Raw genomic sequence first — 144,179 nt, 5'->3', positions numbered from 1 at the left:
ATGTTTTTTTTTAACTGACAGACAATTATCTCTTAAAGTTAAAGATTCTGCCGCTCAGTTGGCGCAGCGGTAAAAAAAACATGCTGGAACCGGAGCTTGGATCTCGAATACATTGTATCGAATCTCAGTGGCCACTGGGCTTAGCGGCCACATGAACAACGATTGGCCTGTTGTTCAGATATGGGCGGGACTAAGCCGGATGGGGTCTCTCTCCCATGACTGGTGCAATTACGACCTCTGCTGGCTTATTGATGGCGCCTGCACAGAGATGAGAAAAGAGTGCTCTCCGTACACAAGACTGAGCTGCACTGCACTCGTCAAAGTGTAGATGATAAGATGCATTCGGCATGCTGCCCATGTGTCGGAGGGGGTGTATGTAAGCTTCGTTCTCCTCAATCAGAGCAGGGATCGGCATTGGTGGAGAGGAAGCATTGACGCAATCGGGGAATTGGACGTGATAAAAAAGGGAGGAAATAAAGGGGAGAAAAGGCATAATAAAAAAAAGTAGAAGATTCTCTCTGGGCATGAAGTGGTGTGCCACACCCAATCTTTGCGAGTCACCCGCTTATTGTGAAATGTTAAAAATGGTTTCACTTGGTGCCCAGGTAATATTCCGCTAGCACACCAGTGCTGAGATTTTGAACTTCTTGGCTCTGCCACCGGTTGACTGGGCACCACCTAGCGGGCACAGTTGGCAGTGCCTGCAGCAGACAATAACTGGCCACCGTGTCTGCTGGTTGGAAAAATGACCAGACTAAGTGGGTGGGGTTTTCAAATGCTGTGCAAGGACCCTGGTTAGCAGATAAAGGCACCTGTGCAGAAAGCATGGGTGAAAAGAAGGGGTCCACTAGGACTGCGCATGGGTCGGAGGAGGCATGAGGAGCAATATACACTCCTTGAATGCAGTCAGGGATCCACAGCAGCAGAAGACAGATTGACTACGCTAAATCGGGAGAAAAAGGGGAGAAAATGCATAAATATTTTGAATATTTTAAATACTGCACTGTAATTTTGCCCCTTTCCTACTTTTTGGGTGTGCTGCCGGCATCAGATTCTATTCATTTTTAAATCTTACAAAATACAATGATCAGTAAGATTATTGGGAATCTAGGGTTAAACTATTTTATTGCATTTTACAAAATAAAATGGGGTTTGTAAATTCAAGGGCATATTGTGGTAGCAACAAGCAGTTTGTATCATTTTCCATTGAAGCTGGCGGATGTAACTGGATTCAGCAGGAGTCTGTGGGCTATTGTGCACACTAACTGAATAAAGTTTTGTTAGAGGACATAGAGGAGGGTTTCACTATTGATGCTATTAACATGGGAATAGTCAATAAACAGCCTGATAAACTCCATTCCATGATCACAGGGTCATGTGAGTTCTTATTCTCCCTTATCTTCTTGTTAAGTAGGTCATGCAGTGAACTCCACTGAGGGTCATCACTGCACAAGTCTGACAGAACAAAGCTAGATTAAAAGACTGAAATCTGAACATACAGTATATGTCTAGACCAAAAACACTAAACAAACACGAAAAATAAAACATGAAAAAGGAAAAAACCTTTAAAATGTTTGCAGTTTAAGACCAATTTTATTTTACAACAAACTGAGTGAGTAGAATGGTTCAATAAGTTGTACTGATTTATTAGCATTTATGGTTGCATGTTCACACCAATTATTTTTAATTGAGTTTGCAAACTTTTTTTCTCCCAATCTAGTCATTTCCAATTACCCGATTGCTTTATGCTTTCTCTCTACTGATGTTGATCTCCACCCTGGTTAAGGAGAGCCGAGACTGACACACGTATGCAGTAGCCGACTGCATTTTTTCACCTGCATGAGGCGAGTTCATATGCGGATCAGCTTAGTGTAAGGAGGGCCACACCCTGATCAATACATTATCCCTCGTCTCTGTGCAGGCACCATCAATCAGCCAGCAGAGATCGTAATTGCATCAGTTATGAGGTCCCGTATCAGGCGGGGCATGACGAGATGGTCAAAGCCCTACAATTGATTAGCACTCTGTCCAGGGTGTTGTACTCTGTCCACGGTGTTCCAGTTTCTGTCGAGTTTCCTAATGAAACTGAACCTGCCACAATCCTGTGTGTGTGTGTGTGTGTTTGCAAGCTGTCATATTAGAATCATTGCATGTAAAATGACTTATTGAAGCATTTTTCGTTTTAATGTTCACCAGCACAACTTCTCATGAATAATTAATAATCATCAAATTATTCGAATATTTAATAGGATTACACAGAAAAGGATGTACATTAAAGCAGTGTTTAACTTGAGCCCAAAAGGTTTTTTTCTACGTTTATTACTTGTTTGGGGCTTTACAAATAAAAAAATTGTATGGCATAGAGGCAATCAGCTTGTGGCACTGCTGAGATGTTACTAAAGTCCTTTTTTTTTTTGCTTTGATCGTGGTCTTCAGCTCTCCTGTATTGCTTAGTCAGAAGTTTTTCATCTTCATCTTGACAATACAACATAGGTTCTGTAAGGGTTCAGTTCTAGAGAGTGGGCTGGCCAATCAAGCATGGTAATATCATGGTCAGCAAACCATTTTCTAGTAGTTTTGGCACTGAAAAAAAGAAAATTAGTAATCAGCTTGTTCTGATGAAAATCTTCTGGTTTATGGCTGTGTTGACGTTGGACTTAATAAAACACAGTGGACCAACACCAGCAGATGACATAGCACCCCAAACCATCCCTTCTGTGCTTCTCCACCCTTCCTCTGAGAGGAAGACCTGAGAGCAGGGCCGGCGCTAGGGGGGGGCTGAGGGGGGCATTGCCCCCCCAAATTGTGTCTTTGCCCCCCCAAGCACGTACTCCGACACGCCCCCCTCCCCTTAGTGATCATGCGCTCGGTTGCGTATTCCAGGCGCATCTTCCGGACCACCGATCGATATCGGGTGCTCTATTTCTACGTTTCCACGCCCTCCCCCGATTTGGGGCCCTGGTGACTCTATCCCACTTTTCCCCCCACTACGACGCCCCTGGGTTTTACTGCCCCCCCAAGCAAAGCGGTCCAGAACCGGGGCTGCCTGAGAGCCTTGAATTCTAAATGAAATGCAAATTTTACTTTCATCTGAAAAGAGGACTTTGAATAACTGAGCAACAGCCCGTTTTTTTTGTCACTTTAGCACTATAGGTAAGACACGGTTCAGGAGTTGCTTGATATTAGGAATGCGGCAGTTGTAGGCCCTGGAAGAGAGTCTGTGTGTGGTGGCTCCTGATGCACTGACACCAGCATCGGTCTACTCCTTCTGAAGCTCTCCCAAGTCCTTGAATCGAATTAAAAAGAGCAACTTGCTGGAGCATCAGGTAGTGTTGGTGTTGCTCATTGCCAACTGTGTATGTGGAGTCTGTACACACTGTATAGAGGTGTGGTAGGTTGAGCCAAGTGTTGGAGGCTTGCAAGAAGGAGAGAAGCTCAAAAGTCCAAGTTCCCAGTGCTATTGTTTTAGTCACACATACAAGAAATATTTACAAACGTGTTGACAAATAAAAACCAAAGCTGGTTGACATAAGTAACCCCACTGACCTCAGTCAACTAAAAGGCAGTTACCAGTGAGAAAAGATTTAGACCATAGTGGTCTCACTGTAAGGCTGTAGCTGCAAAGCTACCTATGACTTTCCACCATTCTTTTCTTTCCTCCTCACTTCCTCCTGCTTTAACAAGGAGGCCCCTCCCCTCTAGGACCTGGCGGCCAATCCTGAAGCAGGAGAAATTAGAGGGAGCATTTAAACACAGACAACAAACCACATTCATATGGCCATATCATTCAGTGTACACATTCATTCACTATACATAATGCATATGCAGAACTTAAATCAATAATTCAGCTAGCTTTATTCATTATTCTGTTCTTTTCTATCTTCAGTTGAGTCACTTGTACTGACATCTTGATTGCGATTGATTTACTGCATGCAAATGCATCCAAATATCACTTGTCTTCTGTGCACTTATCTTCTGTAAATAAATCCTTCTCTCTTAATTCTCTTGCCACCTCACACTTCTCTTGTCGGTGACAAGTTGACACTTTTTTCTAAGTGGAATCTTGATCATGGGGAGAGGTGGGTGGACTGACCTACCAATCAGATGGGTATATTAATGGGTCAAGGGTTCAAGGGGGATGGTCAACAACAAATTGCCATGGTAACTTCACCCATTCAGGCAGCCACAGTGGCACCAAAACAAACAGTCAATAAATTACCATGGGGCTATGATACTCCTTAAGTGGTACAGTACTAAAGTAGCCTGTAAGCATTTGCATTTTAATAATAATATAACTATATTTTGTTGTTGTTTTGCTTACAAGAAAATATGTTGCAATACTAATCTATACCACTACTACTGATAATAATAATAGCATGTGCATAAAATCAGCCACATAACGAACACCAGTGTGTTTAACCGCTTGTTTATTGGAATATTTAACGTATTTAACGTATTACTTAGATTCACGGACTGGAGTGAAGTTGGTTTAGCCAAATCATTTAAGTCCGCGGTGTTTCCAGTGAGTATGCTCACTCGCCTTGTGTACTTAGCAGCTGCCAGTCAGAGGACTCATAGGATCCGGGTTAATTGAGATTTCGGACTCGTGATTTCTGATTCAGTACAAAGATTTGAATCATTAACCTGGGTGATTCAGGAACCGCCCAGCTCTAACCAGCAACGACCCTGCCGACACCCAGATCATCTCCACACAACAGGTAAGTACCTATTTATTTATTTACACTATTTACAATGGATAAATTAGTCTAGTCTCCTGGTAATCAACACAGACAGACTTGGTGATGTGTAAGGAGTACTTACATCATTACACAAACTATTTAATGTTATTTTATATACATGGTCATTTTTTTTAAACATTGTAACACTGATGGTCATACAAGCTCACACAATAAACTGAAAACAGTTTTTCATGACCATATTACATTTTGTAATAATGTATTAGCATAGTTTGCATATTTACACATTACATATTTACATTTTAAATTGAGTTTGCAAACTTATCTAATAAGAAATTTAATGTTAATATAATGCTACTCTCATAACTGAGGTGTTGTAGGTTTTGAAACATCACTGACTAGATATCTGGCCTATTATATTTCTGTGGATTAAAAATTGCAAATCTTAAGAGGGCTTTAAATAACTAAGCAACAGCCTTTTTTTTTTTTTTTTTTTTTTTTTTTTTTTTTTTTTTTTTACTTTAGCCCAGGTAAAACACTTCTGATGGTTCACTATATGTAAAGCTCTCCCAAGTCCTTGAATCTACTTTTCTTGATGATGCTCTCAAGGCTGCGTTCATCCCTGTTGTTTGTGCACCATTTCTATAGTGAATATATATTAATAAATTATTATTTATATTATATAGAGTTAGCTGTATTAAATTCTGCATAGAAATATGCTATCACAAAGGACCATAATGGAGTTTTCTAATGAAAAGCTGTCAATAAATGGAAAGGTGAGGTCACTAATCAAGGAGCGTGATGTGGCATTCAGATTAGGTAATAAGGAAGCTTACATCGAAGCATGAAGGAAACTCAAAAGGTGCATTAGGGATGCACAGCACAGATATAAACAGTGCATTAAAGAACACTTTAACAATAACAACCCATGTAGCATGTGCAATGATATTGACACTGACTGGCTACAACACAACCACAATGCTGTCCAGAATTGACACCGCATTGCCTGATCTCCTAAAGCAGTTCTTTTCCCATTTTGATACACAATGCGATGAGGCTACCTTACACATCGGGTTGCCTGCTGGAGAGCCGGCATTGGTTCTGCAGCACCATCAGGTGAGGGATACACTGAGGAGGGTCAATGTTGGCAAAGTGACTAATCCGATGGAGTGCCTGGCCGAGTGCCCATTGACTTACAGAGGTGTTTACCAACATATTCAACCTTTTGCTACAACAAACCAGTGTTGCAGCATCCCTTAACCCTTTGATGCACAACCTGGGTCAAAAGTGACCCAACTAAGTTTCTATTTTCTACATCTTTGCAATGAATTAATTTTGTCATTCAAGCTTCCATGAGTTCCTCAATTAACTTGTTTTTGATCATCACAAATCCTTATTTCAGTTTTATATTTTTTACTTTAATAAAATCAGTTTTGTATCACTACCCTTCTAATGCACAACATGGGTCAAAAATGACCCTTATGTATTTACTATGGAATTTGACAGAAACTACTGACATTTGTAAGTGTTTGTAGTCAAAAACATATCTACTGATCTTTTGAAAGACAACCAAAGATTAGGCTCTTGAATCTTGAATATGTCCAATACTATTTGCTTGCTAGCTGTTTACATATTCTAGTACAGATAGCTTTTATTAGCTAAGACAGCAAATACATGAATAACTGACAAATGTGCATATGAAAATATTATTGAATGGATGAATATGGGTCATTTTTGACCCATGGTGTGCATTAGAAGGGGTTTGCTTAGCTTGTGCATCAAAGGGTTAAATCCTCCACCATCATCCAGATGTCCAAGAAATACCCAGTTATCATCCAGTGGCTCTAATGCTAATAGTCATGACATGTTTTGAGGGATTTGTACTTTCTCAGATTAAAACTATCATTCCACCTGATCTGGATCAGCACCAATTTGCCTTCCAGCCAAATCCAGCTCTACAGAAGTTGCCGTCTGTGAGGTGTGTGAGAATGTTATTTGTAGACTTTAGTGCATTGAACACAGTCATTGCATTTTACAATGCAATGCAAAGTAATAATTTTACAATGTCCCAACTTTTTCAGAAATAAGGAAAAAAAAATTTCATTCAATCACTTTTTTTTTACAATATTAAATTTTTTAGATGCACCTGTAGGATCTACACTGTATTCTTGTTTAAAATTATTGCATTAACTTTATGCGATATGGAGACACAGTAGCATGTTATTCTGTCAACCTTTCAAAATTGACAGTCATATGTGCCTTGTATCCCTCTGCGCTGCCTAGTTTGGCTAGCAGATTGAGCACAGAGGCTTAGTTGCGTATGATTTGTCAAACTTTCATTAACAGTCACCTGCGCCTCATACAGTGTATCACAAAAGTGAGTACACCCCTCACATTTCTGCAGATATTTAAGTATATCTTTTCATGGGACAACACTGACAAAATGACACTTTGACACAATGAAAAGTAGTTTGTGTGCAGCTTATATAACAGTGTAAATTTATTCTTCCCTCAAAATAACTCAATATACAGCCATTAATGTCTAAACCACCGGCAACAAAAGTGAGTACACCCCTTAGTGAAAGTTCCTGAAGTGTCAATATTTTGTGTGGCCACCATTATTTCTTAGAACTGCCTTAACTCTCCTGGGCATGGAGTTTACCAGAGCTTCACAGGTTGCCACTGGAATGCTTTTCCACTCCTCCATGACGACATCACGGAGCTGGCGGATATTCGAGACTTTGCGCTCCTCCACCTTCCGCTTGAGGATGCCCCAAAGATGTTCTATTGGGTTTAGGTCTGGAGACATGCTTGGCCAGTCCATCACCTTTACCCTCAGCCTCTTCAATAAAGCAGTGGTTGTCTTAGAGGCGTGTTTGGGGTCATTATCATGCTGGAACACTGCCCTGCGACCCAGTTTACGGAGGGAGGGGATCATTCTCTGCTTCAGTATTTCACAGTACATATTGGAGTTCGTGTGTCCCTCAATGAAATGTAACTCCCCAACACCTGCTGCACTCATGCAGCCCCAGACCATGGCATTCCCACCACCATGCTTGACTGTAGGCATGACACACTTATCTTTGTACTCCTCACCTGATTGCCGCCACACATGCTTGAGACCATCTGAACCAAACAAATTAATCTTGGTCTCATCAGACCATAGGACATGGTTCCAGTAATCCATGTCCTTTGTTGACATGTCTTCAGCAAACTGTTTGTGGGCTTTCTTGTGTAGAGACTTCAGAAGAGGCTTCCTTCTGGGGTGACAGCCATGCAGACCAATTTGATGTAGTGTGCGGCGTATGGTCTGAGCACTGACAGGCTGACCCCCCACCTTTTCAATCTCTGCAGCAATGCTGACAGCACTCCTGCGCCTATCTTTCAAAGACAGCAGTTGGATGTGACGCTGAGCACGTGCACTCAGCTTCTTTGGACGACAAACGCGAGGTCTGTTCTGAGTGGACCCTGCTCTTTTAAAACGCTGGATGATCTTGGCCACTGTGCTGCAGCTCAGTTTCAGGGTGTTGGCATCTTCTTGTAGCCTTGGCCATCTTCATGTAGCGCAACAATTCGTCTTTTAAGATCCTCAGAGAGTTCTTTGCCATGAGGTGCCATGTTGGAACTTTCAGTGACCAGTATGAGAGAGTGTGAGAGCTGTACTACTAAATTGAACACACCTGCTCCCTATGCACACCTGAGACCTAGTAACACTAACAAATCACATGACATTTTGGAGGGAAAATGACAAGCAGTGCTCAATTTGGACATTTAGGGGTGTAGTCTCTTAGGGGTGTACTCACTTTTGTTGCCGGTGGTTTAGACATTAATGGCTGTATATTGAGTTATTTTGAGGGAAGAATAAATTTACACTGTTATATAAGCTGCACACAGACTACTTTTCATTGTGTCAAAGTGTCATTTTGTCAGTGTTGTCCCATGAAAAGATATACTTAAATATCTGCAGAAATGTGAGGGGTGTACTCACTTTTGTGATACACTGTAAGTGTTCAATTGCTTCAGGTGAAATGTTTTCTGTATATACATGACTTCTCTCTGTCTTCTTCACCAGCTCCTTTGCTGGCACATTTGTATTTTTTCAAGTCTGTGGTGCCAGACAGCTTGGTCCAGTCTGTTTTTTTTGCCTCTGGTTATCAGAATGCATTTTTTTTCTGGAAACTCACCCTGGTGTTGAGTGTTGGGACTCAGGAGGAAAGGCAAATTCCCCCAGAGGCAGTGTGATGTCCCTTTTTTAAGCTGGCTATACTCGTAAATCCACTGGTACGCATAATGGAGCATGAATTGGTGTGGTAGGTGTCCTCAAGTGGCTTGAGTTTTGAGTGCAAGTGTATTCTAATTGTAATTCTGAGGGCTTATTTGTCACAGATGGACAAAGTAGCCTTGTATATGGTGACATCCAGTTTTCATTTCTGCACCATCTCTTATATATATATTTATATATATATATATATATATATTAGGGCTGTCAAACGATTAAAATTTTTAATCGCGATTAATCTCAGACTTTCATATAGTTAATCGCGATTAATCACATTAAAAAAAATCTGTTTAAATGTTATAGAAAACAAGGATTTTTAAGTGAAATGTTACAATTAAAATGGTTTTAGAGAAACGCTGTCTTAATGAGAGATGCCGTGCACGGTCAAGTCTCAACATAAACTATGGATGACTCGCAGGGCCAAATAGAATTTGCGTTAACGGCACTATTTTTTAAAATCGTGTTAAATTGAGATCGCGTTAATGCGTTATTATCGCGTTAACTTCGACAGCCCTAATATACTATATATATCACATATTTAAAGCAGCAACACTGCTAATAAAGAGAGACAGAAGCACTGGGTCTTAGCTTCCAGAAAAGATCAAATTAAAGTCCTAGTGACAGTTCTGCCTTAAGCTTATTAGGTTTCATTACAACTTTTTGCTTTTGAAGCCATTTCTATATGTCAGTCTACAATATATAAAGAAACTAGTATAACTAAAGTATATAACAAAATGTGTTTGCACTAAATATCTGAGTTTATATCTTAATTACTTTCCATTTCTTAATAAGACTCCAAGTACAGCAGATGAAATAACTTTGCTCAAAACTGTGATAAATATTTCTAATAACCACAAGACTTGACTCAAAAGTAAGTAGTATACTAAAGTGGTCTTACACATTTCATCTTGTTCTAAAAATGATTACATTCTTGTATTTAATAAGCATAGTAAATGCCTTTTTTTCTGTAGTTGTTATAGCATTAGGGCCATAGCCTTAAAATAATTCCTAGTAATAAACCCTCTTAACTTTCAGTTCTTATCATGACCTCTTCAATTACAAAAACATTTGAGAATTTGTGATTTTTGATTTATCCATTTTTTAATTTTTTTTTTTAAATGTTTTCTATAAAATGATAAACCACATTTTTCCAAAAAATGTCAAACAAACCTTGTCTTTATTAATAGCGTTACATCAGCACAGTCGGTAGTGTGGGTGCCACAAAGAACTAAGATCCTAGGGACCTGGTTTTAATTCTTGACTGTATGGAGTTTAGGGTCTTTTTTGGGTCCTTTGGTCTTTTTTGCTTGTGTGGTACTTTGTTTTTCCCACCTATTAAATTTATGCATATTATACACCGATCAGGCATAACATTATGACCACCTTCCTAATATTGTGTTGACCCATTGAGGCATGGACTCCACTATACCCCTGAAGGTGTGCTGTTGTATCTGGCATCAAGATGTTAGCAGCAGATCATTTAACTCCTGTATATCCATTATACAGTCTAAGCAATTCAGGGTTAAGGGCCTTGATCAAGGGCCCAACAGTGGCAACCTGGAATTGGTGCTTACTAGTCCAGTACCTTAATCGCTAGGCTACAACTCCAACACTCCTTGTTTTGGTGGATTCTCCTCAGAAGCTTGACTAAATGAAGGCACCCAATTGTGTCATAAAAATATAGTGAATTACTTATACACCCTGTAGAGACAGAACCCAAGGCCAGTATTCAGGCCAGTATTCAGTCTTTTGTATATTCATCAGCTGAACTTAAACTTGTGTGAACTAAAAAACTAAAAGTATGAATAGAATTATGTGTTCTGGTGTCCTTGCTTATCCTTACACTATTCTGTTTGGCAGCCTTCTTGTCAATCAAAAATCCCTAAATCTCTCACATTAGAATTATGAGCTATGAACTTGTAACAACATTTTGTATTTGTAATTAAATATGAAGAGGGTGTGATTAATAAATATGTAATCATATACAGTACAGTATTGTGTTGGTGGAACAATGGTGTGTTAAAATGCAAGGACTGCCTGAAAGCCTTTCTTTAACCAGTGTGAAATACCCTTATTGTTTAGTTGGTTTGAAGGACATGTTCCAGATTTTGGATGGTTGATTCTAAACATCCCCTACAGTGTGTATATAAAGTCTACACACTGCTACTCTAATGCATACAATAAGACCAAGATGAATCATTTCAGAACTTCTTCACCTTTAATATAACCCATAGTTTGTACAATCCAAACTGTAATCTTTTAAAGATTACATTTATACTTTGTTGAAGCATGTTTTGATTTTATAACAGCATTCAGTCTTTTTGGTAGTAGTCTATCAGCATGACACATCTTGACTTGGAGATCTTTGCCCTTTCTTTCTTGCAAAAGCACTCCAAATCTGTCTGCTAGTGAGGGCATCTCCTGTACCCAGCCCTCTTCAGGTCACTCCACAGATTTTCAACTACAGTAGATTTAGATCTGATGTCTGGCTGGACCATTTCAAAACTTTGATCTTCTTTTGGTGAAGCCATTCTCTTGTTGATGTGGAGGTATGCTTTGGGTCATTGCTGTGCTGAAAGATAAAATTACTCTTCACCTTAAGCATCTTAGCAAAGGCCTGAAGGTTTTGTGCCAAAATTGACTGATAATTGAAATTGTTTATAATTCACTAAATCCTGAGTTTCAACAGAAGAAAAACAGACTGGAAGCAAAATGCAGCCACCACCATGCTTCACTGTGGATATGGTGTTGTTTTGGTGATGCACAATATTGTCTTTGCACCAAACATACCTTTTGGAATTATGGCCCAAAGGTTTAACCTTGGTCCCATCATTGTTGTCACATGTAGTACAACCAGTACTTGCTAGAAATTCCTGCAGCACATTTAATGTTGCTGTAGGCCTCTTTGCAGCTTCCTGGACCAGTTTTCTTTTTGTATTATCATAAATTTTGGAGAGACGTCCAGTTCTTGGTAATGTCACTGTTGTGCCGTATTTTATTTACTTATTGATGGCTGTCTTTACAGTGTTTCATGGTATATGTAATGCCCTGGAAATCTTTTGTACTCTTCAAGTGACTTTTTAACAATGAGATCCATTCGATGCTTTGTAAGCTGTTTGTGGATCATGACTTTTGCTGTAAGATTCAACTAAGTAAATGTCAGGAAAATCCTACTAGAACAGTTGAACTTTATATGGAGGTAATTAGAGCCATTTCAATTGATTGTGGGTGCCACTGACTACTATTTAACTTGAGATTGATTGGTCCATTTTGTATACAGCCGAATTATAAGAGGGTGTGCACACTTAGGGGATAGTCACATTATATGCAGCAAACCGGCTTATGCGCTGACTGTGCCATTGTTTACTATGGAGTGTGGCAGTGCCCCTCAGCTTGCCATTGTGGCCTTCTGAGCGGGATGCCCAGTCACATTTCAACTCGGTCTAATTGAACTTTGACACAGTTTGCCACTGATTATTTCAAAGCACCTCCAGTAAGACAAACTAATCACACAAAGTTACTCAAGCAGTACAAACATGGAAACATGATTAATTATTTCTTAGTACTCCAAGTACACAACTTTGCAGAGTGGATTCAATGTTTAAAATTTTACACAAATGATTATTTGTGCTGTGGTACACTTTTGATGACGTTTTACTGCCCCACTCAAGCCAAGCGCAGAGCAAAGTGGCAATTTGTGCCCAGCCTCGTGGTGGGCGCGGTGACATTTCACATCTGAATGTCCCCTAATGCAACCACATTATTTTAGATTTTCTTTTTTTCTCTCTTTCTGCAATAATGTACATAACGTTATAACTTACACTGATCAGCCATAACATTAAAACCACCTCCTTGTTTCTGCACTCACTGTCCATTTTATCAGCTCCACTTACCATATAGAAGCACTTTGTAGTTCTACAATTACTGACTGTAGTCCATCTGTTACTCTACATGCTTTTTTTTTAACCCTGTTAAAAACCATGCTTTCACCCTGTTCTTCAATGGTCAGGACCCCCACAGGACCACCAGAGAACAGGTATTATTTAGGTGATGGATCATTCTCAGCACTGCAGTGACAATGGTGGTGGTGTGTTAGTGTGTGTTGTGCTGGTATGAGTGGATCAGACACAGCAGCGCTGCTGGAGTTTTTAAATACTGTGTCCACTCACTGTCCACTCTATTAGACACTCCCTACCTAGTTGATCCACCTTGTAGATGTAAAGTCATAGACGATCGCTCATCTATTGCTGCTGTTTGAGTTTGTCATCTTTTAGACCTTCATCAGTGAACACAGGACGCTGCCCATGGGGCGCTGTTGGCTGGATATTTTTGATTGGTGGACTATTCTCAGTCCAGCAGTGATGGTGAGGTGTTTCAGAACTCCATCAGCGCTGCTGTGTCTTATCCACTCATACCAGCACAACACACACTAACCCACCACCACCATGTCAGTGCCACTGCAGTGCTGAGAATGACCCACCACCCAAATAATACCTACTCTGTAGTGGTCCTGGGAGAGTCCTGACCATTGAAGAACAGCATGAAAGGGTGCTAACAAAGCATGCAGAGAAATAGATGGACTACAGTCAGTAATTGTAGAACTACAAAGTGCCTTTATATGGTAAGTGGAGCTGATAAAATGGACAGTGAGTGTAGAAACAAGGAGGTGGTTTTAATGTTATGGCTGATTGGTGTATATTGATGTGTTAAACTAATAATACACTGTAGGATGTACAGATCATACAGATGTGGACATTTAGCAGATGTTTTATATCCCATTCCAAAGTCATAGTCATTCATATGAACACCCAACTGATGTGCTTTTATTTGGTAATTTTGTTCACTTTTTTAAAGGAGGTTCCACATTGTTTGTGTGATTAGCATCAAACTTCAGTCAAGCTTTGATGTGCCAGTTTTGGAGCTGGAGTTTCTTTCTTGCACAGCACCTTCAAAGCCCCTTGTAGCTCTTGAATCACATCCAACCATCCAAACACATTTCTTTCAGGTATTAGGTAACAATGTAGCACTGATGCAAGTACCTTACTGCATGAACCTCTGTTGTGGACTTAACGCACATAGCTCATCTAATGGGTCTAGTCAAACAACACTTTTTATAAGGACACCAAATTTCTAAGAAATGGCACAAGATTTCTGTGTCACCAGTAGGCTGCATCTCAAATCACACCCTACCGTGTTGAACAGTATCTTTATAATACTTCAGGGCAGCACTGTGGTATACCTGGCAGAATGAATACTTCACACATCCAAAGTCTTTGGGACCTAGGATTAATCCTTGTTTTAACCTCAACCTTGTTTCGAAACATGCCAGGAGATTGATTGACTTATTCTAATTTCCCAGAGGGTGTGCACGAATGAGTAAGTGATAAACTGCAGTGGATTGACACCATATTAAATATTTGTTTAATCCTCTAACCTTGCGTTTCTGTGTAGGCTTTGAACCAACATTAGACCTAATCAGCATTAGGTGATTACTGAAAAATAAATTATGACTTCTAATTTTTAAGCATGCGTACACCTGTGAAGTCAATTTTTGATCATATTTGCTGCATTAAATCACCCCTGCATGTGTGTATGCGTGACTGTGTGATCAGATAGATTGGTGTGATCTGTGTGAGTTTTGTTCTTTGGACCCTGATTAGAATAAAACTATTAACCTCTTGAGACCCTGCGGTCACATATGAGGACATTACATTTTGGCTTTGTTATGCCTTATTCCTTGACCTGCTAAACTTAGACTGATTGTCCCCATTAGTGGACACTTTTGTCTGCCATCTAGTGGTAGCAAAAGTACTAGAAAACTAATAAAGTTTGTTTCTTTATTAAGATTTTAACGTCATGTTTTACACTTTGGTTACATTCATGACAGAAACGGTAGTTACTCATTACACAAGATTCAGGTTATATCAAATACAGTCATGGACAATTCAGTGTCTCCATTTCACCTCACTTGCATGTCTTTGGACTGTGGGAGGAAACTAGAGCACCCGGGGGGAACCCACATGACAACATGCAAACTCCACAGAGATCCCCATCTGGGGATCGAACCCAGAACCTTCTTGCTGTGACAGTGTGCGACAGTGCTACCCACTGAGCCACCGTGCCACCCAACTAATAAGGTTAAAAACAAAAGGAATAGAAAAAATGAATTGAAAAAATCAAAGCTCGGATCTCAGGAGGTTAATTAATTAACTATTAATAAATGATAAAAGAATAAACGTTGTTAAAAAAAGGTTTGTGTAATATGCACACTATTGTACCAGTGCACAGATGGCCTTCTTATGCATTCTGTGTGTAATGTATGCCTTAATCAAATTTTAAACAAATGCATTGACACCTCAAATACTCATCAGATTATTTATAATGTGCAATTTGACGTTAATGGGCTGTGACAAATTTTATGTTGTGTGAAGGGTTTTGTTTTATTTTATTATATCAAGAAGGTTTTGGAAGGACAAATATATTATTTCACATTTGATGATTGTGTGTCTCACTTTCTGTGTCTCGGAAAGTGTGTTAACTCTAAAAAATCTGTTTTAATGCATTTATTTACATCTTCATGTTTGTAAGGTGAGTTAGTAATCATGCCATGCTTACTTACACAGACCAGGCATAACATTATGACCACTGACAGGTGAAGTGAATAACACTGATTATCTCTTCATCACAGCACCTGTTAGTGGGTGGGATATATTAGGCAGCAAGGGAACCTTTTATCCTCAAAGTTGATGTGTTAGAAGCAGAAAAAATGAGCAAGCGTAAGGATTTGAGTGAGTTTGACAAGAGCCAAATTGTGATGGCTAGACGACTGGGTCAGAACATCTCCAAAACTGCAGCTCTTGTAGGATGTTCCCGGTCTGCAGTGGTCAGTATCTATCAAAAGTGGTCCAAGGAAGGAACAGTGGTAAACCAGCGACAGGATCATGGGCGGCCAAGGCTCATTGATGCACGTTGGGAGCAAAGGCTGGCCCGTGTGGTCCGATCCAACAGACGAGCTACTGTAGCTCAAATTGCTGAAGAAGTTAATGCTGGTTCTGATAGAAAGGTGTCAGAATATACAGTGCATCGCAGTTTGTTGTGTATGGGGCTGCATAGCCGCAGACCAGTCAGGGTGCCCATGCTGACCCCTGTCTACCGCCGAAAGCACCAACAATGGGCACATGAGCATCGGAACTGGACCATGGAGCAATGGAAGAAGGTGACCTGGTCTGATGAATCATGTTTTCTTTTACATCATGTGGATGGCCAGGTGTGTGTTCGTCGCTTACCTGGGGAGCACATGGCACCAGGATGCACTATGGGAAGAAGGCAAGCCAGTGGAGGCAATATTTGGCTGGGAAACCTTGGGTCCTGCCATCCATGTGGATGTTACTTTGACACCTACCTAAGCATTGTTGCAGACCATGTACACCCTTTATGGAAACGGTATTCCCTGATGGCTGTGGCCTCTTTCAGCAGGATAATGCGCCCTGCTTGTCCGATCCATGGAGGCCCCACCTCGCAACTTACTGGAATTAAAGGATCTGCTGCTAACATATTGGTGCCAGGTACCACAGCACACCTTCAGGGGTCTAGTGGAGTCCATGCCTCGATGGGTCAGGGCTGTTTTGGCAGCAAAAGGGGGACCAACACAATATTAGGAAGGTGGTCATAATGTTACACCTAATTGGTGTATTAATATGTGACTGATGTACACCTGCATTTTTATATGCATAACCCTCATCCCAAATATAATCCTAATGCTTAATACACATACAATGCCTGGTGAATAGAGTCCTGATGTGCCATCCTCAGTCTGAAGAAAATGCTAATTTATATAATCGGGCACAAGTGGTCTGTAGTGTTGGCTTTCCTAATCATTACATTTGCTATCAATAGAGATTGCTCAGTGGAAACTGGTTTTCAGAGAACTGGGTTAATCTGCTTTTTTGTCATCAATGCAGTGATGGCTGGTGGCTACATTGACAAATATGTGCCGAATCAATATCAGTGGATTGTTCTGTCTTTCAGCTAGCATTACCTCAATCAAACATCACTGCTGGCTTTCCCACCGCTTACCAAAATTGTGTTTGCTCCAATCCTGCAAAAACATACCAGTAGGTTAGTTTACTATTCTAAATTGACCTTAATATGTGAGTTAGTGAGTGTGTAGTAAACGGTAATAGGCACAATGTACAGCCCTCTAAAAGGTTATTCAAGATGAATAAATTAAAAGCAGATAGTTACTGCCCAAAAGTTCCCTGAGATGAACTTCATCCTGTCAAAAGCAAATGTGTTCAGGAAAGTCTCAGTGTTTCCAGGAAACAACAAAGGTCAGTGTTTCCAGGAAAGACTCCAGATCTACCGCAACCTTGGCCAGAATGAAATTGGTTATTGAAGATAAATAAATGACAAAATGATTATCACAAAGCAATAGTGTTTTAAAATGTATGCATAAATTGGTTCTTGTGTATTTTTGTTTGTACACCATGTACAATTCCAAGCTCTGGTGTGATTCTAAGCTGTGGTATCTAACTGTGAGGAGTTCTTTCCATGTCTGTTCAAGTTTTCTCATCTTAAAAATATGCCAATGCAGAGATCGGCTGCGCTATACAGTGGTACTCGACGTCCCCTAAATTCAAAATCTTTGAAACTTGACGCCCTTTGCCGAGAAATTTGTACCCTTAAACTCAACATTTCCCTTAAACTCAATGTGTTTAGCTTTATTTATTTATTTAGTTTTAAATTGACAATGAACAGCCACTTTGTTCGTCCCTTGGCTGAACAAAGTTACATTCAAATTCGAGTCAAATTCACTTAAAAGCAACCACATGCATCTGTGTTTAGCTGTATTTTCCTAACTGTTTAATTTTCAAACTTGTTATAGCTTGGGGTTCTGAGAAACTGTAAAAATCAGCTTTTTTTCAAGAAAGTCTTAAACGCTTGTTGTTAAAAAAAAAAAAAAAAAGCTTATTTTGACAATGTATTAAAAGATGACATAGAAACACTAAACCTCTGTTTATTATTACTGCTTTTAAGTTCTTCCCACTAATGAAATTCCTCGCTCATTTTAGTACAATAAGTCACATTAAGCTTTGTGCACCGGTACACTTCACAGGAAACAACGACACAGTCAATGCAAAAGCTATTTTGCTGCATCTCATGTGAATGCGCCTTTACTGAACGGAATACGGTATTCCAAGATCAAGCATCTCCACGATTAAGAAGCATAAGGAAACAATAAATAAGTAAAGATAAAGTGCAGGTTTAATTGTGATTTTATATAGATTTTTGTTGTATTTCAGTGGTTTTTTTTATAATATATTTATGTTATTTTTGGTGTATAAGTGTCAAAAACAATCCCATTATTTTACATTAGCCTAAAATTTATGCAGTTCCATGGGACCATGGAACACATTAACAGGTTTCCCATCCGTCCTTATAAGAAAAAATACCTTAAAACTCAACACCTTTTAAACTCAATGTCACTCCCAAACCAATTAACGTAAGTTTTAAGGTACCACTGTATTACTGTTATTAGTCACATAGACATTCTGCCTTTAAATAATGATTAATTTAAAATGATTTGGTCCTTAAACCTAAATCAGAGAGCTAATTCCTTTATTTTGGCAACATGACTGCAATGTGGATGACATGACAGTGGATGCCAGCAACATTAAATCAAGAACATGTAGGTATAGCAGAGATTTTAATAATCTTATTGCACTTTAGACACTTTACATTTTAAAGAGGTATCACACTAACAAATGGTTAGGACAGAACATAAATGGTAAGGACAGGTGGGGTACCACTTTTTTGTTGTTTTTGTTTTTTAATATACTTCTAGTGCATACTTGATATCTACTTTAAATCTACATATCCTTTGATTTTTGCTTGATAATATAAATAATTAAAAATATAAAGTACATATTTAGTCACTATATTAATGTATACATGTAAAGTGTCTAGGTATGTAAACCCTAAATCAAAAAGATAAATCATTAGTGAAAATGCAAATTATTTGATTGCAGACAGTATGAACCCAAGATATGGATGTTCTGACAGTTACATCCATTCCTGCATTTCAGGCCTGGAACACATTCCAAACAAGTTGGAAAGAAAAAGCAATTACCACTTTATGATGTTGCCATTCCTTCTTGGCACTGAGGACGTCAAGCGATGAAGTGTTTTAGGACAACTCTAAATTACTTTACAGCTTAAGGTCATTTCATTTAAATTTGCAGCAGCAGATAGCAGAAAGACAGAGAGGAATGACACATAATAAAAAAGGGCATCAAAAAGTAGACAGAAATATGACACAATAGTGATGACAAGGAATTTTCATTCCTCCAGAAGAAACACAAGTGGCCAATTTAACCAAATCCTGGAATAGTTGATCCTAAGCACTCAAAACCAAACATCTGCAAAACTCCAAGCAAAGTTGAGGAAGTCATGAATATAAATAAGTAAAATTGTGTCCATTTCTTCCAAAAAACATTTTGAAATACTGATTCGTCTGACTACAACATGTTCCACTGTGTAATGGACCATCCCAGATGCCTCCAAGCCCAGAGAACTCAACACCACCTCTGGGCATGGTTAACATAAGGCTTCTTTTTTGCATAGTAAAGTTTTAAGTGGCATTTGTGATGTAACTCTGTACTATAGTGCTTGACAAAGGTTGCCAAAGTAATCCCCTCCCCATGTGCTTGACTAAGGAGGGAGAAATATGCAAAGCCCTCTTAATCTTTCCTTAATGAACATTGTTTTTAAAGATTTGAATAATTTTCTCACAATGTGTTGACAAACTGGAGATTCTCTGCCCATGTTTGTGCTTCAAAGCTCCTTTTAGTGATACTGCTTTTGTTTCAAATCATGATTGGAATGTGTTGCAGGCCTGAAATACAGGAATGGATGTATATTAACATATAAAATGAGGTTGACCAATCAAAACATGAAAGATCTTGGGTTCATGCTGGGTTCATACTGTTGCTGTGATATTTCAGATAGTTGTTAGGGTGTTGCTAGGTGATTGCTACTGTGATCCATGTGGTATCCCAGGCGATTGCTTAGTGTTTGTTAAAGTATTCTAGACAGTTGCTAGGGTTGCTCTGGTATCTCAGGTAGTTTTCATGTAGTGTACCTCCATATGCACTGATCAATCATAACATTATGCTTTCACCCTGTTCTTCAGTGGTCAGGACCCCCACAGGACCACCACAGAGCAGGTATTATTAGATGCTGGATGATTCTCAGCACTGCAGTGACATGATGGTGGTGTGTTAGTGTGTGTTGTGCTGGTATGAGTGGATCAGACACAGCAGTGCTGCTGGAGTTTTTAAATACCCTGTCCACTCACTGTCCACTCTATTAGACACTTCTACCTATTTGGTCATCCTTGTAGAAGTAAAGTCAGAGACGATCGCTCATCTATTGCTGCTGTTTGAGTTGGTCATCTTCTAGACCAGGGGTCGGCAACCTAAGGCACGCGTGCCAAAGCTGGCACGCGATACACGTTTGCCTGGCACGCTCGCAGCCCTGCACATAAAAAGTGTATTTTATGTGCAGGGCTGCGAGTTATTAGTTGGATCCGTCCCTACACTTTATGCCTCGTTCCCTACCTCTTGATTAACCTTAACAAGCATAAATTACTCCACCTTAACTCCATTCGCCACCTCCTCCTATGGCCAATTAAGGTGGAATGATTTATGCTTGTTTAAGGTAATCAAGGTGTCGGAGTGAGTCGGCTTTCAATGCGAACTTTAGTATAATATGGCTGCAAAACGCGCAAAAGTAGATGTTCGTTCATTTCAACAAGACTGGACAGATTTGTATGGATTTATTCAACAAAAAGACCGGGCTGTATGTGCCATATGCTGTGAAAGCGTCGTTAGTCGCACATCAAGTGTGCGCCGTCATTTTGAGACAAAGCACCAAAGCTCATTTAGGGATGATGCTGAAAAAAACGAATCAATCAAACGAGCAATTTTAAGGTACTATAAACAGACGAGTGTTCTTCAAAATTTAAGCCATCGTAAAAGTTATGCCACACTTGCAAGTTACAAGATAGCTCAGTGCATTGCTAAACGTGGAAAGCCATTTACTGATGGAGAATACATTAAAGAAGCCTTTTGTGCAGCAAGTGATTTGTTTGACGGTTTGACGAACAAAAACACTATCATTGCTAGGATTAAAGACGTGCCTGTTTCAGCAAGAACAGTTGAGCGTCGTATCTCAGATATGGCGGGTAATATCAGGGAGCAGCAGGTGACCGGACTGAAGGACTGCCCTGTGTTTAGCGTTGCGCTTGATGAAAGCGTGGATATTAATGATTTGCCTCGTTTGGCAGTTGTGGCCAGATTCTGTGACTCTGTTGGAGTACGAGAGGAGTTATGCTGTTTAAAACCCATGTACGGCACCACAAAAGGTGAGGACTTGGCTAAAACCTTTGTTGAATATTTTGAAAGGATTGCCGTTGATATTCAAAAAATCGTTGCAATCACCACTGATGGCGCCCCCGCAATGGTGGGAAAGCAAAAAGGATTCGTCAAAATAATTGAAGACAAAATTGGGCACCCTGTTCTTAAATTTCACTGCATAATACACCAGGAAAATCTGTGTGCAAAGATGTCGAATTCTGATCTTAACACAGTGATGGCAACGGTTGTGAAAATCGTGAATTTTCTGCGAGCTCGCTCTGCCTTAACTCACAGGCAGTTCCAAGCACTGCTTGATGAAATGGATTGTGCATACAAAGACATCCCGCTTCACTCCAGTGTCCGGTGGCTGAGTAGTGGAAAAGTGCTTGAGAGTTTTGTGAACTGCATTGATGCAATCAAAGCATTTCTTGTTGACAAGGACCAGAATTACCCAGAGCTGGAAGATGTCAGATGGCTTGAGAAACTTATGTTTCTGACTGATATTACATCACACTTGAATGAACTCAATGTTTGCATGCAGGGAGCTGGACAAACAGTCATGGGGCTGTTTGAGACATGGAAGTCATTCACATCCAAGCTTAAAGTTTTTGCAGAAGATATAGAAAAGGGGACATTTCGCTATTTCAAACACTTGAGAGAAATCTCCACTCGAAATTCAGTCAGAACAGCCAACATTTCCATGTACATGAAAGAACTTGAGTTGGAATTTGCCAGGAGATTCCAAGATTTCCAGACACATGGACCAATGTTTTCCTTTCTCATTCATCCGGACAAACTTAGTGTGAAAGACATGGACTTGTCAATTTTCCAATGGATAGGCATTGATGGTTTTGAAATGCAGCTGATTGACTTTCAGAGCTCATCTCTGTGGACAATGAAGTTCTGTGAACTGCGGACTTCACTTGAAACATCTAAAGAAAATGCACAGTCCCTGTTCATGTGTTGGACATCACTGCCAGAAAAATATGACTGTTTGAAGAAGGTTGCATTGGCGATGCTCTCAGTCTTTGGGTCAACATATCTGTGTGAGCAGATCTTCTCACACATGAATTCCATCCTCAGCCCCTCACGAAGCAGGCTTACTGCAGACCACTCTGAGAACTGTGTTCAGCTCAAAGTCACCTCATATACACCACAGATAGATCATCTTTGCAGAGAAAGTCAGGGACAAGGATCACACTGACATGTAAGTTTAATTAGCTGATTAATTGGTTTATGTCACATACACATCAACTGTTTGTGTTATATGACTAATGTATTCCATGGCACACTGAGTACTTCATTTTCAATTAAATTTTTTTTATTGGCACAGTGTACAAAAAAGGTTGCCGACCCCTGGTGTAGCATTTAAGTGTCTCACATTTACTAGTTATTTTGCAATATGAGGCGATCCTAGCAATCATATGGCAATCGATTAGTCAGAATGTCCAAGATGTCAAAGTGTAAAACAGCTAAAAACACTACTCGGGTATCTGAGTTTGTAAAACTCTCAACCAATTCTGAACACGCAGGGGGGATGGGGGGGGGGGGGGGGGGTCAAAACACTAACGAGAATTTTCGTCTTTGAGTCGGATGTTCTAGGTTTACATTCAACTATAACGATTGGCCTGTTGTTTATATAGGGGTGGGGTATTAAGCTGGATAGGGACTCCTTGTAACTGATGCACTACGAACTCTGCTGGCTGATTGATGGCACCTGTACAGAGGTGGGGAAAGAGTGCGGATCAGGGTGTGTCTCTCCGTATACAAGGCTGATTTGCATATATGCACTCGCCTAGTGTGGATGACAAAATGCATACGGCTGCTGCCCACATGTCGGAGGGGGCATGGGTTAGCTTTGTTCTCCTCAGATCAGAGCGGGGGTCGGCATTAGTGAAGAGGAAGCGTGACGCAATCAGGCAATTTGGCACGCTAAAAAAGTCTTTGGAAAAGAGGAGAAAATGCATAAAACAAAATATTTTTTTAAAAATCTGTAAAATCTAAGATTAAATGAAAGAAAAGGTCCATGAAATCAAGCACATTTTCTCGCTAATTTATTAGGGCCCTACCCATAGCATTGCGTGCATTATGTTAATTATTGCCAATCGTAAAAATAATACTGATATACTTGTCTAAAGTGGGTCTTGTCAGCTCTTGCACATGCATCTGGAACTCATACAAGCTGTTTACAAGACCAGATTAAATAGCAGTGAATACATTAGTTATACAGTAAGCTTGTCTGCTAGTGTGAGGGTATAACCTGTGTGGCAATGTCTTAGTACACAATTTATTTGTCATTTATTATTCGATTAGCAGGACAAAAGCCAACAAGTACTTAGTACTTCCTAATATTCTTTATTACCCTCTGGTATTTTTATACTGCTTTAAATACATTTCTTTAGAAGCACGGCTGAAGTATGCGCCACTGTAAATGTCTGCAGTAGTGCCAAGGTTAAATCACATATAAATTATTGCCATTTCTAGGATTTTGTAATGCTCAATATGGCTCTAAGATTTTACATCCTGGAGATGATGCACAAACCAATCTGTGTCCCAGTCCCAGTAATTTCCTTCATATAGACCACAGCTTGTAGAGTGTGTCTGTTCCTGGGTTTATTCTTATTTGTGTGTTTATGGCATGTGATTGTTGATATTTTGCTGGGACATTAGTGCAATAAAGCTTTCCGCAGTTATTGTTTTCCCATAGGACAGGTATTAAGATCCAGTTAAAACTTTAAAAACACAGTTCTTAGTTAATAAATGCACTTTATATAAATACTGTCTAATTTATCTGTACAACTGCACTGGGTGGTTACCAAAGAATTCTAGTGGAGACCCTAGATTTGATACATTTGATATTATGTCAGAGAGAAATCGTTTTCAACGTTTAAATCCATTGGTTGATGTGAATCAAATGGTCAAACTTTAGGACGTGTTAGTTAATTTTGAACATACCCACCCCCCCCACTCCCATGTACATTGTGTTGGTAAAATTGACATTGGCACTGGCATTGTAACTTAGGTCCAGTGTTTAGTTTGAGTTTGAATGGTAAAGCACATTTTATACATTCAAAATGACATTTTACTGGTCATTCATACAGGTAAGAAAATGTGCAATGCAATGGCAATTATTTTAACAAATTATTTCTTTCTGATTGTTTTATGTATTTATGACATTTATTAAAATTTTAATGCAGTTTGTAATTGATTCAAATGACCTGTATTTAAACTTGAGGTAAATGGGGTCTGCACCTCTTCTGAAACACTGTTACTTTTCTTCAGCATTAAACTTTCTGATTTCATTTACCTTATCAGGTGGGGGAAGGATTTCAAAATGTATTAATATTTTTAACATTTACGCATTACAGCCTGAATTACCCCTTTGTCTTTGGTCTAGTTAGCAACAGTCGGTGTAGTTAGTAACAGTAAGTGTTGGTGACACCAGCAACAGCAACACCAAAGGCAATTGTACAAAATTACACTGCATTACATGTATGCCTATTTAATCATCCAAGCTAAAAGGAATGTGATAACACAAAATATTTACTATTGGCCGCTCAGGTGGCACAGCGGTAAAATACGCTAGCACACCAGCGCTGGGATTTCGAATACATCTGCCATCCAGCTGGGCTGGGCGGCCACATGAACAATGATTGGCTGTTGTTCAGGGATGGAATAAGCCGGAACAGGGTTCCTCATAACTGGTGCAGTTACGACCTCTGCTGGCTGATTGATGGCATCTGTACAGAGTAGAGGAATAATGCTGATCAGGGTGTGGCTGTCCGTGCACAAGGCTGATCCGCATATGAACTCACCTTGTGCAGTTGAAAAGAGACAGTCGGTACTGCTCACGTGTCAGAGGGGGCGTGTGTCAGTTGCGAAGCTCCTCAGTCAGTGGTGGAGGGTTGTATCGGTAGAGGTTAATTGTAACACAACCAGGGTAATTGGATACGACTAGATTAGGGGAGAAAATTGGGGGGCGAGGGAAATCAGAGAAAAAGAGGGAAAAAATTTACTATTACTATAAATTATAGTTTTTTTATTTTTAAAAATAGTTGTTTCTATTTAAAAATCTTTAATATATTTAAAAAGGACTGTTTTTGTTACATCATGTAACACTTTTGACGTGTTCCTTAGAATTTTACCTTCATGTGAATAATCACTGTACTACTGCAGGGTTTTAAAAATTCTCAATTAAAGCCAATTTTATCTGTCTGTGTATATGGTGACAAAGTAAACACACACAGGGTAGACTGTAAGTTTATCTCACTAAGAAAAAGAAGGACATTGTGTTTGTGTGCTTGAATTCAAAGTGTTTTACTTTTTATCACCATTGCTGAACATAGTTTTTTAGTACAGTTTGTCTTAATTCTATATTGTTTGCAAATTTCATTAAATTGCAATTATTTTTAAAAAAAATATAGGATTTTATGATGTAACAATGTAGCTTTTGTGATGTATGTATGATTTACAAGCTCTTGTTTCATTGTTTCTTTTGACATGTTTAGTTATCTTGACCACTAAATGTCTAAACTGTTCTAACCCCAAATTATGTCTGTGGTTTTGTATCTGACTGCACAGCATCCTGTGTCTCCAAACTTTATTATTAGGTTATTGAACCAAATGTAAATCTGGTACATTGTTTTGATGGATTTAATATTTGTGTTTGTATTTTTTTAAATAAACTATTTTACAAACTGGCATCTGGTATTAAGTAATGTAACATATGCTGATGGATTTATTTGAGAGCGGTTCCTCATGTACTGATTAATGAATTCACCCATTAAAGCAGCCAGGTTCAGTTACTGCTTCATTCTGGTCACAGTTAATTCTAGACCTTTCTTGAAAACTGCACAAAGCAGGAATACACCCTGAATCACTCACCCACTCACTCATTCAGGTGGGTAGCACTGTTGCCTCACAGCAAGAAGGTCCTGGGTTCAACTCCCAGGTGGAGCGGTCCGGTTTCCTCACACAGTCCAAAGACATGGAAGTGAGGTTAATTGGCAATACTAAATTGTCCATGACTGTGTTTGACATTAAAAACCTGATGAATCTTGTGTAACCAGTAACTACCTGTCTTGTCTTGAATGCAACCAAAGAGTGTAAAACATGATGTTAAAATCCTAATAATTAAATAAAATAAAAACAAATTATTTTTATACAATATAAGGTTATTTCCACATTTCCTATAAATTCATGGGAAGATGTTTGGCTGATTTGCCAGAGAACTGTAAAAAACTACCACACAGCTTGATCAGTTTAGGCTTGCTTTCCATCACAAGTGCCTGCCTGTGGGACATGTTCTCACCATGTCCATGTATTTCAGAGTACCAGGTAACCAAAGTGTGTAAAACATGATGTTAAAATCTTAATAAATTAATAAATAAATTACACAAAGGGGAATTTAGAGTTGCTATTCCACTTACTGGCATGTTATTTAGAGGTTTGAGAACATCTCACATTTTACACAGACGTTTATACAATGTTACCTTGTTTTTTATGATTTACATTTTTACTAGCGCCAAACAGTTCTTTCATGGTTTCTGATAGGTGTCTTTATGTCCATGTGTTGCCGTGATGTTGCCCTTTTGTTCACCAGCACTTAAAACACTGCTCCCTGAGTCACTGCCGATTGGACACACACAGTGAAAATTGGGATCACCACTTAAACCCGAACAATTATTCTAGGATTTCTAAAGGGATTGCAGAGAAAAAACTAAAATATGCATTAAGTAACAAAGCCTGAGCCCTTTTGCATCCAGACTGTATTGCCCTCTTGGCTGACACACATTATTTCATGTGGAATTACAAACCTTTTATAACCAGAGGCGATTTAACCTGCCTGTGGGCCCAGGGGCTACGGCTGGTTGTGGGCCTCCACGTATAGTTTTCATAAAATCAGTACAAAACGCAAGACAACAGAGTTCAGTGGCGTAACTAGGAGCTCATGGGCCCCAGTACAAAAAATAATTTTGGGCCCTCCTCTACATATATACAGTGTATCACAAAAGTGAGTACACCCCTCACATTTCTGCAGATATTTAAGTATATCTTTTCATGGGACAACACTGACAAAATGACACTTTGACACAATGAAAAGTAGTCTGTGTGCAGCTTATATAACAGTGTAAATTTATTCTTCCCTCAAAATAACTCAATATACAGCCATTAATGTCTAAACCACCGGCAACAAAAGTGAGTACACCCCTTAGTGAAAGTTCCTGAAGTGTCAATATTTTGTGTGGCCACCATTATTTCCCAGAACTGCCTTAACTCTCCTGGGCATGGAGTTTACCAGAGCTTCACAGGTTGCCACTGGAATGCTTTTCCACTCCTCCATGACGACATCACGGAGCTGGCGGATATTCGAGACTTTGCGCTCCTCCACCTTCCGCTTGAGGATGCCCCAAAGATGTTCTATTGGGTTTAGGTCTGGAGACATGCTTGGCCAGTCCATCACCTTTACCCTCAGCCTCTTCAGTAAAGCAGTGGTCGTCTTAGAGGTGTGTTTGGGGTCATTATCATGCTGGAACACTGCCCTGCGACCCAGTTTCCGGAGGGAGGGGATCATGCTCTGCTTCAGTATTTCACAGTACATATTGGAGTTCATGTGTCCCTCAATGAAATGTAACTCCCCAACACCTGCTGCACTCATGCAGCCCCAGACCATGGCATTCCCACCACCATGCTTGACTGTAGGCATGACACACTTATCTTTGTACTCCTCACCTGATTGCCGCCACACATGCTTGAGACCATCTGAACCAAACAAATTAATCTTGGTCTCATCAGACCATAGGACATGGTTCCAGTAATCCATGTCCTTTGTTGACATGTCTTCAGCAAACTGTTTGCAGGCTTTCTTGTGTAGAGACTTCAGAAGAGGCTTCCTTCTGGGGTGACAGCCATGCAGACCAATTTGATGTAGTGTGCGGCGTATGGTCTGAGCACTGACAGGCTGACCCCCCACCTTTTCAATCTCTGCAGCAATGCTGACAGCACTCCTGCGCCTATCTTTCAAAGACAGCAGTTGGATGTGACGCTGAGCACGTGCACTCAGCTTCTTTGGACGACCGACGCGAGGTCTGTTCTGAGTGGACCCTGCTCTTTTAAAACGCTGGATGATCTTGGCCACTGTGCTGCAGCTCAGTTTCAGGGTGTTGGCATCTTCTTGTAGCCTTGGCCATCTTCATGTAGCGCGACAATTCGTCTTTTAAGATCCTCAGAGAGTTCTTTGCCATGAGGTGCCATGTTGGAACTTTCAGTGACCAGTATGAGAGAGTGTGAGAGCTGTACTACTAAATTGAACACACCTGCTCCCTATGCACACCTGAGACCTAGTAACACTAACAAATCACATGACATTTTGGAGGGAAACTGACAAGCAGTGCTCAATTTGGACATTTAGGGGTGTAGTCTCTTAGGGGTGTACTCACTTTTGTTGCCGGTGGTTTAGACATTAATGGCTGTATATTGAGTTATTTTGAGGGAAGAATAAATTTACACTGTTATATAAGCTGCACACAGACTACTTTTCATTGTGTCAAAGTGTCATTTTGTCAGTGTTGTCCCATGAAAAGATATACTTAAATATCTGCAGAAATGTGAGGGGTGTACTCACTTTTGTGATACACTGTATATATATAGGTCTAACGTTAAGCGGGTTACACAGATTCCCAAAATCTCTTGCTCTGCACTCACTGTGTATTGTGATTACATGTATTCTGATATTTCATTGTCTTTTAGTTATTTTTATATTTTACTTAAAGAAAATATTGTCGTGTTTTTACTTTCGCTATCGCGTCACTTTATCGCTAGCATTAGCCACTTGCTACTGTAGAGGGTCGGCTCACAGTAGTGTGGGAATAAAGGCACACGAAAGGGTAGAGTCACTTGAACTGTTTAGTCAGGACTTCAATGAGCGTTACAACACTTTATACCACCTAGTTCCAGAACCCGAACATCAATGCTGGGACCATAAGGCAAGTCTCATATACGAAACTAACTGCAGAACGTCCAAACACACGTGAATAAAACTGGTGCTGCATTCTGATTGGCTGAGCTGAATGTCACTCACATACTAGCTCTAACGTTCACGTTGCTTAACTGAAACCAGCAATCAGAATTACAGCAGCTCGTTAGAGTTTATCTGGCCAATCAACAGTCAGAAATATGAATAACGTGTAAATGACTTACAAAATCATTGGTTTGTAAGCTTCCCCATTTTTATTAACCAAAATAACTAACAAAATAAATAAAAAATAACACAGCCAATCCGGGGCCCTCAATTATTCGGGGCCCCTGGGCTGAAGCCCAGGTAAGCCCGTGCATTAAATCGCCCCTGTTTATAACATTCAGGAAAAGCCTGTATGCTTCTTTTCCTTTTGCAGTAAAAAATCCAAATCTCTACCACCTTTCAATGCCCAGATCAATCACTGTATTTCACAGTCCTTCTAAACTGCAAAGCAGAGGGAAACATCATGGATAAAGACCTGCCAGCCCACCCATATCACACTTGTGATTACAGAATGTGATTATTTGGCGGAATCCAAATCCACCAAATTAATATTTGAACCTCTGCACTATTGGACAGTTGTGGTCAACATTATTAACACTTCTGAATATTAAATACATCATGTAAGTTTATTCCCTATTCCTTGTTCACATTGGCAAACACAACCAAGCTGTCTGAGCAGACCAGAAATACTATTATCACCAATAATAGTGTAATGGGTTCAAGACCTTGGCCTCCCTGCTTTAACAGTTTAAAATGTTATCAAGAATTTGCTACTCAAGGAACAATCAAAAACCCTTCAGGACCTGATGAAAAGGGGGAAATTGATGAGCAATATAAAACCGTATAAAAGACATCTGGATTTATGGTTTCAAGCTGTACTGTACACAGCACACTAAATAAAGCTAGACTTTATAGGTGAAGGTCAAGGAGGACACCACTGCTTAAAGAATGGCATAAAAAGAGTGACTGAATTAGCAAAACCTACATAGACAAACCACAATCCTTCTGGGGGAAAAAATGCTCTATGGACAGGTAAAACCACACTAGAGCTCCTTGGCAATGCATACCAGCTTTATGCGCACAGACAATTAAATGAAGCCTATCAAGAAAAAAGCATCCTTCCAACGGTAAAACATGGTTTAGTTTCAATAATGTTGTGGGGCTGCTTTGCTCCCTCTGGGATAGGAGACCTTAAACATGTTACATAAACAATAAAATCAGAGAATTATTAGAGCATTTAAAGCAAAATTGCTCCCAGGTGAAAGGAGTAAAGAAAGCCGAATACTCCAGCAAGAAAACGAACCAAACACCCATCCAAAAGTACATAAAAATGGTTAATAAAGAAAAATGGACAGTTTTAAACTGGCTAGCAATGAGTCCTGATCTCAATCCAATCAAACATCTCTGGGAAAAAAACACTGCAAACATTTAAGAGCTTGAAAGAATTGCAGTGGATGAAACTACCGGCAGACAGGTGCAAGATGGCTACCAAACAAGTTTGGAGGTTGTCATTGTTGCCAAAGGTTGTGCAACCAAGTATTAGGAATGGATGCCTTTAATCCTGTCTATGTCAAAAACTATGTTTTATTTCTTTTCTGTTTTTAAATGACTGCATGTATGTCAAGAGGTCAGGTTTTTGTTGAATGTACTTGGACGTCCTAATATATTCTATTTGTTAAGATATTCTAACTATACAAAGTTGCTACATTTCTACTTAAAGCAGTAATAATCTAGGGGCGGATGGGACACCATATATGTACAATACAATTATTTTTTACAAGTATTTTCGTATGTTCTCGATTGTTTGAAAGCTGGGGTCAGACCACACGCTCAGCCATTGTATGGCATCCCTGGAGCTGAAGGGGTTATCAGCTTTGTTCAAAAGCCCTACTGTGGCTGCATGGCAGAGCCAGGATTTGAACCCGCAACCTTCTGAATTGCAGCCTAAAACTCCAACAACTTAACTACTATTGTCCTATAATGTTCTCTTATATGAAGATGTTGGCTGACAATCAAGGGTGCCAGTAACGTTGCTCACAACTGTAGGTGTCACAGTGATTGGACATTTACAGTACCTCCTGCGTATTCATTTTCCCAAACACCACACACAGATTTTAAATTTAAAGAATGAGTTTTCACTAGTAGTCATAGGTGAATAAAGTAGTACAAATTGTTACTGGAGTAAAAATTTCCTAAAAATATTAAGGTCACTTTTAAACCCAATTCCATGAAAGTTGGGACACTACTAAGAATAACCTTACTGTTAAACTTATTGTAAAATAAGTATTTAACAATCAAGAAAGTCATTTTCCTCTTTTGACTGCAGGGCACAACATCTGTTATTTTAAAGGCAAATAGTTTGAAAGGCTCCATAATTTGAAAAGTGGACTCATCAGACTTCACCACAAGATTTCACTTTGCATTAGTCTATCCCAGCTTGAGCCCAAACACATTGGTGGTGTTTCTCGATGTGATTAATATATGGCTTTCCTTTCAGTAATAGCTTGCATTCGTAAATGTAGAAATAAAGTGTGTTTACGAGGGTTTTCTGAAGTATTCACAAACCCAGTGGTTATATAACTTACAGAAGCATGTAGGGTTTTAGAGCAGTGGCATTTAATGAATCAAAGATCACAGTGTGATGGTCTGGGGCTGCTTTGCTTCCACAGGACCTGGACAACTTGGAACCATGAATGCTGCTTAATGCATGAATCAGAAAATCCTAAAAGAGAATGACGATCTATTTTAGGTTTGTGACCTAAAGCTCAAGCACAGGTGGTAATGCAGCGGGACAATGATCCAAAACACACAAGCAAATCAACCTCTGAAGTACAGTAGTTACTCACTACACAAAGTTCATCACCTCTCAAAGTTATATTAAACACAGTCATGGACAATTTAGTATCTCCAATTCACCTCACTTACATGTCTTTGGACTGTGGAAGGAAACCGGAACACCCGGAGGAAACCCACACGGACACAGGGAGAACATGCAAACTCCACACAGAAAGGACCCGGACTGCCCCACCTTGGGATCGAACCCATGACCACCTTGCTGTGAGGCGACATTGCTACCCACTTAGCCACCGTGTCGCCCTCTTTTATTATTGACGTTGTTGGTGACAATGTATAGGTAACTGGCACACCTGTCATGAAGAGGTAGATTCAAAGAACACAGAACATTGCCCATTTGCCATGCCATTTATGGCCAGCAAAGGTAACATGGAGGCTGTCACCTGTGCTACAGTGAGAAATAATTCGGTCCAGATGGATAGATGTGTATTCAATCATGGTTTCTTCCTCACAGTGCTGCTGGCTCCTCTGTTGGTCCAATCCGGTCCAGTTTTACACCCGCACAGATGCTGACATTTTTCCTGGGAACCCAGCAGACATTAAGACTGCACGGGCTGCATTGATCAGTTTGAGTGTTGCCTTATTGCGACAACTTTTTTTCATTTTTAATAAATATTTAAGTAACAGTTTTTGTTATTTCTGCCACCTTTTCCCCCATTGCCCATTTTGTTTGTGGCATTTTAACCACAACATTGTACTCCCTTGGTTAAGCATCATGCATGCAGAGTTCTTTTTGTTCTCTGTGGTTCATGGGTAAATAGTTATCTGGCATTCATATTAAAGATGATCTAATTGATCTAGTTACATAACCAGAAAATATGTGTAAACATCTGATACGACCTATTTTTGAACCAGCATAACCTGAGAATAGTCGACTTGAGTGGATCAGCTGAGAGGGGGGTGGCAGTGTGTCATTTCAAGAGCTGAAATGGAATGTGGAGGGTTTAAAGGGCAAGCTGGTTGCAGACATACAAATCATGAGCAACCAGAATGCCCATTCAAAAAAAAAAAAAAAAAAAAATACAAACAGACTCTGTTATTGCCACAAACAACCACTTTCTTTAAGCAAATGGCTTTTTCTTCTCTCTATCACTTTAGGAGGCACTTTGTTTTGTGAATTCACACTGGGCCAGGGCAAAGAAATGTGTTGGCCTAGGAAGAGGCTATATTCGCCCTGTGAATCATAGGGGGCTCGGTATCCATGGGTGTCCCATTACAAACCAAATATGGACCCTGAGGACTCGAGTGCTATCACTTTTTGCAGGGAATAGCTATTCTTAGGCTGTTCATCCAGGCCATCCACACAGGCAAGATCTCTCTTCTTTCTGCTTTTTAACACTTTTTTTCTTTATTTTTTTGGCATAGTTGAGAGTGCAGTAAATAAAATGATTTCTTGTATTCTGGAAAAAGCTGAAAAAGTTTAAGCTTTTGTACAATGCTGACAGCTGCTTGTTGACAGACTGTGTGTTGCTCCACTCATTCCTGCATTACTGTTGTTGTGTTTTAAAGGCTCCTTGGCGCCTGCCCGTCCCCCGGGTGTCCATCCTGACTGCAGGGTAAAGAGCTAACAAAGAGGAAGATAGGAGTTATCTGACTCTTTTCATCTGAACTCTCCACAAAATGAGCAATTACACAGTAACCCTGAGTGGACCTGCACCATGGGGCTTTCGGCTGCAGGGAGGAAAGGACTTCAACATGCCTCTTACAATCTCCAGGGTAAGAATTTACGCTTTTAAATGGGTTCACGTATTTAAGTACTAACATGTAGCATTTTATATGTTACTACCCCTTTAATTTAAAGACATTTTTGATGCAGGCAAAATATATATTTTAAGAATTAGACTTGTCCAAAATGTCAGGTGGTGCAGCCATCCAACCATATTTGCATAAACTAACTTTTAAAAAGAGTAATTTAGTCAAACACCATTCTAAATGAAATGTCTTGGTGCAATTTAACATTTAACTTAAATTAAAAATAACAGCGGGTTGCAAGGAGGTAAACTTTTAAAATGTTATTTACCTAATAAGGTGTGGCTAAACCACCTGATGGAACTGATGGCTGTTAAATTCTTAATTAATGCATAATAATTCTTACAGATAGAAAAAAGATACATTTTATGTATTGTAAAACTTATTAAGTAATTAATTTTAAACTTTCTGGGTTCATAGCTGTTTCACCCCCTAATTTTATCATACAACCATAAGTATAAGGACATCCATCTCTGAGTTTGTTGAACATCCTTTTATAGCCCACCCACAACCCCATGGCTATAATAGCTTCTAAGGCTTTCCAAACAATTTGTGGACAGTGTTTACCCAATTAATCAAAAGAGCATTTGTGAGGTCAGGCAGTTAAATGGGCGAAAAGACTTTGCTTATACCTTTTAAATGCAACCCAATAAAGTGAAATAGGGTCTCAGCCTTAAAGTTAGGGTTTCTCCACACCAGACTCTGTTCCTGAAGATGGGCACCGTTATGCTGAAACTAAAAAGGGCCTTTCTTAAATAATTTAATTTATTTACCTGTAAGCAATGGGTGTGTCTAAAACAGGCAGTGCTCTCTACATGATTGAGGTAGTCCACTAATGATCAGAAGGTTGCTGGTTTAAATCCCACCACTGCCAAGTCACCACTGTTGGGCACCCACACAGGGCTCTTAACTCTTAGTTGTTTTCATTGTATTTGTTCACAATTGTGAGTAAGCTATGGCTAGATGCTATAAATTTAAATGTAAAAACACCTGAACTCAGTAATTGGGAAGGGTGTCCACATACTCTTGGCCTTTAAGTGGGAAGGATTACAAAACCATGCATTGCAGCTGCTGTGTTGTATTGTTATAGCCCAACCTGACATTCCCTCTTCAGCCTTAACCAGAGATAACTGGGAACTTACACTGCGCTCTATGAATAGCATTAAGTGACACCACCTTTGAAAAAATGAATGTGTGCAGTTATAGGATAGGTGAAGAGCCCAGTATGTTATACGTTATATGTTATAATGTAAAATTCTGTACCATTTTCAGGGGTTTTACAATGTCTGATCAAATTATACTCTACATGCTAATTATACTCTACATGCCAGCTTTCAGTTGCTTAGATGACGAATTTTAGTACATTTGTGTGAAAATCGACAGTCTGAACACTAAATTACCTAAAATTATGTTTAGCTTGGTTATATACAGGTATTTTTTATTGTCAGTGTGTACTACTTTGCTGAGACTTTATATCTGGGTAAAAATCGACAGTCTAAACACTAAATAACTTAAAATGATGTTTAGCTTGGTTATATACAGGTATTTTTTTATTGTCAGTGTGTACTACTTTGCTGAGACTTTATATCTGGGTAAAAATCGACAGTCTAAACACTAAATAACTTAAAATGATGTTTAGCTTGGTTATATACAGGTATTTTTTTATTGTCAGTGTGTACTGCTTTGCTAAGACTTTATATCCGAGTAAAAATCAACAGTCTGAAAACTAAATAACTTAAAATGATGTTTAGCTTGGTTATATACAGGTATTTTTTTATTGTCAGTGTGTACTGCTTTGCTAAGACTTTATATCCGAGTAAAAATCAACAGTTTGAAAACTAAATAACTTAAAATGATGTTTAGCTTGGTTATATACAGGTATTTTTTTATTGTCAGTATGTACTGCTTTGCTGAGACTTTATATCATGTTACACAGAAAGATGTTGAGTCCTCGTTAATCACAAATGACAGACCTTGTTTTAGCTCTGGGCTTGTGAACAGAAGCTGTGAGCTAAAACAAGAACGTTTTCTAAGAAATCAGACACTGACACAAATAGAGACAGCGTTTATTTTTTTTTTTTACATCTGGTTAATAGTCAGTCTGGGGTAAAAGTATATTAAAGGCTGATAGCTGTAGACTGGCATGGGAGTCCATCATGTAGTCCATTGTTTACCCTTGCACAGCCTATGTGCCACTGGGAAATGTTCCATTGTCATGGAACACTACATAGTCATGGAACATTCTGGAAAGTGGCAATGTTAAACAACAATAGCCTGAATCATTCAGTTAAACAGAAGCTATGAGCTTACTTTCCACCATCTCTAGGTTTATAGGATGTCCACAAACAAATGTGCTAAACTGTACCTTTGCTTATTTGCTTTTCTTCAAGAATTTGTCTACAGAACCTTAAGACTAGGATATACAACAGCATTTGAGGCACAGCACAGTTCGGTTATTTCCCCGCTTTATTACACCTTTTAAAACAAGCAGTCCAGGACAAAGTGGTTTCATGTGTGAGTTGATACTTGGGAAAATTAGATATTGATCTAATACACTTATTTTTAAACATTGTATGTTTACTATTTACTACGTTTTGCAGGATTTCTCATTTATGGGCTTCTTAAGATCTGAAAACACATTAAAATGCCCCCCATGTACAAACTTAACTAACTTCACCAACCACTTACAGTGGTGTTCAAAAAAATAGCAGTCCAACACCATTGACCTGATAAATCACTGTTTTTAGTAGAAATGCTATTTCTACATAGCAAAAATTTTACTTGAAAGTGTAGTAGAGTAATGAAAACAAAACAAACCCAACAATTAGGACATGCATGCTGCTCATTCTGAGTAATCGAAGCATTGATTGAAAGGTGGTTGTTCAAAATAATAGCAGTGAGGAGTTCAATTGGTGAAGTCATTCATTCTGCAGAAGAACGGGTGTCAGTTTTGGCCCTTATTTAAGGTAGGATGGTGGCAAATGTTGCACAGGTTGGTCATAGCACATTTTCTTTTGAAATACTGGGTAAAATGGGTTGTTCCAGACATTGTTCTGATGAACAGAGTACTTTGATTAAAAAGTTGATAGTAGAGGGAAAAAACATACAGAGAAGTGCAGCAAATTATAGGCTGCTCAGCTAAAATTATCTCAAATGTCTTGAAGTGACAACTAAAATCTGAAAGACGCGGAAGGAAGCGTGGAACTACTGTTCAATTGGATCGAAAAATAGCCAAAATGGCAAAGGTTCAGCCAATGATCACCTCCAGAAAGATCAAGGAACATCTGAAGTTACCAGTGAGTACAGAAGATGATTAAGTGAAGCCAATTTACCAGCAAGAACTTGCAAAGTCCCGTTGTTAAGAAGAAGACGTCCTGAATGGGTTCAAATTTGCCAAGGAACACATTAACTGGTCCAAAGAGAAATGGCTCAACATTTGTGGACTGGTGAAAGCAAAATTGTATTTTTTGGTCTAGTGGCCGTGGACAGTATGTCTGACGCCCCTTGAGCACTGAATTCAAGCCAAAGTACACTGTGAAGACAGTAAAGCATGGTGGTACAAAATAATGATATGGGGATGTTTTTCATACCATGGTGTTACACCTAGTTATCACTTACAAGAGATCATGGATCAATTTAAATATATCAGAATACTTGAGGAGATCATGTTGCCCTATGTCGAAGAAGAAATGCCCTTAAAATGGGTGTTTCAGCATGACAATGACCCAAAACATCTTGGTTACAGACCAACAAGATTGAGGTAATAGAGTGGCCAGCCCAATCCCCTGACTTCAATCTCATAGAGAACTTGTGGGCTGATATCTGAAACGTGTGGAATGTAGTCTAATCATCCCGGACTGGAATACCTGTTCAGAGGAGCCAGAAGTTGGTCGACTCCATGCAACACAGATCTCGGAAACAATTGTAATGCCACTAAATATTCGTTCAGTAATTTAAACTAAAGTGAAACCTCAAACATTTTTAGTTTATAGATAAATTTTTTGAGAAAAATGCTGGCACTGCTATTATTTTGAACAGCCTAATATTCATTTTTCTTAATTTTCTGTAAAGGATGAACACAAACTGGCTAAATTTTGTTAATGTTTTGATTTAGAATTGAAAGTGTAGTATTTTCAGTGCATTTGCATTCATGGAAATAAAAGTTATTAGAATGATTTTGTGATTTATTCACTTTTTTAAAATCACTGCTATTTTTTTGAACACTACTATATAATAATGCACATGAACACTTTGTTTTTTATTATCGTACTTAATCAAGGCTTCATGTATTAATTAATGCATCTGCCAAATGATTTCATGCTTTTATCCACATAGTCTTAAAACTGAGGCTAACTAATGGTCTAATGGTTAAAGGCTTCACTCAGGTGCAAAACAGGTTTTTTTTCTTGTCCAATACAATGTATTGTTCTCTAGAGGATATATTAGAGGATAATACATTGTACTGGACAAGAAAAAAAATAATATATATATTATTGTTTTCAATATAATGCCAGAATGTTTTTCCCCTAAATTTTTACACATATATTCATTTATGCTTATAATTCTTAAAGTCTTGTCTACTTAAACTGTAAGGTAATGTTTAATATGGAAGCACTTCTGTAAGTCGCTCTGGATAAGAGCGTCTGGTAAATGCCAAAAATGTAAATGTAATGTATTGATCGCCATAATTTAGGCTGTTCAAAATTTTCCAACTACTGCACAAAAAATCAAAGATTTTCTTTATATTTACACTGGTGATTTTAAATTATTTTAATGAATGGAAAGCATAATGTCTCGGTAATGACAAAGTATCAGACGAAGTATACAGACGAACAATAAGAGCAGACTGCAGATGAAAGTGAGTGTTCTAGTGTGCAAAAAAAACCACATTTGAAGTCTTTGTAAAATAATGACACTGAAAATTGTCAAATGATTTACATGCGACATTAAAGATAACTTTGCAAAACTACACTTTGCAATATTATCATAGTCCTGTTTGCAGTTTTAAGTGTTTATTATTGGCCTAAAAATCACTCATAGTAAAAGATTTTGTATTATATGAACAAGCAATTACTTCTAACATTGCTTTGTTGCTCACATCAATTCATAGTAATATACTGTAGCGAAGGCTGTTTATCCGCAACAACCACTAGAACGCAACAAGCTGTTTTGTGGCTATTTATTTAAGGAATGCTCTTTTAAAAGACAGGTGCTGCTGCTCACACAGTGACACCAACCACAGTAAAAGCAAGTACAAGCATGCCATACACAAAAATGCCACAGGTGTGAATGTGTGTGTGTATGCCCTGTAAAGGGCTGGCAAAAAATATATAAATAAATAAATAAGTCTTGTTAGAAATAAAATGTCTGCAAGTACAGAGTCCTTCTGTAATTCAACAGAAACCCCCAAAGATGTTTAGTGGATTTGTAAGCAAATGAATTCTCCCTGGAGATGTGACCTTTTAAAAATGTCAGTTTTACACGGCCAGTTCTTCTGCTTTCTGTTTTTCTGTTTTGGTTATGTTTACTTAAATTATAATGATCCTAGAGCATCTCTATTCAATCTATTACAAACTGTCACAGCAAAGAATAGATTTTCTATACAGAATTTTGAATATAGTGTTTTAGTGAGCTATACTATATTAGAAAGTTCTAGAAGAGTTTTCACAAATCCTTACATTCTCATTTCACCAATTAGAACTTGACTGTTAGGACTGTAACCAGATTTGACATGTTAAAAAATGCATTAACAGACATGCAAGGATATTTGTGTGTATACAGACAAAATATATTGTGGCCTAATTCAATTTTACACTTCTAAGTTTGCCTGTATTTCTCTTTGTTGAGTTTTTAGTCATTTTATTTATTCCTGTTAAAATAAGCCATTTTTTTTAAACATTCCAAAAATATTGCAGACATAATAGAGATAATAGAGCAAATTGCATTTTATGGGTAAAGAAAATACTAATAATGACAGAAAGCATAATTCAAAACAAATTTATTAGAAAGTTATTTTTCATAACTCATTAACATTTAAATACGTAATAAACACTAAAATAAAACACATAAAAGATTTTATTATCAGATTAAGGATGAGTGTCTTTTTAAAAAGAAGGTTTATATATATGGTGTATATATACACACCGACCAGGCATAACATTATGACCACTGACAGGTGAAGTGAATAACACTGATTATCTCTTCATCACGGCACCTGTTAGTGGGTGGGACATATTATGCAACAAGTGAACATTTTATCCTCAAAGTTGATGTGTTACAAGCAAGAAAAATCTGGGTCAGAGCATCTCCAAAACTGCAGTTCTTGTGAGTTGTTTCCGGTCTGCAGTGGTCAGTATCTATCAAAGTGGTCCAAGGAAGGAACAGTGGTAAACCAGCGACAGGGTCATGGGTGGCCAAGGCTCACTGATGCACGTGGGGAGCGAAGGCCCAGGGTGCCCATGCTGACCCCTGTCCACCGTAAAAGCGCCAACAATGGGCACGTGAGCATCAGAACTGGACCAAGGAGCAATGGAAGAAGCTGGCCTGGCACCAGGATGCAGGAGGCAAGCCGGCGGAGGCAGTGTGATGTTTTGGGCAATGTTCTGCTGGGAAACTTTGGGTCCTGCCCATGTGGATGTTACTACACATACCACCTACCTAAGCTTTGTTGCAGACCATGTACACCCTTTCATAGAAAAGGTATTCCCTGGTGGCTGTGGCCTCTTTCAGCAGGATAATGCACCCTGCCACAAAGCACAAATGGTTCAGGAATGGTTTGCTTTTAAGAAGTTGCACAATAGCTAAATAAACACAATGCTACAGATTTTAAACTGATGTTTGCTGTTAAGTTTTTCTGAAATTAAACTGCAGCTCTCTTAGTCTTATTATGCATATATTGGACATTTTACTGGTAGAAAGAAAACTGAATGTTTTCTTTAGAGCCAGTTACAGGAGAAATACATTTTCCAATATATTTTACATACAAAATGTCTTGATCAAAGTCTTTGGCAGTACTGGCAGCAGGTGGTGGAAATAAGGGAGTCCTTCATTCTCTTTATTTTTATTTTACAAGCTCCCTGTAAACAATGCTAACACCTCACAGCAGGATGCTGGACAATTGCTGATGTGTTATATCATTATATATTACTAATTCCTATAAGTACCAGCAGATATTAAATAAAACCTGAATGCCTGAGCCAGAAAGATTAAAACAGGTCATTGGTGGATCTTTCAGCAATACATTAATTCAAAGCACACCTTAAAATCAACATAAAATGGTTTGTTGACCACAGAATCAAGGTTTTGCCATGCCCAGTCCAGGATTAGGTGAAAAGAAGAGATTACAAGCAGTGACCTCTATATGTTTCTTAATGGAATAAAACAGTAAAATGATTATGAATACTTTAGTTTCGGTGTCTTAGCTAAGTAATTTGATATGTGTACATCCACAGATCGCACCCAGCAGCAAGGCATCCAGTGGAACCCTGGTTCAAGGTGACATCATCACAGCCATTGATGGGGTCAGCACTGAAGGCATGACCCACCTGGATGCCCAGAACAAGATTAAATTAGCAACTACCAAGCTGAGCCTTAGCATGCAAAAGTAAATCATTTATTAAGATATTCAAATACTAATATTCAAATCCCATCTTATTTTCTAAAACTACATTGTATTCGTTATTCAGCTGTAACTATTTTATAATGTATGGGTTGTTACTCTAACACTTTAGCTGGGAGTTTCTTATTTTTATAAACTTATTTTATAGACTAATTACTCATTAATTAGTTGGCAGCACCAACAGTAACTGACAGGTAAGTCTTTATTTTGCAGTCATTTTACAACAGACTTTACAACAAAAAGTACAACAAAAATTGGTTTGTTGTAAATTATAAAGCCAGATCAGGACAGTTTCATCCTGAAGCAGTTTAGGTCATATTGCAAAGATTAATTTAGTAAGTGTTTTTATGCCTCAGAAATCTGACCAAAGCTTGCAATGATATATTTAAGCTGTTTGTCTAATCACTTTCCATTTGCATATTTAGTGACATATGACTATATAAGGTTTTTTAATCTTAGCAAAATCCAAACCATTAACTAAGAACAAAGTTTAAAAGATGCCGCCAAACTAGCAAAAGAAATATATAATAGGTAAAAAATATCACTTAATAAATAAAATCAGCATGGGGTGGCATGGTGGCACTGCTGAAAAACTTGAAATGGGAGGTAAAATTGTTATTGCTTATCATATTGATCTCAACTTTTAATTACAATTATTTAAAACCTACAATTTATTAGAACTACAATGTATTATTATCAAACAATATATATTTTTTAAATGTATTTGTGTCAAAATTGCTGGCACCTCTAGAAGTTTCTATGAGTATCTAACGTAAATATATTTACATTTATACTTTATGCTTTTAAGTTTACTTGAGTGATTGGAACACCTAAATGGTTAGCAATGACTTCATGTTTCAATTAGCTATAAATATGAGGTGATACACAGATCTAATTCACATTATCATTGATTACTATGAACAGAATAGAGAATATAGCAATGGTGTGAAACATTGAAACAAAAATGCTACAAAAATAGTTAAAAACTTACAAATGTGTTTTCATTTTCAATATCAGGTAAAGGATGAAGACATTTGAAGCAACTAAAAATACTACAAAAATATGGAAGTGGCATATGTTTGTATTGACTGCACACACAGATAAGAGGATGGGTTGATGCGTTGAAATGTTCAAGGATCTATTGAACTGTAGACATTTGTGAGGTCTTGGGGTCATAATATCTACGTATTTGTGCTAACTATGGTTACCTTTCCTGACCGGGAACCAAATGTACTGAAGTGAGCTGTATGTAGAAGAAGAACATTGATTGGTCAAACAGAATCACTACTGGAGTAAGATAATACAAGTGCCATATTCAAGCACAACTTTTGATCTGCATACTAGATTTAACACAGTTTTTATGCCGTATTAGCTGGGATTGGGACTGGCACTAAGAGTGCACTAATAGGGAAGCCAGCTTGAGATGGTTTGGGCATGTGCAAAGGAAGTATTAGAGTTAAATCGAGAGAAGGGTGCTGAGGATGGAGCCACCAGGTAGAAGGAGAAAGTGAAGGCCAGTGAGGAGGTGTTGAATGTGGTGAGGGAGGTCATGCAGGTGGTTGGTGTAACATAGGAGGTGAATGATCCACAGTGGAGACCCCTGATGAGAACAGGCAAAAGAAGAAGAAACAGCATAGCAACCACAGTGGGACAAACTGAAAATCATCCTGTTGTTGCTACTGCTATTGTTACATTTATCGTGGTGTATTTGCTCTTAGCAGCAGGTGGAGAATACCGTCACAGCCTCAACCTCAACTACCTCCTTTTACTTTACTAACTTTACTTGTATAACATTTTTTTTCAATTGTTGTTTTTTATTAAACGTTTTGTTCATGCTTTAAAATAGAAAGAAATCTTATATTTTATATAGTTTATAGCTACGTAGATCTGTACATATAATATATCTAAACAATAGTTTTGTCCCTAATTTTACAATTACATGATCTTTGAGACAAAAAAAAAAAATATATATAAATAAAAGACAGAAAAAACATGTCCATATGGTGTAAAAGTCAGTAAAGAACAAACTGAACAGTCTACTCAATCCAATGAAATACAAAGTGACTTGTTACCAGTGTTAAATAGTTAAATCTTTGATGATAGTGGAGTGAGACAGCATGGGTCAAAATTCATTCAAGGTCTATTGTTATTGTGGTAAATGAAAACCATTTTGAGAGCAAAGGCACTTTTATCATGGCCCCTTTGACCTATCCCCACCATTCAACATATGTAGTTAAAATCACAATGGTTACAATCCAGACTGAAAAGTGTATGTAGGTCTCTGGATGTTTGGCATCCTTAGCTGGTCAAGGACAAAACTATTGAAAACACAGCTATCGAAAAGCAATCACTGTCAACACAGACCGCACAAATTCTATGTGCCTTAGTATGCTGTTACTTTGGATGTATCCACATTTATCCTCACACTGATAAATAATTTTGTGGCATTAATACAATACTGAGTGCTATCATGTATTGTGCAGCTGTTGTACAATAATTTACATTTGATTTGTTTCGACTCTGTCAGGTCAAGACGTCCAGCCCCTGTGCCCACAGCTACACCAAGAATAGACTCACCAATGCCTGTTATTCCTCACCAGAAGGTAATTATATTTCACTCATTCACACTAGGTGTACCAGACAACTTGGATTTAAATTAACTAATTTGGTTTCTGCTGTTAAATAAATTAAATATGACAAGGGGCAGGATGGTGGCTCAGTGGGTAGCACTGTCGCCTCACAGCAAGAAGGTCCTGTGTTTGATCCCCAGGTGGGGCGGTCCAGGTCCTTTCTGTATGGAGTTTGCATGTTCTTCCCATGTCTGTGTGGGTTTCCTCCGGGAGCTCCGGTTTCCTCCCACAGTCCAAAGACATGCAAGTGAGGTGAATTGGAGATACAAAATTGTCCATGACTGTGTTTAACATTAAACTTGTGAACTGATAAATCTTTTGAAAAGAATAACTACTGATCCTGTTATGAATGTAACCAAAGAGTGTAAATCATGACATTAAAATCCTAATAAATAAATAAATATGACAAGACAAAGCATATAAAGCAAATAAACTCTGAGTTGATTAATAATTCTTTTCTTTTCCTGTTTTAAACACAATTAACTGACATCAATGTTTTCAGAAGCGATTCTTCAGGTTTATCAATTTGTCTAAGCAACCTAGTCTTGTTCTAGCAAATTTTCAGAATGTGCAATGTATACAGACAATAATTTAAATTTAATTGAACAATTTAAATGCAACAGCTCAATGAGCCTAAGGATTTAAAAAGATTTTAGCAGTTAGCCGGGAACTAAATATGATTTAAGGCAGCACAGTGGGGTAAGTTGGTTTGATTCCCCAGCCGAGCAACCAGGGTCATTACTGTGTTAAGTTTGCATGTTCTCCCTGTGTCTGCAAGGGTTTCCTCCGAGTGCCCCGGTTTCTTCTCACAAGTCCAAAAACATGCAGTCAGACCAACTGGAGCTACTTAAAACTACCCTTACCTCAGCCCTCTGCACCTTCCCCCACTTTTTTGCCAAAAACTAGCCTATTTTACCTATGGTTATAATCTGTATATACACTATATGTACAAAAGTATTGGGACACCCCTGCAAATCATGTGTTGTTATAGCTGAAAAGATCATCTACAGGTCATTCTATTTTACTACCTTTTGTTTTTAAAATGGGATGTCCAAGCTCATGGTAGGTGTTCAAATACTTTTGGACATATAGTGTATACTGTATATACAGAGTATAACACATTTACAAACTGCATATGAACAATTATACCTTGCTGTATGGTTTGTATTATTCAATGAAGATTCAAAGTTTACTGTGTCTGAATGTCTGAATGCCCTTATCTTATGTTAGACATAATTAACGACACCCTCTCCGCATCAAGTGATCAGTGATTTACCCTCCGAAACATCTGCCTCTGCATGTTGTCTTTGGGTAATGGATAATACCACTTACAACCAGAGCTCCAGCTCTGTACCCTATCCAAATTCTCAGAAGGGAGTTGGTGCCTAATTTAGAACACTATCACTAAGGTTATTTAATGTTACATCCAAATTATTCTACCCAACTATTAGGATCTTTGACCTTAATTAAACACATTACCATTCATAACACTCAACTAACATGAGATTGAGGGTGGCTTGGTTGGCCTTTTCTGAATTCCCTAAGCGTGCTATTGCAGCGAACTCGGGCAGAAATACTCAGAACATTCTGGTAGTTACTTTAGCACACTGTAAGTGATCAGTGGCAGGAGCTGTTAGTCCACCTGGCTCCGTTCCTGTTGACTGTAATCTGACCACACACTAGTGAGGCCATTTTTGTATCTACAACCTCAAACTCTTTTCCAAATGACTACATGCATACCAGTTATTTTCAGCCTGTGTGGGCCACATTGTGTCGTTAAACTGCTATGCATTACACAGATTTATTTTATGGGAATATTTTATAATTAGGGATTATACCATTTGGGTTTTCTTTACAAACTTGGCAAAGGGACTACTCTGTCATGTAATTTAAAATACAAATCCGTCACCTTTATACAATTAACTTTAACTGTACATGATTTAATAAATAATCTTATTTATTCTGTGTTGCTATTTTTACATATCAAATTGTTTATAAGATATTTTCTTGACTATCTGGTGCTAATAAATGCCCCAATAAACAAAAAACTCCAACTCAAGTTAATAAAATCATAGAGAAGGCATAGAGTGCCTTCTCTATGCCTCTTTTTTGGGGATTTATGGTAAACTGCACACAATGCAACAACTTTTGGGAGAGTAAAAATAGTAGTATGTAAAAGAAAAAAACAAGGAAAATGTACCTTCATAACCAATGAAAGTCATTTTAGCTCTATTACCCTGTCATATATTTTCCACATTCTGTTTCCAGGGCAAAGAAATGAAACTCATTGTGTCACTGTCAGATTAAGAGCTTAAAGTTATTTTCTGTACAAATAATTGATTGGAATATGTAGATAAAACCTGACATGATCTCAGGCAAGCTCAGCCTGGATGTCTCTGTTCTTAGGTCGTGTTGAACCAGCCCACCTCCTGTTCCAGTCAATCATGCTGTACTGCTAGCAAGCTGGAATGTCAGACAAATGCACCCTTACTGCTAGCAAGCTTAAATGTCAGACTAATACACCCCCTAATAACCATTATTTTAGTAATGTGACATATAAAATACACCTTGTATATTTATGGGCACATTAGTGGGGTCAGGGTACGGTAGTGCTGCTTCCTGGAAATGCAAAAAAAAACCTGAAACTACATTTTGTTCTTTCATTTATTAGCTGGTTGTCACTGAAGGCAATTATATGATGTGATTGAATTGAAGCTGAACATCATTCTTCTGTCTCTTCCTGTCTGTGTCTAATCTGTACATGTTGCTCCAGGTCATTGCCAACACAGCTGCCAAGTCAGTACATTTACTGAGTTCTTTAAGTGTTTAAGTGTGTTTGTGCATGTGTGTACGCTGCCTTTAAAAGAGTTGGAACACAATGTAATTAACATGTTTAGTTAAATTAGTTTAAATACTCCAACACTTAATGTCTAAAATAATATTTGAAATAAAAAAATAAAAAAACACACACACACACACACACACACACACGTGTAAATGATATGTATGTCATGGCAATCTTGGGATTTTAATCATTTCAGTTCCATAGATTTTATAATTGCTTTTTCTCAGATTTAATTTCATAAATTTATTGTGGTATTTAACAAATGCTGGATCAGAAACATACATTGTAATCTAGATTATTATCATGGTTATGTAATTTACCTGTAGGGCATGGTCTTTTATTTAAAAAAAAAAGCAAGATACAGAAATCATTAAAATTCCAAGACTGCCATAATATGCAAGAAAACTCAATGACTACTCATATAATCTCAATAAGAGTAATGATGAGGATTTTCTTTTGTATGGTTTTTCATCTCTTTTATGTGAAATTAAAATCAAACAAATTTTAGGCATTTTATTATGCTTTAAACATCGTACCAAATATACAAAATAAACTATAAATGTTATTCATTTATTTATTTAAGTTTTGAAGTAAAATAGTTAGCTTATGTTAAAAATACTTAGAATACAATACTTTATATTTCAAGTAGGTTTTTTTATATTTAGACAAAAAATTATTGTATTTAAATATAAAATAAAGGTTCAAGACGTAAATAACATTGTAAACTTTATTATTTGAATAAGAAAATACTTATTTTCAAACTTAAAGCACAAATTAATATATGGAAGATTGCACTATTTCTTTTTTACTAAGGTTATTCCAAAGTATCATTTTACTGATTTAAAAGCAGTATTTTTTGCCATTGATCCAAAATGTCTTTGGAAATGAAAAATTGCATAATATATTTACAAATATGGCATTTAGCAGATGCTTTTGTCCAAAACAATTTACAACTGTGACTGAATACACTGTTGTGGCCCAACAGTGGCAACGTGTATTTGTGCCCTTGTAGCAAATCAAAGTCACCTATATCATTAACAGTCTGTTTTGGACAAACCTCTTCAAACTACAGAGTTATTGTGTTAAAAAACATAGCTTAGGCATGATTAAGAGCAAAATTAGAGCAAAAAACTTAATGTTAATATTGTTTAATATATTGTTAATATTATTTTTAGCTGCCACAAAATGTACTAATAATAATAATAATATACAGAAATTTGTGCATTTATTTAAAACGTGTGTTAAATAGCAGCAGATAAAACAATCTATATTTTGCAAAGTGTCTTGGCAAGTGGAGTTTATTGTTTATCAAGAACTAGAAGTTAAAACCTACACATTTACAGTAAAGTAAATATACAAGTTGTGCATGTGCTATACAATGTGTCTGCTTATTACTAATAAATAACATGGTCTGTTTATTAATTATTTTGCAAAATAAATAAAAATACAAATTTTACTGCATGGACTGCAAGACATGTACTAAAACTGATTTGATGCATTAATTTGATTAGTAAAGTATCACTCAAGACTTTGGAATGTTTCTAAAATAAATTACTTTGCTTTCTGTTTGGCTCCACCAAACCTTCTCAAACAACCTTTCAATCTTGCCAATTTTCTGCCCTTCAACAGTCAAGAGTACGTTCCCAGCTTCAACCCCATTGCGCTGAAGGACTCTGCTCTGTCAACTCACAAGCCCATTGAGGTAAAGGGCCCAGGAGGTAAAGCCACTATCATCCACGCCCAGTACAACACCCCCATCAGCATGTACTCACAAGATGCCATCATGGATGCTATTGCTGGTCAGGCTCAGGCAAGAGGCAATGATATGAGGTGAGTTTTCCTGAACTTGTAACTATGATCTGAGTTAATATGATTGAAGTTTTAGAACAGATCAAGTTAGGAATGTAAATGTCTTACTAGATGTTTACACTAGGGGACTCCTTTGACTGTTTTTCTCTGCATATAATGTTGACAGTACATCTGCTCATCTGTGTTTTACCAGATCACCCATTTATCAGATTTCTTAGATTATAAAATTTGCCAGTTTATAAGATATATTGTACTTACACCTATTGACCGTGCTACTATTTACACCTAACATATAATGTAGGTGTACTTGTGGGGATATACTGTTCTAAGTCTGTTGCAATTTGGCAGCAACCCTCCATCCATACTTTTTAAAGGGACCACAGAGAACCACCACTGAAACACATAGGACCAACCCCTAAACCTCTACCTAACATGAATAATACAACACGCAACACCCTGCAATACTACAGCATGTGCAAGCATTTTAGTGTGTATATACAGATTGTGGGCTTGAGTTTATTTTTGAGTTATTACTATTGAGTTCAGGTGCTCTGGTTGTGGGCAACTGTTTTTTAAGTGGTCCAACAGCTTTGAGAGTGGCAAGTGGCAACACGTAAGCCCTTTCTTGTTCCAGATAGTCTGTCATGCACAAAATAAGGGTTATAAAGACATAGTTTGACGAGTTTTTTGTAGAGGAACTCACTCACCTGCACAGACCATAAACCCGTGAATTTAACATTGATTCTCAATCTGGCATTTCTGTCTGAATATAGTGGTTTAATTGGTTGAATGGGCACACTTTCTCACAGATGCGTTTTAAAATCTTGTCAAAGGCATATTCAGATGAATGGAGACTGTAATAGCCACAAAGTGGGGAAAGCTGCTTTTTAAAGTCTATTTTTTAGAGTATGATGTCTAACAAGCTCATGGTCAGGTGTCCACATATTTTGGCCATATAGTGTATACAGTATAGTATAGTATGAGATATATACAGTGTATATATATATATATATATACTGTATATATATTTTTATATATATATATATATATATATATATATATATATATAGAGAGAGAGAGAGAGAGAGAGAGAGAGAGAGAGAGAGAGAGTATTAGATATATAGTATGAGTATGCTTATATATTTGTATGAGAATCTTGCTGTAAATATTGTCCCATTTTGTAACACCAATAAAAGACAATGTAAAAGACTTCCCTACTATTGTATTTCAACCTCATCTTTCCTCTTCCTCCCTTTCCTTGCCAACTGTCACTCCATCCACAACCAACCACTCAATCCAATCGAACATAAACCCCATGTTGTGCCTCATCCTTCCTTCACATCTCTGTTTCCACTTTTCTGCATTCTGGCTCATCATTTGACAATCAGTGGTGAAGAAGCTGCTGCTGGATCTCCCCTTGGGTAAGTAGTTGAAGGTTACTTAGAACCATTTCATAAACTCAGGCATGTCTTTTCATCTTTTTCTATCTCAAGTGTATGTTCATCATTGTCAAGACCTGGTTGCAAAACACACACATACATATACAAACACACACACACATGCAGTTTATCTTTTTTATTAATGCTTTTATGGCATTGAACTATCATTTGATAGTTTCGTCATGAATAATAATGTGTGACTGAAGCATGCAATGGGTTCAGGTTCGGGTATGGACTATAAATACAAAGGAATGTAGATCTGTGGCCAGATATTATGTAACATCTAACATCATGGCAGGTTTACAGTATCCATGCTTTGCCTTTTATGATAATCTCCTTCCATGCTTACCATAATTGTAAATTTTATTTATAAAATAGTATATTTTATAAATATACTGCATCTTACCATAAGAATTTCTATGAAGAATGATAAACTGTTTTACATGGCAGTTTTAACATGGATCAAATAATTATTATACAAATGGGCAAAAGTACGTAACAATATATCATCCTCCAAATCGTACCCTTGTCTAACTGTGTCTCGTGGTAAACCAGTGTTTTGGGTCTACATTTCATGTTCAATTATACTAACCTGTTATTGCATTATTTATTGTTACACTTCATGTCAGTATATGACCATGAATATATGCTCATTCAGTCAAAATTGCATTTGTAAGATCAGACAGTGATATAGGATGAGAAGGCCTGGCTTGCAATCAATCTTTCTTTTTTAAGTGTTTAATAGGGTTTGAGGTCAGAGCTCTGTGCAGGTCACATAATTGCTTCACATAATGCCCTACATAATGCTCCACATTTATATAGTACCTTTCACATGTCCAAGGACACAGTACATGCAAAACAACAATAGGGGAGAAGAGAAGAATAGTAAGCAGTAAAGAGAAAAAAGTGGAGCTTTGAAGGCAGAGAAGAAGAGATTGAGGGAGAGAGTTCCAGAGTTTGAGAGCTGTAGAACTGAAGGACCTGCCAGCCACTGATGCAAGTCTGATACTTGGGTATGATTATGATGTATAGGGGTGAGACCATAAAGGGCTTTGAAGGTAATTGTAGCCAGTTCAGTAGTTAAGCAAGTAGAGAGCTGCAGAAATCCAGTCAGGACAAATGAAAGTATTTACCAGCATTTTACCATCATTATCGCTTAGCAGAGGGCAGAGGTGTGAAATGTTATGCAAGTGATAAATTGCAGCCTTAGTGATAGGTAGGTAGGTAGGTAGGTAGGTAGGTAGGTAGGTAGGTAGGTAGGTAGGTAGGTAGGTAGGTAGGTAGATAGATAGATAGATAGATAGATAGATAGATAGATAGATAGATAGATAGATAGATAGATAGATAGATAGATAGATAGATAGATAGATAGATAGATAGATAGTAATCCCAAAAAAAACAATACGCTTGAAGTACGGCTTAAAGTGTGGCTCAGATGGTAGTGATGAAGCTGTATATTGTTTGTGTAACAGTAAAACCTAAGGCCATGATTATAAATGATCTGGCTGCAGATCAGTAGACTTAAGACCACAAAAAGAGACTGAGGTTTTCCTAAAAGGTTTAGTAGAGGGGGATCTAAGATGACATTCAATCAGCTTATGGTTAGTGAAGCCAGCATCAGAAGTAAAACCCTCAGGCACAGACAATTTAAAGTGGAGGTAATACTCAGGCTGTTGCCAGGTTTCAGTTAACAAAAACACATCCAGATTATCATGGATGATTAGTTTATTAATCAAAGATGCCTTATTAGTAATTGAGCTAATGTTCAGAAGTCCTACTTTAGCAGGGATGATGGTTTTAGAGGAAGTAGAAGTGTGAGTGTCCAGATTACAGAGAGAACAACGAACGCCATGGTTAATGCCACGTAAAGCAGTTCTGATCCTAGAAGCTCTTTGTGAATCCAGATAACTGGAATGCAGTCTCTCGAGACACATAGATACATATTTAAGCTTTTTAATTATTGTGTCAAATATGTAAACAACATTGCAGGAATACTGGGATGCAGTCTTTCGAGACACAGCGAGTCGAAGAAGAGTGAGACGGGCATACATATTTAAGCTTTTTAAGTATGTGAACAACATTGCAGGAATACAGACTACATAAAAAAACAATGTTCAAAGTATAAAAAGTAGAGAACACATAGTCTAAAGAGTCTTAACACTATTTTATTGATTGATATTTTTTTAAGGAATCACCACAATGCGATAACATCTTAGCCTTAATCTGTACACCACATTAGCCAAAACATCACAAAGATTTGGGTGCAGGGAAGCTGAATAGGCTTGTAGCTGAATGTGCAGCATCCATCAAACAACCAGCAGAGGTCATAATTGCAGCAGTTATGAGGAATCCTCTCTGGAATTCCCGCCCTCAGACAAGTCAATCATTGTTTGTATAGACAACCGGCCTGCTGGTAGCAGAGCTAAGGTGTCAGCTTTGGTTTGCTAGCATGTTTTACTATTGTGCCACCTGAGCACCACTACTGGCATAATTGTGGTTAGATGTTTGACCACTGTTCATGTCAGAATGGGTGGAGTTTGCTGTCACAGACTCTTCAGTTCATCCTACATATTCTCAATAGAATTAAGGTCATGACTTTTGGAGGACCATCTCAAAAGCTTTATTTTACCTGACATTATTCATAATTTTAATAGGTGAGTCATTGTCCTGTTGAAAGACCCATCTACATCCTACAATTTAAACTTGTTTTCAGCTTTTTTTTATTTTAATATATATATACTTCTAGAAAACCTACAAGAAAACTGACAGACAGTAGTAATATCAATAATCTGGAAATTCAGGGCAAATTGTAACACTTTTCTAGGGAAAAATGGAAAAACAGCACTTTTAAAACTAAGTACACTAAAAATTAATACATGATTGTATGATTACAAGTACGTACTGTATATAAAAAACACAGTACTACACAGCACATTGACTAAAATATTAGTTTGAACTTTTTTTATTAATAAAAAAAATTATCAAAGGGTTTGTCAATAAAGATTGTTAAAAAATACTAATGTTTACTTGTATATTCAACTGCAAACGTTCAGCTGACAGAGTGTACATTTAGATGATCTATCAGTGAGCACCTTTGTTATCGTTGGCACATTTAGAGCTGACTTGGGCAGCAATAGGCAGCAATAGCAATGGGCAGCAATAGCATAGCATGAAAAGGTCACGGGTTCAAGCCCCACCACTGCCAAGTTGCCACTGTTGGGCCCCTTAGCAAGGTAAAATGTCATAAATGTTAATGATGCTTATTTGGTTATTGCACTGTAGGGCCTCAAACAGGCCTCCAACTCTGGATACACTTTTCCAAGTGTCAGAGCTGAGCAATCATTGATAGGGTTTAGCACTAAGGATGGTTTCTATATATTTCTTTCTTTATTTGTTTTCATAGTTTTCATAGATGAAATGAAATTTGACGACAGGCTATATTTTTCTGAAGGTGTGACAAGTGGTTTTGGGTGATTTAAGTAGCACTCTTTGGAGACACTACTAAAGATTAAATGTTCTCTACTATTATTAACTTAACTATCAACTAACTAAGTGTTCTATCATCTGATCTTTTTTTCTTTTCTTTTTTGTGTTTGGGTGGCAGTTCAATCCTTGTCAAAGATCCTCTGGTGGACAGTGCTTCTCCTGTATACCAGGCTGTGATAAAACCAGAGGATAAAGAGAATGAACTTTCTGACTGGGCTCGCCGTGCTGTCAACCTGCAGTCCAAATCCTTTCGCATCCTTGCACACATCACAGGGACCGAATACAGTAAGTTTCTAGTTCACCTAGAATAACATTATTATTTTGGCACGATTATGGCAATGCTGCCAAAATTATACTGGTTTTATACTATTACATACTATTATAGAATTTATACTACTTACACTATTTATACTATTTGGTTTGTGCTTAATCAACACCAGCTGATATGTTTTTCATTTCATTCATTTCAGTGCAAGATCCAGATGAGGAGGCTCTAAGGAAATCAAGGTACATTACTTTTTTTGTTTTGTTTATTATTGAATCCAGCTAATAGATTGGCCTGTGTTAAGATGAGTACATACCCAAGTATATCTTCTTCTCTCTATCTATTACAGGGAAAAGTTTGAATCAGAGATGAAGGGTCCACGATTTGCCAAGCTGAAAAACTGGCACCATGGGCTTTCTGCACAGATCCTGAATGTCCAGGAGTAATCACTACATGAGGCATTTAAAGATATTATGAAGGCAACCTAGAAGATAAAGGGAAGGCATCACAGAAAAGTAGCTGGAACGTGAAAAAAAGAGTCGCATTAGTCTTTGAGAATAAAGCAGTAGATTAGTATTTAAAAGTAGAATAAGCTCCCCTTGCTGCTCTGAGCTCCTATGTCAATATGGTTATGTATTTTCATGCTAATAAGATACGTAGTATAGTGCTTTTTTTCCCTCTTTATCTCTTTGCTTGTCTGTTGTCTTTTCTCCTCCTATGTTTTCTTTTGGCTGATTGTTCTAAATTAAAATTACTTGTTGATGTACAAAGATAAATCATAGAGAAACTATGTATACTATGCATTGCACCACCATATCTCATGCAAACATATATCAAATGTACTGTTATTAATGTGAATAAAACGTGTATGATTTTAGGAATTAGAAACTAGTCCTGAAAGATTCATTTTGCCATATCTGTCATAAATATAAATTCTTATTCTTATTGTACAATCATTTGATATTCTATTATCATATACCTACTGTATCACTGTACTATATCTTTTGAGACATACAATACATATATAGTATACCATGGCTGTCTACAATGCTGCTGCAGTACTTGGTGGAACATCTTTTTGCTTTGATAACCTCTATTAAGTGATTTCGGTGAGTGTTAACAAGCTTCTAACACCTCTCTTGTCGAATATCCGCCCATTCTTCACGTGCAAATCTTCTAGTTCATGAGGTTTGATGCTGCAAAATCTGGATTTTCTGGAGTTTTAATCTGGAGACCCCAGGGTAGTCCAGGGCAGATTTATTAACCAAGCCTTGATTGACTTAGAAGTTTGCCAAGCAGTTCCAGTTTTGATTTGTCACTCCATAGAACTGTGTTTCAGACGTCTTGCAGGCCTCCAAAATTCCTTAGTGTCACCATGGTTTATATAACACATCCCAGCTGAAGCAAATTAGAGGTCATTATTAAGTTCCCAATGGCGTAATCTTGTCGCTCAACTTCAGGTCATACAGACTAGCACTAGGTTTAGGACCAGCAATTTTATGTAGGGATTGAATAATGGTGACATGGCAGTATGAATAATATATCATCATTCATCATTCATCATTCATGCATACAAGTGTAAAGTTATAAATCCTTATTTTATTTAGGGGGTTGGATATTCTGATTGCAACAGAGTAAAACGCTGATGACATGACGGCTTTCATTGACGGCATATAAACGTGGTGCCACATTTTACTAACAGTGAACCACCACAATAACATTAAAAAGGCAGTGGTAGCTCAGCGATTAAAGTACGTTTGTCAGGTTGTCACTGTTGGACCCTTGAGCAAGGCCCTTAACCCTCAATTGCTTGCAATGTATACAGTCTCAATTGTACGACGGCGTATTAGGGCCACTTTAAAGAAAAATATTTTTTTAAGTTTCGATTTTGAGAATGAAGTCGTAGAAGTTTCAATTTCGAGAATAAAGTCGAAATAATTATGAGAATAAAGTCGTATACGTTTTGATTTTGAGAATAAAGTTGTATACGTTTTGATTTTGAGAATAAAGTTGTATACGTTTTGATTTCGAGAATAAAGTCGAAATAATTATGAGAATAAAGTCGTATAAGTTTTGATTTTGAGAATAAAGTTGTATACGTTTTGATTTCGAGAATAAAGTCGAAATAATTATGAGAATAAAGTCGTATAAGTTTTGATTTTGAGAATAAAGTCGATATAATTATGAGAATAAAGTCATATAAGTTTCGATTTTGAGAATAAAGTCGATATAATTATGAGAATAAAGTCATATAAGTTTTGATTTTGAGAATAAAGTCAAAATAATTATGAGAATAAAGTTGTATAAGTTTCGATTTTGAGAATAAAGTCAAAATAATTATGAGAATAAAGTCGTATAAGTTTCGATTTCGAGAATAAAGTCGAAATAATTATGAGAATTAAGTCGTATAAGTTTTGATTTGGAGAATAAAGTTGAAATAATTATGAGAATAAAGTCGTATAAGTTTCGATTTCGAGATTAAAGTCGAAATGATTGCGAGATTAAAGTTGAAATAATTATGAGATTAATGTCAAATTAATGTCGAAATATTGTGGCCATAGCAACCTCCTTGTGTTAAAATGAGGGATGTTCATGATTTGTAATACTTTCATATCGGTTTATTCTCGGAATCAAAACTTTAAAATATTTTTTACGACTAATACGTCGTGCAATCGTAAGTCTCCTAAGATAAATGCGTCTGCTAAATGCTGAAAATGTAAATGTAAACTACTGTATTAAAACTGCGCCTCTGTAAACATAACCATTTCAAACCAACTGCAATGTTCATCTTTTCCAGCAGGTGTCGTTATAATTTTGCAGTCCTGCGTCATTTACACATAAGTGAACACTAGATGGCGTTTTAATCCCTAGTTTCAGATAAATGTTCTCATTGGAAGCATACGTGTAAGGTTGATGGGTAAAAGGTGTTGACCCTTATGGCCTTCCATACAGTCGTACCACGGGCGCCGAGCTCCTCCGCCCCTCTGTGCACTGATTGGAGGGTTGATTCAGTACTACGCAGTAGAGAGGAATATGACTGACTCTGCTTACTACCAATATACAAACAACGCCGGGGACGCCGAGACTCCAAAACAGCAACACTAACTGGATTACACCTCATTTAACCTGGAGTTTGGAACATTTCTACCTCTGCTTTGAGGCAGCCATCACTCTCTGGACCGGTGTGGATCCACCACGCATTAATGAATAGAGTGAATTCAGTAACAGGTAAATGGGACGTTAACTCCATGTTTTTATTGCTGTGAAACTTTGACTTTCGTTTTGTTTAATAGTGTTGGTTACAACAACAAATGTTGTTTACTTTACAATGCACTTGCATTTAGAGCTTGTATTGCCAGTTATACAGTGTTTTACAGGTGCTCCTGTTAACTTCAACAAATATTTTGAACCATCTTGCGGTCAAAACTTTATTTAGTACGATACTAACGTACTAACTAGTGCGCGGTTAAGTCTGCAGGATAGGAACTATCATTACATACTAATTAGTACGGTAGTATGCTTGTTCTAGCATCACCCTCTATCCCAGTGTTCTGTGTTTTCTTCCATACTTGGCAGTATTAAAGTATTTGAAATGCAATGTTGGACAAAATATGAGTATTTGCACCAGTTATGTTATGCACTGGTAGAACTAATTCAGTAATGCACAAAAAGATCTCTGTGGCTCGTCAATATATTATAAAAATCATTAAATGTGTTTAACGCAGCATAAATTCAACCGGTTTATCGATTAAAACCATCACAAAAAGCAGCATACTAGCATACTAGCTTACCGAATAGTGTGTGATTTAGCACGTAGCCATTGACAGTGTCGCACTACTTTGCAATACTACCTAGTAAGAAAGTATGCGTAACCATTACATTGCTTCTATGTATAGCATGGATTACAACAAATATGTGTGTATGTATGTGTATATATACAATATATATTTTCCACATTTTAAACACACAGTTCATTTGCTTTTTGCTTCTAATGATTGTGTTTATTATTTTGTTTTAGTTTTTAATATGTTGCTGCACTAGTTGTTGTACTATATTATTTATTCAGACAAAATAGTTCAATTACTTGAGTAATTCAATTAATTCTTTTCTGTTCAAGCTGGTGTGTTTGAGTCACATTTCCAAAACTATAAAAGCATTTTCCATGACCTGCACCTTTAGTGTAAAATTTTGTAGGACAATATTATAAATCTTGGGAATACTAGAAGGAATAGTTTTGTGGATCTGCTGCCAATTGGATGGCATTGGAGGGTATGTGCAATTTTTCCCCTGCAGTTTAGTACAGCTTTGTTTACTGTGTGTGAGCCTCTGTTTGCTTTTTCAATGCATCTAAGTACTTGAAATATTGATACATTGTAGTGTTACCTAATTACCAATGTGCTTTTTGCAATACTTGTATTTCAGACTGTAATATGCAATATGCTTTTATTGGCCATAGCATTATAACATGACCCACCAGTTTACCAAATTGTAGTTATATTTTTCAGGATATTACTAAATAAAGATTTTTATTTTGAGCATAGTGCATTTTATAAGTGTCTGTAAAGCAATTGGTGCTGTGAGTGGCAGCCCTGTGATACAAGTTCCGACTTGCAACGTGGAAACACTTTCTAGGTCTTGTGTGGCGTCACTAGGCACACACTGTTCCCTGTTAAACTAGTGAAACCTGAGCTATCGTCTTGCACATTAAAACCATTTAAATGTGCTTTGTTTTTGTGAAGTGTCAACATATGCCGATTATACATATTTCTATTATTGGTATCTTTGAGATCCGTGCTTTGATAAGAACAGACCTTTTATAAACACCAGCTTGTTTTTGGTCTGCTGGTTGTTTTGTATCTTAAGAATTTGATACACTACTTAAAAATAAAATAAAAACACTGCAACAGTAAAAACAAAAACACACTACCAGCTAGCTTTTACATTTAGTATTACAGACATTATAACCTCTCTTCTTTGTTTGTGCAAGGAACTACTGATTAGAAAGCACGTCTTGCCATTTTATGTGGGTTTTCTTTACGGGGTTCCTGAATGTGTAGTAAAATAAATCTGTGTGTCTCCAGCTTAAAATAGGTTAGTTCTTTTTTACTTTTCTCTGTTGGTGTCTGGAAAAGCACTCTGTTATAAAGCATGGTCATAGTATTGGTCTTTTGTTTGTCATTCAAGAAAAACAAGATCTTTGTAGTGGGCTGCTGTTCTTCTTGCTCTGCTAAACTTTTTTAGTGTCTTTATTTGGAAATTGAACATTGGCCCAAATGTTAATGCCTGTGGTTTATTTTCCTGTCTTAATGCAATGAATATGAACAGACGTAAACATGTTTAGCCACCTTACTTACTAAATGTTTTTATTTTTAGAAACTACGCTGATTGGGATAGTAATGATTCTTTTACATTGTCATAATAATTCATAGGATGCCTAATAGCGTCTCACAAGAATCAGAAATGTAGAAGTATGGTTCTGTGTAAAATTTAAATATAGTTTTACAATTAATTAGCTTATATGTATCACCATATTTACCATGAATAGTTTACAATACTATGTAAAAACTGAGGTTTTTGTCCAGTTTGCAATAAAAATCTGAGGATGTAGAGAATGCTACACCCAACACTGATTTTATTGTTTAGTCATTTGCATGTAGTGAAGATTGGACCTGAATGAAGTTAAATATGTGCACACATTGGGCTTGAACTTTGTTTGCTTGATATTTAAGCCTTTTGTAAAGTCTTCATAGTAGTTTTATAGCAATTAAAAAAATGGCCAGATTACATTTTGATGTGGAACTAGGGACATGATCCCAAATAGCCTCAACTGTCTGTGTGAAATAAGACAGCAGGATGAAATTGAAGAAATGTTTGTCTTGTAGACACATCAGTGCTCTGTTATAGATAACTGCAGAGCATGCAGAGTAAAATGCAGATTTATAGTTAGATCTCTCATTAATCCTACCTGATTAAACCAATTTTCCTTACAAGAAACTCATCATACTTACAAGGAAGTATCTGCCACCACCTCCATCACTCTTAGGTTTGTTTATGCCTAGCACCCAGCCATGGCTATTTTATATGTGGAGTACTAGTAGGAAGTTTGGGCAACCTGGTGTCATAGTGGTAAATCGAATCACGGTGGTGCTATCAGCTATTCGGGTGTCTGTACAGACATGGGCTATGTCTGGAAGTGGCTGAACAGCTCGAATAGTGCTGCTTCCCAAACCCAGATAAAAGAAGGAGAGTTGCAGCAAATGGGGCATCCGGTCTAAAACTGTGGCAAATCGGGTATGCAGACCAGAATTGTGGGTTTAATCTTTGTTTCTATTCACTGTGTTAAAAATGTGACGTTCTCTGTGTGCCTGCATGAGTTGTAGACAAATTGCAATCCTAAAGGGCATGTAACACTGGTCTTCAAATTATTGCTGACAATAAATGTCTTGCTGTTATCTGATCATTCGGTGTCTGTTACAGTCACTGTATCTCTCTCTTGTCAGGATTTTGGTTCCAGCTGAGGGTTTTTGAGGTCATTGTCATGTGGAAATGACTGGGAGGTTGGGCATGCCCTAATGCTAGAGCTCATGTTCGCAAGTCGTGTCAGACTGATTTCTCCCATGAAAATACCCATTTTGTTCCTAATGTGCTGTTACTAATTGGGCAGCTTTGTGGTTAGATGGACGGTAGATACTGTCTGTCTGCTTTTCAGACGGTATTTGCCCTGGGGTAGGATTATTATATCAACCTTGGACTTAACATTGCAGTTAACATTTGCAAATTGTATGATCTAATCTCTCCCACAAAAGTGCTTGTTCGTAACTGGTGTTTGCTTCTGATGATTGTGTCATGCTTTTGTTAGCTAAGAAGTCATTACTTGACAGCTTTAATATAGACCAAGGCTTTTTCCAGATCTCCCCACTTGATCTTGCAAGAGGGTAGTGTGCTTTTAAATTTTGGGGGTGGGGTATTGAAGGAGAGCGCAAGAGTCGGGTTACTGCTTGGTCTTTCTATGTGTTATTAGCTGAAGGACAGGAGTAGGTAACATGGCACTGTTTTAATCTGTAATACAAGCAGAACTGCTTCTTTTATACCTTGTTCTATCTTAAAAAAAAATACACGGGATCTTCACAAAGTTGGAAACGGTGAGGGCGGGAGGAGTAATTGGTCGTGTCCGAGAGACTGAGAGAGCTTATAGTCTGGATTTAGCAACATCTGATTTCTACCTTTTTGGACCACTCAAAGAAGCTTCAAGGGGAAGAAGATTTTCATGTGATGATGATGTGAAAGCAGCGATGCATCAGTGGCTACACACTCAACCAAAGTCATTTTTCGCTGATGGCATTAAAAAGTTGGTACTAGGTTTAAAAAAGTGCAGAAACTTTTTAAAGAACCCTCGTATTTTAATTAATCTAGCTGCAAATAATTTCCAAGAGTAAATGGTAGCATGCTGTCTGTGGCCATGTCCATCTGAATTTAAACTAGAAGGACTTTTCCTTTGTAAAATGTTCCTTACTTAAAGCAGACAGCAGATAGCAATGAATGGAGGCTAAAATCAGGCCTGGAAAGATCTTATCAATAGCCTACCTGTTTACTTCTCTTTTTACTGCAGAGCCTGGCATGGACTTCCTGGCTCACTGTCTCTCTTTTTCACTGAATGTTATCACTAATCTTAATGAGCACTGAGTCTACAAATGGCTTGTGTGTGACTGGCAACCGAAGAACACTTCTATGACTTCAGAAGTGAAAGAAAGACAAAAGCAGTAAAATTTTATCCCATTGCTTTGATTTCACAGGTTTTATTCGGAGAATTCCCAGACTAGTCTTACAGTGTCACTTTGTCATTACCTCTGCCGTAATGGTCTAGACCAGGTGTTAAATTTCTTAAACCTGCTCCAAGGCCCAAATGTATGGTTTTGACTGTCTTTTTTTTGCCTGCGTGTAAGTGTTAATGACCGGTTCTATTCACATTAATGGCTATTCATATCCTAATTCTTGTTTAGCATTAGGTTTTTTCTTTCATTGCGTTTGCATTGCGTTTCTATCAGCATAACAATCTCTATTCATGCTGCTGATGGACATTTCTGCCATGAACCTTTGTTTCAGCAGAACTTTTGTGGGTCTTTAGAACAAAAGAATCTGGTTGTTTTGGAGGAGCTGGACCATGCTGAATACACTCACCCATTATGGGCCATGCAGGGACCTCCCTTTGTGCAGCTCACTATATAAAATGTAGTGTTGTTATTTGTACAACCTGTATGTCTTTGTGGTCTATGTTTACAAATGATTTGATTATTGAAAATAATGTGGTTGCACAATAATTGAAGTTGGTAAATCAATTGTAGCTGGTGGTTGGTCTCTAGTAGTGAGATGGTAGTGTCACCCTTTTTTTAATCAAGTAGTGTACAGAAAAGAACCACTGATATATTTACTTTTGTCTTATCATGATCTACACTAAGAAATAAGTTACATTTTTGGTTTTGTGTGTGTTTGTGGGCTGTTTTTATCACAAAAATGAAAGATTAAAAAAAAAAAATAATCAAGGACGCCCAGGGTTTCAAAAAAATATGTTGTTTACAGGAGTATAATCACCAAGCTGCGGATATGATTGGATTATAAGGGCAGTTGTAGCCTAGCAGTTAAGGTACTTGGCTAGTAAACAGAAGGTTGCTGGTTTAAACCCCACCACTGCCAGGTTGCCAATGCTGGGCCCTTCAGCAAGGCCCTTAACCCTTAATTGCTTGGACTGTATACTGTTAGTCGTTTTGGATTAAGGCATCTGCTAAATGCCTAACATATAAAAATGATGGATTTTCCAGATATGACTAAAATGACTCTTGTGTACTTGAAAAGATATGGGGGGGTGGGGGGTTGGTTCATGGTTGTGCAGACTGAACTCAGGTCAACTGTGTGTACCAAGGTATGCTGCGTACATGATAGTAGAACGCTGCTTATAATTTCAAATTAAACCAAATACAGTGTTACTTAATTTACTTAATGAAATAGAATATTTATACGGTCCCATTTCATTTTGTGAGGCAACTGGGGGGTACAATTTTAGAGCAGTCAAAAATCCCAATGTAAATTGTCCTATTAAATTAGACACATTAATCTAATGTAAAATTAATACAAAAGCATCATAAACTACTAACACATTGTACTGTACATTATCATACCAAATAACCACCTAATACAACCTCACTGAATGGGTTCATCTCAAAGAAACTTGGCGAATAAATTTAGTAGAATGTATATAGAAACTGCTTTGACCTGGGAAAAAACATTTGGGGCTGGGTATGCAGTTTTTCCAAGATGTGCCAAGATTAGTTAATCACTCCTATTTCAGATATCAAAAGCATGTTGTTTACATGACCACTTGAATACTGTAGATTGGGTAACTGCCAGAACTTTAACATACCCCCACTAAATATATTTAACCAATGTTTACTACACTGCTAGAGTAAACTTGAACATAAAAACATTAAGTGCAAGGCTTAGGAACGATTTCATTTGAACTCAGCCAAGTTCAAGCATTTATAGCTATTTATAGCTATTATATTATAAGCTATTATATTTTTGCCATTTAACTTTTATAAATGGATTTAAACGCCTTTATCAGTCATATATACATTACATTCACTACAATGAAATCCTTCTTTGTGCAGGAGTGCAGGGGCTGCCATTGTAAGAGAGGGTTAAGGGCCTTGCTCAAGGGCCCAACAGTGACTGCATTGCAGAGCTGATATTCAAACCCACAACCTTCCAAATTGGTAACCCACAGCTCTACCCATTAGGCTACCACTGTCCCATAATGATATCATAACAAGTATGAATGCTCTTTACCCACAGAATAGCTTTAATTCTGTTTGTGTTGATGCCATATGAATGGGATGTTCAATCATTATATTAGGAGAAACCTGTTGTGTTTACCGTTTTGAAATTTTTTTTTTTGAAATATAAACTGTAAAGTAAGGTTTAGATCTGCTGATTAACAGGCATAAAAATCAGTTTATCTGGTGTCCAACACATAACTTGGTAACTTATCAGTTTGTAGTGGCATCATCATCCTGGAACATTGAGATTATCAGGGGAAGAAAAACATTCTTTTGCAACATAGTGTACACATAGTCCTGTAAAATTCAGGAGGCATTCTTTGGCTGCCTTGTCTTGATCTAGGCAATATGGTAAGCGTTAACTCATCAGACGAAATTCTTTTTTTTTTTTTTTTCTGGGGTGCTGGAATGCCATTCCTGAGGCATTTGTTATCCAGTTGTTATCATTGTGTCTTTTTGTGGTTGAGTTTGTCCATATTTGACATGCTGCTACAACATTTAAAAGTGTTTTGTGCATCTGCACTTCCTTGGCATGTTGTTTTGAAAGTGCCAATTTTACGGGTGTCTACAACCTTTATTCTTTCAAATATACATTTAAATACATGTAGGTTATAAATGTATGTAAGTTGTTTTATGCCTTTTGTGATGAAACTACTTTTAAAGGTTACGTCATTTTGAATCTTTTTTTAATATAATTGAGTGTGGCTCTGTGGGTAGCACTGTCACATCACATCAAGAAGGTGATTCCCAGATGGAGCAGTTCGGGTCCTTTCTGTGTGCAGTTTGCATGTTCTCTCCATGTTTGCATGGGTTTTTTTTTTTCAGGAGCTCCGGTTTCCTCCCACAGTCCAAAGACATGCAAGTGAGGTGACTTAGAGATAAAAAAAAATTGTACATAACTGTGTTTGACATTAAAGACTGGAACTGATGACATTGTGTAACTAGTAATTACATGTCCTGTCATGAATGTAACCAGAGTGTGTAAAACATGACATTAAAATCCTAATAAATAAATACATATTATCAAAAGGATTTAGAAGGCTTTAAAATAACTAACCTTTAGGCTTAACATTTTATTAGAGTGAAGGAGGTTGGGTAGAGGAACATGTCTGATGTCACCTACTAAGTGGCTAAGTGAGTAGCACTGTCGTCTCACAGCAAGAAGGTAACAAGTTCGATCCCCAGGTGGAGCTGTCCGGGTCCTTTCTGTGTGGAGTTTGCATGTTCTTCCCATGTTTGCATGGGTTTTTTTCTGGTGTCTCTGGTTTCCTCTCACAGTCCAAAGACATGCAAGTGAGGTGAATTGGAGATACAGAATTGTCCCATGACTGTAAAAACTGATGAATTATGTAACCAGTAATTACCTGTTCTGTCATGAATGTAACCAAAGTGTGTAAAACATTATGTTAAAATCCTAATAAACAAATACATGTAGTTAAAAAGATTTAAAAGGTTTTAAAACAACTAATAAAATGTTGTTAAGCCTAAAGGTTAAAGTGAAGGAGGTTGGGTAGAAGAACATGTCAGATGCCACCTACCAGTTTTCCGTGTTCCCACACGTTGTACCCCAGTCAGCCACGCTAGCCTTCTCATTTCATGGGCTTTAATTTCAATTAGCTATGGTTGATCATTCACTTTGATCGTTTGTACCACAGCTGCTTTCCACACACCCACATGCTTTTCTGTTTGCATTACTAAACCCTCTGGTATTAGTGATACTGATGTCTGGTCAGCTGTCACTCATCTTTCTGCTGTCTTCCTTCCTGTCCCCACTTTTCTGGACTAATTATCAATTTTTATTTGACCTCATTTACAAACACACATCACAAACCCTAAAGTACAATTAACTGTCATTCAGTACATGTTTCTGATGTTGGTAACCCTACTGTTAATACACCGAATTGCAGTTGGTGTAAAGCTAACTAAAGAAATAGGTTAAAGTACAACTTAACGTTATCTGCAACTGAGATTCGTATTTGAGTCTCAGCGCTGCTATTGGCCAGCTGGTTGTCTGTGTTAGTAAGGGGTGCTATCGGCCAGCTGGACGTCTGTGTGTTAGTTAGTTAGTGGTGCTATCGGCCAGCTGGATGTCTGTGTGTTAGTTAGTGGTGCTATCAACCAGCTAGACGTCTGTGAGTTAGTTAGTTAGTGGGGCTATAGGCCAGCTGGAAGTCTGTGTGTTAGTTAGTGGTGCTATCAGCCAGCTGGATGTCTGTGTGTGTGTTAGTTAGTGGTGCTATCGGCCAGCTGGATGTCTGTGTGTTAGTTAGTGGTGCTATCGGCCAGCTGGATGTCTGTGTATTAGTTAGTGGTGCTATCAACCAGCTGGACGTCTGTGTGTTAGTTAGTGGTGCTATCGGCCAGCTGGATGTCTGTGTATTAGTTAGTGGTGCTATCAACCAGCTAGACGTCTGTGAGACACACGCGAGACAGATTGTTAGTGGTGTATCAGTGTGTGTTAGTGGTGTATCTGTGTGTGTTAGTGGTGTATCAGTGTGTGTATGTGGTGTATCAGTGTGTGTTATTAGAGTGTCTGTGTGTAGTGTAGTTGTGTCTGTGTGTGTTAGTGTGTATCTGTGTGTGTTAGTTGAGTGTCGTGTGTGTTAGTGTGTGTGATCAGTGTGTGTAGTTTGGTGTCGTGTGTGTTAGTGCGGTATCTGGTGTGTGTTATTAGAGTGTATGTGTGTGTTAGTGGTGTGTATGTGTGTGTTAGTGGTGTATCTGTGTGTGTTAGTGGTGTATCGTGTGTGTCTAGAGTGTCTGTGTGTGTTAGTGGTGCTATCTGCCAGCTGGATGTCTGTTTAGTTAGTGGTGCTATCAGCCTGCTGACGTCTGTGTGTTAGTGAGTTAGTGGTGCTCATCCACGATTGTCGTGTTAGTTAGTGTGCTATCACCAGCTGGTCGTCTGTGTGTTTAGTGTTAGTTGAGTGTGCTATAGCCAGCTGGATGTCTGTGTGTGTTTAGTGTGTGCTATCAGCCAGCTGATGTCTGTGTGTGTGTTAGTGTTATTAGTGTGTCTATCGCCACGATGTCTGTGTGTTGAGTTTATGGTGTGCTATCAAGCCAGCTGACTGTGCTGCTGTGTGTTAGTTGAGTGGCTAGTAGTCACGATGTCTGTGTGTTAGTTAGTGGTGCTATCAGCCACTGGAGTGTCTGTGGTGTTAGTTATGGTGCTATCGGCCAGCTGGACGTCTGTGTGTTAGTTAGTTAGTGGTGCTATCGGCCAGCTGGGCGTCTGTGTGTTAGTTATTTAGTTATGCTGTTGGCCAACTGAATGTGTGTCTGTGTGTGTGTGTTGGTGATTAAAGCCCTGTGATGGATTGGTTCCTGCCCTTTGGCCAGTGTTTCCTGGTGAAACCTTGTCTGCCGTGACCCTAGTCAGTAAAGCAGTTGATTCAAATAAAGTGGTTGACTGAAATGAAATAGAAAAAATAATATATTTTTATAAGTTGTTTATTGAGTTTACTTTAAAAAGTAACTGATCAGAGGATCCAAACCACATTTCCCTCATCTACCTTCTTAAATATTATACAATTTTTGTAAATGTTCTCTGATCTGTGATTTTATTTTATTTCCTATTTACTAAGTTTCAGACATCTTAGAATAAGCTAATTGAATCAAATTCTAATTCATTTAAACTCCAAGTCTACCATAACTTTGACTCAAATACTCACTATTATTCTCTTTAACACAACACTCGTGTTATAAAGCAAACGTGAAGTGCTTTCCCAGCTACGTGTTTTGAAGAAGCTTGTTTAATGGAAAGTTAAAGCTCAGACATAGAGCTCAGAGGAAGTCACAGCTATTGACCCAAACAGCTTTTGGTGTGAATCAAGGTAGTTTATCTCTGCCTAAATCTCTACCTAATCTCTGACTAAATGCACTCTTAAGTCCTGCTGTCTCCTGTAAACTGAAACCTCTGCTGTGTTCTCTCTGCATACGTGGACGAGTTCCAGTGTAAATCAGAAACATCAGCAAATACAGAAGGTGGATCATTAATACTTTAGGAACCTCTCACCGGCTTTTAGTGCATGGTCTTTTATTTCCAATACTGTGTATTTTACAGATGTCATCAGTTATTGAAGCGTAAGGGGTCATTTAGGTCTAACACATTGTTCTGTAGTACTTTTTTAAATAACATTTTTATTTAAATGGTTTTTTTTGTAGCAACTACTTGGCATAAAGGTATTAGAGAGAAAAAGTTGAGTGGTAAGCAATGCCCTGGTCCATTGTCTAGAAAGAAGTGGACTTCAGGTTTTATCTTCTGTATTTAGGGGCTGTACTTTATAGAAACCTAATTTGAACCAGTGGTCTCTGTATCAAATGCTATTTGATTAAAAAAAACTTGTTGCTTGATCTAAAAAATCTAGAGAAAAAAATAGGGTTTTTTAGCGTAAAATGTTTTATAACCAGGTCCAGACTTGCCACTTGCCTTTTGGCTTTTTATGCTGAGCTATTTATTACCTTGAATTTTTTTTTTTTTAAATGTGTTTGTTTTTATTCTTATTCTTCAGGTGTACATACAGTGGTGTGACTCTGACTCTCGCCTAGACATCCCATCAGTGTAAGACGTCTGCTGCTTCTTCACTCATGAATCTGGCCAGTCCCTGCTCTCCAAAACATCATGCCCTGCCATTGCCATACTGGCTGCCATCACAGGTAGGATTTCACCAGTTTTTATTAACCCACATCTACACATGCATGTAAAACTAAGTTTTCAGATAAGTAACTCCTTGTATAGTTCCTTGAAGATAATTAGAAGGGTGTATATGTAAATACAAGCTGACACATTTGGACGCATAGACATTTATTATGACGGCGGATTAAAAAGACATTGTCCTCAGGTTGGATAGGGACCTTCCCACTGCTGCAGCAATATGCGATCTTTACGTCTTTCCAGGCACCTTCAGCAAGGGGGTAACATGCAGACGTGGCTCTTTGTGCATTATATGACTTTGTGTGGGAACCCAACACCGGCAGGTGATGAGAAGTGGCTGCAGGCGTGTCAGAGGCAGCCTGTGTTAATCCGAACTCTACTCAATCTGATTGGAGGTTGTGCAAGCAGCAGCAGATTCACAATAAGGAACTGGAAATGACTAGATTGGGCCAAAAAAAGACATAGGCAATTAATTTTATCCAAATGTTTAAAATGTATTTTCCACCAGATGCACTGTACAGAACATTACTGGTAAAGGTAACAAGTTAATACTTATGGTTTGGAGTGTGAAAGGGGTTCATGCACTTTTTTTTTTTGTACCCCTTTAGTATGACCCCCTATATTATGATCTTCCCTCTCTGGTTGCATGCTTTTTTTGAGGTAAAGGGGCCTACCCTGACTTTTGCTGCCCTGAGTGTGGATTAACCCCTAACCCCATGTCTCAGACGGAGACCGACCTGGGTAGTCGGCCGGCTTCCTGTCTCATAATTATTTAAGCTTGATTGGGCCATCAAAGTCCTGATTGCTGTGCAGCTTGTCTTCCACTGCACCAGTCCTCATTAATAATCATTTGAGGAACATATGCTTGAGCTCGCATCGTCAAGCAGGCCAGAATAAAGTCATACTGCACAGAGTTACTGCAGCTAATTCTTGGACCTACGTTTGACTGTCCCTAAGTGAGAGTTACGGTTTGGCATAGTGAAGTGGAGTCAGAGCGCGGTTTAGTGAGCAGTGTGGCCCTGCAATGTTTACATGACGCTTTTGAGATGGTCGTCTGGGGGAGGGGCTGTTCCACTCAATTGCAGCCACATGTTTGCAGAGGATGTGGAGCTGAACGAGGCTGTGTGATCTGCCAGACTTTAAAAAGAGCCTTCGCCTGTGGGCAGTTCAGAAGTTTTCCAGTGTGTTCCTCCAGCCCTGGCGTTACTGTGGTTGCAGCACAAACATGCTGCCCGGCGTCTTTAAACTGTAGACACGCTTCTACTCTACAAACAAGCACATAAACGTCTTTTTTTTTTTTTTGCTGTGAGCACAAACATGCATGGCGTAGGCCACACATACAGCTGTTCAGAAGATATTGATGGAAAATGTAGACAAGCACATTCATTACTGAGCTGAGAAGTTGAGCAGGCTTAGCTGACATCAGTAATGAGACTTGACCTTGCTTGACTTCTACAGTAAGAGGATCCCTAGCTTTGTTATTCATTCAGTGTTTGGTTTGGGTCCTTATTTACAGGGCCCATTTATTCATTGAAATACACGTAAATAAGCATTAATTTGTGTAATGAGTTTGTAAGTCAAATGGCATTAACAGTCATAAGATCACAAACTAATTCAATTAAAGAGCTCGACCTGACGCTTTACCACCACTATTAAGACATCAACATGGTAAACACAGTGTTCCATCCCTTTAGTACAGTTCTAGAGATCTGTGCCAGGTATATTTAACCTGTTCTGGCATGCCAACACATTATGTAGGTTTCTTTGCCAGTCTTCTTTACATTATGCTGGCTGGCCACTCCGGTCTAGTCAAGTCAAGTCAAATTTATTTATATAGCACTTTTAACAATGAACATTGTCTTAAAGCGACTTCACAGAATCCAGGACCAACAGACCAAAAACCTTCTGTTGAGCAAGCCGAGGGTGACCGTGGCATGATATGGTTTATATATAAGTTTTACAGTATTTCTGACCACCTCTACAAAACATAACATTATTGTTGATGTGCAGTTTTGGATGTGGTATCATTAAACCCCGTCACATCTCGCGTTTGTATTCGTGACAAAATGTAGTTTGGGAGACCAGGTGATAGTTTGTGTAGTGTGAAACCCCCTATCGCTGATCAGTCGTGTAGTGTGAAATCCACACACCGACTTAAAAGACTCTTGGCATTAGATAGTGCTCATCAGACATTGATTTATCAACACTTACTAAGCCAGATTTTATTTAGCTCTTATTTACAAACATAGGCCTATACAAACATATGTACATACCTACATACAGTATATACAATCTCTTCCACAATTTGGCACCCCTGGTGAAGTAATGAGTAAAAAGAGTACTTCACCTTCATCTCAAAGTACTTTTTTTTGGAGAAAAAGGATGGTTGTAGGTTTTTAAGCAGGGGTGCCCAAAATTATGGCACATGTGCATTTGTTGATAGTACTTTTTTCTCTAAATAAATGTAAGTTGTATTTTCCCCTATTTTTTAGTGCAAGATTAAGGCATCTGCTAATCGAACACTTGGGGTTCATACACTTCCCAAACTTTATTTTAATAAAACTAATTTATTACATTTAGTTTTAATTATTTATATATTTTTTCTGTGTTTTAAATATTTTTACACTTCAGTTTTATATCACGTCCAGTGTGAATGCAGGTTAAAGCGTGTCGAATACTTCATAAGCCAGCTCTTTTTTTTAAAACTCATTCTCTTGGTGAAATCTTTGGCACTTACAAACTAATTGCCAGCTCTGCCCAATGCTATAAAATACTAGTATGATATCATGAAGGCAGTGCTTTCACAGGCGGAGCTCCGTATAGCCAAGTGGTTGGGTGTAGGATCAAATAAACCAGCCGTCATGTTTGTTCTTTGAACAGAGGAGGCTGATGGCTTGAGAACACGCGTAAAAAATGTGTTCTTTTACAACTCTCCCGCTGCTGCAATTAGACGGTCTCGGGTTAAGCCTGTAAAATTGCACACGTTTAGTATGCTTGCCATGCCTTTTGAAAGGTACAGCTTGCTAAAGTAAATGAGGTCTCTATAGAGTCTAACTGTTTTAGAGCTAATTACAAACACTTACGTTAAAATGTATTTTTTTTTGTTTTTGTTTAGTTTCTTGTGATAAATGGAGAGTGGCTAGCCTCTAAACATTCAAACTAACTTTCAATTCACTACAATATCCGATTCATGTTCACCTTGCCACATGGAGATTTATTCAAAATGCAGGATATACTTACAATCCACATCTGGCACTACAAAGAGCATCAGGTGAGTCTATGGAAAACTCATGGATGCACATTTGAATGACTTGTTTGAATGTTAAATTGTCTTTCCTGACGAACTGAAGACAATCAAGCTTTCTAAATGACAACTCTTAGTACTACCCAACTCCCATTCTGTTATTTTTGTCTGTATAACATCGGCCTTAAACTGTATTAAATTGGCTCTGTTTTGAGTTGTACTGCTTACAGTTGCATACACAGGTGCTAATAAGGGGTGAAATGTTATTCTTACCTTATTTATCTTTGTAAAATTGGCATCCCATGATATATTTCAGTGTTATAAAATCAGATATATTTGTGAATAATCTTAAAATCAGATATTATAAAGCTGCCTTAAGTCACTAGCAGTTTGCTAGCTTTGCTGACAGTACAAGCCACTCTGTATTGCTGTTCTGTAATGTTTGCATGGCTACAGGTCAAGTAGATCACAGCAGTGACCATCCACATTTTAACAAGCTAAGTTTTACAAGCTGATATTTCATTGTGTGACATCGTAAGAGATTGAGTTTCGGTTTGAATCCCAGGCTGGGCTCACAAATACAGAAGGCTCATGGTGTTATATCAACCTTACCATTGGAGGAACATACACTGATCAGCCACAACATTAAAACCACCTCCTTGTTTTCGCTGTCCATTTTATCAGCTCCACTTGCCTTATAGAAGCACTTTGTAGTTCTACAATTACTGACTGTAGTCCATCTGTTTTTCTACATACTTTTTTAGCCTGCTTTCACCCTGTTCTTCAATGGTCAGGACCCCCACAGAGCAGGTATTATTTAGGGTTGGTCATCTTCTAGACCTTCATCAGTGGTCACAGGATGCTGCCCACGGGGCGCTGTTGGTTGGATGTTTTTGGTTGGTGGGCTATTCTCAGTCCAGCAGGGACAGTGAGGTGTTTAAAAACTCCATCAGCGCTGCTGTGTCTCATCCACTCATACCAGCACAACACACACTAACACACCACCACCATGTCAGTGCCACTGCAGTGCTGAAAATGACCCACCACCCTGGGAGAGTCCTGACCATTGAAGAACAGGGTGAAAGGAACAAACAAGGCATATACTGTATAGAAACAGATGGAGTACAGTCAGTAATTGTAGAACTACTGCTTCTAAAAGTGGAGCTGATAAAATGGACAGTGAGTGTAGAAACAAGGAGGTGGTTTTAATGTTATGGGTTTTTCTTTGCCACTGTCACCCTCGGCTTGCTCAACAGGGGTTTTTGGTCTGTCGGTCCTGGATTCTGTTAAATTGCTTTGAGACAATGTCCATTGTAAAAACCGCTATACAAATAAATTTGACTTGATTTGACTTGGTGTCTGTCCCAAGTCTGGATAAATAGGAGGGTCGTGTTGGGAAGGTCATCCGCCTTGAAAATGGTGCCAAATTAAATATGCGGTCAAATGATCCTTTCTGGTGATTCCTAACTGGAACCCCTGGAAGGAATAGTTCATTTATTTAATTTATTTTATTTATTACCCCAGTAGACACAAATTCCAAAAGGAAAACACTGACAACTTGTATTCCTCTAGTCAAGGACTCTTGGTCATATTTCATTTAACAGTGAAGATATTGATGTTCCCAATGGCAAGTGAACCAGCCAAAGAATTTAATTTGCAACAGTTGGAACAGTTCAATTCCCTCCGCTGACTGAATAATTTGGTCCTGTAATACCACGAGACAGAAGAATTAAAAAGCAGTTTACTTTTGAGTATTTTTTTACTTTAAGATACCAGTAAACCAGCCACCCTGAGACTTTTTTTGGCATCCTGATTGCAGCTTCTGTTGACACCCTGCTTCAAAAACCGTCCAGTTTGCTCTGCAAAGCAGGAAAGAATTCTGGAGGAGGAAGGTTTGGCACACAAGATAAGCTCTCTTTATCGTTTATCCCCCTTGGAATGTACGAGCAGGTAATGGAAAATACCTCTCCCCACCAGTGTCGGGCATTGTGCCCCTTGAAAGCCAGCGGTGCGAATGGCGGCACCAGTTAAGCTCGATTTCACAGGAAAAACCAAAACAACCCCCCCATGATAAGAAAACGGATCTCCAACAGTAGCACAGCATGTCTTTCCAATCTGTATGGATAAGTGAGAGGGGAAAAAAACATGCTCTTAAACACTGTGGCTGCAATCTAGATTTGTTGGCCGGTGGAAGAGCTGTGCAGACAGTGTGGCAGCACCCGCTCTGCAGTGTGAAAGTGATATGTTTGTAAGAGAAGCCATTAAGGCCTTTTGTGCACAGAGTGGCACAGACATCGAGAATACCTGCACGAAGGGCATTTTTGTGCCTTACCTAACACTGCACCATGTATTTTAAGTAGAATCGTTTAAACACTGCACTCTGTGTGTAAATCCCCGTTCTTTAACATGCTTCTTTGTGCACATTGGGAGTGTGTGAATAAAGAGATTGTTATTCCCCGAGTGTGTAGTCAAATCAACATTCGCAGGTCTGTATTCATTAGAAACCATGATCTGGCAGGCAGGAATTCAGTCTCGTTAAATGGGCCCACATTATAGAGCAAGGGTGATCTTTCCCAGGTACAGAAAACAGTGCTGTGAAGTAGAACAGACCGCTACGGAGGAATGCTTTTGGTTATGGTGCACAAAGGCCTGAGAGACAAAGTAATGATAAGCAGCTGATCCTGAGAGTGCAACTGAAATAAGCAGCCAAAGTTACTGTAAGCACACGGGACCTTCTGGAAAACTCATATATGGACTGCTGGAGTGGTTTGGTTAATCTTTTTACTCTATGCAAAGGTAGGGCTGGGCACTATGATACTTTTTTATTTTATTTACATTTATGTAATGCTGACCTAACCAGGATAAACCGGTTGATGGAAATTATGAAAAATATTTGAATGTTTGAGATCCGCTTTGGAATGTTTCTCTATGAAGAGAAACTACACTTGCTGGCATGTTGGATTCACTTGAGCTGACTCCAAATATTATGTAATATACTGTATAATATTATTATATTATCTTTTAAAAGTTTGACTATTAAGAGTTTCAAAAACATATTACGTTATATTGGTTGAGCGCGTAGCCACTGCTTTCACATCATCATCGCATAAATCTTCTTCCCCTTAAAGCTCTTCTGAGGTCCAAAAAGGTGGAAATTAGATGGCGCTAAATCCGCAATATAAGCTCTCAGTCTCTCAGACACGAACAGTTGCTACTCCTCCCACCCTCACCGCTTCCAACGAAAATATAAAAGTGCAGAAAGATCCCTCATATGTTCAACACCATTAACATTACAGCAAATTAAAATTGTGTACTTGGACACAGTAAACCAAAGCTGCTTAAAAATGATGGGTCACAAACCATTTTTATGCCAAGATAGTGGTAGCTACACATTACAGTGGATGGCACCATGCATCCCTTACCTGTTAGCCACTTATTTAGCTAATTTTTAGTATTTCATTACAATAGAGTTAGTAGTTAATTTGCATAGGAGTTCCTTTTAATAAAATGGAATTAAAATCATAGTCCTTCTTTCATATGTGGCTCTGTTTTTTCTAAAGCTTTACGTTTAAGTTAACCATTGATTGATGCTATTGATTATAAATGTATTTTAAATTGATTTCCAATTACTTACACTTGATTCCAACTGAGAGTGCAGCTACACTCTGTAAAAAAAGAAGTGCCTATTTGAAATACAGTCGTACCTTGTAACTCAATGTCCCCTAAACTCAAAATCTTTGAAACTCAACGACCTTCGTCAAGAAATGTAAATCCTTAAACTCCCTTACACTCAATGTGTTCAGTTTGTTTAAAAAAATTTTTTTTAATTTAATTTCTAATTAACAATGAACAGTCGCTTTGTTCAGCGCTCGGCTTGAGCGGTGCAGTAAAACGTCATCAAACATCAAGTGCAAATATGAGACAAAACTGCATTTGTGAGGAACAACTGTCAGATTCACTCCGAAAGCATCCACATGTATCTGTGTTTAACTGTATTTTCATCACTGTTTCACTTTTAAACTTGTGTTACAGCCCTGGGTTCTGAGAAATTGTAGAAATAAAAATCAGCTTTTTATTTCAGTGTTTTTTATTTTATATTTGTGTTATTTTCAGTGTATAAGTGTCAAAAACATCCTCATTATTTTACATAAGCCTTAAATATATGCAGTTCCGTGGGACCATTAACAGGTTTTCCATACATCTTTATGGGAAAAAATACCTCAATGTCTTTAAAACTCAACGCCAGTCCCAGAACCAATTGACATTTAGTTTCAAGGTACCACTGTATATTCTTAGTCACCCTCACTGCGCATGCGCCAGCTCTGCTTGCAAAGAGAGATTTTAATCAGAACAGGACAACTTTTATGCACTCATGATTTAAATCTGCCGAAATAGCTCAGTTGGGAGAGCGTTAGGCTGAAGATCTAAAGGTTCCTGGTTCGAGCCCGGGCTTCGGCAGAATATGGGCTGTATAAAACATCTCTTGTGGGCCAGTGATAGCTCAGTGGTTAAGGTACTAGACTAGTAAACAGAAGGTTGTCGGTTCAAGCCCTGCCACCACCAAGTTGCCACTGTTGGGTCCCTGAGCAAGGCCCTTAACCCTCAATTGCTCATCGTGTTCAGCTCATTGTGTAAGTCGCTTTGGATAAAAGCGTCTGCTAAATGCTGAAAATGTAAATGTAAATCATGAATGGTGTAACTATTGCACAATAAAATGACAAACAATAAAGCTAGCTCTTTGATTATGAAGCTAAAACCTCTGCAGTGCTGAGAATCATCCACCACCTAAATAATACCTGCCCTGTGGTGGTCCTGTGGGGGTCCTGACCATCATTGAAGAACAAAGTGAAAGCAGGTTAAAAAGATATGTAGAGAAATAGATGGACTACAGTCAGTAATTGTAGAACTTGAAAGTGCTTCTATATGGTAAGTGGAGCTGATAAAATGGACAGTGAGTGTAGAAACAAGGAGGTGGTTTTAATGTTATGACTGATCGGTGTATGTTCTGTTGCCTCTCTTTTGCCTGGCCTCTCATGCAAATTAGTGCAAGTGTGGGAAAATGTATTTCTTACTCTGGGAGTTTTTGTTCTGCAGAAGTGAAATATGGATGTAGGGCAGCTGTCCTTTTCGGTCACGACTGTTGGACTGATGTGAGATCGTATCCCTGCCCAGCATCTCTGAGTCAAGCTTTTTTTGGTTCTGGAATGTGTCGGAGCATGTGCATCTTCTAAAGCTCAGCTTTATTTTCAGTTGTGTGGAGTAATTACAGACTGGGCTGTGACTCTCCAGCCGGCAAACCCACAGTAGCCTCTGCATTAGTTTCCCAGGATTTGAAGTCAGACTTTATTGGGTTTAGAAAAGCATTAGTCTTGGCCACCTTTTCATATGAGTTTTCTTCTCACCTCTCTGCTGGGCTTTTAGACCTCACTGCTTCATGGCTCTCAGATTGAGTCAATCCGCAATACGTCTTTGAACCTTTACCAAAGGGACAGTGTTTGATCATGACTGACACTGTTGTACCCTGTGTCTGTAGGTCAGCTTGAATGTGTTTGGAGGTTGACTGTTTTTTTTTTCCCCATCCATCCATGTCCAGGGAGGTCAGCTACCATGCCATGAGCTATAAACTTCTTAATCGTGTTATGCACAGTGGACTTCTGCTTGTATATTATTGCCATCCCTATTTAATAATAATCAAATTAGTATTGTGTTATACCTCTAGACTTCACCCTCAACCAAAAGTGGTATGTCACATGATTTTAAGGAAAACGCAGGTAAGCCACAGGTAGAGTAGTAAAATCAGTCAATCAATACAATCTATTAAAAATGAAAAAAGGGGTCATATTAGGTCATCTGTAAGTAAAAGTGTGGCGATAATGTAATTCAGGCTTTTGCTTATTAACAAAATAAAATAAGAGTAATAAAGTGAGTAATAATAAAAAATAAATAAATAAAGTGGCATGCCAGAAATAACATCTATTACTAACAGACTGTGGGAATTAAGAAGAAAATTGATTCCTTATTCTGTCACTTATTGTTTTCCAGGCTTCTATAAAATATTTATTTTCCAATATTCTAGGCCCTGTGACAATTTTATCTGCATTGAGAGTGCATCTTATCACTTTAGAAATGATCAAACATTAGATAAGTCTCAAAGACAAACCAAACATACACTGCTGATGTGAAGCAAAATGTTGCCAAGCATCAGTGGGGTTTTTGTGGCTGGCACCATTAAGGATTGATAGATTGAAGAGGAAAAAGTGGAGTGTAACAGGAGGGCTGGAAGGGGAGTGCTTAGTATTCTTATGCTAATCCAGCCCTGGATGAGGCACAGGAGCAGCCAAGCAAACAATGCGAGTGGAGCCGGGAAGTCTGCTCTTCCCCGCTGGCCACCGGAGACTTGAGAGGCAGCCGAGGCGCTACGCTGCCTGCAAAGGAGGGGCCCCAACAGGGGATGCATGCCAACACACACATACACAGACCACATGTTTGCTTGCACTTTGAGTCAGCCTGTGAGCCAGTTACACAGGAAAATGTGTGGACTTCAGTGTATGTGTTAGGGATGTCCTGATCACGTTTTTTTGTTCCTGATCCCGATCTTTAATTCTGATCCCGATCCGATACCGAGTCTCAAACGGATACTTGTATTTTCTAGATATTGTCTAGATAAGAACTAGATAATACTGTTCACACAGTGCACACTTCAAGTACGTTACAGTTATTCAAATTAATCCAATGTATATGTTTAACAACTTAATAGCTCTTTAGTGCTGTAGGAAAAAAATTGCCTGCATCCAAGCTATTGCTTAATGTTCTTTTATTGTTACAAAATAAAAGTAAACAAACTTAGTGCAGCGTTGTAGTAGTACAACTAGAACACTCAAAATGAAGTGAAGGTTCTTTTTGAGGAAAATCAGCATCTCTGCCGTGTTAGCGGACAGCCGGTTCCTCTTCTCATCATATAATAATAAACTCGCTGTATTCGGCTGAGTGTTTATTTTTTAGGTGCCGTATCAAATTGGTAGGAATTGTAGATCGTTTGGTTAAATGATATCTGGTTTGTTTCTTATGAGCCTCCGTACTTGTATGCATGTTGTAACTGTAACAAACTTTTCTGTGGTTGTATTGTGACAATGATTTGATGGACGTTTCTACGCAAAGTGAGTGTGTTTTGACCTTTTGGGGCTCCCATAGTGCATGGAATAGCGTGCTTGGCTAACGCGATGACTCTAGCTGTCCGCTATTCAGTACCGTAACAAAAGAAGTTAATAAAGTGTTATGCTCCCGACAATTTGTAAATATACAGTGTATTTATTTCTTTACATAACTAAGCCAATCAGAGTGTTTGATACCGAGATGTCGTTCAGTCTTGTAACACGTAAACTCATAAAAGCTGTATGTTATGGTCCTGAAGTTTTCATACTCGGAGTAAAAGTTATTGTTTTGTAAACCGGTGTGATCCTTGAGTCACACACCGTATAAATAGTAAAATTCTACAGTAATGAACGCAGCTCTGCTCCTACCGCCTCGTGAAACGCTCACATTGCAGACATTACACTTCACTGTTGGACTTGTTTCACTTTCCAATTTAAAGTATTTCCACACAGCGGACATGCTGATGTAAAACTAAAGATCGGGCTTAGGATCGGCTTTAGTAAAGCCGATACCGATCAGTTAAAAAATGCCTTGATCGGCCCTGATTCCGGTCTTTGAGATCGGATCGGGACATCCCTAGTATGTGTAACAGATTTTTGACATACCTAAAGAGAAAGATTGTGTAGTTAGCTTTGACTCTTGAGTGTCATTTAAATGTGCATATAATTGATCTCTTTGGGTTTTCCTTTTCTACCCCTGCATTACTAATAAGCACAGCACAAAGCTAGCTTGATGGTGTGCAGTAATGTCGGTGAATAAGCCCATATATAGCCAAGTGTGGCAAAGCATTCACTGTAATAAAACAGAATGTCAGGGGCAACGTAGTGTCAGACTTTACTTTTCATGTATTTAGGGATCCACAGTTTCACAATACCTGGCAGTATTTATATCTGACGCCCTTCCTGACGAAAACGTATCCGGCTTTGGACCGGTACTAAGAGCGTGCTTACAGCTGCAGTTCCCAGTGGCTAGGCTGTTTGGCCACTTTAAACCATTTTCCACCCCCTTGGCAGATTCGGGTCCACCAGGAAACACTGGGTGCAAGGCAGGAACACCCTGGACAGGGCGTAAATTTTTTGTAGTTCTTTGGCCATTCCCCATTCCCCATAGGCAATCATGTCTACGTAGATGCCCAACGGGCAAACAGCACCACTGAGAATCTCAAAATCAAACCACCGGTATCACAGGGTGGAATCTTGGTCGTGTGCTAGCATATTTTACCCACTGTGCCACAGGCACATAATTATTATTACTGAGGGACTAATAAAGGTTTCAAATAAATGTGTACAACAAAAACTTTAGGGTATAATCAATTTCCCTCAAGGGCTAATAAAGGTTCCCAATTGAGCAGTGTAATAACAGTGCTGCCTGCAGCTTTACAAGAGTAGATCAGTGCCTCCATGTCTTAAACCCCCTGATTTAGGGAGTTTAGCATTTAAACCACCAAATGGTAATACTTTGAATTAATTAACTTAGTTAATTAGTTGTTCTTTATGTGAATTAGTAAACAAACCAGTTTTAATGTCTTTTGCCTGAGTAGTTAACTGCTGTGATGTGCCTACCAACAGCATCTAGTGTGTTTTTAGGGCATCAACAGGGCAGTTTTAACAGACGATTCAGACATGATTACTATGACCCCAATTTTTAAAGAATAGTTTAATGAATAAAAAAATATGTATTAAAATTTATAATACAGTTCTATCTTAACACTCAGTTGGAACCGAACAACTCTAATTCCCATGTGGAAAACAATGAGCACCAGCTTATTCAATTTTAAAAATAAAGTTTAATCCAATTTAATAAATATTTTTGTTATAATTTACACAATGCACTTAGGCTTACGCTGGGGTTTATTTTATATTTAAAAGAATCCCACTCTTAGTTAATAACAGAGGGTGGCACTCTGGCTCAGTGGGTAGCACTGTCGCCTCACAGCAAGGTCCGGGTCCTTTCTGTGTGGAGTTTGCATGTTCTTCCTGTGTCTGTGTGGGTTTCCTCCGGGAGCTCTGGTTTCCTCCCAAAGTCCAAAAACATGCAGTCAGGGGTGTGTGTGTGTGTGTGTATATGTGTCGGCCCTGCGATAGACTGGCGCCCTTACTGTGTTACTGTGTGCCTTGTGCCCATTGAAAAGCTGGGATAGGCTCCAGCACCCCAAGCCCGTGACCCCGATTGGATAATCGGTTAAGAAAGTGAGTGAGTGAGACGACTGTATTAATTTATTTCTTAAAGAAATAGAAATTACTTCTTCCTGCTCTAATTTGTTGACTTGTGAGTAATGTAAAAAGCATCATTGCTATCTTTAAGTATTACCCCCACTTATTCAGTTCTTCTCAGATTTCTGGCTCCAGACATATTTCCCCCCTTTTCAAGTTTTGTGTGATTGATGATTGTTGGAATTTCTTGTCAGTAGCCCCCTCCCATGCTTCAGTGACTTGCTATAAGCGGCACTTATAATATATGACACCACAATCCTCTTTCATTTTGCTTTCCTTTTACCATTTAAGGCAATGTAATGGAAATGTATGGACAGACCATCAGAACCCTTCGAAATCTTGATTTTATTAGGTTGTGCCTGTAAGGTTTTAATTTATTGCAAGCATCCCTAGTAGAGATATGTCACGGTTTGCATTTGTTTACTTAAAGAAGCATGCCAGTGTGTGTAATAGTTTGAATAGTCTGAAGTAGGGGCTGGGGGAAGGGGGTAGTATTAGAATGTTTTGAAGCACCAGCACGTGGCTGTTTGAGGAATGCAGTGACTGTGAGCTTGTGTAGCGGAAGCTTGTGTTTACAGATGCTATTATGAGTGTCAGTGGTCTCATGCTACTTGTTAAGCAACCGTTCACCCACAAGCTTGTCTCGAAGGCTCAATAACATTAGGCGAAAATAACATTAATTATTTCTATTCAGTGGCGTATTAATATGGAATGATGTGAGGTGGTCCTAGGTGTGCGTTTATCGGGGATTTTACAACGGCTTCGAACGCGGCTCAGCCAATCAGATTTTAGGACCGGAACTATCCGTTTTATAAACTATATTATGCCCTTGTCTCACCTTTTTACATCTTCTCACCTGTGTTTCCCCTCACACCGTATCTTGCGTTCTCATTGGCTGTTTAACATAGCACTCGCTGCCAGTTGTGCGACTCGGATCCAGATATTTGACAAGCTAGATATCTCTCTATGGTCACCGAGCGAACACCGAGTTGCTCCAGAGTCTGCAAATCTAGCGCCGACCAGTCGGCAAGTGAAAATCAGGGCCAAAATCGTGTAGTGTGAACTAGGCATAAGTAGAGAGGATTTTAATAAGTCGTCAACTTATAAGTCAGGTTATTCGGACGCGCTACTTAGACTGCGATTCCATCAGTTTTCGCTTACTAAGCTAACACGGCTAGCCTCATATCATTTAAACCAATGGGATGAGGTGGCACAACGCGCTAGCATGTCAGCTAACATTTCTCTCCATGTACCGAAAATGGTTAAATTCTCGCTAACAAGCCTGAATTTGCAAATAAATGACACTTGTACACGTTTATAGTAGGGCTGTCGTTAATTGCGTTGATTAACGCGTTAACATTTTAATCGCGATAAAAAAAATTAATCAAGATTAAAAATTTTTATCTAACTATTTTTATTTGGCTGTTTGTGCCATATACATGTGTGTCTCTGTGGTAATTAACTGTATTTCAGATGAATTAGGATGTAAAGTGCATGAACTGTCCGATGATAAACTACTTTTAGCGGTTTTCACTTTTTTTACGTGTTGATGAAAAGATTAATGAAACCACGCAAGCTTTGTAACGAGTATTTCCATTGGCTGCTAGAACTGTCCATCAAAACCGCGTAGCTCCGCCTCCTCCCCCTCCGGTAAGAAGTGAAACTCTGCGTGATGTTTCATCTCTACAGTTTATTCAGGTTATTCTATCACATGGTTATAAACATGATTTATATTTGTGATGTTTGTAGTTTTCTAAAAACACATTCGTATCTGATAATTATATGGACTAAGCGTTTACATGGACTGTTTTAATTAACACTTTTTTTATATAGCTACAGTCAATTACTTATAATGTTTGCTAACTAGTTTCAGGTATTTATAGATGTTTAAATGGTAATTTAGAACAGTATTTCCCAGTATTCTTTCTGCACAAACACAGTATTAAAGGATTTTCTTAATAGATCTATGAAATAATCATATCTGTGTTTTGATGCTTTATTGATGCCTTATATTAGATCAAAACATTATGGTTGGTGCACCTGTTTTCAGTGTCAGGGTTATAAACAGGAAAAGATCCTCACTTTTGTCAGATAATGTGCATTCTACAATGAATTTAGATTTAATCATTTTATCATATTTTATGAATGTTTTATTGGTAAACACGTTCTTGCAATAACAATGTGCATAACTGTTCAAATTTTGCTTAATTATTAGTTTGCGATTAATTGAGATGAATACATATATATTAGGGCTGTCACACGATTAAAAATTTTAATCGCGATTGATCTTGATTAAAATGTTTAATCGTGTGACAGCCCTAGTTTATACAAATTAAAAATCAATGAGAATTTGTTTACATTTGAAAATAACTCAGTTGCTCTGCATTCGTCCGCCATATTTGTATTTTTTTGCGAGAAATGTTGTTCCGCACTGAATGCTGGGCTTGCCTTCAGTGCTAAGGAAGCATCAGATGCTCTCTTATTATTCAGTCAAAATACCATTTACATTTAAGGTACCTTACTAGGCAGCATTTTAGGGTATCTAAGAATTCAAACAGCCTTCTCCTAAGGAGCACATGTGGGATGACATAAAATGCTATCTATGTAGAGAGCTCACTAGGTTTTCGAACACACCCAGTGTCCGCTTCCAAAGTACTCATGTACTGATCTCATTAGCTGGGCAGCAGAGTCAAAGTTCCACTCGCATCCATTCACGCATGCTTACAAACCAATCACTGGTTCCATTTCTGGTTCCGTGCCTCACTTTATATGATGGCATGTCACAACTGTACAAACTGTAGCATAAAGCAGTGCTCTAGATCCTTCGTGAGCTGCCATAGCCCCCCCTTTATTCACCCATTACCAAGGAGTCAGGGAAGTGTGAAAAGTAGGGCGCAGGTCGGGGCTCTTTGTCCCTCTTGGCTAAATGAAATGACAGAAACCAGCTCTCTCTGTGTCTGTTAATTTACCTCCCCCCGTAGACCTAAGTAACCATGGGACCCACTAATTGTGGAGAGACACTCAGGAGATAAGAGAGAGCAGACGTATGATTAATGCCGGATATGGCTCAATGCCAGCCTTTTGTATGGGGCACCTTCTAATAGCCCCCCCGATCAGAGGTGTTCAAAGCTCATGGGTCAGACTCGAGCAGGAAAAAAGACTGGAAGAAATATTTAAAGGAACAAAGACAAGGGCTTTCTAAACTTCACAACAGATGCCTAAAGTAAGCAGAGGATTTAGAAGTAATCTAATTTTGCAAACTAATTGGTCTGTTTTGACTTTATAGGTGTTTAAACAGAACGGATCAGTGACCAGGCTTTAAAGACTGCACCAGTTTCTCTTGGTGACTTGCTGCCTGAATAACTGAGACTCATCCCTTCACGCCATCACTCTACAGCACCCGAGAAGAACACATCCAAGTCATCTGTAGCCACTCATCACTCAGCATTCATGATGAAGACGGTCAGGGTCTTCTTTGCAGTATTTGGGACTTGCTTTCTTCTCGCTGCTGGAGCTGAGGGTAAGAACGTCATTCAACTGAAAAATATAAACATTAAACCTTTTCTTGCAAAGCTTTAGGTAATTAGTTAAAGGCAAGTTGGAAACATTCGCCCATTTAGAAGATATTTTCCCATGTTTTGTCATAAATGCATTTATAACGTGTTTTATAGCCTAAGTTCTGGTCATAAAACCTTATAACAAGTAAAATCTTGTTTGTGTTTTTCTTTGTTTGGAAAATTGGCAGCAAAGGAAAGTAAAGATTTCTGAATTCTTCTGCAGTGAAAATTCTAATAGGCAATAAAATGCAGCACTTCTTAATAATACAAAGCTGGTTAAATCAGAAATGTTCGTTTATATCCACTGTAACCGTATAAGTATAAACATAAATAACACTGGGAACGATGCAGGAACACACCCCGGACAGAGTGCCAATCCATTGCAGGGCTTGGGCTATCCAGTCCCCTCAGACATAGCCAATCATGTCTGTGTAGACCTGGCTGGCTGATGGCACCTGCTGAGATTTAAACCCAGATCTTAGTGGTAGCAGGCTAGAAAAGTAATAAATAGAGCTCCCCGCCCCGCCCCTGTATAAATATGTAACTTTTAAAAACAATGAACTCCTACTAGCTGTACTATAAGAATTTACATATCTTCATCTCTCATGGAAAGGTGTGAATTGTTCATTGTTATCAAAATAGTAAAGGATCAGTAGAGTATACATCCATCTCTCTATCTCTATCTAAAGGCCATTTGGCTCTACAGAGATCAGTTTAGAAGTTAACAGACACTAGGTGAGGTAACTCTTTGGGTATATGTGTGAAGCAGTTTGGCTCGGTGTGTGGACAAAAGTTCTGCATGAATACAGTCTTCACACTCATTGTTTGTGTTCTCCGGGGGGATGGATGGGTTTCAATTGACAGATCTCTGTAGATTTAGGGGATTGTACAAAAGTGAATTGGTGCTATTGTGTTTCTACAGATAAGGTGGCATGTTATCTCTAAAAGCCTTGAGGGTGCCATTGTTTGACTAAGCTTTTAAGTCAGTGGCAATGTGCTGACTGAGCTTCCCCTTGTAACTCTTAATTTTTTTAATGTGAGACAATATTATACAATCATTCTGAATAAGATATTGATATTGAGTGTAACTACGCTAATGTTTGTATTGTATTTTAAATAGAATTAGCTATACAAATTAATACAATGTATATTTGCTTTTAAATACAATAACTTGTATCAATATTGTATCACCATCAAAAATATATCCTTCAAATTACCCATAAAGCTTTATAACTTTGTAACTTTATGAATTGGCACAGCTTTTTAGAGGCAATAATGTAGCAGAAAAACTGTTTTTACATTAGTTCGCCACCACTGCGGTCTGGGTTTGAATGTCAGCGGTGCTGTCGGATGGCGGTGCTGTCAGATGGCCGTGCGTCTACACAGACATGATTATGTATTTTAAAGGTGGCCAAAGCCCTGTGATGGATTGTGGCCCAGTGGATGAATGAAGTATTAAATGAAAATAAGAAAAAAAAAAATTACAAGATATAAAGAGTGGTGCTCGGATGACACCGTGTTAAATCACACTAGCTCACTACTGCAGAGATCCACAATTCAAATTTTAATGGTGCTGTCAGCCAGTTGGGCATTTACACAGACATGCTTGGTTATGTCTAATGAGGGGGTGGCTGAACAGCCTAGTCATTGGGAGGTGCACTTGTCAGTAGGGATGTAATGATACTCTCTACCCACGATGCGATACAATTTACAATACTGGATTCACGATATGATTTTTTCCCGTTTTTTATTTGTATTTTTTATTTGTTAAAGAAAATGAAATTGAAGACAAATTATGACAAAGTTTTCTTTTAATATTTCTCTTAAAAAAAATAAAATAAAATACTGTATTTGTGTTTATCTTTTATTTATCTAAATAATGAATGCCCTTTTATTTCTGAGGTAGGTACAAACTATGCCAAATAATGCTTAAAAAAAACTGAAATGAAATTTAAAAACAAATCCAACATTATATAAATAAATGAATAATACAAATAAAGAAAGTATCCTCACATAAATACATCTGGCTGGAAAATCCCCTACCTGGCAACTTTGGGAAGTGCCGTCAACCAGGCGAGGTGAATAGCGCCAGTGCCCTCTGCTGTTTAAAGTGAATATCGATTCATTTTAAATGAATAACCGATTCGCATCGTGGCACATGTGCACAGATTTTTAACTGTCTTGTGGTGCATCGTTACATCCCTACTTGTTAGTGTGCTCTCAGTGCCAGTAAAAAGAAGGAGGGTTGTGTCTGGAGGGGCATCTGTCATAATTACTGTTCCGCGTAGGGCTGGGCGATTTTGCACAAAAAAAAAAAATCTCGATTATTTTAAAATTATACCCGATTGTCGATTACGATTTTGATTTTATTTTTTGTTCTTGTATAATGCAATTAAAATAAGACTCAAATTTCTTTTTTTGCATTGTAATTAAAGGCTGCAAAGTGATCACTCAGCTTTTAAGGATGTGTAATGTGTCATTTTAGTCCCATAAAACTTTCAAACTGTATTAACCACTATTATGTGTCGTAGAATGATTCGATTCTATTGAACGGCCCTTTAAGCCAAAATAAAGGAACCGATTCACGCATTTGGGAGTCGTTACATACATACGGCTCTTTAAAAGGAACCGAGACAAAATATCTGACTCCCTATCGCAGAATTCACTGCAGCAGTTTCCCAGACGCGATTTTTTTACTCAGTAACGGATGTGATTTAAAATGTAGCGAATTACAATTCTTAGTACAAAACTTACTTAAGTAAAAGTAAAATTACAGGCTGTAAAATCTACTTTAAAAAGTATAAGTACACAAAAAAAAACGACTCAATTACAGTAACGCGAGTAAATGTCATTCGTTACTTTCCAGCCAATCCTGATCGCGCTCATCGGCTCCGTATTTTGATTCAGTTCAGCGGTGTTTGATTCAGTGAATTTTAATTAAACTCTTCTGTTTGTGTCTCGTTTTGCAGATCGTGTTTGCGCTCCTTATTACTGAATCTAACCGTTACCATGTATAATCCTTGTTGTCTTCCGTTTACTGTTTTGGTTTTCGCTGGTTTTGGACACTTCCTGATTTTGTACACTGTTTTCGCCCTTTTTATATTAAACTTTCCCTGATTTATATTCCGCGAGCGTCTGGTCAGTTTCTGCTTCGTGACATGTTGGTATTTTAATTAAAATATAAAGTATGTAAACAATCGCGATTGTCACATTCTAACATCGGGTGAAAACGTTCATGCGAATTAACGGAATTAATCGTGAAAATCGCCCAGCTGTGACGACCCCTAAAATTGATGCTCATACATAAGCTCTAATGTTCCTGCTCTGTTTTGTTTTTACTTTTTGTTCTCAGACTTTTTTGTTTGAGTAATACTGCCAGCGTCCTATTTCTAACAGCGTCTATTCTTAGCAACAAGATGACCATGAGAGGTTTTCTATAACAAGGGCTGAAATGATGACCCTTGGGATCCTGATAGAGAAAACAGATAAGACTGTATTTAGCTTTGAAGGTGAAATGATGAAAGCATCGAAATCCTGATTGGTGTTGTTTACAGATCATTTACACACTGAGTAAGAAGCATGTTGTGTTTGTGCTGGAGGAATATTTTTCACTAGCTGGAATTCCTAATGTAGTTTACAAGATGAGTGTTTTCCCTTGTTGAAACTGCAGTAGTTATTTTGGTCGTGTCGTACTGCGCCCACTCCACTGCAGTTTGTAACCATGTGACTGCATGGGGTGGTCAGCAACAGACTGTCAGCCTAGATCGCCTCCTCAAAATACATTCTAAATGTTGCTGTTTCCAAATAAGTGCTGGGATGGCCGTACACACAGACACTGAATGCTATTTTTCTTTGCTCATAAAAAATGGTCAGAGCTACTAAAATAAAGGTCAACCACTTCTGTTACTGCAGAGATTCCTTTTGGGCAGTATTTAACAACGATGACCATAACTGTTCTCACCACAAACTCTTTCTTTGCATTTAATATTCAGCTTTTATTACAATTTGGTTTTTGGATGAGCCTGACTCCACTTACCATATAGAAGCACTTTGTAGTTCTACAATTACTGACTGTAGTCCATCTGTGTCTCTGCATGCTTTGTTAGCCCTATTTCATGCTGTTCTTTAATGGTCAGGACTCTCCCAGGACCACCACAGAGTAGGTATTATTTGGGTGTTGGATGATTCTCAGCACTGCAGTGGCACTGACATGGTGGTGGTGTGTTAGTGTGTGTTGTGCTGGTATGAGTGGATAAGACACAGTAATGCTGATGAAGTTTTTAAACACCTCACTGCCACTGCTGGACTGAGAATAGTCCACCAACCAAAAATATCCAACTAACAGCGCCCTTTGGGCAGCGTCCTGTGACCACTGATGAAGGTCTAGAAGATGACCAACTCAAACAGCAGCAAAAGATGAGAGATCGTCTCTGACTTTACATCTGCAAGGTGAACCAACTAGGTAGTAGTGTCTAATAGAGTGGACAGTGAGTGGACACAATATTTATAATTCCAGCAGCACTGCTGTGTCTGATCCACTCATACCAGCACAACACACACTAACACACCACCACCGTGTCATTGTCACTGCAGTGCTGAGAATGATCCACCACTTAAATAATACCTGCTCTGTGGTGGTCCTGTGGGGATCGTGACCATTGAAGAACAGAGTGAAAGCAGGCTATGATATGGCTATGATATGCAGAGAAACAGATAGCCTACAGTCAGTAATTGTAGAACTACAAAGTGCTTTTATATGAGAAGTGGAGCTGATAAAATGAACAGTGAGTGTAGAAACAAGGAGGTGGTTTTAATGTAATGGCTGATCAGTGTATGGCAGTGTTAGCTGAGATTAAGTCAACAATTTAAGTTATTTTTGTTGCTTATCCAGCATAGTAATATCACATGGACATTGTGCTTGTGTGGTTCACTACTTCTACTTATAGCACTCTTTTTATTGAATTCCTGAACAGACCTTTCATCGCTCCCTGCTATTTTTGACCATTCCTGTGCCGTCTCTCCTGCCTCTCTTCATCCTTTGCTTCTTTGTTGGGCTACATGCCCAGACCTTAGTACAGGAAGCTTGTTGGGTCTATTGTTGATGCTCTGCATTTCCCCAACTCTTTAACCATTTCCTGTATTACTCTGCCTGATGGTCATTATTCTTCACTAAATACTTAGTTTTCCGGATGGCGATATTCGTAAGCTGACGAAAAGGAAGTAACTTGTGGAATGGGGTGTATAATGAGGATAGGCTGTAGAAAGAGCTCTATGCACTCCTAATTTTTGCCGCCTGCAGTGGTGTGGTTGTAGGGAGCTCAGCTCAGGTGGTGTCTCAGAGCCCATTGGAAACATACTTTAATGAAACCAGGCATCTTTATGAGTCTGTCCTCACTTTACTTTATTAATTCTTTTTAAGACTTACAACCTACCAGGTTTCTGTTATGTTAAAACATGATGAATAATTTCATGATTTCATGTTCAATGTGACCTATAATCTAAACAATTCAATTAAAAACTAAAACTGTTGAAGCACCCTTTGATTTAATGACAGCTTTCAGTCTTTTTGGTAGGAGTCTATCAACATGCCATGACATCTTGACTCAGAGATCTTTGCCCACTCTTTTTTCCAAATCTGTCAGATTGCGAGGGCATTTCCTGTACACAGCCCTTTTCAGGTCGCCCCACAGATTTTCAATTTGATTCAGGTTTGGCTGAATGGTCTGGATTCTTCTCTAGAAAAACTTTGATCTTCTTCTAGAGAAGCCATTCTTTTGTTGATTTGAAGGTATGCTTTGGGTCCTTGTCATACAGAAAGATGAAATTCTTCTTTAGCTTTTTCAAATTGACCCATACATACCTGCTAAAAGGAGACCAGGCCCCCACTTGCTCATTCTGTGGATCAAAAACTGCTTAAATTCTCGGAAGCACTCGCACACAAAACGCCATATAAGGAAAGATAAAGAAAAAAACAATGAAAACTCTATACCCACATAATCACTCCAACCACCATACGGACTTGTTAAGAAAGCAAATCAACCCACCACTTTGACTTTTAAAGACTATTAGCTAGCCATGATGATAGCCAAAGCAGCTGACATGGCATTAAGAATTAAACAACAAACAAACATCTTCAGCTTTTTAGCGAAGGTCTGAGGTTTTGTGCCAAAATTGACTGATGTTTAAAATTGTTCACACTTTCTTCCACCCTGACTAAAGCCCCAGTTCCAACTAAAGAAAAATAGACCCAGAGCATAATGCTACCACCACCATGCTTCACTGTGGGTATGGTGGGCTTTTGGTGATACACCAACATAATTTTCAATTTTCAGTTAAATCAGGGGTGCCCAAACTTTTCTTGTTGGGGGGCCAGATTGAGTAAAAATATGCAAACACGGGCCACAGACATTGTTGTAATAAAACAAATAAAAATATAATTGACTTATTTAATAGATTCATAATAGATTACTAACAATTGCACTTTTTATTTAAGTGACTAATTATGTATCTGACAAATTTTGCCAATTTAACTCACTAGTGTATAATCCTAATGGGAAGTTTATTATACTTCTTTAACTTAAATGTACACTCCTCCCTCTGTACTCAGTGAAAAAATTCATTTAAAAAATATTCATTTTCCCAACATGCCTGAAATCTTCTGCATTCGCTGTCTTAGTTTTAGTTTCTTTTGAGCCGCCATGTTAATCAAAAAACTCAGGAACATTAATGTAGGTGTAACATTAATATTTTGAGTTGGGGGAAAGAAGGTGGGGAGCATTTTTGTTTTGTTTTATGCGATAGCAACAACTAGAGTTCAAACAGTTTAAGCATTTTTTTTAAATCTGCTTAATAGGGGACCAACTTTAATTTTATTCTTAAAATACCTCGCGAGCCATGTCAAAAAAAGAATGCCGTAGTTTTGTCATCACTGAATTAAACTGTCCAGTATTATAGGTCTCATAACAGGTGGAAATGAATCTGAAATTATTTATTATCGTCTGATTTTTTTTCCTACATCAAAACCCATTTAACAGAGGTGTGTAGACTTTTTTATATCCACCACTTCTTGGTCTTTAGCAGTGCAGGATTTGTACGTATGTCTTTCCACAGTTCATGCTTAGCAGTCGTAGCGCAGTCAAAATGAGCATGGCTTGATTATAGACTCTGAGAGACTTGGCTGGGTTGTTGCAACATTTCCTGCCCAGACTTTTCTGTAGTTATGACAAACTGGGTTTTTATTTCCTTCTTGTATATTCATGATAACTTTCTGGTGTGGGATTTGTCTCAGCTGCTGGTTTCCCTGACAACAGTGATAAGCCAGCTAGCATATCCTGTTTATCGAGTAGAGTTTCTCCCACTATACATCGACATACTCAGCATTTCACAATTCACCTCTTGCTCCTGGCTATAATGAGCTTTACACTCCGTTCTCTGAGTCGCCTTTACTGCCCTTATGTTTATTAGGGTTAAATCCCAGATGTTTTTCTTTTTAGCTAGGATTTAGCTGTTAAAGAGGGGCATTATTGTTTTGTAAATTCTGCTGTAAGACGGCAAGCTTGCTTTCAACTACCCAGTTTGTTTGTGTTTTATTAGTAGTTAGATGACCTTTAGTTAGCATGTAGACTGACTGATATTTCAGTAAGTATGTAGATACTTAGAGTCTCTCCATAAAGGGCACACGTACACCCAAAATCAAAAAAGAAGTTAGGGATAAATAATTGTAATACGGTGCCGCTCAGGTGGCGCAGTGGTAAAACACGCTAGCGCACCAGAGCTGACATTTCGAACCATAACTAATGCAATTATGACCTCTGCTGTCAGATTGATGGGGCCTGCACAGAGTCGAGGAATAATGTGGACATGGGATGGCTCTCCGTACACAAAGCTGATCCGCATATGAGTTTGCCTCGTGCAGGTGAAAAGATGCAGTCGGCTACTGCACACATGTCGGAGGGGGCCTGTGACAGTCTTGCTCACCTCAATCAGAAGTGAGGATCAGCATCAGTATATATAATACGAGCCAGGCTATACCTAGGGTTATGGTGGCACAGCAGAGGTTCGGATCTCAGCATTGCTAAGGGCTGGTCTAGCGTCTTTACAGACAGGATTGGCTGTGTTTGGGGGGGTTGGCCAAAATGCAGGCACTAGTGCCAAGTCCCAAGCCTAAATAAAAAAAAGGTCATACAGCATGAAATCTGTGCCAACTCAATCATGCAGACCAGAATGATGATCCACTGTGGTGACGCCTAAATATGGGAAGGGGAAAAGTTTTAATAATGTAATTACAGAAGCGTACCACTGTAGCCAAAAGTTACAAATTTAGTAAGTTGGCAGTTGTAGCCTAGCAGTTAAGGTACTGGACTAGTAAGCAGATCATCACTGGTTCAAACCCCACCACTGTCAGGTTGCCACTGTTGGGCCCTTAAACAAGGCCCTAAACCCTCAATTGCTTAGACTGTAAGTCGTTTTGGATAAAAGCGTCTGCTAAATGCCGAAAATGTAAATGTAAAAGAATCAATTTCTCTCCACCATGTCTGTACCTCGCCTCTGATTATGTCACATAAACAGTTTGGCGATTTAAAAAGGTCAGTGGCAAATTGAACTTTAAGCACAGCGGCAAGCGGTAAAAACTAAGTATCAAAGCAGTGAATGTGCGCAATGCTCAAAGTAAAGCAGCAGCAAGGTAAGAGGCACAGTCTTACTCCATAGGAAACAACGGCACAGTCAGCTCAAAAGCAGATTCACCATGTATCATGCATGCATGTAGCCTTAGTGACAACCGGTTCGAAGCTGAGTGGCTGTATGAGCAACGATTGGCCGGTTGCTCATATGGGGGGTGGGACAAAGAACCGGATGTGGGTCTCTCTCTGTCAGAATGCGATTACGTTCTCTGCCGGCTGATTAGAGGCGCCTGCACAAGAGATGAGGGAGGGTGCCCTTAGGGCGTGTCTCTCCGCATGCAACGCTAGGTGGCACCAAACTCATCAATGTGTAAGTGGCAAAGATGCATCTGGCTGCTGCTCGTGTTTCGGAGGGGATATGGGTTAGCTTCGATCTCCTCTGTCAGGGCAGGGTTCGGCATAGACAGAGAGGAAGCACGATGCAAATTGAACAATTGGATGTGCTAAAGGGGGAGAAAAAGGGGGGAAATTAAAAATAAAACAAAAAGAAAAAAACAGAGCATAGCTTTGTAGATTACCCCCATTGCAAAGTTTATGGCTTATTCTAATTGGCATGGTCAAAATAGCCCAATTTATATGTGCACCAGCTGTAGTCAATCATAATCACTAACTAAAAATTAAGAAGCCATCCCACAAAGGTAAAGGACAGAATTTATGCACCACTAATAATTCTGGCAAACTTATGACCGAACTTAAATGTGTTAATCTTTTTCTCTGACTGCACGACTAGAACACGTACTTCTCTGTTCAAATAAAAATAAGACTTTCAGACAGCCATGACCTGCACGTCCCCTAGAGTACTTTAACTTTTGACTCCAGCTTTATATTATGTGCATGTGCTGTGTAGAGGAAAATGGCAGCTGAACTGGAGCGTGGTTAGAGTAGCTGTTTCTTTAAGAGCGCTGCAGCCTTCAGGCTGGGAGAATGTGGTCAGATGGGCTCATTACTGCCTGAGCGCTGCCAGACCTCAGACTCCACTCTGACGGCCAGCCAGAATTAAGCACACATGTAGGAGAGGGTAGACACTGCAGCTCTTTTTCATGGGAGGAGCACGGAAAGAGTAGACGTGTTTAGAGAAGGGCTCGACTGGCACAGTAATCTGAGCTCCTCATGGCCCTCCGAGGAGCCCATTCTCTGACCTGCATGTGCTCTGATTAACACACTCATGTACAGTCTAAGCTGCACCCTGTTTGTTTCCTTTTTCTCAAATACATCAATATAGTACGAACTGAACAGGCCATGACAGATTGCTCTGACTTTTACGCACCCTCTTAAAACTAGCTTGTACACCGGCCCCAGCGCTCGCATTCCTTCCTCAGATTTAGTTCTCTCTTGCGGAGAGGCAGAGAAGGGTGAGAGAAACGCAAACCAGGCCTCTGCGAGCACTCTCTCTAAGGGACGCCAGAACCTGGACTCTTACCTCGCAGGAGGGCTTTTTATTTTCCATCAAGCAATGTTTACATTACCGGCTTCCTCCTCCATTATCATACAGGGCCCTGTTTAACAGCGGCGGCGCCGGGCCTAAACTCCAAACTGATCAAAGATATGAAATTAAATGCTTTCGCCATGTGTATTTTACGCTCGGTTTAATGGAGGAGTCGAGGGACACTTTCCATCCCAACATCAAACGAACGCTTTCCGAATGCAAAATAAAATCCTGACACATAAGCAGGGGGGTTATATAAAGCACATCGAATTTCTGAGAGGCCAACAAGATAAAAAAGGAGTGTGTGTGTGTGTGTGTGTGTGTGTGTGTGTGTGTGGCATACAAGAGAGAAGGGTCAAGTTACAATCTTTTTAGGTCCCAATCTAGTGCCCTGTAATTATGCCTATTGAAGGAATATATCAACAAAAATAAAGGTATACATTTATTACTAGGGATGTAACGATTCACCACATTACAGTTAATAACCGATTCAAAAATTCCACGATTCAAATCGATTTGACATGTAAAATGAATCGATATTCACTTTAACCCTTTCATGCCTGAGTGGAACATTCCATTTTCGGACACTATGTAACATGGTCATAGAAAAAACCTTATTGTGTAAATACCGTACATAGCATAGACTATATACACACACCATTATAACCAGAAGAATCAGTTCTTTAAAATGATATAAAACTCAGTATGGTTATTTAAGTGTAATATAACCAAATCTATACAAAAATCCTTCAAAATCAACCTAAAAAACCTCTCAATTTTTATTTCATACATAAATACTTACATTTTTAACACATTTCTGTGCAATTTAGAGAAAAATATAGAGTATATGAAATGTTTGCAATTTTGTGAGCCATTTGTCAAGAAAATAATTTTGAATCTATCATCTTCTATTCAAAAGTTATGATCAATTTAGCAGAAGGTGTCATTTAGCAATTTAGAATGTTCGTGTAGCTCCTTTTTCACCTCACTTTTTACCAATGTCAGCATACACTATAAACCAATGAAAGTGTACTTTTATGAAAAAAAAACCTGCATTTACACACACCATTATAACCAGGAGAATCAGTTCTTTAAAATTATATGAAACACAATGTTTTTCAAGTGTAATATAATAAATGTTTACAAAAAACCTTCAAAATCAACCTAAAAAAATCTCTCGTTTTTTATTTATTTCATAAATACTTACATTTTTAACACATTTCTGTGCAATATAGAGAACAATATAGAACATATAAAATGTTTGCAATTTTGTGAGCCATTTGTCAAGAAAATAATTTTAAATCTATCATCTTCTATTCAAAAGTTATGATCAATTTAGCAGAAGGTGTCATTTAGCAATTTAGAATGTTCGTGTAGCTCCTTTTTTACCTCACTTTTTACCAATGTCAGCATACACTATAAACCAATGAAAGTGTACTTTTTTCTTAATTATTACTAAATTGTCAACATTCATATTTTTGAAATAAGACAGCAGATAAAATGTATTTGACAAAATAAGCACTCTAACAACAGTGTATAGTTCAAAAACATTAAAGATTTTTATTAGAATTATATACACTTCTCATTCTATAAATAATTTCAAAACAACAATACAATATAGTTCAGCACTATTGAAGAACAATGAACAATGCATCACTCCATAAAACAAACTCTCAAATAATCCAATTCAACAATACAAGAAAAAGCAATTATTTGTTCAGGATAATCATTGAACAATTCAGTAAACAGTTTTGAGGCAACAGGATATCAAATCTCATCTAAGCCATTTTGCCAAAAATTCACTACAAAATATTTAACAGACAATGCACAATGGATAATTACCTCAAGTCACCTCCTTCCAATGAACAATGCACACTGAACTTTGACCTGTGAAGAGAAAGAGAAACAAAGAACATATACACAAACACAGGGGTTGAGGAAGGATGAGCGGGACTGACAGTAGAAGACAGAAGCCCTGTGTAGGTCTAACTGCGAAACTCATCTCCTTCGCTAGAATGCCAAGACTGAAAACAGTTTCGATTGCCAACTAAACAAAATCTTCTACCTTGGCACTCAGGAGCCATGCATGCAATCTTTGTTTTATTTTCTTTTTTGAATTTGTTGTAGCAAAGCCAGCAATTTCTTGATACTTGCTCCATCTGAGGAATGTGGGTGACGTAAAACGATGAGGAAGTGGTTGGAGCTACTGAAAGCTGAGATGGCAAAATTGAATCTACGGCAATGTCTGCAAGTTGGCGCGAAAGATTTTCCCTAAAGTTTATCTGGCTGTAGCCTGCTAAACTAAACCCATAACGTGATGCTGGATTGGAATGATGCCAGTCCTGAAACAAAATGAAACTATTAACGATGGCTATGTCCAAAAAATGGAAGAAAAGTGTTTTCCACCACTTTTGAGTTTTCTGAAGCAGACTGTATGTGTTTAACATTTGATCAGATCTGTCAACACCTCCCATGTGTTTATTGTAGTCCTTTACTACAGCTGGTTGACGGACTACTTTCCTGTCCCACGTGGCACCATTCTTTACCATCTTAGAAACCTCTGATGAATCATTAGCATTGTGGAAATTAGAGAGGCATGTAACTGCTCGCGTGTCCTTCCACTGAACAACTAAGACATTTCCGTCAATTCTACACCACCTCATATCACCACGGTTAGCTTGCCGCTCCCATTTCTTGACATCTTTGAAATCCACTGGGAATTTCTTACGATTAATCCTACATGTCCCACAAGCATTGATTCCCCACTCCTTAAGTCGGACCATAACAGTTGGTGATGTATAGAAGTTGTCAAACCAAACTGTGTGACCTTGATTTTTAAATGGCTGCACAAGGTCTTCGATCACTTTTATAGCCAAATCAGTTATGCGCCCATCAAGACTGCCTGTGTAAACATCAAAGTCTAAGGTATATCCCGAATTTGAAGTTGCAATGACCCACAATTTGAAACCCCAGCGAGTAGGTTTGCCCTTCATATACTGCTTGAATCCTGATCGACCTTTTGATTTGACCATTCTCTCGTCTATGCTCAGATTTTCATTAGCCTGGAAAAGCTGCTGACACTTGGTTTTGAGGTGGTCCATCAGGTAACGCAACTTCCTAAGACGATCAAGATTATTTTCTGTGGCAGGATCTACAACATGGAGGGCTGCCATCAATTCCTTGAAACGGTCACGGGACATGAATAACTTGGCCCATGAACCCTGAAGAGATCTGGTTCCCCAATATCTGTGAATGCTGTGGAGGGACGTGAAACCCATGTAAATAAGGAGCCCAAGAAACCGGTAGAATTCATCCGGGGTCACTTCTTCCCATGCCCCATGATGGTTCGCATAAGACGGCCTATTCAGTACAAGCTCCCACCCCTTAGAGTTTGTAAACTGGCAAATCTCAGCAACAATGGTGTACGTGAAAAACAACTTGAAGAAGTCTATTTCACGCAAGGTACTTGTGGCTGACCGTACAGCCCTACGCACACTTCCCAGATCTATACCTACTGGACGAGAAGGATTAAATGGTATGGGCTCTGGTGCTTCTGTGTCTACATCAGCATAGGAAGGAAAGGATACAGATTCAGGGAAGCGTTTCCGCTTCCTACCTGACATGGGACAAGAAAGACTAACCAAACCCATAAAAGAAAACAAAACATTAGTAAAAATCATAATCTGAGTTTGTACTCTTTTGTTGATTTTATATTTTGTTGGCAGCCCTGATTGTGTGTGTGGGTGCAAATGCTGACATTTATTGTCAGCATATATGTACACACACACATTTACAAATACACACACTTGGAATACATGTATTTACCAATAGGAGGTTGTTGGTTGATCCCTCTGCTCATCTTGCTCTTCTTCATCCTCTTCTTCCCCTTCATCCAGGAGCTCCATGTCCATGAAGTCCTCCTCTTCAATGGTCATGCCTTCATGATCTTCATCGCTGTCATGTTTAGCAATAAGTCTAAGCTCGTCAGGGCCTAGCCGCCGTCTCCTCTTCAGAGACTCCATAAGGCGTGAATATTGAGCCTTGTCTCCATCCATCTCAGAATAATAAAAGAAAGAGATTACAGTGAATAAAGGTGGTGACAGTGATGTTATTTTAAAAAATAATTACATATATGTAGAATTCAATCACAAATACTCTATATGTTTTTGCCAGAGAAGCTAATGTCCACAGGCTCATGTTTAGAAGTAAACTCAAGTACACTGAACCAATACATATGACAAAAGTTTCTCAAATCTGGCACATGGTTTACACATAAAACAATAATTATCTAAGAGGAGCAATAAATACAAGACAAAACTTGATTCTATGGTTATATTTAAAATGTTGTAAATAGTCACAGACTGAAATGTTATGCACCTGTATGCTTTCAAAAAAAGTTTGATACCATATTTTAGTCCCTTTCAAATATATCTTGCAATACATTAGAAAATTAGGCAAATCTGACAGAAATATTTTATAGATAAAACTATATTTCACTGATACAAGTAAGAATTACCACAGAAAAAAATATATGGTAAAAAAAGAAGTTATAAATTGCCCAGACTGACATGTTATCTACTTATATGCACCTATATGGTAGCATAGCATACTTTAGTCTCTCAAATAAATGCAGCAATTTTTTAGAAAATGATGCAAATTTGACAGAAATATTTTATAGATAAAATAATATTTCTCTTTCACCTTTAGGCTTTCTGCCTCAGCTTACTTTAGCCAGTCATGCTAAATGCATGCAATGCAAAATGTAATGCTGTTATGAGCAAAGCTAAGGTGATTTCTAAGCAGACTTTAGACAGTATTGAAGTAAAACAAGTAAGCTATAACTGATTTCAAGATTACATGCATAAAATCTAACTTTGGCAGCCTTTTCAAACCACATGGCTGCAGGGTGCAACAAACAGCCCGGTAGCTTAGCTTAGCTTAGGTTCACTACTAATCACTTATTTGTGTAAAACTGCTGCATACTTTACAAACTACTAAACAAACGAGACTAAAAGGGTATCTGATAAACTCTCCACACGTATTTATTTCCATCTAGATGGACATAAAAAACATTACAATCGATTCAGAAAGGAGAGCAGAGCACCTGACTGACTAAACTTAGAACGCAACTATCAAACTCACCTCAGCTTTTACAAAGCGTAAACACTAATAATATTAAAATTTTACCATTAAAGCTAAGTTTTCTGAGTAGAAATGAAAAGTAATAACACTAATAAACAGTTTTAAAATAAATCTTACCTTATTTCACTGACAGAATTTCTCTTTCTGTGTTGTTATCCAGTCGACTGTCTCAGCAGCGCTCCGTGTGAGGGCGGGGCGAATGAAAAAAATAAATTCTCCGCCTTCTCATTAAATATGCAAACCAGCCACGACACAAACCGCTTGACCAATGATATTGCCTTTTAGCCTGGGTTGTCAGCTACCTGGGGCAGTTTTCAGATTTACAATCAGTGATTGGACGGCGGAGATACAAGGCTTTAAACCATCGAAATTATTGTTTCGAAATTTGAATGGGCCGGCTTTAAAGGAGTTTGGCCATATGGATCAGTTTGTCTTGCTTATGACCAGAGGAATACTATCCATACTGTCAAACATGAAGGTGGGTTAGTGATGATTTGGGGATGATTTTTTCTGCTGCAGGTAGTGCCAATTTAAACTGTGTGTCTGACATCATGAATTCACAGAAATACCAGAGTATTTAAAGGCAAATGTGGTGAAATTGAACCCTATTGATAATTGAACTTTTCAATGATTCCACTTTTAATTGAAACAAAGCTTGGTTAAAGAATCAGTACTAGAATACCCTGTGGTGAGTGGCCTTCTCAGTCTCTAGATTTAAATCCCATAAAAATATTTATAACTGTCGCCTCACAGCAAAAAGGTCCCGAGTTCGATTTCCAGTTTACACTGGGAGCTCCGGTTTCCTCCCACAGTTCAAAGACATGCAGGTGAGGTGAATTGGAGATACTAAGTTGTCCATGACTGTGTTTGACATTAAAGACTCGAACTGATGAATCTTGTGTAACCAGTAACTACCTGTCCTGTCATGAATGTAACCAAAGTGTGTAAAACATGACGCTAAAATCCTAATAAATAAAATAAAAATAATAAATACAATAATTGGTGGGGTTTGAAGAAAGCAGTAGCAAAAAGAAAGCCATCATTAATCATCTCAATAAGCTGGAAGCTTTTTAATGAGAAATATTCCACATTAGAGGTGTCAGAAACTTGTTGGTACTTACCAACATCACTTATCATTGGTTATCAGGGCAAAAGGTTCCACTAAGTACTGAGGCTGGTGGTTAAATAATAAATAGTAGTACACAGTGACATTTGTCATTTCAACTCAAAATTATGCCAACAAGCGTTATCAAAATGCTTGTACTAAGACTGAAGTTAATCATTCTAATTGTAACTTTGATTTTATATACTGATTGTAGGCATTACAGCATTGGTGCTATATGATGGACCTATAGATTTTTGTAACATAAGATGCTTAGTGTAGTGTAGAACAAAACCCTGGACACATAGGTCATTTCCTGTTTAGCACAAAGTAAACAAGACCTTCACTTTTTCCATTCTCTCATATCAATGTGCTAGAGTCGTTGCTTTCTCCTGGCTGATATCAGTACTCAGTTCAAAGCATGTTGCTGCCTGGCTCCACACGGCTGTAGAGATATCAGACTGTAAAGCATTTGGCTTGACTCCACCCAGTCTGATAGATATGGAGGTGTCGCTGCCTGTTATCTGCACCGATACATGACTGGATCTGCTAACTGTATTTGCTCTCTGTCTGCCCAACCCTCACTTCCCATAATCCACCAGGAAAAGTGTAACTGTGATTTATAGGGTGATTTTATGTCTCTCATCTTGTAAGTGTTGTGGTGTGCTGCACTGAAGTGGGACTGCTGGGAAGGAATGTGATGTTTCACTAAACGTTAGCATGGGCTTATTTAGACCGAGATGAGGCCTCCACCGGGCCTGTCTGGACCTGCAGTCTGAGGAGCAGCACCGTGACTTGAAGAGCAACTGCACTGCTTAACACAGGAGCCTTTGTGCCGGGGGAATATGCACACTGTTTGTCTGAGACGTACACACACACACACTCACACACGCAGATCAGGTTACAGTTCTCAGACATCCACGGTTTTGCCTCTTTCTTTGTCCTGGCTTCAATCTTGATCTCCGTCTCTTACTCAGTGTCTGAGAGTCTGATTTGGTCATGCTGTGCCGCCTGCCATGTATTCGTCCAAGATCCTTGGAGTGATTTTCAGTACTGTAATGGAATACAGGCGCCACAATCGTGAATGATCTGTGTGCTCGCTGGTTAATTGTCCTGCATTTAAATAGGGGGAAATGTGGAATTAGAGGCCTAATGAGAACTCTAATCCTTTCTGATTAGTTTTAATTCGTCAGATAATGTATCTTAATACAGTGTATCACAAAAGTGAGTACACCCCTCACATTTCTGCAGATATTTAAGTATATCTTTTCATGGGACAACACTGACAAAATGACACTTTGACACAATGAAAAGTAGTCTGTGTGCAGCTTATATAACAGTGTAAATTTATTCTTCCCTCAAAATAACTCAATATACAGCCATTAATGTCTAAACCACCGGCAACAAAAGTGAGTACACCCCTTAGTGAAAGTTCCTGAAGTGTCAATATTTTGTGTGGCCACCATTATTTCCCAGAACTGCCTTAACTCTCCTGGGCATGGAGTTTACCAGAGCTTCACAGGTTGCCACTGGAATGCTTTTCCACTCCTCCATGACGACATCACGGAGCTGGCGGATATTCGAGACTTTGCGCTCCTCCACCTTCCGCTTGAGGATGCCCCAAAGATGTTCTATTGGGTTTAGGTCTGGAGACATGCTTGGCCAGTCCATCGCCTTTACCCTCAGCCTCTTCAATAAAGCAGTGGTCGTCTTAGAGGTGTGTTTGGGGTCATTATCATGCTGGAACACTGCCCTGCGACCCAGTTTCCGGAGGGAGGGGATCATGCTCTGCTTCAGTATTTCACAGTACATATTGGAGTTCATGTGTCCCTCAATGAAATGTAACTCCCCAACACCTGCTGCACCCATGCAGCCCCAGACCATGGCATTCCCACCACCATGCTTGACTGTAGGCATGACGCACTTATCTTTGTACTCCTCACCTGATTGCCGCCACACATGCTTGAGACCATCTGAACTAAACAAATTAATCTTGGTCTCATCAGACCATAGGACATGGTTCCAGTAATCCATGTCCTTTGTTGACATGTCTTCAGCAAACTGTTTGCGGGCTTTCTTGTGTAGAGACTTCAGAAGAGGCTTCCTTCTGGGGTGACAGCCCTGCAGACCAATTTGATGTAGTGTGCGGCGTATGGTCTGAGCACTGACAGGCTGACCCCCCACCTTTTCAATCTCTGCAGCAATGCTGACAGCACTCCTGCGCCTATCTTTCAAAGACAGCAGTTGGATGTGACGCTGAGCACGTGCACTCAGCTTCTTTGGACGACCAACGCGAGGTCTGTTCTGAGTGGACCCTGCTCTTTTAAAACGCTGGATGATCTTGGCCACTGTGCTGCAGCTCAGTTTCAGGGTGTTGGCAATCTTCTTGTAGCCTTTGCCATCTTCATGTAGCGCAACAATTCGTCTTTTAAGATCCTTAGAGAGTTCTTTGCCATGAGGTGCCATGTTGGAACTTTCAGTGACCAGTATGAGAGAGTGTGAGAGCTGTACTACTAAATTAAACACACCTGCTCCCTATGCACACCTGAGACCTAGTAACACTAACAAATCACATGACATTTTGGAGGGAAAATGACAAGCAGTGCTCAATTTGGACATTTAGGGGTGTAGTCTCTTAGGGGTGTACTCACTTTTGTTGCCGGTGGTTTAGACATTAATGGCTGTATATTGAGTTCTTTTGAGGGAAGAATAAATTTACACTGTTATATAAGCTGCACACAGACTACTTTTCATTGTGTCAAAGTGTCATTTTGTCAGTGTTGTCCCATGAAAAGATATACTTAAATATCTGCAGAAATGTGAGGGGTGTACTCACTTTTGTGATACACTGTATATAAAAGCATGACTGTGTAATACAAAAATGTTTGTTTTCCCTGTTTCCCTGAAAAATGTGTTTTCCTCTTATTTTGGAGGTGTGGTACATGACACTGTAAATGAAATACTATTAGTAATGTGAAAAATACCAATTCCTGGTTATAAATTTGTGGTTTCTGAATATTTTGTTTTACTCACAATTTGGCTTTTAAATACATATTTGTTTATGCCTATTAATGCATTTCTCTTTATTCCAATTTTTTTATACAAAGTTAGAGAACATTATTTATGGTCAGTTTACCAGTTGGCATATGCACCGGAAGAATATTAAATAACAAAAACAAGTGCGTAAATACATGTTTTCCCTCACTGTATGCTGCTTGTTTTGTTGTTTTAGCTCAATGCTAATCACAGTCAATGCATTCAGCTACAATGGGGTGGGGTGGGGTGGGGCATCTTGCCTCGTCAATGAAGTGGCAAGTGTAGCCCCATAGCTGTGACACTGAGGAGGTTGAACCCAGTGTGCAGGATGCTTTACCAAGGCAAAACAACCAAACATTAAAGAAACAATCAGACCAAACAAAATCTGTAGCTCAAAGCAGAGAGGTGGTTGAATCAATAAGTGAGCACATTAGTGAAGTATGATGACACACCACATGCCAGCCCAGGAAAGAAAGTAGACTTTTGCCCTCCAGGGACACAAGTCTATGCTGTCCTTATTGTACGCTGGAAAATTTATGCGCTTGGCCACAGGGACATTAAAGACACACACTTAGTAAAACGCATGACCACTGAGGAAAGTAGGAAACAACAGGATAAAAGTGAAGCAAGTTACCATAGCACTAGCTACTCGATCCACCATTGTGCAACAACTTGCATATAAAAAAAAAAAGATGAAACAAAAGAGAGGAGCATCATGTGAGCAAGCAATAAGCCAGCAAATAAATATACACTATAATAATCATTTTAAAGTGTTCCCTTTTGTACTTTTTTAAGTTGTACATCATACTGCTGAAATTCACATATCTGTTCTTCTCATCTGTATCTTCTTGTAAATTGTTGATTGAATTGTTCATAGGTGGGCAGAACCCAGACTACGTTCTTCAGGGTACAGGGGTGAAACCTGGTTCAGAGCCAAAAAAGGTTCAGGCAGCAGACGGCTCTACCGTGGCTCCTGAGGATGCTGCAAAATTCCTCAGCTGCTACTGCTCAGGCCACTGCCCAGAGGATGCCACCAACAACACCTGCGAGTGAGTAGCTTTACTACAACCCGCCATCATACCTTTTCTTTCACCCTCTGACCTCACTGCTTAAGTTGTGCATGCCTTTACCTGATGCTGGACTCATTTGCTTGTATAGGACCAACGGCCAATGCTTTGCCATCATTGAGGAGGATGAGCATGGGGAGGCTGTCCTCACTTCAGGCTGTATGAAATATGAGGGCTCACATTTTCAATGCAAGGTAAATCCTGATACATTACAATGGATTCAGAAAATTTATTTCATTTAAATACATTTAATTGACATTTTACAGGCGGCACAGTGGCTCGGTGGGCAGCACTGTCGCCTCACAGCAAGCAGGTCCAGGGTATAATTCCCAGGTGGAGCGGTCTGGGTCTGCGTGGGTTTCCTCCAGAAGCTCCGGTTTCCTCCGGAATTGGAGATACAAAATTGTCCATGACTGTGATTAATATTAAAAAACTTGAACTGATGAATCTTGTGTGACCAGTAACTACCGGTCTTGTCATAAATGTAACCAAAGTGTGTAAAACCTGACGTTAAAATCCTAAAAAAAAAAACTAGATCCCCCCCCTTAAATTCACAAAAGCATTTACCGCTATGCTGTGCCACGAATTGTAGTCAAGTGCATCACGTTTGCTTTATTTGTTTTTAAGACGTGTCTAAAACTCAATTAGAGTGCACCTGTTGCAACTTAAATCTGTTGCAACTTGCAACTGTGGATCTCTGCAGTCAATATGTGGAAAAGCAGAGATCATTGCATGGATATAGAAGATATACTTTATTTGAAGATATACTTTATTTGAAGGTATACTTTATTTGTCATATATACATATACAGATGAACAGTACAATTTTTTCTTTGCATATCCCAGCTTTTTTTTGGAAGCTGGGGTCAGAGCGCAGGGTCAGCCATCGTACGGCACCCCTGGAGCAGACAAGGTTAAGGGCTTTGCTCAAGGACCCAACAGTGTTGCATAGCAGATCCTGGATTTGAACAGCCAATCTTACGGTTGATAGCCCAAAGCTCTACCCTCTAGGCTACCACCGTCCCGATATGGACCAATGTCTGTAGCTTAGACTTTTTTCTGGACCAGTGGCCTCAATAATTTTGCATCTGGGCAGGAATAGCCATTGGTCAGAGAAATAAGAAAGAATTCAACAGTCACTTTAAATGTGCTTCAAACATCCTGTGCTGAGATGGTAGAACATGTTGAATGGACATTATTTTTGATCATTCAGGCCTGCATAATTCCATAATTATTCCATAAAGTTCTAAAGACAATGCAATTTAAACAATCGTATTTGCATGTTACCATGTTACAGGACTCACCTAATGCTCAGACAAGGCGGACAATCGAGTGCTGTTCCACAGATTTTTGTAACAGAGACCTGCAACCTACTCTTCCACCCCCTGGGATCCAAGGTAATGCAGATCTCCCAGCCTAAACAACATCTTGATTTAAAACTGCTTTAGTCTAATCTATTCTCTAAACTTAGTTCCCGATGTTAAATCTGAATGTGTTGTTATGTCGATGCAGATCCCTTGTTTGGAAGTGCTCACTGGCTGGCCTTTCTCATCTCTGTGACCGTGTGCTGCTTCACTCTCATTGCAATCACCATCGTCTGTTACTACCGGTGAGAAATATGGTTTAACCCTGATTAAGATCAATGATTGTTTCACTGATGACAGTATAGGGCCGGCATAGACAAACCCACTAAAGTTTTGATGACCAGATGATAACACTGAAAGCAAGCAAAAGTTCCAAGAGTCTTTGTGTAGTAAGGTGTGATAAGGAACCATAGGTGTCAGTGCTTTGAAAGAAAACAGACTGAGGTGCTGATTTCATGGTATTGTGCTCACAAGCATGTGTTTGTTCAGGTATAAGACAGCGAGGAGACGCTACCAGAGAGACCTGGAGCAGGACGAGATCTTCATTCCTGTCGGGGAGTCTCTCAAAGACCTAATCAGCCCGTCGAGCACTGGCTCTGGTTCAGGCCTCCCTCTACTGGTACTTAGCAAAATCTACAAGCTTTTCATATTTTTATCCAGTTGTAGCCTGGTACTAACATGCACTGATGTTTTTATTAGAAACATTAATTATACCTAACTAAGTGGTTAGACACTGAATAATAAAAAAAGAAAAATACAGATTGACACACCAGGCATTTACAAGCATGTCAGGAGGCATCACTACACGATCATTTATACAGATAAAAATAATATTAATAAATTAGTTAGTTGTGACTGGCCTGAGTTCACTAAAAATGTATTGTCAATAGTTTTGTTTTCCTCAAAACTTTAGAGGTATGAACTGTAGAGGCACAAGTTTTATTTTGTTATGTTTTTAGGGAAATCATGAACAGTGTATTATAAAGAATAATCCAGTAGATTACTTGTGGAGCAAGAATAAAACTTTACACATTATTTCATAAAAAAAGTTTAGCTAGTTTACCTTGTCAGATATGACCTTAGTAAGACTATATTTAGGAAGTTTGATAATATATGCTATATGTGCTGTTGGCCGACCTGGTGTGTACACAGACATAATGGATTCTGTTGGGGGAAGGGGGGTGGCCGAAGCCCTGCGATAGATTGGCACCCTGTCCAGAGTATTTCTGCTTTGTGGCCAGTGTAGAGCAGCGGGTGAAAATGAAAAACTTTTAAAAACAAAAGGCGAGGCGTCTTGTTTAAGTCACTGTTTAAGTCACAGAAAAGTTCATCTGATAAACTATTTAATAATAAATAAAATAATAAACAGAGACATAATTACAATACTTCTAGGCGCCCAGATGGCGCAACGGGATATTCCGCTAACAGCACCGAGATTCTGAACTCCTCGGTTTAAAACTCGGTGTTGCCTCTGGTCGGCTGGGCACCATCTGGCGGGCGTAATTGGCAGTGTCTGCAGCAGATACTAATTGGCCACCATATCTGCAGGGTGGGGGCCGGACTATGTGTGGGTGGGTGGGTCTTCATACACCGTGTAAGGACCCTGATTGGTGGAAGAGACACCTGTGCAGAAAGCAGGGACGAGAAGAGGAGGGCTGTGCACGTTTCGGAAGAGCTGTGTACAGTGACCTGCTCTCCTCGGATGCAATCGGGTATCCCTCAGCAGCGGAAGACGAATTGAGTGCGCTAAATCGAGAGGAAAACGGCGAGAAAATGCATTTAAAAAATAATGATAAGTACAATACTTCTGAAATGCTCATTTCAATAATTGCGAAAATTAAACAGTTAGAATCAATATTACACACAGAAACAATAAAAGTATAGAAGCAAACACTAGCCTTTTCCAACCTCAGCTTCAGTCACAACCAACCTTCATTTAATTGGGATATTTTACGACATAACCTTTACCTTTTGGCATGTGTAAAGCCACACACTATCACAAAAAATAAGGAACGTATAAAACAGCCCGTTTTCTTCTTTATTACACATACTTTATTAGATGGTGTGAGCTCTAATGTTAAGCTGCTGTTCTTTTCAGGTGCAGCGCACTATTGCTAAACAGATCCAGATGGTGCGTCAGATTGGAAAGGGGCGCTATGGCGAGGTGTGGCTTGGCCGCTGGAGAGGAGAGAAAGTGGCAGTAAAAGTGTTCTTTACACGGGAGGAGACCAGCTGGTTTAGAGAGACTGAGATCTACCAGACTGTACTGATGAGACACGAGAACATTCTTGGTAACTCGCGTCACTGCGTTTTTATATATTGTGGCACCCTTTAAGTCCTTTAAATATTTTATTTTATAATATTTAATATAGTTTAATATAGTTTAAATGTATCTGTATTCTTTAACAATTTCAGATTTCTCTTATTAACATGAACTGCCTGTATATTTATACAGTAACACAAATAGTGGGCTGACTGAAGCATTAACTTTACCTTTCTGTACTTCTTTGTCCTTTTCAGGCTTCATAGCAGCCGATATTAAGGGCACTGGAACCTTTACCCAGCTCTTCCTCATCACCGACTACCATGAGAACGGCTCTCTGTACGATTACCTAAAGTTCACCACTCTGGATACTCAGACTTTACTAAAGCTGGCCTACTCAGCAGCATGTGGTCTGTGCCACCTTCACACGGAGATCTATGGGACACAGGGCAAACCTGCCATCGCTCACAGAGATCTAAAGAGCAAAAACATCCTCATCAAGAAGAACGGCACCTGCTGCATTGCTGATCTAGGGCTGGCTGTTAAATTCAACAGGTACACATATGTACATGCTTAATTGATGATGTGCCAGTAAAATGCCACTATAGCAGAGGTTCCAAAAGTGAATTTGCAACAAGACATTTTGGCTTGCAGTGCCACATGCTTATTTAGCTGCTAGATAGTTAATGCACTTGCTAGCAAGTCAGCATGTCATTAAAAAAACAAACAAAAAACTAAAAAAATATAAACTACATACAAATACACATAATAAAGAAAGTATGAGACTACAAATTTGTGGAAATTAGTACTGCAGAAAAATGTATTGACGTACAGTGGATTCAGAAAGTATTGAGACCCCTGATGGCAGTTCACAAATGCTTGGCATTCAACCTGAAGGAGCTCGAGAGGATCTGCCATTAAGAATTGGGTAACCAACCCAAATCCAGATGTGCAAAGCTTTTCTTTGATAGACATATCCACTTTAAAGCCAAAGGGATAAAGGATCTGAGAGATTTCAGTTTCAGATTTTTATTTTATTTAAAAAAGAGAGAGAGAGAGAGAGAGAGAGAGAGAAAACATGTGTTCACTTTGTCATTATGGGCAATGAAGTGTAGGTTTATTGGTAAAACTGTCAATTATATAAATTTAAAATCAAATCCTTAATAAGGTAAAGTGTGCAAAAAGTCATGCTTTCTGAATACACTTTGAATGCTTTATGGCAGTGGTCCCCAACCAAAGGGCCGCGGACAGGTACGGGTCCGTGGGTCATTAATTTCCAAAACTTTTTGGGTGTTATTGTCGCTTATCACCACTAGGTGGGAGCAGCATCTCGTTGCAGTGTAAAAAGCTCAGGATTCACCCTGATTTTCCATTCTATAGTTATTCTATATTAAATACCCCGCACCAGCCGGTCTGTGAAGTTCTATCTTATATGAAACCGGTCCGTGGTGCAGAAAAGGTTGGTGACCACTGCTTTATGGGATTGTTCTTGTTTTTTATTATTATATATTTTTTTCCAAATGTTAATATGTAATAATTTTTTACCTACTATTAGTAATAGGTTGATTATTTTTTTACTTCCAGTGACACTAACGAGGTTGACGTTCCACTAAGTACGAGGATGGGTACACGGAGATACATGGCCCCTGAAGTGTTGGATGAAACCATTAATAAGAGTCAGTTCCAGGCCTACATCATGGCAGATATTTACAGCTATGCCCTGGTTGTTTGGGAGATGGCCAGACGATGTGTCACAGGAGGTCTGTTCAACTCCGTAATTGCGTACTGTCTGTTACCTTTGTGTCTCTAAGTAACTTTCCATTCCATTCTTTAGGTACATAAAATAAAATGGGTCAACTACTCTTCTAGGAAAAAGGGGACAGTACTTTGCCTTTCTAATGAGCAGCAGTTTAATAAAAAGTGGTAGCTTGCTTCACCTGTTTTAAAGAAAACATGTATTAACTGCTGTCCTCACAAAACTGTTGAGGGAAGATTTAGCCAGGAAGGGAAATTGGCAACAACTAAATTGGGGTGAACATGGATAGTAAATATGACTAAGCCTAAATTTGTCATACTCATGTACTATTCATGTGCATATGGCTGTAGTGGATTGGAAAGTGCTTCTAGCGGCGGATTCTAGCTGCTTTAAAGCTGGCATTGTTTTTATGTATCTGGCTACACGTCATTACTAATTTATGTACAACAACCAACACAAAATCTGTGCAGTTATCTATACAATTGGGGGGGTGGCATGGTGGCTCGGTGGATAGCACTGTCGCCTTACAGTAAAAAGTATCATTCTTTATAAATTCAATGGTACAAGATGAAAAAAAAAAATTTCTTTGTTTTCTTGATTGTTTAGGCATTGTGGAAGAGTACCAGCTGCCTTACTGGGACGCTGTACCTTCAGATCCATCTTATGACGACATGAAGGAAGTAGTGTGTGTAAAGGGCGTGCGGCCTACGCTTTCAAATCGCTGGAACAGTGATGAGGTAACGTCTTTTTTTTTATTGCAGAGGTGCACTTTTCCATTAGATCAATCAAGAGTTAATGCATTTATTATAATAATCTGGGGGCAGATGGATTGCCTTTGTCATATACAGTGGTACCTTGAAACGTAACGTCAGTTGGTTCTGGGAGTGGTGTCGAGTTTAAAAGGCACTGAGTTTTAAGGTATTTTTTTCCATAAGGATGTATAGAAAACCTGTTAATGTGTTAGGCTAATGTAAAATAATGGGGTTGTTTTGACACTTATACACTGAAATTAACACATAAAAAAAACCACTGAAATACAATTAAAAAACAGTTTAAAAATTAACAAAAAAATACACTTTATCTTTACTTATGCTTTTTAATCGTGGAGATGCTTGTTCTTGGAATATCGTATTCCTTAGCAAGTTCAGTAAGAGCGCATTCACATGAGAAGTGGCAAAATAGCTTTTATGCTGGCTGTGCCGTTATTTTCTATGGAGTTTGGCGGTGCACAAAGTTTAACGTGACTTATTGTACTAAAATGAGCAAGGAATTTCATTAGTGGAGAGAACTTATGAGCAGTAATAATTAAGAGAGGTTTAATGTCCCTGTGCCGTTCTTTTAATACATTGTCACATTAAGCTTTTTTTATTGATAAGCGTTTAGACTCGTAAAAGCTGATTCTTACAATTTCTCAGAATCCTGAGCTATAACACAGGTTTAAAAGTGAAACAGTGAGGACAATCCAGCTAAACACAGACACATGTGAATTCATTTAGAGTAAATTTGACGGTTATTCCACATAAATGCAGATTCGTCTCATTTTCACACTTTGATGACCATTCAAGCCAAGCACTAAACAAAACGACAGTCGCACACACATCCAGTTTAAGGGAAATGTCAAGTGTAAGGGTACAAATTTTGCAAAGAAGGACGTGGAGTTTCAAAGATTTGGTTTAGGGGACGTAAAGTTACAAGGTACCACTATAAACAGAACAATAACATTTATTTACTGCATATTCCAGCTTGTTTATTAATGATCTTTATTAAGGTTTTAAATTGTGTGAAGTACTTTATGCTTTATTTATGCTTTATTGTGATTACAATTAATTAATTAACTATTCTTGTGTCTTCTTTATCACACAGTGTCTAAGAGCCATGTTGAAACTGATGTCTGAGTGCTGGGCCCATAACCCAGCGTCCCGTCTTACTGCCCTGCGAGTGAAGAAAACTCTCGCAAAAATGGTGGAATCACAGGACATTAAAATATGAGTGATAAAGTTTTTCTACTTCAGAGTGGAAAAGTGAACTCTTAAAATACTTGTGAACGTATAGGAATTATTGCCTGTCAGAAACACAACTGTGAAGAAGAGTGCTGTGGAGTAGAGTGCCCCCCTCTGGCTGGAATATGGAATGTTGTTGCAGCCACACTTAGTGTCTATGGTACCATCTGCTGGACTCATCAGGACCATCAGGACATGATCATGCCTGCTATTTTTCTGAAGCTAAACACTCTTGAGGCGCTGATTCACTGTGAGTCCTTGCTCCGGTCGTGTCCTGCTCCTCACCTCTTTGAGAGAACTGCCAAATAAAATGGTGCTTTCTGTGAAAGCTATGTAATATGATGCTGGACTGAAATGGGAGCACAGGTCATTAAAGTGGAGGACAAACTAGATTTGGGAGGAGGACGTGGATTCTGTCTGTGATTTTCTTTCATCCCAGCTTTCGTAGCAGCCTGAGAAAAACATATACGACTGCCGTCCAGCCGACCGCTCGGACTGTGGTGGAGTGGCCGGTCAGTATACTGTGTGCAGTCCATTTAAAGTGCACCACTGTTTTAAATGGGCTGGTCTCACAGTAAACAACCATCCTCAATGGAAACACTCCACTTTAATATTACTTTAATAATAATCATGTGAAGAATTTGTCTCTTATAGACTAAAAAACTGTAAGCTTAAAATATAATTATAAAGGAGAGCGAGTTCCAAGGTCAAATTTACTGATTTTTTATTTTATTTATATCTATTTTTTCCCGCCACTACAGGAAACACTTTCAGCAGTTCCGTGAAGGAGACGGTAAGCTGGCCCTTTGTGGTTCAAACTGGTATAGCATTGTGAGACTTTCATGGTACACTTCTGATGTACCTCCAGTGAAAAATGAAAGCTGTTTGTTTTTTTCTGCTTTGTGTGAAATAAGAAAATTAATTGAATAAAATATTGGGGTTTGCCACTCAGGTGGCGCAGCGGTAAAATACGCTAGCACACCAGAGCTGGGATTTTGAATACATCATATTGAATCTCAGCTCTGCCATCCAGCTGGGCTGGGCAGCTATATGAACAACGTTTGGCTGTTGTTCGTACAGGGTTAGTTGATGGAGTCTGCACAGAGTAGAGGAATAATGCTGATCAGGGTGTGTCTGTCCGTGCACAAGGCTGATTTGCATATGAACTCGGCTGGTGAAGGTGAAAAAATGCAGTCGGTGTCAGTTCGCTCTCCTCAATCAGGGGCAGGGGTCAGCACCAGTAGAGAGGAAGCATAACGGAATTGGGTAAAAATGGGACACACTAAAAATCGATTTTTTTAAATGCTAGCATTTTAAATGCTAGACAATTTTTTTACCTTTGCCAAATTTTACTCCTTTTTATTATTCTATTTATGCATTTTTCCTCTTTTTTAGTCATATCCACTTACCCAGTTATGCCTCCACGACTGCTGGTGAGGAGGGCTGTACCGAACACACACCCTTTCTGACGTGTGTGCAGTTGCCAACCGGTGCATTTCATCCCTACGAGGCGGGTTCAGTTTCATGTACGGACAGTCATGCACTGATCTCCGTTATTCGCCGTCTCTGTGCACCATCAGCCATCAGGAGCCAGTAGAAAAGTTGAGATTCGAGAGACCTTAGTAGCGATTGGTTAGTGTGTTTTACAGCTGCGCCACCAAAACGCCCCAATTTTTTTTACTCCTTTATTGCACCTATATGGGCGGCGCGAAGGCTTGCTGGGTAGCACTGTCGCCTCACAGCAAAAAGGTCCTGGGTTCGATCCCCAGGTGGGGCGGTTCAGGTCCTTTCTGTGTGGAGTTTGCATGTTCTCCTCGTGTCTGCGTGGGTTTCCCCCAGGAGCTCCGGTTTCCTTCCACAGTCCAAAGACGTGCAAGTGAGGTGAATTGGAGATACAAAATTGTCCATGACTGTGTTTGACGTTAAAACTTGTGAACTGAGGAATCTTGTGTAACGAGTAACTACCTGTTCTGTCATGAATGTAACCAAAGTGTGTAAAACATGACGTTAAAATCCTAATAATATAAAAAATTATTGAACCTATTACTGTACCGCTTGACAAAATAAGCTAAACCAGGTGTCACATGCCAGCAGTTATTAGATCCAAATGTAGGAAAAAATAAACAGCTACATTTTTATGTCTTAAAGTCTTATGACAGGATATGAAACTATATTTAGTGCGCCATCTTTTCTTTATGTAGATTTGTTAACATGCAAGTAAATTCAGGTTGAAGTCGTCTTATGCCAAGTTCAATGAACATTAAATGAATAAGAGTTTTGGGAAAATCAAGTGGCTGCTGAATTGTAGAACCTCAAATATTTAATGCGATATGAGAACACAATGCATGTGCTATTTATTATCATCATGTCATGTTAAATAAACTCTGACGACAGAACTTATTGTTTATAAAACCTTCATATTTAATAATATTACAGTACTGTTCACACCAATTCATTGCTTTTATTGTTTTGATAAAACAAGTAAAATACGGATACTTCGTCCATTTCATCATATTAAAAATGAAACAAACACATACCAACAAGATTACAAAATTACCAGCTAAATGAAATATACAGAGTCTTTATCACAATGGGACTAGTTGGCCTGTATGATTCAGTTTTATTATCTATTTATTCATCATCATCATTATTTTCATGTTTTTCCAACGCTTTGTCCAGTCAGGGTCACGTTGGGTATAGTTTCCCCTAGAAACACTGGGCGCAATGCATTACCAAACCCGGGGTGGGACGCCAATCCATCACAAGGCTTCGGCCACCCCACCATCCCCAGACATAGCCAATCATGTCTTTATGTAGGCACATGACCAGCTGATAGTACCACTGGGGATTCGAACCCTGTGCCCCAAAGGTCATTAATTAGGGCTAGTGTGATTTAGCACTGCGCCACCCGAGCACCCGTGCTAATTAATTAATTATGAGGTTAACTATTCCCTCAAAACTAATAATACATTAGTCTAAGCCTAAAGTCTTCTAGCCAACATCATGCTTCTGAGGTCCCTGAGAGAAGTGCAGAGATTCATGATTTATGTCAATCTAATGCTGTTATACATGAGAGTAAAAACAGTGTGTCCATTTGTCCATTTTGCATATATACATGCAAATGTAACTCAGGACGTCCGTGTCCTTATTAAAAACGTCCTGTAGCCAGTAGAAGCTCAGTTGTATTATTAATTGTCAGAATCACTTGTTTTTGTCTTATTTGTCAAATGTACAAAAGAAACGTGTAGAAAGGTTTTGTGTTTGTTTATATTTTGTACTGCATCTGAATTTAAGAAGGTGCCTTATGTTTACGAAGAAATGCTGTTCTGTACACAGAATTTGTCCAATGTATCACTTTTAAAGTAAATATTTTAGTATGCAAACCTGGTATTCTTTTCTTGACTTAAGATTTGATTCATGTAGTGGATGAAATACTGGACTGGATTAGAACTGGTTGCCTATTTCAGCCTTTGTAATGTCTGACAGTATGTGAAGAGTAGGGCTGGGTGGTATTTTTTAAGATTCTGACGGTTTCACAGTATATCACGGTATCTTTTATTTATTTATTTATTTTTGGATGACTGGGACTTTTTATATGTCTGTGGCTGATTTTAATGTCATACGTACATAGAATATAAAACATTTTCATTTCACCATGTATATAATGAAGGTTTTGAGTACTATAAGGTTTGCTTGGCCCCACAAAATGACACAATATATGATGGAATCTTTACGCGTGAAAGAGGTGCAATATATACAATGTTTATTGTTTATTTAATATTTAAGTAGTGTACAATTACCCTTAGCTCTCCCTTTAACAAATTAAACGACATTAGCAAACTCCACTGTACAACTTGACCTCGGGTCTGTTGTAGATAAGTGGACTTCCAGTTTGCTTATAACGTTGGTCTAGCAACTGACCTAAAGTATTTTCGCCCTGTAAGACATACCTGGAATCCAGTGTTTAAATTATTGCTCTGAAAGCTTCTTTCTCAACTGTTTATAGAGGAATATTATACGGTTTTCTGCCAACTGAAGCCTACAGCTGTTGTATTAACTATGCTACGGTAAGGTGGTATTTGAAAAATCCATACGGTATGAGATATCAAAGATGGTATACCAAATGTACTGTCATACCACCCAGGTCTAGTAAAGAGGTTATTGTCGCTGCTTTTATTTTTCACCAGTCAATGTGATATGATGCAGTGACTAATTTCACTTCTAAAGTTTCTGCACCCTTCTTATTTATTTATGTCCGTTTCCTGAGTTCTCTAGAAGCGGTGGTGTCTTGTGAGAGGTCATTTACTAACCATATTCTGACCAGTTAAAAGCAATGACCACTGGCAACAGCAGAATGCAAAAGCAAGCCAGAAGCATTTTATAAGTCACAATGTAATTTCATGGCATATTTATATAGGTGCTACAATGCCTATTAATATTGCCTTATGTCTATTATCAGATATTATGGACCACATACTGTACATCAGTTACGGCCTTACCAATGACTTATGAGCTATTTAGATTTTGGTGTACTTTATTTTGAAAGAGCATTCACTGAAGGTCGAATCAAGGTGGTTGTGTATTGTTTATTTTACTATACCCAAAACTAGCACAAAACACCATGTGGGCTACACCACTATGTGCTCTTACCAGGTAGCCCTTGCATTTCATTTAAAAGGTGTTGGTATAATTAGTAATATTATTATAATTAACATCATCTATATTCACTCACTAATTTGCTGGCGAGTGTTTCAGCTTGTTTTAGTTGCTGCTTTTATTGGCCCCTCGTTTGTAACAATACAAAATGAAAATGGACACTTCATGTTTATGCAGTTCTTAAAGTGGCCACAGAGGGTACATTTACATTTAATCATGTAACAGACGCTTGGGTCTTAAGGAACCAGTGCTTAGAGCCCTTGCTCAAGGGCCTAACAGTGAAAGTTTGTCAAGAGGGCTTCTATCTAGATGAGTAGTGCCCTAACCACCATACCACACAAATGTACAACTCCTCTGTGGTAGATGGGCAGCTTTGGTACAGTACAGTAATTGGTTTGATGTGGCATGATCATCAGTCAGGTGGTGCTCATTATCCATGTCCTGTTTAGATGTTCTCATCCACTGTGTTGGACAGAAAATGTTATATTCAGATTTTATGTTATGCCAGTGTTTATTTTACCAGCACCAGTGAGACTCCTTGCCATCTGAAGTTTCAGTTGACACGCTCAGCTCAGAAGTCACTGGTCTTCATATCCCTGCCTGAAGAAGACAACAGAAAGATCTTCACATTTTAGCTGAACCAAAAAAGGCCTTTCAGTTTATATCATGGTTTTGGAAGATAACAGTTTTTAGCTGGCTTAGTGTTTTGATTTCTTATAGCTGTCCAGCTCTAAATTAATGCAGAAAAGTACACTGAGATCTTAGAGCAACATATGCTGCCTTCAAGACGTCATCTTTTCCAGGGACGTCCAGCATGTTTCAACTAAACCATGCAAAACCACATGCTGCACACTTTACAAATGCATGGCTGCGGAAGAAGAGGGTACGGGTACTGGACTGGCCTGTGCAGTTCTGACCTGTCCCCAGTAGAGAATGTGTGCAGAATTTGAAGCGAAAAATGCGACAACGACGACCCCGTACTGTTGTTGTATCTTAAGACGTGTTTGCAGGAAGACTGGGACAAAATAAAAGCTGAAACACTAAATCACTTGGTATCCTCGGTGCCAAAACGTCTTTAAGTGTGGTGAAAAGGAATGGCAACATTTACAGTTAAGTTAAGTTGTAAATGCTTTACTGTCCCAACTTTTTTGGAATGTGTTGCAGGCCTGAAATGCAGTAATGGATGTTTATTAATAAATGAAATTAAGTTGAGCAGATAAAACATGAAATATCTCTGGTTTATTCTGTCTGCAATCAAATAAAAATCAAAGTAAATGTAAGAAACTCTGTGTTTTTTTTCCATGCTGTCCCAACTTTTTCTGATTTGGGGTTGTAGAATTTGTTCAGAATTTAAAAAAAATGCAACAACGACAACCCTGTACTATTGCACACCTTAAGATGTGTTTGCAGGAAGGATGGGACAAAACACTTAAGACACTTCATCACTTGCTATTCTTGGTGCCAAAACATCTTTTAAGTGTTGCAACACGGAATGGCAACATTACAAAGTGCTAAATGTTTTACTGTCCCAACTTTTTTGGAATGTGTTGCAGGCCTGAAATGCAAAAATTAATGTATATTAACAAATAAAATGAAGCTGACCAAACCATGGAATACATGAAATATCTCAGGTTCATACTGTCTGCAGTCAAATAAGAGTCAAAGTAAATGTACAACCCCAAATCAAAAAAAGTTGGGACTTACATTTACATTCCTCCTAGCTCCTTACATTTACTTTGACTTTTATTAGATTGCAGACAGTTTGAACCCAGAATGTTTTGTCTGCTCAACTTAATTTTATTTATTAATAAACATCCATTCCTGTATTTCAGGCCTGCAACACATTCCAAAAAAAAGTTGGGACGGGGGCAATTTTCTGATTTGGGGTTTTTATTTATTTCTTCAATGAATTTGGCTTACCTGGTTCAGTGTGTCTTCTCTTCCGAATGCTGCTTATCTCTTGCCCCTTCTTTCTCTTCCTATCTTTCTTCCTAATAATAGTCCACAGCTGATCTAAGTTCAAACTCTCTGAGGAGCCGGCCAGCTCCTCTGAATAGCTAAACAGATTCTGGAAGGTTCTCAAATGCTCCTCCAGATCCTGTCGGAGGATTGCAACCTCTTCCTGTAGCTCCAGGAAAGAGCCACCAGAGGGTGCAGTGTGATTGAAGTGTTGATGTTCGAGACGGCTCAGTCGCTCAGCCAGTTCCTCTACTTCCTTTCCCAGGCTCCAGAAGTCACTGACTGAATAGTCCTCATCATCATCATCCTTTTGAGAAGGAATAAATAAAGTGTCCTGGTGATCCTCACCATTGTTTCCATGGTCGTTTGTAAAGCTCCAGTCTAAAAATGCCAGTGGGTCGTCATTGTTAATTTGTTCTTTCTGTCGACTGTTCTTTTTTAAAAAGGCCAGATGGCTGTCATGACGATCAACCTTTTGTTGCATCAGGTGTATTCTCTGTAGCAGTTCAGGAATAGCAAGCTCTTTCTGCTGGTTGTCTGTCCAGCTTGAGAACTCCATGACCTCTTTTCCCAGAAGTACCTCGAGAACCTCTGAGTGGCGAATGGCATCGTTTAATAAGGAGGTGAATGATGCAGAAAGCTGTCTGATTTCACCCGTCTTGGCCACATCTTGCTCTTTCAGCCCAATAATTTCTTGTTGGCTGTCCAGAAGAGTGGTCTTCAGCTGGGATACCTGGTCATAAAGGGTTCTTCTTTTTGCTTGCTCAAACGCCAGAGATTCCCTTACACTCAACAAGCCCTGATGGAGATCCCCAACTTCTGTTGTCCAGTGGCTCTGGATTCTCTTTGCTTCAGCATCCTCCAGGGCATACTGGTTCTCTTTTGCCAACTCTGTAACATTACCTACTTCAAGTTCCAGCTGAACCAACGAATCTCTGATTTCCTTACAGCTACAAATCTCTCCTGCTGTAATAGGTTCATGTTTCTGGAGGTGCTGGTAAATGTTGTCTACATCAAGTTCAATTTCTTTGAATTGTCTTTCTTGGTTGCTCAGGCTAGATGATAATTCAATGACACTTTTCTGTGCAGTCACTCTAGCAGCTTCTATTTCTAGTAAAATTTCAGCAAATTGGACCTCTGAGCTCTGACTGAGCTCCTCTAGTGTCAGGCTGAGGTTCTTTACGTCATGGTCCAGGCTCTGGACAACACTGGTTAAATGTCTGGTGTTTTCAGACAACGTACTAAGTTCCATGGTGTGGTTTAGCACTTTTATATCCAGACTATTGATGTCCTTCCACAAACTGGTCACTGGAGGTGAATGGCTTTGATCAAATTTAGCTGATAAACCATGTTCTTCCTGCTGAGTCGCCTCCAGCCTTTCATGATTAAATTTTATTTCCTCTATTGATTCACTTAGAAGCTGCAGACTCACCTAAATGGCAAACCAAACAACACATGTAGATTTCAGTTAACTGTTATATTCTTGTCTGTTTTATGTCAAGATTAGACCTAGAAGTGTAGGACATTTTCACATAATCAGGTTTTAGTCTGAACAAATCAAACCCTGTTGCATTATGTTTTGGTGTGGGAACTCTAGAGCAATTTGATGACAATCAAAATATGTTTAACCTTGGTTCAACAGATTTAACCCTGATTCAAACCTAATGCTAGAGGTTAGCCAAATGGCTATGAATTCTCAGTTTTTAGTCAGCTTTTTTAATTACGCCTAAGCAAAAAGTTGTTTTTTCCCTTGATTTCTTTAAGCACTTGTAATAAGTTTGTTTAAATATTACAGTGGAACCTCGACTTAACAGACTAAAGGGAGTGCACTGGTCTGTAAAATGCGATTGTCCGAAACAGCAAGGTTTTTTTCCAGGGGGTGCGAAAATAATAATGGGGAGAAATTTCATTTACCTTGTGTGGTGGAAGAGATTGTCATGGTAGTATAATGGGGATCTATTATTCTGAGTCTGAAGCACTGCTGGTGGTTACTGGAGCAGTGCTAGTGCCTAACTAAGCACTAGAACTTAAAAAAATTAAGCATAAAACACTGAGAAAAAGGCGAGAACCAAGCGATCCTCCAGACAAAATAAAGCCTATCACTCATGTAAACAGAGACGTGCACCGGCTAGTGGACAGTTACTGAACTACTGGTCTTGGAGAAAGTCACAGGAATTTTAAACAATCGTACCGGACATTTGGTTTTTTAGATTGTTAAATCCGAAATCCATTGAATGGAGGTCAGTTTAATCGAGGTTCCACTGTACTGTATGAAGGCTTGTATAAAAGAGATGAATAACAGAGTGAAAAAATGGAACGTCAGCTCAGTATGAAGTAGACAACTCTTGACCACAGGAAAGACCACTAACTTTACCACTGATGGAGAGGATGTCAAAGTGGGGTGGCCAGCTTTGCCTACTTGGATCAATTATTAACAGCAAAGGATATGGAGCACAGAGCGACACTTTGCAGAACAAGAATAAAGGAACTGAATCCTCAGATGTAAAGATTAGTTTCTTCAAACAAAGATCAGAATTGTCCAGGCTGTGGTCTTCTTTGTGGTTTTTCATAAATGTAAAAGCTGGACCAAAAAAGATGGACAAAATGTTCATGTCCCTAAACTTGGGTGCTGGCAAAGACTTTTGAGAGTATCTTGGATGGCAAAGAAGACAAACAAATGGATCCTTTTACCAAATCAAACCTAACCCCTCGCTCAAAGCCCATATAACCAAAATGAATCTCTTATTTTGGACACATGAGAAGAACCAATTCATTAAAGATAAGAAAGGTAAAAGAGGAAAAGGACAGCCAGTAAATGCCAGAAAATGGGTTGATTCAGTTAAAGAAACAGCAAACAAGCCATTAAGAAGCCTGTAGATTCAGGCAGAAGACGTTTTCGAGAAACACTACCCATACAGTACCATACAGTACACATCTATATACAGTAGTATAGGAGTAAAACATGCTAGCACACCAAAGCTGACATCTCGAGCTCACACGTTTTCATTTCAGCTCTGCTACTGGCAGGCCAGGCACCCATACAGACAATGATTGTCTCATCGGAAGAGTACGATTGCCGGAGAGGATTTCACATAACTGCTGCAATTACAACCTCTGCTGGCTGTTTGATGTCTTTATTAAAAAGTGTAATTATTCAACAGTTTAACTTCAACACAGAGACACTGCTGAAAGCTGGCTGTGTAACTTACTGTGTAATTTAATGTTTTTTTAATTACTCATTCTTAAATACAGTAGTTCTTAAGGTTTAGAGATGCTCAATTCATCTGGGTAAACTGAAGTACATATTGACAAGTATTTGTAAAATGAACTTAAATGTTTATGTTAGTAGTGCGTTACCTGAATTTCATCATGACTCTGATTAAAATGATGGTCAAGTTCTTCCTTTAAACTGGTCAACTCATGCTGATGAAGTTTTTGTTGCAGCTGGGCTGTTTCTTCTATTTGTTTTTGTTGTGAGTCCAGCTGTGCCCATATTTGTTCTATCTGTACAAAGCTGTCCTCTAGTTCTTTCTCAGCTTTTTCAGAAGGGACCTCTCTGGATTTAAACATGTTTTCCTGTTCAAGTCTTAGCTCCTGCAGATCTGTAGAAAGTTCTTCAACCTTTGTGGAGATGTGCTTCAGAGTCTGATTAAAAACATCCAGAACCGGCTGAAGTTTAATCATCATTGCTTCAAGTATTTGATGGCCTGTCAGGGGGCCGGTGGAATCTGAGAAAGGTGGAGAAGCAGATGAATGCAGAACTTCAGCAGTATCTGAAATGAATCCATCATGTAAGGTGGTCATTATCCTCATACATACTATTTTGCATACTGTTGAAATAAAGAATGATTACCAACAATTGAGGTCATGGCAGTTTTTACCCTCACTGACCCAATGACTATGTCCTAGTATTTTTACCCCATTATTCATTTACGATGGCTAGGTTTCCATAATCAGACAAATGCTTATGAGAGCTATATGTTTCCTCTATGCCAGCAGCAAAATATACCTGAAGGGGAAACTAACTGTGTGTATAAGCCAGCAGAACATCTCTCCCACTGTGAAATCAGTGCCAAATACTGTATGTTCTCATATGTGCTTAGACTCCTTTTGCATTATCAGAATTTTAACTCTTGATCTTATTGCAATAAAGTGAACTTAAGTGTTGCACATTGTAGAAAAAAGCACAACTCTCTGGTAATAACAAAGCAATAACACTCATAGTGTCACTAAATTGAATACATGTCGCTATTCGAGAGCTTTTGCCAGAGCTACAGCCAGAGCAATGCCAAGTCTTCACAATTATTACCCTACTGTGCATGTTTAAGGTTTTAAAATTAGTCATCACTTTTAAATTACAAATTCTAGGTAGTTTGTGTGTATAGCTACAGACAGACTACATTCTGTAACTGTAAACCCTTGAGGTGTACCCCAGTGTTGGGTTTACCTAATAAAATGCTTTCTTCAGTCACTATATACTGGATAGTATATTTAACATTTATCTAGAGAGTCTTCTTATAGATCCAGGTCTTACCAGAGCTTTTTGGAACATGGTCACTGGAAGATTGGTGAACAGGATTCTCATCATCCTGGTTTGAATCCTCAGGCAGGTCAGTACCTGATGTTCTAACTATATAGGAGTGAGGATGTAAATGTAAATTTAAAGAGCACACAAGATACAAGCTTTGGTTTCAGTACTCCAAACAATACACTTTTTGACAGCTTAGATATTTTTAAGGAGCCTTATAAGCATCAATGCAGAATACAGTAAAATTTCAGACTAAACATGTGACTATAAAAATGCTGCTGTTGTGCAGTTTTTCAGCACCAGTAATAGCAGGTAAGATGAAGTCTATGGGTCTGATGGTAACATTGCTGGCATGCAGTTTTGTTTCTTTAGGCTATTTGTTTTATTCTCTATACATACATATACAACCCCAAATCAGAAAAAGTGTGGACGGTATGGAAAATGCAAATAAAATAAAAATGCAGTGTTCCTTACATTTACTTTGACTTTTATTTGATTGCAGACAGTTTGAACCCAAGATATTTCATGTTTTATCTGCTCAACTTCATTTCATTTATTAATAAACCTTCATTCCTGCATTTTAGGCACACATTCCAAAAAAAGTTGGGACGGGGGCAATTTTGGGCGAAAAAAATAAATAATGATGTGATTCCAAACAGGTGATGTCAACAGGTGATTGTAATCATGGTTTGGTACAAAAGCAGCATCCAGGAAAGGCTGAGTCTTTCATGAGCAAAGATGATCAGAGGATCTCCAGTTTGCAGGCATGTGCACAGATAGACCCCTAGTGGTGCTCAAGCACCTGCCCTTTTGCCCTGGATGAGAAAAGTACCCTTTCTGCTGGAGGCCAATTGTTTTCTACATTCATCAATATTTAAAAATAAAAATTACCCTCTCTGTCATCAATTCCCCCCAAAAGTGTTTTGATATCTGACGGCATTTATTTGAGTTCTTGTGAGAATTCTGCCCCGATCATGCAGTGCTGAGCGCCAGGCCAAACCGCTGCTACACACTTCTCCTCTGACCCACAGCATCAGACAGACAGGTAATGACAGTGTTTCATACAAAGAGCATCCATGCATAACGCATAGCCTACACGTTTTGTACTCATGAGTCATGAAATACGTGATTTCATAGCCTTGTCCAGCTGTTTACTGACGTTCGTCATTTTTAATGAAGGGGGAGGGGGACAAACTGCAGCAGACAGACAGACAGAGAATTTAAAGACAGTTTTACTGTTTTACAAATTAGACAAGTTCACTATTTTTGTTTCATTTAAAATCTTACTTATTTTGATGTGAAAGCCTGAAGAAGAAAAAAAGCATGAGCACAAACATTTTGCAGGAGAATGTAAAATAGCTCTCACAGTAAAGTGTTGAAAATAGATACAAACATATAATATTTTATAATTACAGCATCCTGGCCAAAACGCTGTGTAGGAAAAGTCACCTTTAGTCAAGGAGTTATTTTAATGCAAGCATTTATACTTCAACCGTTGAGGTTTACAAATGAGGTATAATTTTGCTAGGTAATTAACATTACAAACTAATATATGTAGAAGGTAAATATAATGCTCTATGATATAAAACAGCATACAAAAAATGATGAATAAATAGGAAATGTTATTTAGCTGTCTATTTGATTTTATTGGCATAATAATAGGCCCATTGTTAACATTAACTACCCAAAGTGGGTTTCTGATTTAAGATCAAAGATAGGTCTTAAGTTGAGCTACATGACAGTCTGGTGAGGTAAATTGATACTAGTAATGGTATATTATTAGTGTAATGCTTCAACTCTGTCAGAAAACAGTAAAATGATGTATACTGTGTTCTCCTCTTTATGGAGATTCAGTAAGTCACTTTTGATTTTTATGCACAACATTGATTTATCTCATTTACAAATTTTGCAGCATAATGCTAAGAAAAGAAAGGTTACAAAAGCAGAAAGAAAAGGAACAGCAAGCAGCTTTCTTTTATCCTGGATTAGGCCATCTACCAGTAAAGCAAATGAGGGAGATGTATCAGTATCAGTTGTTTGGTTATTAAAAAGCGTGCACAATATGGCCTTGTTTTTCATTTATTTATGCAATTTGATAATTTGAGTTATTTGATTAGATGTGTATTGATTGTGTTAACAAAAATAAGTATATAAGTTAAATATCCTACTGTGTTTTTTTTTTTATTTTATTAATAATTTTGGCGATGGGTGCCCTTTTTTTTTGGCTTGAGCACCTGCCCCCAAAAATGTCTGTGCACATGCCTGCAATGCCTGAAAATGATAGAATGTTTAAAAACAACGAACCTCAAAGAAAGATTGGAGGGATTTGCATATTTCTCCCTACAGTGCATAATATCATTAAACGATTCAAGGAAACAGGAGGAATTTCAGTACGTAAAGGCCAAGGGCACAAGCTTAAGCTGAACCCCTGTGATCTTCGATCCCTCAGATGGCACTGCATCAAGAACCGTCACCCAACAATAGCTGATATAATCACATGGGTGAGGGATTACTTTGTCAAACATTACAATACAGAGTTACATGCACAAATGCCATTTAAAACTTTACTATTGCTTGGTATCCTCGGTGCCAAATGTGTGGTGAAAAGAAATGGCAACATTACAAAGTGGTAAATGCTTTTTTTGGAATGTGTTGCAGGCCTAAAATGCAGGAATTGATGTTTATTAATAAATGAAATGAAGTTGACCAGACAAAACATGAAATATCTCAGGTTCATCCTGTCTGCAATAAAATAAAAGTCAAAGTCAATGCAAGAACACTGTTTTTTATTATTTGCATTTTCCAAACTGTCCCAACTTTTTCTGATTTGGGGTTGTAGTTATATATACAATACAACTATATCATTTAAATTATGTAAACAGAAACCCATCTTTGAGTTAATCAGGGTTTTTTTTTACATTCATTTGGTAGAATCCCTTACCTAAGGTATTTTTGTGTGGTTGGTGGAAGGTAACAAAAGATAATTGGGGTATAAAAAATAGAGGGTTGATTAACAACTGATCAGCTACTACATCAACTGTCAGCTACTGCCTGGGGACTGTTGGACCACTTGTAAGCTTCCAGCTGAGCTTGTAAACGTAAATATTCTTTACAACTGTTGTTTTAGTTGCTTTATATCCTTCCTGTCACATATTTACTCACATTTTTTTTCTCCCAAGAGCAGCTAACCCACACTTTTCTGTCAGAGGACACTCACAGACCCTCACAGACCCAAAAACTTGATGGCTATTTCCTGTTTTTCAGGCCCAAATATTTATTAGTAGACACACCAGGACTGAAATGTGAGTAAAAGGTTTTACTGGGGGTAAAAGGTTAAAGGTGATCATTCTTGCTTATGCTGAATTTGGAATACTTGCCTGAGTCATCAACAAGTGAAACATCTGTGTAGGTTTCTGCTGTTTGCTCTTGACTTAACAAGCTTTCTCCTTCAGTAGGGTTTACTGTGGAAGTTGGGAAATGTGGTCAAATACTTCAAAAGGCTAAATATCAACGAGTATAACCATGTTATATGTTAAACAAACATACACCGATTATCCATAACATTAAAACCACCTCCTTGTTTCTACACACAGTGTTCATTTTATCAGCTCCACTTACCATATAGAAGCACTTTGTAGTTCTACAATTACTGACTCTAGTCCATCTGTTTCTCTACATATCTTTTTAGCCTGCTTTCACCCTGTTCTTCAATGGTCAGGACCACCACAGAGCAGGTATTATTTGTGTGGTGGATCATTCTCAGCACTTCAGTGACACTGACATGGTGGTGGTGTGTTAGTGTGTGTTGTGCTGGTATGAGTGGATCAGACACAGCAGCGCTGCTGACGTTTTTAAATACCGTGTCCACTCACTGTCCACTCTATTAGACACTCCTACCTAGTTGGTCCACCTTGTAGATGTAAAGTTAGAGACGATCGCTCATCTATTGCTGCTGTTTGAGTTGGTCATCTTCTAGACCTTCATCAGTGGTCACAGAACGCTGCCCATGGCGGGCTGTTGGCTGGATATTTTTGGTTGGTGGACTATTCTCAGTCCAGCAGTGACAGTGAGGTGTTTAAAAACTCCATCAGCGCTGCTCATACCACTCATACCAGCACAACACACACTAACACACCACCACCATGTCAGTTTCACTGCAGTGCTGAGAATGATCCAATACCCAAATAATACCTACTCTGTGGTGGTCGTGGGAGAGTCCTGACCATTAAAGAACAGCATGAAAGGGGGCTAACAAAGCATGTAGAGAAACAGATGGACTACAGTTAGTAATTGTAGAGCTACAAAGTGCTTCTATATGGTAAGTGGAGCTGATAAAATGGACAGTGAGTGTAGAAACAAGGAGGTGGTTTTAATGTTATGGCTGATCAGTGAAAGTAGGTGTTTGTCACTAAAGACAATGACTACACTTCTGTAAAAAGGCCTTGCAAATGTCTTACCTTTCTCCTGACAGTTGTGACCTTTATGACCTGGGCAGCACTTCCAGTGTAGTGCAGTTAAAACTTGCTGCCTCTGTCTGTACACAGGTTGAGAGGAGAGTTGATACATATCAATGTATACAGATGCAGCTAAGTGAATTTGTTTATGCATGGAAAATGCTCACTACTGATTAAAATCGCTGATTAATGTAACTCACTTGAATATTTGGCAGTCTGAGTCACCGCTGGGGCAAAGATTAATTGACTTCACTGTGGATGTCTCTGTGGCATCAAGCTCGGCTGTGTTTACCACTCGACGGTGAACAAATGCACACCAGTTTCTGAATGAAGATAAAACAAATGAAGAATAAAGAGCATAACAAAAATCCTGTAGGTAAGAAAGAGACTTGTAATGACTTCGTAGTGGCTCTTTGCTTTTAAGTTCTATGACAGATATTGGCACTACTTTACAAATGAAAATGAGGGTTCTTTGAGACTGGAGCTTCACAGTGGAACTGCAAGTAACATTAGTGCTGCTCAGCTACAAAGATCTGGGTTTAATCATTAACTTCTGTTATAGGAAACACTTCACGGATCTCTTCTAGGTACTCCAGCCTCCACTGACCTTCAAAGGACAGCCTCCAGGTAACTTGAATAGGTATTTAAAATTTCCCCAGGTGTGAGTTGGTGAGTGTATAATCCTCTGAAGTGGAGTGTCACCTTGTTTAACCCTTCTATTATTTAATTATTAAATAATTACATCCATAATGTTACAGGTCAGATTGACACACAGTTTAAATAAACTCAAAACCATGCAAAGCATCAAGTGTATGGCTAGTCTTTTACACTTTTCATCAAACAATCCCCTCACGTTTTCATTACCCCCCCCCCCCCCCCCTTTCCTCTTCTTGTCATCACCTGTGCCCACTGGATTTATTGTTTGCTGCTGGAGATTGAGGTAGCCATGTTCGCCTTTGGATCTTGGGAGTGATGAGCTCCTCCAGAAAAATCAGACATCGGTGCAATTTTCCTTCATTCCATTGATGGTTGAATTCAGTCCAAATTATACAAGCACTGTAAGCTGATACATCTACACTGTTGTAGAGAATCATAAAAGGCCAACGTGGGGTCATGTGCTGGCAGCTATATGCCGCTGTGACTTTGTCCAGGTTGTCAACTCCTCCATGTCTTGTTTTGCACTCAGAGCTGCATCTTTGTGCATTTCCTCATTACAAGAACAATCTTGTTTTTCTTTAGCCGGTATGAAACTACGGTTGCATTTTCAGAAAACCAAGTTGGGATAAATTCCCTGAATCTTTACAAGCTCACTGGGAAGTTCTGCTTGTTTTTATTTTAGGTCTGTGAACCTATTCATGCACATAAAAGCATTCGGGTCAAAATGACCCAAAACATCATCTACAACATCATCTTTGTACACAAATATTATACAGACCTTAGACAACATATCAGTGTGACCAAACTCTGCAGGCAAGAGGATTAATCAGGACCCTAATTAATAAAAAGTCAAAGAAATTCATGGAGATAAAGAGAGGGTAACCAGTGTTTCAGACAACTCAAGAGTAAATATAGGTAAAATTGATCCGTAACATAATAGGAGGGTTAAAGTGAACCTTGTATTCCTGGGGTACGCTCCAGAACCAGTGGAAAAAGAAAATGTCTTAACATTTAAAACACAATCAGATTGTCTTAAGTTTATTAGCAATATTTTGATAACCTTTTCTGTTAATAAATACACACAGACACACATTAAGAAGGAGAAAAAAACATGAACTTACTATTAGTCTATTAATAATATTAATTTCATTGGGTCACTTAGTGTTTGAATCTGTAATAGTTTATCTGATCATCTGACAGCTGGTCACAGCTCAGCTCACACTGCATGTCCAGTCATTTAAAATCACACATTGTCAACTTGGCTTAAGGTTTTGTGATATCCAATTGCAATTAAATGAAATCTGACTATTATTGTACAGTATATCGATTACTGAAAATGTTGAAGTATTACCTAAAAGCTGTATGACCCCCTATACAGCCACCTTTAGACCCCTAAGTTTTAAGTATTTCCTGTTTTTATCTTGGTACAGGTGAAACAATAATAATACAATTATACTAAAAATAAGGTTATAGCATTACTAAAAAAAAGTAATGTAATTGTACATACATGACAGGTGCTGCAGATTCGTCTGATAATTCGTATCACTATTGTTGAACTGTTTTTCTAATCTTCTTTGTCTTGTTCTTTGTGGTGCTGTATCTGACACCTTTTGTTTGTACCTGTATATCCCTCATCAGTGCTCCTTCCTTTAATCTTTACTCCTTTTTGTGCCTTCATCACTCTTCTCTTTATTCTCTTTGATTATCTTTTGCGAGTCATGTCTGGACACATACACTGGTTGGAGCTATTACAGAAGTGGATACAGGTGGAAAACCAACCAGACATAGGAAACTTGCAACTTCCAATCGACAGGAGAGGTTTATTTATTTATTCTACAGTAGAGATTCTTTATCTGTTAACTGAGATTTCTTGTTGTATATGTTCATTTAATTGTATACACATCATTATAATATCTTTTAAAGGCGTATATAAGCTGACCGTTGTGCTGCCTACTTAGGCAACATTTAGAGATGGCAATGTAGCCAGTTTGTATAAATCGTGTGTATGTATGTGTTATAAATTATATATGTCTTTAAAAAGTTTCCACACTTATATATTTTGGTTGGAAACGGTGAGGGCAGGAGGAGTAGTAATTGGTCGTGTCTGAGAGACTGAGAGAGCTTATAGTCCTGATTTAGTGTCACCTTTTTGGACGACTAAAAGAAGCTTTAAGGGAAAGAAGATTTTCATGTGATGATGATGTGAAAGCAGTGGTGCATTATTGGGTACACGTAAAAGTTGGTACAACGCTTAGAAAAATGCATCAAAAGGTGACAATGTGGAAAAGTGGTGTAATTTGTTTTTGAATAATTAATTAATAAATAGAGTTAAAAGAACTCCCAGAACTCAAGGAAGACATGCATTAGGCTCTTTTCTGTACTAGCACCCAAGTGGTGGAATAAACTTCCTCTGACTGTCCGAACATCCGAGTCTCTCAATGTCTTCAAAAGACGATTAAAAACCCACCTCTTTACTAAACACTTAAGCTGAGAACTAACATGTACAGTGGGGAAAATAAGTATTTGATCCCCTGCTGATTTTGTAAGTTTACCCCCTTACAAAGACTTGAATAGTCTATAATTTTTATGGGAGGTTTATTTTAACAGAGAGAGACAGAATATCAACAAAAAAATCCAGAAAAAAAACATTAAATAAAGGTTATAAATTAATTTGTATTTAATTAAGGGAAATAAGTATTTGATCCCCTACCAACCAGCAAGAATTCTGACCCCCACAGACCGGTTATGTGCCCATGAGGCACACAAATTAGTCCTGTCCCTGTATAAAAGACTCCTGTCACAGAATCAGTTTCTTCCATTCAAATCTCTCGACCACCATGGGCAAGACCAAAGAGCTATCAAAGGACGTCAGGGACAAGATTGTAGACCTGCACAAGGCTGGAATGGGCTACAAGACCATCAGCAAGAAGCTTGGTGAGAAAGAGACCACTGTTGGTGCGATAATTCGAAAATAGAAGAAATACAAGATCACAGTTAATCACCCTCACTCTGGAGCTCCATGCAAGATCTCACCTGGTGGGGTAAGAATGATTCTGAGAAAGGTGAGGTCAGTCCAGAATTACACGGGAGGAGCTTGTCAATGATCTCAAGGGAGCTGTTGAACAGTTATTTTATGTCATCTCACATCAATTAATCTAATAAGTCTGATAAACTTACCCTCTCCTTGCAGACTTGAATGAATTCCCTCTCACGACAGCTGATTGGCTTACAGATCTTTCTAACCATGGCTCTGTTGGTCTAGCTGTGCTGTGGTGCCCATGTCTATCAGGTAGAGAAATGTATGCTGTATCCAAGACTCCTGCCATCTCTTCAGTTACACTTTCTACATCTGTCTCCCTGGCCCTCAGGTCACTGAGACAGGGTGAACATAGCAGCATGACTATCAGCAGTGGCACTGCAAGGTCCATTCTGCTGCCCGTGCTTCCTTGACTGCTGGTTCTTTGTATAGCAGACTCGGAAAGTGAAACCTGACAAAGTAATTTGCTCTGCCTCCTAATGTCTGCTCCTCTCTCTGAAAATCTAGGCATTTTCCCCAAAGTCTCTTATTCCCCACCCTTTTTACTCCCACTCCCTCTGTTGTTTTCCCACCATCTCTTCTTCTCTCACCCCTCCTCCCTTGGCAATATTACGCCCCTTCAACAACTGAAGAAAATAGGCTGCCTGCTGGAATTGCTGGGCTTGAGGTGCTGCAGCAATAAACCAGGACTTCAGTATATACTTACACTCCAAAGGCGGTAATAGGCTTACACGACCACACACGTGTAGGCTTTGCACCTTTTCTAATTGGCAGGAAAACAGATGTTGACTTTAAATTGTGAAGAAGTTTTGGACAGAAGAGCATTGCAGTTCATTCTAAAACACAAAAATTAAACTATGTGATTTATTATGGTAAAAGTAATGCGTTCAAATGTTGCCCCAAAGTTCAATAGTCTACAATTCTCAATGTATTTTCCAGCCCCTGGCTCAGCACCACTGAATATTACCCATGACCAAAGCCTGCTTCCACGTCTGTGTCCTCAATTATAAATGAGTACGCTCACACACTGGAGGCCTTGTTTTCAGCGCTGACCCCATTTCGGCCATAGGTCCTCTCGCCAGACATCAGCTGCTCTTTCTCAAGCTGAAGAGACAACATCCCACCTACGAAGCAGCTGTGCAGGGTGCGAGCTGTTTGGACTAGTGACAGATCTAAGACAGAAGGGTCTTATTATATAGCTAAGCTCAAGAAAGTCAGGTCTCTGTTGACTGCAGTGTAACGTGTAGGCCTGGCTCAGTGTCCGTCTGGCTTAACTTATGGCCTGCAGCTCAGCTGTGACAACAAATGCTTGCTGGATGCCCCAGACCCTCAGTTTTCTTAGCTTAACACTGTTTTCACCTCACTTATCAAGAGCTCCCTATGTACCACGCTTAATTTGGAACAGTGGTACCCTTTTCCATCACAAAATAAAGAATTTTGGTCAGCTAAGACATAAATTAACAACAACTATTTTTAAATCAATTTCCAAATGAATTGTATGTTTCTAAATTACTGCTTCTAAATTACTGCTTCTATTCATGCTGTCATTATAGGGTCACAAGTTTGCATCTGTATAATGCTACAGCCATTTGTGGTTGAAAGTCCTAGTAAACAAAATCAGTTCTGCAGTCTGTGTGGGATTGTTAGTCTGTTTCTTCATGTCAAAATATGGATTCGGGTAGGGATACTTGGGTGGGCCAGCAGTCTTTTACATTAGCCCACCACCACCACCACCAAGTCTGACTCTCTGCAATACTCCATGGGCTAATTATCTATGCTGCTATTATACCTGCTATGAGCTACATCAGGTGTGAAATGCCCAAAACTCTGTAGGACAGTGGACATTCAGGACTTGAGTTAAAGAACCCTGATCCAAAAACATTAAATGTATTAACGAAATACACTGTGCTAATAATAATAATGCAAAACTTCCACCTTATTTTTTAAGCAACAAGTTTACATACAGTATAATTGTTTATAAGAATATATTTTTAATGAATAGACTTAACATAGCAAAAGATTATTTCAAAGAGAAAAGTTAAAACAAGTTAAAGTTTGCTGTTTTCTAAACCAGGCTTCTGCACAAGCATTGTTAATGTGCTGGTGAAGTAGGATGTGTTATCAGCAAAAAAAAAAAGCATTAACCCAGCATTACAGATGCATTGCATCATTCCTATCTAAATAAAAACATCAATTCATTCATCATATGTTATATCCCTGGGATGCATTACTTCATTTTATCCATAACATGTCTTAATCAGGACCACATTAAAACAATATAATGCTGGAGGTCTGTATTTAATTTATATCCCACACAATTTCTCCTGGGGAGTGTGATTTCTGTTGGATGTAACTTGAAGCTGTGTCAGAAGTGCTTCAGAGATTCTCCCAAAATGAACTCTAAAACGACCCTGAGCATTTGAGGTTTATTAAAACAGTGAAAGGTCCTTAGCCATTAACCCAACAACGAGGCTGTTACTACAAGCCGTAATGGCCAAAAGTAAAGATGCTCTTTTTAGTATATAAAAGTTTGGACAGTAGGTAAAAATGTGCAGATTTTCATTTGAAAACAGTACAAAGAAAAGAGATTGATGTTTTACTTTATTAAATTTGCAGTCTTATATGCTAGCCCACCACCGCTGAGATCTGAGTTTAAATCTCAGCGGTCCTATCAGTCTGTAAGAAGCCTGCTGTGACACTAACCAGACTAAAAAGGTTGATGAAAATAAAACAAAATTTGCTTTTTTTTACAAATTCAAACAAAGATAAGTTGAAGTTTGCCACTTTGCAATATGTCTGAGGGGACAGTCAGGGATTCTTATCCTTTGGCAGCTTGCAGCCCACACAACTGACTACAAAGGTCTCCAAGTCTCCCTGAGAAGATTAAACAGACCCGATAACTTAGAAATCAATTGCAATAAACTAATAACATTGCTCTATAATAAACACTGTGAGTTTGATTATTAACAGCTAAATAATTCGAATTTGTCTAATGAGATACTTGAAGATACTTGATGTGTTTTGCACCATTTAATGGATGTCTGACTAGAGTTCCAAAGTAAGATCTGACTTAACATTGAGGTTATTTGTTCTTGAATGGCAAAAACATGACAAATGCCATCAGTAATTGGTGCAGGTGAGGATACTGTATTCTAACATAAAGACAAAAATCTATCAAATGTTAAAGCACAGTCACTAGACAGTCTTTTTTCTTGGATAATTAAAAACTAAACTTACATCTGGAGCTGGAAAGTAGCCACAGAAATGCATTTTCTAACTTGGATAAGCTGCAATCAGCTTTGTAACTCTAGCTGGGAGAGACTACACAGTACACACAATTGAAGTTAGAAAAAAAAACCCTGAGCCCATTCACTGAGGCCCTGATCAGTATCAAGCGGTTACATAAGAATTAACAAAATGAATATTAAGTATTTGAAGCATTATGAATATAATACAAGTCTGTTAATATAAATAATTGTTGAATCGTTTAATGATATTATGCACTGTAGAGGGAGAAATATGCAAATCCCTTCCAATATTTCTTTAAGGTACATTGTTTTTAAACATTTTAATAATTTTCTCACACATTTGTTGACGAACTGGAGATCCTCTGATCATCTTTGCTCATCAAAGACTCAGCCTTTCCTGGATGCTGCTTTTATACCAAACCATGATTACAATCACCTTTTGACATCACCTGTTTGGAATCACATTATTTTGTTTTTTGACCTCATTACTAGCCCTAAATTGCCCCTGTCCAAACTTTTTTGGAATGTGTTGCAGGCCTGAAATGCAGGAATGAAGGTATATTAACAAATGAAATGAAGTTGAGCAGACAAAACATGAACTATATCGGGTTTAAACTGTCTGCAATCAAATAAAAGTCAAAGTAAATGTAAGGAACACTACTTTTTTTTTTTTTTTGCATTTTCCATACTGTCCCAACTTTTTCTGATATGGGGTTGTAGTTTGGGTTAAAAAGTCTGTTTGCACCACCTGCCAAAAACACTCACTCACACTTGCTATGAAAGGAGAGGAGAGACAGTAAAGAAAGTGGGTGTCTGCTATCTCATGACATGTTAGAGCCACTGTAGAAACATGGTTCATGTTTGGTCTACTTTCCATTCTGTTTGACAGTCTAAGTCACACTAATGCTGGTGGTAAGAGAAGCATCTGGTGACTAATTGCGCACAGCTGCTCATTTGCAAGCAGCATTGAGTCTAGAGTAGAAGAACATTTCATTTGCTGTCATCAGGAATCACTCCATCTCTAAGACCTCAGGAGACCTCCTCTGCTTCAGATTTACAACCTAGACTCTGTCAGATACACTTTTGCTTGGCCAATCGGCTACAGCCAGGAAGATGGACATTCTGCAACCCACAGCACACTGGACGCAGATTTTTGCTGTGTAGTCATATCCTTTCCTGGCTACAAAAAGAGAATGATTCAGCTGTTTCTGAATGGCTTTGTTTCTTTGCTGAATTTCCTACAATTGCAGTTGTATTTAATCATCCAGGATTTCCTAGGGTTATGAAAATTCCTTTTCTTTAGTTTATTATTAAAAAAAAAATACAAAATACTTTTAATATTAAATATAACTTTGAATATTACAGCTATGCAAATTTTCATGTAGTAACTGTGATTAAAATCATAAGGGGCGGCACGGTGGCTTAGTGGGTAGCACTGTCGCCTCACAGCAAGAAGGTCCTGGGTTCTATCCCCAGGTGGGGCAGTCCGGGTAGTTTGCATGTTCTGCCCTTGTCCACGTGGGTTTCCTCCGGGTGCTCCGGTTTCCTCCCACAGTCCAAAAACATGCCACCAGGCTAATTGGAAACACTGAATTGTCCTATAGATACCTAGCCGCTAAATGCACAAACCAGTGCATTGTAGTGCACATTGTAGTGCACTTTTCTCCCAAGCCCAGATAAAATAGAGAGGGTTGTCTCTTGTTCTTTTCTTTGAAGTCCTTTTTGTTGTTTTCTGTAAATTGTACTACAATGATGTGCTTTAACAAATACATCTATTTTGGTCTCATCTCAGGACATTCTCTCAGATGAACTGTGGCCTTCTCAGGTGACTTCTGGCAAACTTCAATCTGGCTTTTGTGTGGCTCTTGTGGCAGTAGTGGGGTCCTCCTGGATCTCCTACCACAGCATCCCATTTCATTCAGATGACAACTGGTAGTGCAAGCTTACATTGTACACTGTGTCTGCAGGTCATTAATTTTGTTTGGAGGTTGATTGAGGTTCTTTATCCACCATTTTTTCTTTTACATCAGAGAGGTTCGCTACAGTGCCATTGACTGTAAACTTCCAAACTGTGACATTGTGAACAGTGGTCACAGGAACATTAATTTATTTGTTGTTCATGCTTTCGCACAATTTTGGTTTACACATCCTTTGTCAAATCTTTGCTATTCTTTCTTTTCTCCATGCTTCATGTGATACATTTAGACACAAAGATTGATTGAACTTTTCTCTAGTTAAACTGGTTAAAGAAAAAAACATCATATGAGTGAAAACCAATTATTCTTTACAAGTGTGAGAAGGCAATTTTGTCCAGTTTGACTTTTTTCTCGGTTTTATATATATATATATATATACAGTGTATCACAAAAGTGAGTACACCCCTCACATTTCTGCAAATATTTCATTATATCTTTTCATGGGACAACACTATAGACATGAAACTTGGATATAACTTAGAGTAGTCAGTGTACAGCTTGTATAGCAGTGTAGATTTACTGTCTTCTGAAAATAACTCAACACACAGCCATTAATGTCTAAATGGCTGGCAACATAAGTGAGTACACCCCACAGTGAACATGTCCAAATTGTGCCCAAATGTGTCGTTGTCCCTCCCTGGTGTCATGTGTCAAGGTCCCAGGTGTAAATGGGGAGCAGGGCTGTTAAATTTGGTGTTTTGGGTACAATTCTCTCATACTGGCCACTGGATATTCAACATGGCACCTCATGGCAAAGAACTCTCTGAGGATGTGAGAAATAGAATTGTTGCTCTCCACAAAGATGGCCTGGGCTATAAGAAGATTGCTAACACCCTAAAACTGAGCTACAGCATGGTGGCCAAGGTCATACAGCGGTTTTCCAGGACAGGTTCCACTCGGAACAGGCTTCGCCAGGGTCGACCAAAGAAGTTTAGTCCACGTGTTCGGCGTCATATCCAGAGGATGGCTTTAAAAAATAGACACATGAGTGCTGCCAGCATTGCTGCAGAGGTTGAAGACGTGGGAGGTCAGCCTGTCAGTGCTCAGACCATACGCCGCACACTGCATCAACTCGGTCTGCATGGTCGTCATCCCAGAAGGAAGGTGACGCACAAGAAAGCCCGCAAACAGTTTGCTGAAGACAAGCAGTCCAAGAACATGGATTACTGGAATGCCCTGTGGTCTGACGAGACCAAGATAAACTTGTTTGGCTCAGATGGTGTCCAGCATGTGTGGCGGCGCCCTGGTGAGAAGTACCAAGACAACTGTATCTTGCCTACAGTCAAGCATGGTGGTGGTAGCATCATGGTCTTGGGCTGCATGAGTGTTGCTGGCACTGGGGAGCTGCAGTTCATTGAGGGAAACATGAATTACAACATGTACTGTGACATTCTGAAACAGAGCATGATCCCCTCCCTTCGAAAACTGGGCCTCATGGCAGTTTTCCAACAGGATAACGACCCCAAACACAACCTCCAAGATGACAACTGCCTTGCTGAGGAAGCTGAAGGTAAAGGTGATGGACTAAACCCAATTGAGCACCTGTGGCGCATCCTCAAGTGGAAGGTGGAGGAGTTCAAGGTGTCTAACATCCACCAGCTCCGTGATGTCATCATGGAGGAGTTGAAGAGGATTCCAGTAGCAACCTGTGCAGCTCTGGTGAATTCCATGCCCAGGAGGGTTAAGGCAGTGCTGGATAATAATGGTGGTCACACAAAATATTGACACTTTGGGCACAATTTGGACATGTTCACTGTGGGGTGTACTCACTTATGTTGCCAGCCATTTAGACATTAATGGCTGTGTGTTGAGTTATTTTCAGAAGACAGTAAATCTACACTGCTATACAAGCTGTACACTGACTACTCTAAGTTATATCCAAGTTTCATGTCTATAGTGTTGTCCCATGAAAAGATATAATGAAATATTTGCAGAAATGTGAGGGGTGTACTCACTTTTGTGATACACTGTATATATATATATATATACATATATATATATATATATATATATATATATATACATATATATGTATATATATATATATATATATATATATATATGTATATATATATATATATATATATATATATATATATATATATATATATATATATATATGTATATATATATATATATATGTATATATATATATATATATATATATATATATATATATACACACACACACACACACCTGATCGGTAATAACATTATGGCCACCTCCTTGTTTCTACACTCACTTCCATTTTATCAGCTCCACTTACCATATAGAAGCACTTTGTTGTTCTACTGTACAATTACTGACTGTAGTCCATCTGTTTCTCTGCATGCTTTTTTAACCTGCTTTCACCCTGTTATTCAATTGTCAGGACCCCCACAGGACCACTACAGAGCAGGTATTATTTGGGTGGTAGGTCATTCTCAGCACTGCAGTGACACTGACATGGTGGTGGTGTGTTAGTGTGTGTTGTGCTGGTATGAGTGGATAAGACACAGAAATGCTGATGGAGTTTTTAAACACATCACTGTCACTGCTGGACTGAGAATAGTCCACCAACCAAAAATATCCAACCAACAGCGCCCCGTAGGCAGCGTCCTGTGACCACTGATGAAGGTCTAGAAGATGACCAACTCAAACAGCAGCAAAAGATGATCTACAAGGTGAACCAGCTAGGTAGGTGAGTCTAATAGAGTGGATAGCGAGTGAACACCGTATCACAACACACACTAACACATCACCACCATGTCATGTCTGCAGTGCTGAGAATCATCCACCGCCTAAAATATATATCATTCAAAAAAAGAAATAAGTATGTGAAAACCAAAGCATTTGTAATTGCAACAGTTTTCCTAAAGAAGTGGTGCACTATCTGGAAAAAAATGTTGGGGTGCCAATATTTTTTATCATGCCTATAAATAATAGAAATAAAATTATTTCGTTTTAAAAAATTATTTCGTTTTTATTTATAACGAATTGGTAACAGTTTAGGGATATTTGAGGGATGTTTTCATATAAAAGTGTTATTATTTTAGCCTAGAGCTAAGAACAAGCATTTGGTAGCTGCTGAGACAGAACTTAATGCAACATTAAGCACTTGTGTAACATGCACAGCAATTCTAGTGTGCAAAAACCCAGTGATACAAAGTGTCCTAGCACATTAGAATATGAAACACATGTAAGTGATCCATTTATAGTTAACTGCTGTGGAGATAGGTGGTTAGTACAGCAATCTAGCTTAATTGCAGCACTGACAATTTAGCTTATAAGCTTATCACTTTATTACCTTATTCTCATTGATAACAGATATTTTTGGAAAGGTGTCAGCTAACATTTTTTTTAATTTGCAGCAGCATATAATTAATAAATAAATTTAATATAGTTATGTTGTATTGATTATTCACAGGCAAGCTAAGCTAAAACGTCATTTATGTTAATGTACTAGGGCAGTGATAGTTCAGTGGTTAAGGTACTGGACTAGTAAACAGAAGGTTGCCGGTTCAAACCCCGCCACCACCAAGTTGCTACTGTTGGGTCCCTGAGCAAGGCCCTTAACCCTCAATTGCTCATCGTGTAAGTTGCTTTGGATAAAAGTGTCTGCTAAATGCTGTAAATGTACTGTTGGATTATTCCATGTCTTCCATGCTAAATAAACAGTATTAACCTTTTTAAAAATTAATACAGGGTGTTATTTACTGTAAGGACCTTGATTTTAGGATCATAACAGGCGTGTCCGTATCAAATCTTAAATTGTTTCATAGGGGACTGTCTGTGTTGGGGCTAAACGTTTGAGTGGAATATATTATATTACCAAATCTTACTCCTGTTGAAAAGATTTACTTGACCTATATCCCAGCTTCTAATAGAATGTTATATAATTGACAAGGTTTCTCAGCCCAAAAGGCACTGAATTATAAAAATTATAAAAAAAACATTGTAGCTGAATCATTATAGCATACATTAGTGTCTTGCCTAGGAATTATGTTAGCAATTCTTTACATTATGATCATAATTATCACAGCAAAACATTGTTACATTATAATTATAAATAAATAAAGCACAAATAAGCTATTTACAAGCTATATGTTGCTGTATCTACCACTCATTTGCACAGATTTTCGCTATGAATTAATAATTCGTTGAGTAAGTAAATATTTGTGCATAAACTGTAATCAGTATCAGACATTAATCAATGTGCCATTGTGTTGGGGGGGAGGGGGCGGTGCGTAGCTGCAGAACGCCATAAATGTGCTGCAGCATCCAGCAGTTTCTGTCTCTCTGCACCCCGTCCTGTTAGATCTGCTCCATCGTCTCTCTCTCTCATACACACACACCCACTCGACCCACCAATCTCAACGTCGTGTGGCTTAGTGTGTCTCTGTTCTGCTCAGAATCACAGTGTTATCCTCTATAGTGTAGTTACACACACAGAAACAGGCGCACATTAAGACGGAGAGATACAGTCTCTCTCTGCTCCATCACAGCATCACAGCCAGCATCAGCAGCACACGCAGCATCCAGCATGGATGTACTAATGAAGGGATTTTCCATGGCCAAGGAGGGAGTGGTGGCCGCTGCAGAGAAGACCAAAGCTGGTGTAGAGGAGGCGGCTATGAAGACCAAGGAGGGTGTTTTGTATGTGGGTAAGTGCTAAATATGTGGGAAGCGTGCCAGTATGAAAAAAGAGCAGACTGTGTGTCCTGTTGCAGGATCATACACTGTGCTGGTATTGTAATCTCTGTGAAGCTAAGAGTATGCGATTGATTGCTGAGCATGTATGTGACTCACATTGAGGATCACATGTCCCAGTGTGATATGAATGATAGGAATACTAAACAGTACTGACATCATGCAGACATTTGGCTTGTTCCTATTGAGTATAGCCAACTAAAATTGGCAGATAGATTAAGCTTAGTGTTGTAATTAAGTGTTGCATTATTTAGATTTATTAAAATACAATTTAAAGGAATGTCAATGTAATTAACCAACGAAGATAGTAATACAACACTGAGAGTGTTAGAGGAGTCGCACAGATGCCCCAGACTGAGACGCTGAAAAAGCATATTTTATTTACAGCATGTCCGAGTAGGCGGTAATGATTTGTCAAGACAGCTGGGCCAAATTACTGCAGAGTCAGTTCAAAGGGAACAGAGTCATAAAATAGTGAATAAAATAGTAAAAACTTCATAATCATTTTAGCCGCAACGTTCAACACTGCTTGTGTTACAAAAAACAGTAGTGTATGATATTACAGTAAAGATTTTTGTCTTTTTTTTGTCAATTCTTTTTTGTATTTTATCATGGGAACCTGGAGAAATGAATTAATTAACGCTATCGTTTCTCAGTATTCTCTTTTAGAAAAAGGGTCATGTACAGATTTCTGTTCACTAAGGTACAAATGTGCTGTTAATGCAGGGATGTCCTTATTCATCTGTTTTAATTCACAGCTAATCAGAACCTACACCTGTAAACCTATTAAGTAATTAAATAACCTAATTAATTAAATAGCTTGTGCAGGCCTTTAGAGAATCCAGTGTGTTGTTCCAGGTAGTTATAAGACAATTATTAAGTGATCTTATAAGGTTTCTGATCTTCTGAACTCTGATTTAATAATCATTGTGTGCAACGCGCTGTATTGTGCCAACATATATTTTATAAGGAGTGATTAATAAGCATCAGCTGAGCACTGCAGTAGTCGTCACCACCAACCCCCTCCCTCCTGCGTGACTCCATCCCTCCTCCCCTAAGTGTGTGAGTGTGTGCCTCTGCGGCAGGATTTGCTAGCTTGGGTGAGATCAGCATAGCATTTCTGTCACTAAAAAAAGGAGAGAGATGCTGGATTGGATAATGCATTATGGTGTGTTATGTCACACGTTTGCTGCTCCGGCTGCAGCACGTGCTCATTAGAACAGCAAAGAATGTGATGGGAGATTTAAAAATGAATAAATTCTGATAGAATGATAGCAAAAGACCAAAGGAAAGAATGCATGCCCATGCCCACCGTTAAATAAAAGCAGTAGGTGTACTGGCCTCCTGTCTGTTAGGGATGGGCATGCATATTCAAATATCTGAATTAATCATCTTGGAAATTATTATGTAATTAGATAAAAAAAGATATTTGTTGGATTTCTGGCTCTTCATCTCAGTCATGCAATAAATAGATTTAAAACACAGTATTTCCTTAGTGTTTTATTTATTGAAAATGATATGTGTATGAGAATATCTGAATACTGTTTAATACAGTAAAATGTTAGTTTTAAGGTAGCAAAATGCTTACGATGCCCATCCCTACCTAAAACTGCAAGTTTATTATAACCAAACGCTTGATTGGTCCGTACGTGCTCTGTACCAGGTGTAATGCAAGTCATTTATAATTCCAGCATGATCAGATTGATAAACTAATCCAATCCACCACCATGCATCAGCTTTAATGTTCAAACACTGCAGCAAAGGAATGCATGCTCCAGTCTCCCAGACTGCACCACTCCTCTTACCAAGGTCACCCTCTATATAATGTGCTTGTTTCTAATTTTACTGTAGTAAAATGCAACTGAGCATAAAATCATATTCAGATTGAAAAAGCTTGTTGATGTGGCTTTTAATCTTACAAAATGTCTGATATAGAGTCTGATTCCATAGTGGAGGACCTGTAAGGGTGGGCATGAAGAGATTGAGATGCTTAATAGCACCTTATTTCCGTTCAGCAGAAATAGAAATATGACAATTCAATTACATATTTTACTAGCCCCTTTATCTTATTAGGCATGCAGGGGGTCCCAGAAACTCAAAAAAGTAATCCACCCTTGCCAGTAGGCCAATCCATTACACACATTCAAAAAAACATGCAGCCAGACTCCTAAGACTAAAGGCAAGGAACAAACCTAGGTTTTAGGACTCATGTTGCTGTGAGGCATCCAGCAACCACGTGAATATATGACACTAATATCATAGTATATATTTTAAAAATACTACATTTTTATAGTAATTATTAGGAGTCATGCATTTATCATTTAACTGACATACTGTAGCCTGGGACGGCACGGTGGCTAGGTGGGTAGCACTCTCGCC

General features: G+C 38.6%; 4 protein-coding genes and 1 non-coding gene across 6 annotated transcripts in view; 4 read left to right on the top strand and 1 right to left on the bottom strand.

Annotated features, from left to right (window-relative positions):
* The first annotated feature begins 33,775 nt into the window (after positions 1-33,775).
* ldb3b (LIM domain binding 3b) lies at positions 33,776-54,994 on the top strand. Its single transcript, XM_063002867.1, has 9 exons — positions 33,776-33,981; positions 41,466-41,617; positions 44,160-44,235; positions 47,036-47,058; positions 48,737-48,937; positions 50,305-50,337; positions 53,960-54,126; positions 54,312-54,348; positions 54,456-54,994. Exons 1-9 carry the CDS (start codon positions 33,886-33,888, stop codon positions 54,550-54,552), a joined length of 882 nt encoding a protein of 293 aa, XP_062858937.1. The 5' UTR covers positions 33,776-33,885; the 3' UTR covers positions 54,553-54,994.
* A 2,277-nt stretch (positions 54,995-57,271) lies between these two features.
* Positions 57,272-113,694, top strand: bmpr1ab (bone morphogenetic protein receptor, type IAb). The gene is made up of 13 exons (XM_063002866.1): positions 57,272-57,334; positions 68,451-68,595; positions 84,489-84,722; positions 105,024-105,195; positions 105,305-105,407; positions 106,510-106,609; positions 106,725-106,821; positions 107,066-107,195; positions 108,675-108,867; positions 109,097-109,394; positions 110,424-110,599; positions 111,202-111,332; positions 112,459-113,694. Exons 3-13 carry the CDS (start codon positions 84,653-84,655, stop codon positions 112,582-112,584), a joined length of 1,596 nt encoding a protein of 531 aa, XP_062858936.1. The 5' UTR covers positions 57,272-57,334; positions 68,451-68,595; positions 84,489-84,652; the 3' UTR covers positions 112,585-113,694.
* On the top strand, positions 76,223-76,295 carry trnaf-gaa (transfer RNA phenylalanine (anticodon GAA)). Its single transcript has one exon. It is a non-coding gene; the product is annotated as a tRNA-Phe (tRNA).
* A 3,909-nt stretch (positions 113,695-117,603) lies between the features above and the next one.
* On the bottom strand, positions 117,604-132,397 carry mmrn2b (multimerin 2b). Its single transcript, XM_063003925.1, has 9 exons — positions 132,027-132,397; positions 128,393-128,515; positions 128,196-128,302; positions 127,116-127,199; positions 124,864-124,932; positions 123,745-123,840; positions 122,568-122,983; positions 119,172-120,642; positions 117,604-117,851 (listed from the first exon to the last, which is right to left on the bottom strand). The coding sequence occupies exons 1-9, from the start codon at positions 132,395-132,397 to the stop codon at positions 117,823-117,825; spliced, it is 2,766 nt and encodes a 921-aa protein (XP_062859995.1). The 3' UTR covers positions 117,604-117,822.
* Positions 132,398-141,402: 9,005 nt separating this feature from the next.
* The window catches only part of sncgb (synuclein, gamma b (breast cancer-specific protein 1)), a 22,602-nt gene continuing 19,825 nt past the window's right edge, over positions 141,403-144,179 (top strand). For both annotated transcript variants that reach the window (XM_063003635.1, XM_063003634.1), the window contains exon 1: positions 141,403-141,754. In XM_063003635.1, coding sequence (XP_062859705.1) covers positions 141,634-141,754 — 121 coding nt within the window. In that variant the 5' untranslated portion in view covers positions 141,403-141,633. The remainder of the gene's footprint in view (positions 141,755-144,179) is intronic.

Source organism: Trichomycterus rosablanca, chromosome 10 (assembly GCF_030014385.1).
Source record: "Trichomycterus rosablanca isolate fTriRos1 chromosome 10, fTriRos1.hap1, whole genome shotgun sequence".
Taxonomy (NCBI): domain Eukaryota; kingdom Metazoa; phylum Chordata; class Actinopteri; order Siluriformes; family Trichomycteridae; genus Trichomycterus; species Trichomycterus rosablanca.
This window is presented reverse-complemented; position numbering and strand designations above follow the sequence as displayed.

Bases quoted from the DNA above. Each gene is read 5' to 3' on its own strand.
- mmrn2b (XM_063003925.1), bottom strand. From the start codon at position 132,397: ATGCCTAGATTTTCAGAGAGAGGAGCAGACATTAGGAGGCAGAGCAAA. The intron at 128,516-132,026 runs GTAAGTTTATCA...ATCTTCATTCAG, and splicing joins TTCAAGTCTGCAAGGAGAGG to AAACTGGTGTGCATTTGTTC. The intron at 124,933-127,115 runs GCAAGTATTCCA...TGTCTGCTGCAG, and splicing joins TTCACTTGTTGATGACTCAG to TTTGTCCCCCTCCCCCTTCA.
- bmpr1ab (XM_063002866.1), top strand. From the start codon at position 84,653: ATGATGAAGACGGTCAGGGTCTTCTTTGCAGTATTTGGGACTTGCTTT. The intron at 107,196-108,674 runs GTACTTAGCAAA...TGTTCTTTTCAG, and splicing joins GTTCAGGCCTCCCTCTACTG to GTGCAGCGCACTATTGCTAA. The intron at 110,600-111,201 runs GTCTGTTCAACT...TTGATTGTTTAG, and splicing joins CAGACGATGTGTCACAGGAG to GCATTGTGGAAGAGTACCAG.
- ldb3b (XM_063002867.1), top strand. From the start codon at position 33,886: ATGAGCAATTACACAGTAACCCTGAGTGGACCTGCACCATGGGGCTTT. The intron at 44,236-47,035 runs GTAATTATATTT...ATGTTGCTCCAG, and splicing joins CTGTTATTCCTCACCAGAAG to GTCATTGCCAACACAGCTGC. The intron at 54,127-54,311 runs GTAAGTTTCTAG...CATTCATTTCAG, and splicing joins CATCACAGGGACCGAATACA to TGCAAGATCCAGATGAGGAG.